This window comes from Octopus bimaculoides, chromosome 3 (genome assembly GCF_046866305.1).
Source record: "Octopus bimaculoides isolate indiv1 chromosome 3, ASM4686630v1, whole genome shotgun sequence".
Taxonomy (NCBI): domain Eukaryota; kingdom Metazoa; phylum Mollusca; class Cephalopoda; order Octopoda; family Octopodidae; genus Octopus; species Octopus bimaculoides.
In genome coordinates, this window is record NC_142930.1 from 34,622,919 (window position 1) to 34,762,265 (window position 139,347).

The window sequence follows — 139,347 nt, forward strand, 5'->3', positions numbered from 1 at the left end:
GATGTACACAAATTTACAATCCCTTGCAGATTCTGTCTTAGGTTTGTACGTTTGTATGCAAATTTCGTTCAAATTTGTATGTTTATACGCAGATTTCGTTCACTACTCTGAAAAAGACTTCATTATATCTAATCTGTTTAATGGTTCGTTAAATGTGGATGATTTTTGGCTCTTGTTCACCCTGAGAGATGTCCCACACTGACAGAACGTGGTGGCTCACCATTAATAAAATAAATACAAACATAGGAGGAAAATATTCCCTGTAGCACTAATTACACTAAAAATAATCACTAGCTGTTCTTGCCCTGCTGAAACTATGGTGCCCATTTTTTTGGCCACTTTTATAGATTTGATTTTTCTTGGGCTCTGCACTGTCGTATATCCTCTAAAAAAAAACAGTCACATATATTTACAGGAAAATAATTACACTACAGTTATTGTAAGCTGGTTGTTCGACAAAGGGTCAAAATCTCAAATGTCCTCAATGAAGTGTTCTCGTGTTTCTTAAAATGATGCAGCCAATCTTTGCTTGCACTTACATTCTCCACCCAAGATCCGAGCAGTGTCGTAGTGGAGTATGCTGACCGCATAGACCGGTCGTTTTACTTTTGATATGGGGGTAGCCAGTTTGGCGACTGCACAGAGCAGCCAAAACCCTCGTAATGCCACCAGATTCAAGTTTCTGCAGAAAAAAAAATCGACTCCTATAGTCAAATGCCAAACTCTTCCTGACTTCTTTTATAGTTTAAGTGCTACATATGCTGGAGTACGTGTTACTACATGTAATAGTGTACTTGTTATAACGGAGTTACAACATTTTCCAAGTAACCCTTTTTTATCACGTTCCAACTAGCCCCATATAATAAAGACTACAACATATGCCGTGTACACATCACAAATTAGAACAGGCAAATTATTTTCTTCCCAATTCCAGTTACTTTCTACTCAACAATCAGTACACGAAAAACATTCATTCCTAACTACAGTATTTTCTAAACAAACCGAATAATCCTAACAAATCAAAATTATACTTTAAGATGTGAAAAATACAGAAATCTTTATGTTGGCTTGAAAACTTTCTACATCAGCTTAATACCAATATGACTGAAAGGTGGTATGAGAAGCTGTCACAAGATAGCAGCATAGTCCTCAACAGATTTTTCGTTTCTTCTGAAAATGGATGATGCAATTTAACCCATGTTCCAAATAACTACTCCATCCATCCTCTCTACCCCCTCTCTCTCTCCTTCTCTATTTATTTATTTAGTTTACAATTTCTATACAGTGACAGTAACAAAACCTTGAAGTAAATGTTTCTAGCACTCATACACAATAAGCAAAATATTACAATTGTTTAGATTTCTTCTCTTTATATTACTTTTCATTTAGTATTACTGTTATATTTTATTTATTTATTCATGTATTTATTATTATTGTTCTTACAGCTCACACGATTGTTGGCTAAAAGCACCAACCGGCAGTGAAAATTTGATAAAAGGAAAATGCAATTACGAAACGAGTTCAAGGAAATATAATAAGAATTGAATGACTTAGCAATATTTTACAAGATGGAAACCACAGTAATTTAATTTTTCGGTTTTTTGTTTATTTTGATCGTTAATTTCATTAATTAATCTCTGTTGGTGATGATGAGTGTGGAAAAGCGGTAGTCTATTGGTATTATTTAGCTTTGACTTCAGCTTTGTTCCGTTAGGATCCCATGAAAGATATAGAAGGTGATTCAATTACACGTACTTTTTTGCCAATAAAAATGTCACTTTATGCAAAAGGAACGTAGCTAAGCAATTTGCGATATTATCATCTTTACAGTGAATTGGTGTATACAAAAGAATCCATTCTCTTTAGTAGCGTTATAAGAAACATTTCTCAATCATTCCAATGTGTACTTAGTCCTAAATGCTTGCGTTTGTTTAGATTTGGGGACTAATAATAGATTTAGGAAAACTCCTAAAATGTAATCAATGCAGATGCTAAGGATTTATAATTTGAAGGTGTTACCATTAAAATTTTGTCACAAAACGCTGCTGTATAAAAATATATAACTGGTAATAGTCATTAAAAAATAACTCTTGCTCTCTGCAACGTATTGGCTTTATAACATAGGGACTACTAATAAACATGTAAAATATCTCTGGTGTAAGAGAAAATTATGTTGGAAACAACCTTTAAATCATTTTCCTTGAAAATAGTTTGAAGAGGGCAGCTTACATAGGGTGACGCCCGAAAAAGCATCCTGGCTTCCATAGCATAGTGTAAATACAGATATAAATTTACATACACAGAAAAGAACTGAACATTTCTTTTGCAAGTGTCATTGTATTATTTCGACCGTTTGTAACCGCTGAACTAAGACGGCACACTAGTCGACTGTTTGCTACGAAATTTTCACCGCATCCTCACCACATTAGTTGATTGTAAGATTGTATCTAGCCTTTTCTGCTAGATGACGTACTCAGTAGCGGAAAGGGATCCTTATGGTTTGACGGCCAACATTTTTTTATGTAGTGTTTTTGGTACCGAAACACTTTCAAACTTCGAATACTTGTATATTTTGTGTTATAGACCAGATAAAAAATTTTGTATTCGAAGTTATTTCATGTAAAAACCCTAACCCTAGCCCTAACTCTAAAACCCGAACCCTAACCCTAAAACCCTAAACCCTTACTAGGGAATAATGATATATTTAAACAGGGAATAACACACTTGACACCGAACAGCACTAACTGTATTCAGCTGAATAGACGTCAGTGATTGGTTGAAATTACAGAAATACGACAACTTTAACATGAAATAACTTATTAAGAAGTAATTTTTGTTAAGAAGGCTAAGAGAAAAAGATGTTTTATATGACACATTCTACCAGTATCCCAAGTTTGAAAGTGTTTCGTTAAGAAAACAAGTGTTGGCCGTCAAACCATAAAGATCCGCAGGAGGTCATGCCAACGGGTGAGGAAAAGTATCAAGTTAAAGCCAATTCATTTCACATGTATGTGTACAACAATTAAAAGTGGATGACAACATTAAACGAGTGTATTATTGTACATGGCTTCTGAATAGCAGATACCAACAGTCGAAATATAAACAAAGTCACTTGCAAACGAAAGGCTGGGTGCTTTTTCGCGCGTGTAAATTTATTTCTATATTTACACTATGCTACGGAACCCGGGCTACCTTTTCGTGCGCCACCCTGTAAAAGGACTAACAAAGTTTTTTAAAAAATACAGGTACGCGCAAGAGTGGCTGTGTGACCAACCACATGGTTCCGGGTTCATTCCCACTGCGTGGCACCTTGGCAAGTGTCTCCTACTATAGGCCGACCAAAGCCTTGTGAGTGGATTTGGTAGACGGAAACTGAAAGAAGCCCGTCGTATATATGTATATGGGATCTTGTTCAAAACGGGGGCACCAGTATTTTCTTAACGAAACACTTTGAAACTTGGGACACTGGTAGAATGTGTCATATAAAACATCTTTTCCTCTTAATCTTCTTAACAAAAAAACGTACATCGCAAGTTATTTCATGTTAAAGTTGTCGTATTTCTGTAATTTCAACGAATGACTGACGTCCATTCAGCCGAATAACAGTAAGTGCTGACTACGTAAACAAACGATTGTCAAACGATTTTGGCGGTGATAAAATTATTATTTCCTTGTCAAAAAATGGCTGAAGCATATTGGCAGTAGCTAATAAACCTTTCTATTATAAGCACAAGGCATGGTTTTTGAGGGAAGGAGCAAGTTAATTAGGGTTAGGGGTAGGGAAAACGAACACACGTGTGTTGCCTCTGCAAAATATCAGAAGTAATGGAGATTAAATACGCTTTACACCGCTTAGGAGTAACTGTAAACAGCTGAATACTTGTCAGTGATTGGTTGAAATTATCGAAATAAGACAATTTTTACATGAAATAAATTCGAATACAAAATTTTTTTTCTGTTGTATAACACAAAATAGATAAGGGATCTTTTTTAAAACGGGGGCCACATTTTTCATTAACGAAACACTTTGAAACTTGGAACACTGGTAGAATGTGTCATATAAAACATATTTTACTCTTAGTCTTCTTTAAAAAAAAAGAAATCCATAAGTTATTCCATGTTAAAGTTGTCGTATTTCTGTAATTTCAACCAATCACTGACGTCCATTCAGCCGATATACATTAAGTGCCGACTACATAAACAAACGATTTTGAAACAATTAACCCTAACCCTAATCCTAACCCTAACCCTAACCCTAACCCTAACCCTAGGGTTAGGGTTAGGGTTAAAGCAAATTTAAAATGAAAAAAGCAAATAAAACGAAGGTATGGAGATTAAATACGCTTTACACCGCTTAATCAGCCAAAGGAGTAAATATAAACAACTGAATACTTGTCAGTGATTGGTTGAAATTATCGAAATAAGACAATTTTTTACATGAAATAAATTCGAATACAAAAATATTTTTCTGTTCTATAACACAAAATAGATAAGTATACGAAGTTTGAAAGTCTTTCCGTACCAAAAACACTACGTAAAACATTAATGAAAAATGTGGCCCCCGTTTTAAAATAGATCCTAGATAAGTATACGAAGTTTGAAAGTCTTTCGGTACCAAAAACACTACATAAAACATAAATGAAAACTGGTGCCCCCGTTTTGAACAAGATCCTGTATATGTATATATATGTATGTGTGTGTTTATGTTTGTGTGTCTGTGTTTGTCCCCCCAGCATCACTTGACAACCGATGGTGGTGTGTTTACGTCCCCGCAACTTAGCGGTTCGGCATAAGAGACTGATAGAATAAGTACTAGGCTTCCAAAGAATAAGTCCTGGGGTCGATTTGTTCGACTAAAGGCGGTACTCCAGCATGGCCGCAGTCAAGTGACTGAAACAAGTAAAAGAGTAAAAGAGAAAGAGTATAAAAACCACAACCGTGTTATCAATTTCCATCAATTTACTTTTTTTTTTTTTAATGTATTATTATGAATTATGTTTACAATTTTTTAATCGAAATCATACTTGTTTACCAAATGATTTGAATCCGTATGTTGAAACCGGATCAATTACATCCTGAAAAGGTCATTTTAGTCATATCTAAAAACACAAAAACTCCATTATTAACTTTTCAATTATTGCTTAATGATACTGTGCATTTTTTAAAAGAAAATTTCTATTCTATTTATTTATTTATTTATTTATTTAAATAATTCGTATTTTTCACCTCAAATTTCAGATTGACAAAACTGAGATCGTTTTCATAAGCTGAAATTTATATGAACAAAAATAATAGAAGCAGAAAGAGAAATTCGAATCGAAGGAATTTGTAAAAGCATTCTAAAATATTGTAATTGTTCATATTTCAAATTCCTCCAAGTTACTGCTAACTACAAAATCGTTTTAACACTAATACACCGGGTCCCAAGATCTGTGACAGATTCTCTGTCAGGAGCTGCAGTGTATCTTGCACTCATTTTCACATAGATAAAAGGAAAACAAAATACTAATCCATTTTCACACCCTCCCTCTGATTTACAAATTTTATTTATCAACATATTATTTTTCTTAACACAGAAACAGACACGTATTATTATATACTCTGCGCACTCGTCCAAACTCATCCTTAACTAATCTGCACGAGTTGACTACCTTCATTAGATGCAAATAAATTAAAACTGAAAGAATCCCAGATTACTCTTACGGAATTAAACAACGAGTTTCTGTGAATTAACAAGCTTTCCAACATTCACAATAGTGTGCGATGAAATTTCCTTCTTTGGAGTAGTCGTACCTCATACACTATACTAAGCCTCACTTAAACACACACATACTCATATAGGAAAGTGGCTATACACCATTAGGTGTACACCTGCTTTCCTATATTAAATTCAAAAGAACAACGAAACGCAGAACTCTGAACTATCAACACAACAATATTTATTTATGGTGAAAATAGGCAGCTTTAATCTTGGTTGCTGAGACGCCGGAATGTTGTTGTGAGCTGTCCCCAGAGTTGGAATGTTGGAGAGACAGCTTGGCATGACCACGCTCATGGCCGGCCGACCGAGAAAGAGAATGAAAAGAGCGGGAACGTTTAGATGTTGAATTCCACGCATGCGCATGGGACTCTTCCTGTGTTCCTTCTGGAACTATTCCCTGCGCATGCGTGGATGAAAACGCAGTAATGGCGACTGTATTTTGGCGCCAAATGACGTCACTACACTCACACATTGAGGCATCGAGCGTTGCCCAGGTACCAAGTTTTCTTTTTCCGTTATGTTTATAGCAAGCTTTAATATAGATCATTTTGTATTTTATGTTGTAATCCATATACAAGTTTAAAAAGGAATTTTTTTTTTTATTCTATGATGTGTGAAGCTTTTAAAACTGTTTATTGATAATTTTATTTTTGTGATTTACAAAATTATTCTCTTTATATTTAACTTTGTATGTTTTCTTGTAATTCTAATTTGATATGCAACACAAAGCAAAAGCAATTCTAACTGATGTTTTATTCCGTAAGGGTTATGGGGTGGAGAACTTTTCTTATTCTATAGACTGGCGTTCTGATGAAAGGATATCCGCTTCACACGCGCGTGAACATATAACAGAGTTAACCAGGAAAGAAACATAATTGTCAATTCAACTTCAGCAACCCTGAATGTCCTTGAGACTTGTTAATAGTCTTAGGGGGAAAGCAGCATCATTGGAAACTAAATGCGCTTGAACTGAAACGCCATATTTGATTAGAGAAATGTGTTGAACGAAAACCTCTTTTCCTTTGGTACAAACTTTCAACAAAGTAGCTTCGATTATATGGACATTAAAGGGTGCTACTTCGGCGTGTGATCGACAACCGACAACTGAAAGTAAGAACATTCATTAGTTTATACAGTTCTATATTTAAGAGATGAGGAATTATGTACATTATTTACATTTGACGGATATTTGTCCTCATCTTGTTTGTTGTTAACACAAAGTTTCGGCTGATATATCCTCCAGCCTTCATCTTGGGGGAAATTTCGAATCTGGGTTCTCATTCCTAAGGTATTTTTCGATGTTATTATTATTATTATTATTATTATTCAGGTCACTGCCTGGAATCGAACTCGGAATCTTGGGGTTAGTAGCCCGTGCTCTTAATCCATATACAGGTCTAAAGGGGAATTTTTTTTTATTCTATGATGTGTGAAGCTTTTAAAACTGTTTATTGGTAATTTTATTTTTGTGATTTCCAGTAGCTGTTGCCTAATGAGCCTCTCGACTGAGAATCATAGTTGGTAGTACACACTATCCAATGCCCTTGACAGCTATGGACTGTACATTATTTTCAGTGAAGATCAGTGTTTGATTGTTCGTGACAAAGGTAATCTATAGGTGTTAGTTTCCTTTTTTTTAACTCCTGCAATGCTTGATATATGTCTTCTGTAATATTGTCTTGATGATTATGCTAAAATTACTTAGAATTCGATGATGAACAGATACATAAAAGAGACTTGTCTTCTTGTTTCAAACCTCTACCAAATGTACTCTAAACTGCGTCATCGAAGAAACATCTCTGGGGAATTTTGTGATATGTTGTGCAAATATAGCAAACGATACTTTTAAGATCCTGGCACGTGATTGGACCATGGATATTGTATAGGGACTCTTTTGAAATTTAAAAAGGTAATTCAAACTCTTCATTTAACAATTAGATCTCCAAAAAATTAGTATGCGGTTTCAAATACTAAGAAAAATACGATAATTTGTATATTTTGCTTTCAGAGCATGTTTTCTATAAGTACACTTCCAGAATCTTTAACAATAACTGTGAGACAATTATATATCACACAGAATATTTAGACAGTATATTTACTGGGATACTGTCATAATTAAAATCCCTCACGAACAAAGAAGTAAAAAAAAAAGTGTTTAAGTTCAAACGCAGTTTCAAATGTCATTGAAGAAAGAAAATTTGTTGTTTTATATTTAATCTAGTTTAAATTCCATAGAGATTTGAACCTCAACCGCAAGATATTCAGTTAAAGATCACGAGTGAGCCACCACAGTTTTACGTGATTGATGTATAAACCAACTAATCAACATGGAGTTGTGGCGCGATACAGCTCCTCAGATTACCTAAAATTCACTCCATTTTCACCCTAGAAAAGCCGTTTGGCGCCTTACTCACTCAAGCAACTTCGAGAGACCGTTATGATCTGACGGCCCTGGACACTCGCGTTGACCACTTCAGACACTCACAGAAGGCTTAGACCAAACCATATCGGGTACTCGGACAGACCACCTTGAGCAAGAAACAACTTCGGGTACTGACACACAATGTATAACAGCTAGGTTTCTAATAGACACAGCGCGGTTCTCCCCTCCCAGTTAATGGTTATATCATCAACATCTTTCTTTTGTAATGAGCCAATGCAGTAAATCATGTCCAGCAATAAATATATAAAACTAAAAGTTCATGAGTTTGCTTTTTTATAATACCTGCTGCCAGCTAGACCACACTACGATGGTTTCCAATAATACAACACACAACCAACAAACAGCCATCACAACAATGAACTTCACAACAGTACTAAAGCATTCAGGTATTATGCTCTATGAACCTGGCTGTTAATTTGTATAAAATTCAAAATATATGCAATCATTATAAAAGCAAAATTTAACAGTTCGGTTTATAGCATAACGTATGAACATTTTAGAAATATAAACTATTTTGAATATGAAACAATGAAACAATAATTATTGTTATCTATACACAGGTGTGTGTGTCTGTGTGTGTGTGTGTGTAAAGACTCTGAACCTCATGCTAACAGGCAAGTAGATATGAAAATATTTTCGTCGAAATTTCAGACCATTTACAATTACTATTGTTCTGTTTATGACTTAACAGCAGCAGTCTATCTTCCGCATAAATAATTTATCATTATATTGTTAGGAAATGTTGTGAATGGCCACAAGATATATAAGGTACCGTATAACAGCATTTTTTATTTCTAATCAGTACCTGTTAACACCGTGTTAGATGTAAGATCCAGCAGAACAGGGACGTAATTTTATGATATTTGTTAACTGAAAGAAAGTGTTACTGTTGATGTGTAAGAACGACCGTGCGAACCCAAAAAGGAGAAATGGTGACGAATGGAAAAACAGGGCTCCTTTTATTAAACGCGTCACACGGTCGAACACAAAATTATATCAAAGATGATATATATATGTTATACTTCGATAACATCGTGAATTCGTAAATGCCAGTAAAGGAAGACGATAGAACACAACCGATAAAGATGAATAACAGTATTATTTATTGTTGCCTTATAATGTATGTCTGTGTGTGAGTGTGAATGCGACATATTAAAACATAATAAAAGACAGGCCGTCGTGTAAAGAAAAGAGTGTGTAAGTGATACATGTATGTGTATGCGTGAGATACAGCAGATAGAAAAAAGAGTCAGTAACACATATAAGAATTTGCCAGTTCTTAGAGTACACAATAGTAACAGTCTGTATGTAAGAAGTTGAGGCGTGTGTGGCAGAGCGATCACTCGTCGTGATGTTAGGGCTTCCATGCCGAACCGGGTTCTGGAATACAGATGTTCGTCGCAGGCTAGGTTCTTGTCTGTTATTTATCGTGGTGAAGATGAATCACACAAACAGAATCGAAGAGAGATGTGCCGCGGTAGTTTGGTAGCTGGTGTACGTGGAAAGTCGTGTTGACGATGTTGGCGACGTCGGTGGCGAATCTTGTAGTTCGTAGTTGAAGTGGTGTTGACGCTGGCGGCGACGATAGTGGTGGTCGTAGTGTCGTGTTGACTGGCGGCGACGATGCTGGTAGTCGTCGTTGGAGATGCTGTTGATGTCGTCGCTGGAACTGCTGCTGCTGCTCTGTGTGGTACACGGAACAGGTCTCTAAGAGACGAATTTTGCAGCTGAATTTAGGCTATTTAAAGCAAAATAGGGGCTCCAGAGAGGTATTAGAAAAACACTATCACGTGACCTTATTAGCAGCTGTGATTGGTCAGTTTGCGTTCTGGCGGGAACGGTACGAAGCAGTTGCCGCTTCAAATAATAATTAGTCATGTGATGACAGGGAAAGATGTTTTCTACTACGCCTGAACTTGAATATATTTATAACAGCGAGAGAAGATGGCTTCTTTGTATATAATGGCTATCGAGGTGTTAGTTTCACTACAGATGTATTTGTTTAGCCCCACAAGCCTGAATTGTGCATACCTATGATGAAACAGGTTCATATATCTGCAGGATTAATAAAGAAGCCAAAGCAATTCGAGGAAAGATACAAAAATAGGTTTTAGTATCCCGAATAAGTCAAACGAATTTGTAAATACTCAAAAGTCACTTATTAAACCAGAAAAGCACTCAGAGAGCGCAGACCTCCGCTAAGCAGCTCATTTCCACCCATATACACGCATGCTGAAAATCGCCCATTTTCCCAAACCAACGCCGGCAAAGACATAACCTCATTGGCCCGGGTAAAAAAAAATAACACAGCCATATGATTTTAAGAAATAAAAACCCCTTTAAAAACAGGAATCATCTGAAGCAGTTCACAACCACCAACATCACCAGCAGCATTGTCATTGCTTCCACTTCAACCATATACACCGCCATCAATGTTATCATGACGGTTACCTTGACAGTCACTTTCACCACCACAACCAGTATAACCACTGCAATACCACCATCACACAACTAACACTATCATCAACACCACTATTACCACCATCACCTCAGCATCACACATCACACCGCTCCTGTTGCCATTATAACCACCGATACTATTTTATCCTCCTCTCATACTTATCTCGACCATCGTCATCAGCAACACTGTCTCTAAACAGCAACGCCACCACAGGTTACGTGGAAACGATGTGTTTTCAAGGAAGATAATCAAAGAATGTAACATTGTAATACTTCACGTAAAGTAAATATAACAAATGAAAAATCCTTCAAGAATCCATAAAAATTCCCGGATCACTACCAAAATGTCATCATCTATTCCTTTTGTCGTTACCAACTTTTCCTGCAAGTTTCATTAAATACTGTTGACAACTTTTTGAGTTATTTTGCACACAGACGGACAAACCAACGCCGATGAAAACATAACCTCCTTCCTTGGCGGAGGTAATAATCTGTTTGACAATCTGGCAGCCAAACGGAAAAGATCCTTTCATTTCCATGCTTCAATTCAGTGATTTGTATTAAATGTGTCTTTCTAATTTTGAGGAAGCATGATGTGGGAGTAGAGAAATTCGATTGCCATTTCTAACAAATCGATCGATTTCACAGAGTAGAAGCTCTCTCATTATCTCAAGGTATCTATTTCCTGTTTTCCAAGCTGTGTCACGGTGACATTGTGAGTTGTACGAAACATTAAAATAGAGCATCCAATTAAATTGCAAATGCAAACAAATGTACCAGTCGATTGGTCGCTGGGAAAGTAGGATTGACGGAATATAGACCAATCGGTTGGTCCGTCGGTAGGTTGAGGGCCATGAAGCGAGAGGTTCAGCTAATATAATGGTCTAGGACCTTGTGCCTATAGTAGAAAAGATATAGACAGATATATCCGTCAGTGCAATCCTAGTACGGGGTTCATAGTGCTTTGTGAGTTATGGTAGTAAGGGTGCTGCGTTTACAGGGCTGTAGTGGGTGAAGGTCGCTCTCTTAGCGTATAAGCATCGTGCATTCCGTTCCGTTAGTTTACTAATTACTCTTTCCCTAGTAAGTAGAATAGACAGGGATTTTTCCGAGCACAATCCACACCTCCTAGAAAGCCAGGACAGTTCATAGCTGGTGTTGTCAGTTATCAGTTTCTACAAAGTCCGCTAGTAGCTGTGTTCTTTGGTCTGTTTTCTTTCTGTAAAGGATAAAGTCGGGGGAGGGGGGTTATGTTAGCGTGCAGTGTGTAATGTGTGTGTGGGGTCTCTGTATAAGTGGGGGTACAATTTGTGTGAAGGCGTATGTGTTGGGGGTAGTAGAAGTTTATTTTGTGGGGTATCTGTCTTATAGGGATGTGTGTGTGTACATGGGTGCATTAGTGTGTGCTTTGGTCAAACTATTTTTACTGGGCCCGAGGGCATTGGTGGAAGGTTGTTTGCGGAAGGCTGAGGCAGTCATTGTGGAGCATGGTGATACGATAGACTGTACTTCCTTTCAGACGGGTAAGAATTAAACATCTCACTTCTGCTATTCAGGTAAACATCTGGGCATTGGGTACCTTTTAAAATTGCTCTCTTCCCAGCCTGGCATAATCTGCACTACTTGTAAATGAAATATGATTTGCATCTTTCTAGGATCCTCCACTATATGCTGTACTCCGTGGCACTTTCTTTCAAAGCCCAGACATGCTTGGCTAGGGTTGTGGTATTACATCTCTCTGGGATGTTGAAAGAGGACTTGTGGTTATTAAAACGGGTTCTGAAGGAGCCTTCCGTTGCCTCCACATACTTCCACATGCTCAGTTGTCCATTGGGTCCTGTTGCTGTTACTTCTGCCTTATAAACAACTGTTTCCTTATTGCATGGGGCTGTTTAGTGGACAAATTGTGTTACCCCTGCATGAGCATCCTGCTTCAGCCTTGGGTCTGGGCCTACCTACTAAAATCTTTTTACATTAGGTGACAGCTAAAGGATAATATCTCAGTGTATGTCTATTAAATATTTTGTTGAATCTATTGGTACGGAGGAAGTGTCTGTCATCATCATCATCGTTTAACGTCCGTTTTCCATGCTGGCATGGGTTGGACGGTTTGACTGAGGTCTGGAAAGCCAGCGGTTGCACCAGGCTCCAATCTGATCTGGCAATGTTTATACAGCTGGATGCCCTTCCTAACGCCAACAACCCCGAGAGTGTAGTGGGTGCTTTTTACATGCCACCAACACAGGAACCAGTCAGGCGGGCCTGGCAACGATCACGTTCGGATGGTGCTTTTTATGTGTCACCGGCACAGGAGCCAGTCTGGGGGTACTGGCATCAGTCACAATCTGTTGGTGCTTTTTACCTGCCCCACGGGCTTGGGAGCCAATCAGGCAGACCTGGCATCGACCATGTTCGGATGATGCTTTTTACGTGCCACCGGCACGGGAGTCATCCAGGGGCACCAACCCCAGCTACGATATTGGTCTTATTTGACACAACAGGTCTTCTCAAGCATATCATATTGCCCGACGCATCAGGGTATTCTTAACAGGGCCGGACATGCGTGGCTGCGATCTCACTTTAGTTGCCAGCATATCTCTAAAGGTCCCGGTCTCCTGTCATTGCCTCTGTGAGGCCCAATGTTCGAAGGTCATGCTTCACCACCTCATCTCATATCTTCCTGGTTCTACCTCTTCCACAGGTTCCTTCTACAGTTAGAGAGTGGCACTTCCTCACACAGCTTTCCTCATTCATATGTCACATGTGACCATACCAGCGCAGTCGCTTCTCTTGCACACCATATTTGATGCTTCTTATGTCCAACATTTCTCTCAGGGCGCTTACACTCTGTTATGTATGCACACTGACATTACACATCCAGCCGAGCATACTAGCTTCATTTCTTTCAAGCCTACGCATGTTCTCAGCATTCATGGCCCATGTTTCACTGCCGTGTAGCAAGGCAGTTCGCACACATGCATCATACAGTCTACCTTTCACCCTGAGCGAGAGACCCTTAGTTGCCAGCAGAAGTAGGAGCTCCCTGAACTTTGCCCAGGCTATTCTTACTCTAGTTGCTACGCTCTCAGAGTAACCGTCCCCACTACAAACTTGGTTGCCTAGGTAGCAGAAGCTATTAACTACTTCTAGTTTCTCACCCTGGTATGTGATGGAATCAGTTTTCTGTACATCTTCAGTGTTTATTGTCCCAGTGCATCTGCCACACACAAAATCTATTTTCCCGGTTAACCCTCCTTTGATATTGCTGCACCTTTTGTGTCCATAGTTTACACCGGACACATCGTATGGAGTTTCTACTCACGCCTTTTCTACAGATCGAGACGAGCCAACTACCTGAAGGTGGTTGTGTTCTGACAGCCTTCCTACTTACTAAGACTTTGATTTTTGCTAGGTTAACCTAAAAACCCTTTGATTCTAAACCTTGCTTCCACACCCTAAACTTCTGCAATGATTCCAGTTCTGGCAATGATTCGGCTATTAGAGCAAGGTCATCGGCATAGAGGAGCTCCCAGGGGCAGCCTGTCTTGAATTCTTCTGTTATTGCCTGGAGGACTACAATGAATAAGAGCGGGTTGAGGACTGATCCTTGGTGAACCCCTACTTCTACTTGGAATTCTTCACGATACTCATTGCCAACCCTCACCTTACTGACAGCATCCCTGTATGGGGCTTGTACAGCTCTTACCAGCCACTCATCTATCCCCAGTTTCTGGATTGACCACCAGATAAGGGATCGGGGTACCCTGTTAAAGGCTTTCTTCAAGTCAACAAAAGCCAAGTACAAAGGTTTATCTTTGGCTAGGTATTCCTCCTGCAGTTGCCTTACCAGAAATATAACCTCAGTGGTGCTTCTGCCTGGCATAAAACCGAACTACATCTCATCTAGGCTAACTCTCTCCCTAATTAGTTGGGCTATGACCCTCTCTGTAACTATCATCATCTGGAAGAGCTTACCTACTCTAGTCTTAACGTTTAAAGAGAATGGCGATGTAAACTTTTGGTGTGATTAGGTTCTGTTATGTAACCAATAATACCCTTGAAACTACTGGCAGCCAGAGCCTGGTTGTAGTAAGGGGCAGCAGCATAAAAAATCTCTTTGCTTGAAGACAAGCTGGAGATTCTCCTGCTGACGCCCTTAACTAGGTTCCTGAACACTATGGCTGAATGGCAGAAACCTGTGTTAATGTATGACAACTTTTCATTTGCTTTCCTAAAGGGCCTATAGGCACTTGATTCCAGGTCCAGGGTCACATCAAGGAAATCTACCATTATCAGGTTGGTCTCTATAGTTACCTTCAGTCCGAGGGAGTTCATAGTGCTTGTGAAGTCCTTTCTGTGCCTATCTAGCATGTGGCCATTAGCCCTGCTTGATATTGCCAGTGTGTTGTCCCTGTAGAGGCCAAAGCTAGTTGAAAGGAATTTCTTTTTTAGTATGTCTAGGATGAAGAAACCAACTAGGTCAGGTAAGTCCACAATGTCAAAAGCACCCATTTCCTCATGTCAAAGGAGCCCCCTGGGTTGGTGCATTTGGTCCAAAGAGACCCCTTACTGAAGAGTAGTGTTCTTCTGGCATGCATGATAATGTGTATGTCTTTGTTGATTTCAGTATGGGCCCTAGAGAAGTTCAGTGGCTTTAAGAGGAGATCTCTGGATATAGATGGGTAGATATATTTTTTTTTAAAGATATTTCAGATATATATATATATATATATATATATATATATATATATATATATATATATATATATATATATATATATATATATATATACATATACATATATATATATATATATATATATATATATATATATATGTATATGTATATGTATATATATATATATATATATATATATATATAGAGTTATTAATATTTCTAAGTCTCTCTAAAGGAGACTACGGCAGCGGTACTGGAAATTAATAGTTATCGCCAAGCCAACATGGCAGTCCCAAAATTAGGACGAAAGCTGCCGTGAATTAGCTCCAAGAAGCCATCGCCTCTAGCTAGCTATGTGACACACGAAACCTGTGTCCTTTATAACCTTCGAACAGGGGAGGTCAGCAGTGTCCCCCTGCTGGTTTGGCATCTGCAGACTAGACTAGTTTCAGGGTGTTGCCCCTTGTCAATGCAGAGTAGCCAAGCCTTAGCCAGGCGGCGCTGCTGACTATCTGCTCGAAGGTTATTTATCTAATTTCAGTGGAATCTATCCACTGGTTTTCAGAAATAGAGTTATTAATATTTCTAAGTCTCTCTAAAGGAGACTACGGCAGCGGTACTGGAAATTAATAGTTATCGCCAAGCCAACATGGCAGTCCCAAAATTAGGACGAAAGCTGCCGTGAATTAGCTCCAAGAAGCCATCGCCTCTAGCTAGCTATGTGACACACGAAACCTGTGTCCTTTATAACCTTCGAACAGGGGAGGTTATATATATATATATATATATATATATATATATATATATCCCGACGCTGTATGGGCTCCGTAAGGACCACAAAGTAACAACTAATCCTGTAGTGGGACCACCAACAAGACCAGTCTGTGGAGCGAATGTCGCTAGTAACTACAGGATCTCCTGCTTCCTCTCAATGATCATACGCCCCATAATCCAGATGTCACCTGATGTCTGTGACAGCACGGAAGATCTCCTCAGCAGGATCAACGACTGCAACAACACTTGCAACCTGACAGGGTGTATAGTGGGTAGCATGGATGTGGTATCACTATACCCATCTATCGACGTGGATTTTGCAGTGGAAAAGTGCGTGGAAATGATCAACGAGAGCGAAGTAGAGTTCCAAAAAGTCAACACAGAAGAACTGGGCCTCCTACTTAGATTGACATATGACGATGCATATCTAGATAGATACGACCTTAGAGATTTCTGCCCTAGTAGACGTCTAAGAGGTAGACCACCCACAATTACCTCTATGGCTAGGAAGACCCCTATAGAGAGATGGAGTGGATGGACCAGAGCCATACGGACCCCCACTAATATCCACCAGGTAAAGAAAATGATCGCACATGCACTAGGAGCTAGTATAAAGGTCACCCTAAAAGGCCACACCTTTAAATTTAACAACAAATTATACGCCCAGGACGAGGCCATCGGGGTTAGTATCGCCGGTGATGTGGCCAATCTTTTCATGGTATGGTGGGACAGAAGGCTTAAGGAACGCCTGACACAGAACTCCATACTCGTGAATGTGTACTCGCGATATGTCGATGATATCAACTTAGTGGTAAAGACACCCCCACAAGAGAGTACCCCTGAAATAGAAATAGAAACTAAGACTATGGAGAGCATCCAGCGAATAGCTAACTCCATCCACCAGAGTATTAGAGTTACGATAGACTACCCTACTAAACACCCTAACCATAGATTACCTGTATTAGATACTGAACTCTGGCTAGAAACTAAGAACAATAAAACCAGAATCCTCCATTCACACTATACAAAACCTATGGCCTCCAAGTACCTGACCCACCGGAACTCGGCTATTGCGGACAATGCCAAATTCAACATATTGATGGCAGACCTCGTCAGAGTAATGCGAAATGTCTCCTGCATGTGCGACCCTACAGAATTAAAGAGACATATACAACATTTCGTCCACCGCATGCAGTTCTCGGGTTACAGCCATAAAGAAAGGATCAGGGTTTACAAAGGAGCTATGAAGAAGTTTGAAACAATCAAACGCAACGATAGGAATGGGATTTGCCCACTCTATAGGAGCAAATCATGGAACACCATAGAAAGAACTAAGAAGAAAATAGGGAAGGCAAGCTCATGGTACAATAGCCACAAGTACCAAAGCGTCATGTTCGTCGACACCACCCCTAGAGGCGAACTGGCGTACCGCTTTAGAAGGGCCCTAGACAAACTTAAGCTAAGAATTAAGGTTGTTGAAAGGCCAGGCAACCCTATCAAATCCCTTATCAGTAGAACATACCCTTTCAGTAGAACCCCCTGCACTGATAGGAACTGTATCGTATGTAGATTTAGCCCACAAACGAACTGCAAAACCAGAAATGTGGTCTATAGTATAAGATGTACAGAGGGACGATGCAGAAATAAGACAACGACATATGTAGGCGAAACAGCAAGGAGTATAGGGGAGCGGGCAAACGAACATTGGAGGGAACTTAAGGAAGGGAAGAACTCATCAGTTCTGTACCAGCACGCTGAGCAAGAACATAGAGGCTCAATCAACAACATAGAAATTAAAATCTTATCTACACATAGCAGTGATGCAGCACTTAGACAAATTACTGAAGCTACACACATAATAGAAGGGAAACCTAGCCTGAATAGGAAACTAGAATGGAACACTAACATACGCCACTAACAAACCACAGCATGTGACAACATGTTACCCATAAAACAATAATAGGAACAAAGTATAATACAATACATAGATAAACAAATGGAATTAAATACTACATACGTTAACAAAATTTAATTAAACACATTAAAAAAAAAAAAAAAAAAAAAACACACACACACACACACATGAACATATAAATAAATAAAAACTAATACAAATGAACACGTATTAACAGAGAATATAGGTGATACAGACACTCCCCATACACACATGCACTTACAAAAGACACAGACACATTGAAGGACACGCATGCGTAGACACATACAATAGGAATACAAAATACAAAATGGCTGATAGTTAGCAAGGTGAGACACACATAAGAAAGAAGGAAACAAAGGACCACTGATGAGGTCACAGAAGTGTGACGAAAGAACTCTGGCCGAAATAAGATTAAGATTAAGATTAATGTAATATAAAGCTGAAAAAAAAAAAAAAAAAAAAAAAAAAAAAATTAACACCAAATATACAGTGCGTGTGTTTTTATTGGCTAAACTGGCAATATGACCATCCCCAAGTACAACAATATATATATATATATATATATATATATATATATATATATATATATATATATATATATATATATATATATATATATATATATATATATATATATATATATATATATATATATATATATATATATATATATATATATATATATATATATATATATATATATATATATATATATATATATATATATATATATATATATATATATATATATATATATATATATATATATATATATATATATATATATATATATATATATATATATATATATATATATATATATATATATATATATATATATATATATATATATATAGGCACAGGAGTGGCTGCGTGGTAAGAAGCTTGCTTCCTAACCACATGATTCTGGGTTCAGTCTCACTGCATGACACCTTGAGTAAGTGTCTTCTACTATAGCGTCAGGCTGACCAAAGCCTTGTGAGTGTATTTGGTTGACGAAAACTGAAAGAAGCCCGTTATATATATATGTATGTACTTGTGTGTCTATGTTTCTCCCCCTGCCATTGCTTGGCAATTGATGTTGGTGTGTTTACATCTCCATAACTTATCAATTCAGCAAAAGAGACCGAAAGAATAAAATTAGGCTTAGAAAGAATAAGTCCTGGGGTCCAGTTACTAATAGTAACTGAGAACAGTGGGGAGGAGATATTTTGGAGTGGTCAAAAGTTGTTCTTGTCAAAAGATATGTTTGTATATGTATACTTATATATGTGTGTGTATATGTATGTATATATAGTTATATATAGATATATGTATATGTGTGTGTGTATATATGTGTACACCATACCACCTATAAGAACTGGAAAGGTGACCTCAAATCAATAGGCACCACATAGGTCATCTTTTAACAAGGACACAATATTGGCTACTCCAAAATATTCCATTTCTTTATTCTTGATGAACTTAACTCTCCTCTCCACTTAGTCTTATCTTTATTTTGATTTTTACTTATATATTTATTTCTAGTTTTTTTCTTTATTTCATTTACCTTTTTCTTCTTATCCTTCTCTCTTTATTCTTGTTGTTGCTGTTCTTCTTCCTCCTCTTCATCTTATTCACACATGCTTACACATTAAAAAAATTTTTCTCTTTTTTTTTTTGTGTGTATATATATATATATATATATATATATATATATATATATATATATGTGCTCAGATGCAGCACAGAATTTTGTCAGTGAACAGGTCGCGGTCTCAATGCGACGAAAATATTTTGACAAATTAAATTTAAATGTTGAAGTGAATCTAACGGATTTTGTGTGTTATTTTAAATGGCTTATAAACACCTTCCACGCTGCAATTGTTTTATATATATTTGTATGTATACTAGTAAGAAAAAATCTTTTGCTATTTAAGCAACCAGTAAAACATACATTTTACAGTTTGAAAAGAGCTACTTGAAACTCATATTAGAGTAACTCACTAAACATTATTATTAAGATTAAAATAAAAAATTATCCGCCCCACCCCAGCCATCTCTACTAATTTTTTTCCAAATATATATAATACTGTACCAAGAACTTTCCTTTTATTATTCTACTATATATATATGTGTGTGTGTCCCACCACCACTGACAACCGGTGTTGACGTGTTTATATCCCTGTAACTTAGCAGTTCGGCCAAACTGACGGATAGAATAAGTACCAGACTTTAGAAAAAGTATTGGGTTCGATTCATTCTACTAAAAAATTCTCTAAGATGCCCCAGCATAGCCGCAGCCTAATGATTGAAACAAGTAAAAAATAAGAGATATACATACGTATATATCAGTAACAACGAAATACAACTGTTTGTTTCGTTTCGTTTTCCCATTCGCGATTTTCAGCTATCATTATAAACACTTAAGCGTATTGCACATGCAGTCGCATGTGCTTGCCAACAAGTGGCTTCCACTGTAAACGTTGCATCCCTTCCTTCCCTCCTCCTCTCTGTTTTGTCCTCGGTCACTGTTGCCCACTCATTTCCTACATTTCTGTGTTTTTTTTTTCTATGGCGTTAATGATTCTCAACCCTTCTATCATTTCCAAAGACTATTCAACAAAAATAATATCAGTACTCCCTCGAAGATAAACTGTCATTTTTTTCTTCCCCTGTCGATGTTTCACTGGAAAATACTCCGTAGCTGTACTGTGTTATGCGGGTCGCAGAAACATTTTAATAGTGTCTCCAACTCCAAGTAAGTAACAAAAAGAAAGGTAAAAAATAAGCTTTTACTCCTATTTTAATTCCTCTGCATTGGTTGCGTTTGATGTTCAAAGTAATTGTTATTTCATATATTTGAAAGATGCTTAAATGTATTATTATTTTATTAATTTAATTGTACAACTGGGTCAAATTTCTGGTACTAGTGGGATATCTGGGTCCCGAAATATTGTCTTAACGATACAAGGGGCCCGACTTGACTTCCGAAATATAAACTTAACGATGCAAGTTTTGTGTAACATGCAGTGTTATTGTTTAATAATGTAATGATTTTAATAAAATATAAGCTATATGTTTCTCTTAAGTTTCAAAATGTTTAGAAATAAAATACGTACAGAGCAATGTTTTGTTACGGGCCGCGCAAAACTGGTAAATATGACCTGGCTATATGTGATATTAGACCCTATATCGAACTGCTCATAAAATACTTTCGTGAATCAGTGTTTAATATAATACATAGAATTGTTTGGGTTATTGATAAGTATATGTAGTGTCATGATTTACTAACAAAACAATAGGAGGTAAAGTTGTCGAACGTAAACAAAACGAAAGGTACCATATAGAAACGGCATTCTCTATTCACCCAATTTACGTTAGTGACTAATAAGATTAATTAAACTGAGTTGATTACTGGGTGGACATTGGAATTAGACACTGAGGGAAAATGGCTATAACTTTTTTATTTTTTAATTTTGGCGATTTTCGTTTTCGATAATGTGTTCTATATGTCACGGTCATGCGATTCCCCCTAAAAAAAAAATCGCCCCCCCCCCCCCCACGCGGGGGGGGGGGGGGCGATTTTCATTTTTGACATTGTGTTCTACATGTCCAGGTCGTATGAATAGCCTTCTCGCAACTTAGATGTGAAAATGAACGGCTCACATTTATATTGAAACAGAAAAAGGATCACATGTGGAGTCCCCACCACGAAACTTGATATGCTAGAAATAACAGCTAAACGCGGACAATCCAAATCTTGCATTTACTCAGAAAGTTGAACTGCGAGTTTCACGCTTTTAACCAGAGAACATATATTCGAAAACGAACAATACAAAATTAAAAAAAAAAAACAGTACACCTGAGAAATTTTGTAGATATTCGTGGAGTCCATTCATTTGGTGTAAATATGGTAAAAATTTACCGTAGTAAATACTGTATAAACCTATGAGGTTGCCTGTGATTACTGAGACTAATCAGACTGAATTAATTAGTTTAAAGTATATTTCATAAACAATAAAAGGTGAAGGTAAAGAATACGCACACGCGGTGTTTAGGGTTAGGGTTTTTATTACGCCGAAAACGGGTGGTAAGTGTTTTCGGAAAGACTTTTTTTTTTTTAGATATTCGGGGATTTCAGTATAACGATTTGTTGGGTAATTATTTACCAAAACGTCCTGTTTGTGTCTCTATCAGGAGTATGTCGTCTCAAAAGCGTAGGCTCATGCCAACTGGTCCACCTACCTCAGCTCCTGTCTTGCCTGGTGACAAGTATAATTAGAAAATAATAGTAAATATTTTGATTCGATTTGTTCGTCTTGTATGCAGTGGCCTGGGATCGAGATTTGCTTAGCGGGTGCAAACTCAGGTCCAAAGTTTTTTTTTACAAAGAAGGCCGATTTTTTTTCAAAAGTGAAACAGTAACGTCTCTGTTTTAATGTGATTTACTTTCAGTTTTCATACTGAAACAATCATATACTTTCACTATTAATACTGAAACTATTATCTTACTTATATACATGCATATACACATATATATATTATGTAATCGTTACCAGCGTCGCCTTACTGGCACGTGAAAAAACATTCGAGCGAGGTTGTTGCCAGTGCCGCTGGACTGGCTCCTGTGCAGGTGGCACGTAAAAAAACACCATTTTGAGCGCGGACGTTGCCAGTACTGCCTGACTGGCCCTCGTGCTGGTGGCACATAAAAGCACCCACTACACTCTCGGAGTGGTTGGCGTTAGGAAGGGCATCCAGCTGTAGAAACTCTGCCACATCAGATTGGAGCCTGGTGCAGCCATCTGGTTCGCCAGTCCCCAGTCAAATCGTCCAACCCATGCTAGCATGGAAAGCGGACGTTAAACGATGATGGTGATGATATATATATATGCATGTATATACATCTGCATATATGTATGTGTATATATATATAGATGTATATGCATACATGCATCTGCACTTATGTATGTATATATATATATATATAGAGAGAGATAGATATGTATAGATATATAGGTATACATGCATATGTATAGATGTATATGTATATATATATGTAGATATATTTATATATGTATATATATTTATATATATGTAGATATATATATATATTTATATATATATATATATATGTATATATATTTATATATGTATATATATATGTATATGTATATGTGTGTGTGTGTACCCCCACCATCACTTGACAGCCGATGTTGCTGTGTTTACATCCTTGTAACTTAGCCGTTTGCAAAACACTCTGATAGAAGAAGTACTAGGTTTACAAAGAATAAATGATGGTGTCGAGTTCTTCGACTAAAGTGGGTGCTCCAGCGTGCCTGCAGTCACATGACTGAAACAAGTAAAGCAATAAAAAACTATGCCATTTTAATTCCGAGCAACGCCGGGTGTCTCTGCTAGTACATTGCTAAAGATAAGTTTAACACATTAAATTAATGCATAGCAGCTTCATTAACAGCACTAATTCACACACACATGATAGCAAAAACAGTGTTGCATTGTAAGCTTGAGAAAAGCCTTTATTTTTAATGCAAGGCTTTTCCCAAAGTTTAAAATGCAACACTGTTTTTGTTATTGTGTGTGAGTGAATGCAAATACATAAAACAGAATTTGCTCACACACCCCATTAGCTTTCTCTTCCACTTCGACGCATCAAAAGTAAATTGATAAACTTTTCACAGAAACCAATGAACGAAAGTGACGGTTCTGAGACTCAATCTGAGTGATTGCCTGGAAAAGTAATGCTTCAAATCACTCCGAAAATTTTTCTATACTCACTTGTTTTGGCAATGAAGTTTTCCAAGAGAATATCTAAAGACTTTTCATTGCACGAGATTTTATGTACATGCATGACTTTCCAAAGCGAAAACCATTTCCAACACCCGATTGGTTCTTATCATGTAGAAAGTCAAAGGGCCATTATCTGAGTTTTCCTGAGATACCAAAATTCTTTAACTTATGACAGATGATTCCATGAGCAATCTTGTCAAATGCCTTAACAAAATCAAAGTATATACAGTCAATGTTCTTTCCTCTCAAGAGATTATTAAGAATAGTGTTATGGTGCTGTAATAGTTGTGAAAGGCAACTTCATCCAGTCCAAAAACCATGCTGTATATCATCTACGAGGTCGTTTTCCACAAGGCATGTACTAATTCTATTTCAGACAATGCATTTGATAATTTTAGATGTGTGAAATGTGAGAGAAACAAGTTTGTAATTTTTAGCTTCAACCTTTGTGTATAGGTGTTACTATTGTGTCTTTTAATAGTTCTGGGAATTTGCTGGTATCTAGTGACTTTTGAAATAATATCTTTAATGGTTTCACAAAGCTGTTTTTGCATGATTTTAGTAAGTATTGCTGGGAGACTATCTGGTTTAGATGCTGAGTTTGAATCTAAGTCATTAGCTGTAAGCTAATGGGGATCAAAGAATTCATTTGGCTCATATATTATTTTAACTATAGGTTGGGAAGATGCTATGTCATAATGTCAAGTAAAGGATGTGCATATTTGTGGTGAATCATTAGTATATGATCCATTAGATGGCCAATCTGGTTATGCATAGCTGATTTTTATTTAGCAAAGGGGAAATAGAACTTAGAAATAGATTTTATATTTTACACTGCTCGTTGTTCTCTTAGTGGAGTTTCTTTTTCATGAGATAGTTTTAGGTCCAGTTCAATGTTCTTTTTTCTTTTCTCAATCTTGTCTGTTGAGAGAATTTGTTTTTTTTTTTAGTTGTTTTGTTGGTTTGATTCTGTTACACATTAGTATCCATCTATTTCACGAAATCAAGTGCTTGTGAGAATAGGTGTGCTTATATGGGACATTCTTTCAACAGACCCTGATTCTTCATAACCCTCTTAACATTGAGATTTTCAATTTGTTTCAAGGATTTCAAGTTTATGAGGAGTGAGTCATATTTGATGTTATTTGTGTGTGTTGCACTCTTTGAACCATATGCAAATAATTGTATTATGCTGTGGTTAGAAATAGCTGTGGGAATGATCTGAACATTGTGAGTGAAGTCTGTTTTAACGGTAAAGACTAGGTCGAGTATGTCACACTTCACCATGAAGTCACTGGACATCCTGGCCCACTCCTCATTGATGGCAGCCTTCAGAGAGTTGATGTTGGGGTGGGAGGCTTTGTTGGTGGTATGCTCCAAAATGCCCCACGCAGTATAGTCCAGAGGGTTGAGATCTGGGCTGGAAGAGGACCAAAAATCTGCAGACCAGAAAGCAGCTAAGTTGGATTTGCAGAAATTCTGTACCTTCTTGGCAGTATGGCTGGAAATACCATCCTGGGTCCACACAGCTTCCTCTGGGTAGTTGACCTTAAACCATGGCAAGACATGGTACCTCAGCGTCTTGTTGTAGGTGTCAGCACTCACCTTTTCTCTGAGTTTGTAGAAGTAGATGGGCATCTTTCTTCTGCCAGAGGCCACAACACCAAAGGCCATGACTTGGGTTGGATGTTTTATTCTGAAGGTGCCCCTGATGTCAGCTGTTGACTCTGCAATGTACCAGTTGTTTCCACAGTTCACAATGGCATCCACTGTGAAGATCTCGTCAGAGAAATTTTTCACAGTGGACCTGTTCTTCTTGAGGTATGTGAGAGTCTTTTTGCACCTCTCCAGTCTCCTGACCATCATAGGTTCTGTCAGCAGGTGTCTTAGAGTCCTGGTGTAGGACTTGAGGCTCAAGTCATCATTCACAGCTGTTCTGATGGTCTTGGGGCCCACTTCAAGTTCAGAAGCCAGCTTCCTCATGGATGTGGTTGGGTCAGTTGAAATTTTGGACTTGAGGGTATTGACAAAGTCTTGATTCTGCTGCTTGTTGGCCCTATCACTGCCAGACATCCTCTGAATGCCGTTGCCCATGTCCATTCTCTTCTTGACTTCATAAACTTTGCATAAGGATACTCCAAATATGTCAGAGATCCTCTTTGGATTGACTTGTGCGTGGACCAAATCACATACTCTTTTGCATTTGTCTTCCTGTGCAGTCATATTCTCCAATATTCCTGCAAAGAAGTTTATTATTAGCTGACAATGTATTCTTTGTTCTGTATTAGGTTTCATATCATTTGGTGTCGTGGTTGCTGTGAAATATTAGTGTAACTTTTAATGCAAGTTTTGCTTCCCCACTCTGTACACTTCCTCCTACATTAACTGTATACTGTTATAGTGTTATTTCTGCATTTCACATCTGCTGCAATGTTTTAATACAGAAATTAAAATAATTTAACTGTGTGTCCTAGGTGATTTATATTATTTATATAATTTAAATTTAGTTTAATTATATAAATTATTTACGTCTTCAGTGAATATTTCAGATCTATTAGCTATTTATTTTATATGCCAGGTCATTTGATGAGCAGATCTATGCACAAAGTCATTCTGGATATTACCATCCCATCTGTTTTTTTTTTTTTCAAGCCTTGTATATTTAGAATTATGTCAGCTAATATATTCTTCCCTTTTTAAAGACGATAGTGTGTTTTAAGAAAAATTTGGAATCTATTTCTGGCAGGTCAGGCAACAATGTAAAGGCTACTTAATTGGTCCAGACTAGAAGTGAATTTCAAGGGAATTAGCAATATCAGTGAAGTGAAAAACTTTAAACAGAAAATGAAAAAGACAGGTGACATGTTTTGGTGATCAGGAGTTTGCATCTATTCAGCAGTATTGTTTGCAAGTTTATAGATAACTAAGTATCTTCATGTTAGCATTGTGACTGCTTTTGCATTGATTTTTTTCCATGCAAGTATGAATGAGAGATCTTTTGAATATTCGAATAAAGTATGTTGCACTCTTCCTAGTAAATTGAGTTTCCAATATTGTTTCAGTGTTGGTCCCATAAATCTACAGAAAAATTAGACCAAATTCTAAAAGTAGTTGAGTAAGAATTTTAAACCTACAGTTTGTTCAATGAAATTTGTTTGCTGGTTCTTTTCTCCATTCACAATATTTAGCCTCAGCATTTACAAGCTGGATGGAGAAAAGAATCAATGAGCCATGTACAAGATGGAATTATTACGTTAGTCAGATGTTTATGGGAATTATCAGCCAGTTAACCAACGATGCACAGTGATGGTTACTTACTCAGGGGCTCCCATGTTTTGAGATGCATGTAGATGTCAAAGTGTGCCAGTGATCATTGTTCCTTGCATTTCTTAATGCATCACTCTGTTTTGTCGATTAGTTGCATGTCCTTGTTGATCGTTTAGTGCCAATTCATCTTTGGGTGTCCTGTCTGTCCTTTTCCATAGGTTTTCCATTGAAGGACTTCGTTAGTGAGTCTTTCATTTGGGAATTGCATTACATGACTCAGCCAGCTCAGACAATGTTTGCACACAAAGTTAGACAAAGGTTGGTTGGCTTGTTGCACGTCTTGGTTGGTGATGAAGTCACTCCATTGAGTCAATGAAAAACAGTTTGTACTGCCAGCTGCTAAGTAGAGCATCTTTCAAGGAGTAATATTAGGTTTGAAAACAAGCTATCAGATAGACTTTTGAGCAAACCTTTGCATGGTTGCTCATCTGGCTAGAAATAACAGCTAATATCCCTGAAATCACTGCATCGCTATCTGAAAATAAAGGAAGGATGCATTGGATAATGTAGACATAGATATTACTAAAATGATGGAATGGTTATGGCAGAAATGTTTCCTTGTATTCGTAAGTTCAGTCAGGTCTGAGCTGAGGCTAAAGAACAACAGTCTTTGTTAAAGCCAACTTGCTGTAAGTAAACTTCAGCATTTGTGGCTTCATCACAATGTTATACAGGTTGAACCTCTTAAAGCCAACAGTCTTGTATGTTTTGAAATTTTTGGTTTTAAGATTCACTCTTGTCTTTATGTCACTGAACTCTTTGAGAGAGCTGCAATTTGAGAGTTGTGAAAATGGCAAAACTGGATGGGACTGCTCTAAGTATACAACTGTAAGTCAGAGAATGATTGTTGGAAACGACACTTTCCTTGATGTGATGGTGATCTTGGGGATTCCTTGATTGGCCTGGGTTGGAAGTTCTTATGTATCAATCAGCCTGCTGCATCATTTATAATTTGTAATCCATGCCTTTTATTATTTTTTTTTTATGTATCCCCCTTCACTTTATGTCTGCTTCGCAATTATCCTCCTCATATATTACCTTATTCGTTATCATACCATTTAGATTCTGGAATTGATGTAATTGTCTGACCTTCCTACTCAGAATTGTTGGCTTTGTGCTTAAATTAGAAACATTATCATTATCATCATTAAACCAGCAAGCTGGCAGAATTGTTAGCACACCATACAAAATTGTTAGAGGTGTTTCCACCAGCTTTATGCTCCGAGTTCAAATGTTGCTGAGGTTAACTTTGTCTTTCATCCTTTCAGGATTGATAAAATATGTACCAGTTGAGCACTGCGGTTGATGTATTTGACTAGGCTCCTACCCCTACTTAAAAAGAGTTTCAGGCCTTGTACCATATAATAGAAAGGATAATTATTATTCTTAGCATCATCATCAGAAGAGGCACTGGATTCCTTTTTTTAGATTTGCTTCTGCTCCATTCCTGACAATAACATCTGTTAATTCTCCCCAGGTCTTCATTTAACTATACTTAATTTTTTTTTTTAGTTTACAAAAAGAAAAAAAAAAAACAAAAAGAAAAAAGAAAGAAAAAAATGTTTTTATGCATTTATTTTTCTTCAGAATATGAAAATATAGAGAGTACAAGACAGAAACTGTATCAAGAATTCAGTTTATTATCTGTGAGTTAATTAGTTATTTAGGCAGTCACATTATTAGTCAGTTTGTTAATTTTAGTGAATTTGTTAATTGATAATGATCTTAATAATCTGTGGCTGTAGTTGCAATGTGAGACAATTTCCAATTTTCCCAACAATCAACCAGCCTCATTTTTTCCATCATCTGCATCCTTTCTGTTCATTTCTTGGTGTTGCTCAATCTTTCCCTAAGTGTTTTCTTACCTTTTTACCAGGAGTTTATCCACACGTGGCTGTATTCACTAGAGCTAGAATATCCTGATGTTAAGTTGCATAACCAAAACACTTCATTTAATCAGATGACTTGTTAATTAATCAGCTCATTAATTAGCTATGCATATTAACCAGTTATCAGTTAACAACAGTGAAAATGGCAGCTAATGGACTGATGCATTTTTCAAATTAAATTTTTTTTAATTACATGAAATCAGATATGGTATGTAGAAATGGAATCTTGCTGTTTTGCAATTTTTGCATTACATGAAAATATGTTGAACACTTCACCAACATTTGCTCACCCTATCAATATAGTACTACAGAGTTACAGTAATTGTCTACATGCAAGCTTTAGTGTGATCACCATACTTGCTAAAAATAACAGTCAAATTTCATTCAAATTATATCGTACAGAATTGTTCGAGTATTGAATAGAATGCTTTGTGTTTGTTCCAATTCCTTGCACTTTGGGTTTCCAGTCCTGTTAAGGTTGGCTTTGTCTTTCATCACTTCAGAGTTGATAAAGTATCAGGCCAGAGTAATTAATGATTGACAGATCTGTTAGAACAGATATAGGATGCCTTGTGGTGTCAGTTCCAATGGCAACACCAGCAGTGAATGATTCTTGTGCCTAGTGATACCAGCCATTACTTTTCCCTTGGACATTGGTAGCATGAAGAAAGGACACAGTTTGGACAACTGTTGGTTTTGTACAAAATCAAAAACCAAAACCTTTCCTAGGTCAGAATATCAAAGAGGAACATTCTAGATGCAAGTTCTTCATTTTATGAAACACACATATTGGATAATGCAATTATAGATATACAATAAGATTGAATGACCTTGATTAGAATGCTGTGATCATTACTTTGATTAAGGCTGACCTGGTGCTAAGCAACACTGACAGTACCAACATGTTTGTCAGAGTGGAATAGGGGAATGCAACATTCTCACCCCCTACCACACAGAAGGCTACTTGACTGATTGGCATGAAGTTGTTGACCAACTCACTCCACCCTCTGTCTTCCCTTGGCATACCTGATTTCATATTCCTGAATCTGTTAATCTGCAGCCTTATTCCACAACAGTTAAGGATTAAACTTGTCAGGAGTAGAATGCTGTATATGCTGGTATATAACATGTCATATATGCCAGATTATAAAATGTGAACCTTTAAATTTGAAGATGAAAAACATTGCCAAACAATAGTATAGGTTTTTTCACTAATGTGCTGGGTTGGTTAATGACTTATAGTATATGAGTATGAGCCTGACCTAGTAAACCTTTATTTGTGTGACCAGAACAACTACAGGTTATGAAAAAAATATAATGAACAACTTGGAAGATGTTGTTCATTAACTATAACAAAGAAAGTATTTTATGTAATTTCTATAATTTATTAAAGAAAAAAAAATTCTTACAGACATTCATGAAATTTGCTGATGTCTCTTATACAAAATAATGTAAAATAGTTTTCTACAGCAGGATATACTTGTTCCTTCCTCATCTTCTGTCCCATTTTTATCTTTATTTTATTATAATCAACCATCTCTTATGAATTTCAGCAGCATCTGCACAAAATTCTGCATTGTTTATTTTTCACTAATAATTGCAAACTGCAGCAGCTGCAAATGAGTTCTGTTACTAGGAAGATGTGCATTGATATGGGTGAAGGCATTTATTTTCAGATGTTGATAATATGGGCGATGATCATCATTACTGTCATCTTGGTCATCATTAGTGTAATTATTGTCAACATGTCATCTTTGTTGCTATAACAACCATATTATTATAATCAACATCAGTATCACCACCGCCTTATTATCTCAACTACATCATAGTCATATTAAACAGATAAAAGTATTGAACTAACACAGCTCTTGGGTCCTGAGTTCACTGTGGCTATAATCAAGTATGTTCCACATTACTTTTGTTCATGTAATTATCAAAATTTAGTATTTAAATTTTCTGGGAAACAAGGGTTGGATATGAAAAATTTGAACACAAATCAGGTAATTGCCTTTTATTGTAAGAAAATTAACTATTTACTTTGTTGAAGAAAAGTGGTCAAGTGCAAATAATATTGGACAACTGGCTCAATTATCTCAACTCTCATTGCATTGTGGATTTGAATAATGTATTTAATTCTACAAAATCTTCATCAAGTTTGCTGAAGGTATTATATTTATTCACATTGCCTCTTTTCCACTCTCATTAAACGTGTCTTGTACATGACTTAAACTATACTAAGCTCAGTCCTGACTCAGTTTGATGAATAAGTTTCTATTGATTTAATGTTTCTATTTTTCCACAGGAATTGTCTGTTAAATGGAAAAAGGATTGACATTTTTCTTAGCCAACATGGTAGCTAATCAGCTGACCTCTGCAAGTAAGTGTCTTCTGTGTATGTATGCATGGATATGTATGTATGTGTGTGTGTGTGTGTGTGTGTGTGTGTGTGTGTGTGTGTGTGTGTGTGACTACATGGGTCGTTGTGTAACTCTATTTGTCAGCAACATAATCACTTTTGAACAGGATTGTGTAAATCTTTCTTCTGTGTATGTGTTGGTTTTGTGTAGTGTATTTGTGTTTGTAGAGATTCTGTAAGTGTGTATATGTTTGAAGGGACTGATTGTAGCGGATCTGTGTATTACTGTCTATGGAAATGTGTGTTTATGTTGTTGGAGGTTTTGTGTGTGACTGTGTCTGAGGAAGGGTGCATTTTGTCTGTGTATTTCTCTGATGGTGTCTGTTGAGGAGTGTAACTGTATGTGATTGTCTGGGGAGCTTGTGTAGCTTTCATTCTTCTCTAAAGTAAATTTATTATTGATTAATTGAACTCTACAAATATGTTCTCAAATACTTACATATTATACACTTATATATATTATTTTTATTTCTTCTGTCTTGTTATCAAATTTGGTATCCTTGAATTTGGATTCAGTTCCTTCTAAGTCTTCCTTTACCTATGGTTGGAAGTCAGATCTTTTCTTGTAATGGCAGAAATTTCGAATGAAAGGTGTCAAACATTTTAACTAACATGAAACAGTAATAAACTAAATTACTAAATTTACCTATCTCACCTTCCAAAATTAGCTATATGCCAAAAAAATCACTATCATTATGACTTTATTCTTTCTCTCTTTAATTTTCTGTATTTTTTAAAAAATATTTTTCAGACTTTGAAAAAACTTTCCTTGATTTACCATGGCAAGATGTCTTATGGAAGCAAGTGCTACCATATCTCAGCATCAAAGATCTCTTCTCTTTGCGCTTGGTTAATTCTCATTGTAAAAGACTAGTTGAAGGTTATTTCAGCTCACTAAAACAACTAGATATATCTACTGTCGCGGATCAAATCACTTTGACAGCCTTCAAAATTATCGTAGAAAATAATCAGAATTTGACATCACTCAATCTCAAGAATTGCAGTCAGTGTGCCTGTGAAGACACTCTTGTTTACCTCATTGAACGTAACCCCCGTCTTTCAAAAGTTTCCTTCAAGAATTGCAATGCCCTCTCTGACTGTGTGTTGCTGACACTGTCCACCACATGTCTTCACCTCACCCATTTGAACCTCTCCCATTGTACATGGTTACACAATGTTGGGCTGGTGACTGTAGCCTTTAAATGCCACTCACTGAAATATCTCAATATCAGATCCTGTTTCAATATTACTGATGAAAGTATTCGAATTTTGGTTTTCAACTGTCACAAGTTAGTAATTTTTTTCACTCTTCTTTTCTTTCTCTTTTTCTCACTCACTTTTCTGTCTCTATTTTCTCATTTCTTTCTCCTTATCATCATCATCATCACTTCTAAGGGTGGTGGGTGGGTGGGTGGACTTGTGAGTGTATCAAACAAAATGCCTCGGGTATTTCATCCAATTCTTTAATGTTCTGAGCTGAATTTCAATTGTACTTTGATATTTTTCTGGTTGATAAAATAACTACCAGCTTAGAGCTGGAATTGATCTAATTGATTATAGCCCTCTCTCAAAATTGATCGTCTTGTGCCTAAATTAGGAATTATCGTTAATATTCTTCTACCTCATTGTCTTCATGGTTTCCATTTAGTTTCATTTATTTTTTTTGTCTCCTTATTCTCCTCTTTCTTCTTTTCTTTCATCTTTTTGTGTGTATATGCATACATATGTCTGAGAGTGTCAGTGTTAACATATATTCATCATCAACGAATGACTGTTGCAGTGGATGATGTATTTGGGAGTGATGAATAAATAGGTTTAATCCCATTGACAAAAATGATAAAGGAAGCATCTGCAAGTCACTACTAAATAGAGCTCTTGATGGCAGGTGGCCAAGAATACATACATATAGTTTTATTGAAGCTGGAAAATGTTGCAGACTATCACTGAGTTCTGTGTAACAGATCAGTTCTGTGAATTTTGGAGTAACAGTTTGTGGAGTCTTTCAGCTTTAATAAAACTCTGTATTTTATATTTTGTGAATGAATTTGGCAGGAGGAAATCCTAAAAAGGAAGCCTGTTGCATATATGTGCATCTGCTGTTTTATTATACTGCTCTCCACATCAGTATAATAAAACAGTAGACAGATGAGAAATATGGCAGTAATGCCACTTTTTCCTCTCTGATCAACTCCCTATTTTCTTCACCTTCCCCACTAACTGATATTCCCCATTGACCACATCTCCACACTTGTTCACCATTCATTGCATTCAACCCTAACACTAATCATCTGTTACTCTACTTTCACACTCCCACAAATTTACCCACCCATCATTCCCAATCCTCTGTGTTTATTCTCTCTTATATTCACCTTGTACCTTGAGGGTATGCCCTGGCACTTCTCTCTTTCCAGCTGAGGTAGCCATCTATAACAATAAATGCGAAAGCGAATGTCAGTGTGTCACACTTGTTCAACTTTACTCCTCCGACCCCTCTCTCACTATTCAATGACACTTCTACTATTCTTCATGCTTTATCCCTCTCTTGCTGTTCAATGACTCTTCTACTTCTAATATAATAAATACGAATAACACACTTTTTCAACTTTATTCCTAGACGCTGTAGCCCAACATATCATACCATTTTAGAATCAAGCTGACTTCGTGAGTAAATTAGGGACAATCCAGGCCGAATCCGGATCCGCAATCTTGAAATTTTGGATTCCCAAGTTTTCATTACTGCAATTGTTTTCGGCAATTTTTTTATGTGAAATTTTGCAACAAAAGTTTTTGTATCATAAGAATTTTTACTAGCTGGACCCGTGAAAACTTCATGGAAAACATAAAAATTGTAAGCATCTGTAAATAGTGACTTCATTTAATAACTATTGAATAATTATGGGCATAACTACAGATGTATACCCCACCAACTTTGTTGCCTCATAAATTCCATAAATAATCACTTAGATCCTGTTGATTGAGTATTTATTAATATTTGTTGGAAAAAATTTTTCTGAGAGGCTAGGGAGAGAAGTTTCGGAAAATTTACATCATCATCATCATCATCATCGTTTAACGTCCGCTTTCCATGCTAGCATGGGTTGGACGATTTGACTGAGGACTGGTGAAACCGGATGGCAACACCAGGCTCCAGTCTGATTTGGCAGAGTTTCTACAGCTGGATGCCCTTCCTAACGCCAACCACTCAGAGAGTGTAGTGGGTGCTTTTACGTGTCACCCGCACGAAAACGGCCACGCTCGAAATGGTGTCTTTTATGTGCCACCCGCACAAGCCAGTCCAGGGGCACTGGCAACGATCTCGCTCGAAAATCCTACAGGAGCCAGTCAGGCGGTACTGGCAACGGCCACGCTCAAAATGGTGCATCTCATGTGCCACCCGCACAAGAACCAGTCCAGGGGCACTGGCAACGATCTTACTTGGCTTGCCGGGTCTTCTCACGCACAGCCCATTTCCAAAGGTCTCGGTCCGTAGTCATCGCCTCGGTGAGGCCCAATGTACGAAGGTCTTGCCTCACCACCTCAGCCCAGGTCTTCCTGGGCCTACCTCTTCCACGGGTTCCCTCAACTGTTAGGGTGTGGCACTTTTTCACGCAGCTATCCTCCTCCATTCTCACCACATGTCCATACCAGCGCAATCGTCTCTCTTGCACGCCACAACTGATGCTTCTAATGTTCAGCTTTTCTCTCAAGATACTTACACTCTGACGGGTATTCACATTGACATTACACATCCAACGGAGCATACTGGCTTCATTCCTTGCGAGCTTACGTATGTCCTCAGCAGTTACAGCCCATGTTTCACTGCCATGTAGCATGGTTGTTCGTACGCATGCGTCATACAGTCTGCCTTTTACTCTGAGTGAGAGTCCCTTTGTCGCCAGCAGGGGTAAGAGCTCTCTAAACTTTGCCCAGGCTATTCTTATTCTAGCAGCTACACTTTCAGCGCACCCACCCCCACTACTAACTTGGTCGCCCAGATAGCGGAAGCTATCGACTACCTCTAGTTTTTCACCCTGGAATGAGATAGAAGTTGTTTCCTGTTTGTTTGCAGTCTTTATTGCACCTGAACATCTGCCACAAACAAAAACTAACTTGCTAGTTAACCTGCCTTTGATGTTGCTGCACCTCTTATGTGTCCATAGCTTGCACCGGGTACATCTTATAGAGTTACTACCTACTCCTTTTCTACATACTGAGCAGGGCCATCTACCTGAAGGGGTTTGTGTTTTATCTACCTTCCTACTTATTAGGATTTTGGTTTTAGCTAGGTTGACTCTAAGGCCCTTCAATTCTAGACCTTGCTTCCACACCTGAAACTTCTCCTCTAGTTCTGATAGTGACTCCGCAATTAGGGCAAGGTCATCAGCATAGAGGAGCTCCCAGGGGCAACCTGTCTTGAACTCCTCTGTGATTGCCTGGAGGACTATGGTAAATAATAGGGGGCTGAGGACGGAACCTTGGTGGACCCCTACCTCTACCCGGAATTCATAACCTGATATTTTCCACCTCATAACTTTCAGGAAAATTGGTATTTTTTAATGAAATTTTATACAAATACCTTTCAAACGGCATAGGATAACTGTCACAATGGCTTTATCATATATCATCCAAAACGAAAAGTTTTCCAGTGTTTTCTCTCTGTGAATAGCTTCATTCTCTTTCACTATCATTTTCTATTCACTCAATCTATCTCTCTAAATCTCTTTCTCTCTTCCCCCTCCCTTCTCTCTCCAGCCTCTATGTCTCCTTGCCTGTAACCTTTCTCCTACGTTTAACACAGTATATTTCTTTTACCCCTCAGCGTTGTCAATGTCCTCTCTTTCTCAGTCTTACTCCCTAATCTTTGCCACTTTGCCTCTTACTTCAACTGTACTTCTGCTTAACCAGTTTTATTTCTCTCTTTGTACCTCTTCCTTTCAACTAAGTGTGACACACACCACAGGTACGTACACATGTAACTATGTAGGTATTTCCATATCTGGTCAGTTTAGCGCGACTGACGGATGTCCACCCTGCGCTCAATAAACAAAGAATCTGTAAGGACGACCGTGCGAACTCACAAAAGGAGATATGGTGACGAATGGAAAAACAGAGGACTCCTTTTATTTATACGCGTCGCACGGTCGAACACAAAATAACATATCAAAGATGATATACAAATATGTTATACGACGATAACATAGATGACCAGTAATGAAAGACCACAACCGTATAAGATGAATAACAGAATTATTTATTGTAGCGTTAAAGATGTATGTGTATGTGAGAGTGTGAATGTGACATATAAGAACATAATCAAAGACAGGCCGTCGTATAAAGAAAAGTGTGTATGTGAGTGATACATGTATGTGTATGTGAGATATTATAGCAGATAGAAAGAGAGTCAGTAACCGTGAGCATTTATACCAGTTCTTAGAGTACACATTAGTATGAGTCTGTATGTGAAAGAAGTGAGGCGTATGTTTGGCAGAGCTTATCACTAGTTGCGTTTTGGCTTCGATGCCAGGGCAGATTCTTCGTTATACAGATGTTCGTCGCTGGCTGAAATTCTCTTGTCTGTTTATTTATCGTGGTGAATATGAATCACCTAACAGAATCGAAGAGAGAGATGTGCCGCGGTGGTTTAGTTTGGTGTACATAGAAAGTCGTGTAGACGCTGGTGGAGATTGATGCTGGTTAGTAGTAATTGTAGAATCGTGTTGGTCATGACGATGATGCTGGTTAGTAGTCGTAGACTCGTGTTGCTGATGTGGCGGCGTCGTTGGTGGTCATTGTTGGACGAAGCTGTTGATGTGTCGCTGGCTGCCGCTGCTGCTGCTGTCGTGTGGTACACGGAACAGATCTCAAAGAGAAACTGAACCGAGACAAATTTGCTGGGTATGAGTTGCTCTATTTAAAGCATTCAGGGGGCTCCCGAAGGCTTCAGAAAAATACTCTATCACATGACCTTATTAAGGGCTGTGATTGGTCAGTTTGCGTTCTGGCGGGAACGGTTCGAAGAAGTTGCCGATTCGAATAATGATCAGTCACGTGATGACAAGGTTGATGTTTTCTGCTACGCCCGCGCTTGTTTATATTTAAATGAGAAAAATGGCGATAGCAGTTTTGTATCTAATGGCGATAGGTAGTTTCACTACAAATCTTTTATTTATAAAATCTGGATGGAACTTAAACATTTCATGTTGGAATGTGCACACTCTGTTAGACAACAAGAGTGATTGTAGGCCTGAAAGACGCACTGTACTTGTTGCTCGCGAGCTGAACCATTATAACATTGATATAGCTGTACTATCAGAGACCCGTATAAAAGGTGATGGTCAGCTTGAGGAAGTAGGAGGTGGATGCACCTTTTTTTGGAAAGGAAGGCAGAAGGAGGAGCGCAGAGAGGCTGGTGTTGATTTTGCAGTTTGATCTGATATCCTTAAGAAGTTGGAAGAGCTCCCCGTTCCTATAAATGAATATCTAATGACTCTACAGTTGCACTTGAAAGGTAAGCGGTTTGCTACTTTAATAAGTGCCTATGCACCTCCTTTGACTAGCTGTGATGAAGATAAAACAATGTTTTATACCCAGCAGAGAGCCATACTTAGAAAAATCCCCAATTCTGATAAAGTCATTCTAATGGGGGATTTTAATGCCAGGGTTGGAATAAACTGGCAAACATGGAACTCTCTAGGACGTTTTGGAGTAGGCAAAATGAATAGCAATGGTCTCATGCTACTGGAGTTTAGCGAAGGACATGGACTTTACATCACAAACACTCATTTTATGCACAAAGGTGATCACACAACAGCGTGGATGCATCGAAGGTCTAAAGTTTGACACTTGCTGGATTATGTCATCATCCGCAAGTGCGACATCTATGACATTTGTAATGTCAAGTCCTTACATGGATCGGAATGCTGGACAGTCAGGTGTGAGCAAGGTTCCAGATAATGGTAAGTGTGAAAGAGAGAAGAGGACCAGTCAGCATTCCTCGGTGTCTGAATGTCCACAAGATATATGATGTTGTGGTGACGAAAGAGCTTCAGACTCGCTTTTCCAGCATTGAAAATACTGCAGTATGGGAAGAGTTTTGAGACCAGGTTCTTCAATGTGCAGCTGAAACACTGGGATATGCTACTGTCAGACACAGAGACTGGTTTGATGAAAATGATGCTGAAGTTCAGCGACTATTGGTGGTAAAGCGCCATGCCCACAATGTATTGCTACACAGAGAACTGTCTACTGTGCAACGAAGTCTAGCACTTGCCTACTATAGCAGTGTAAAATCACTACTGCAGCGATCTCTCAGGAAGATGCAGAACACTTGGTGGGAGGATTTTGCTCATGATGTTCAGGCCGCTGCTGATGCAAATGACAGCAAGAAGCTTTACCATCTTATGAAGCGCGCTTATGGACCTAAGAGCTCCACATCAGCTCCTTTGCTTTCCAAGGAGTCTTCCACTCTGTTTACTAAATCAACAGAAATCACAGGTCACTGGATCAAACGCTTCTCTGAACTCCTAAACCATGAGTCAATTATGGATGAAACGGTGATTGATACTATGCAACAAAGACCTATCAATGGCTCCTTAAACTCCTCGCCCTCAATAGATGAAGTAATGACATCAATAAGTAAATTGAATCTTGGTAGGGCACCTGGAAAGGATGGAATTTGTGCTGAGGTCTTGTGATTTGGTGGTAATTACATCACACAGTCCCTTCATGAACTTATTAGTGCAGTCTGGAGGAATGGTGCAATGCCTAAAGACTGGAAGGATGCAATTATTCTTCCTCTATATAAAGGAAGAGGAGCCAGAACAATGTGTGGTAACTACAGAGGTATCCACTATCAGCTGCTGGCAAGGTTCTGGCAAATATTCTTCTTACCTGTCTGAATGGGTGTCTCGTAAATGATGTCCTGTCTGAATCTCACTGTGGCTTCCAATCTGGTAGAGGGACAATGGATATGATTTTCACAGCAAGACAGATGCAGGAGAAGTGCTATGAGCAGAATATGGATCTTGTCCAGGTATTCATTGATTTAACAAAGGCCTTTGATACTTTAAATAGGGCCTTTCTATGGAAAATACTTGGCAAACTTGGATGTCCCAATCACTTTGTATCTATAATTAAATCATTTCATGATGGGATGGAGGCTTGGGTCAATGTTGGTGGTGGCATGGCAGGACCCTTTCCTGTAGAGAATGGTGTCAAATAGGGTGATATTCTTGCCCCAACTCCCTTTTCTTTGTACTTTGCTGCTGCTTTTACTCATGCTTTTGCTAAGGTTAGCTCTCTGGGAATATATGTCAGATATCGATCTTCTGGCTGCCGATTTGCTGCCAATTCAAAGGTTCTCCAGTCTATTATTCGTGACTTCTTTTATGCAGATGACTGTGACTTAGTCACTCATACAGTGGATGACATGCAAATACTCATGAATTGCATTTCTGCTTCTTGCAAGGCATTTGGACTTAGCATTAGCCTGGACAAGACTGTTGTAATGTTCCAGCCTGCACCAGGAAATCCATATGTGAAACTAGCTATCTTGGTTGACGGAACAATTCTGAAGGTAGCAGACAAGTTTGTCTGCCTGGTCAGCACACTCAGCCGTTCTTGCTCCCTGGATGAGGAAATATCTTTCAGGTTGCAGAGAGCAACTAATTCCTTCCGGACTCTTCAGTCTCGTGTCTGGTCCCAGCATGGCATCGCAAAGCAAACAAAAGTTGCTGTGTACTGTGCATGTGTGCTGACATCGCTCCTCTACTCATGTGAGACATGGACCCTGCACAAACGTCAGATAAGGGACCCTGAACGCTTTCCTCAGAGATGTCTCAGACACATTTTCAATGTTGACTGGACCTAAAAAATTCCAGACACACAGGTCCTGAGGACAGCTGATATCTAGAGTATTGAGGTAGAAGTCTTGCTAATTGCTTCATTATTACTGCTTTTAACAGCAATAATGCTTTCATATAATTACTTTTTAAGTGTTAATTGCATTGCTCATGTGTGTATTTATCGTTGGCTTGGTGGTTTTTGAAGCTTTCGCTTTCATCTTTGGCAAGTAGTATTTTTACCCTTCTTTTAATCAAATACATGTATATATATATATCTATATATATAATACAAACACAGTAAGCATACACATTTCAAAGCCTCTTCATCAGTGCTGTCTTCTGGGAATTTTGTATCAGAATTCTCTTTGCCTAGATTACATGTCTGCATTGCATAACCTACCATGTTATATTTGTTTCCATCCTTTTTTTGATGCTATGTCACTCACTGTTTCCTGATAATCTACTCTCAGATGACAGTTAAAAACTCTTACTATATATTCTTGAGCATTACTTGCTACTTTGTACAAGATATGGTGGAAGAGTACTTCCATGCAGCCTCAAGACCTCAAAATGTTAACAAGTATTCAACAATATGAAGCATATCATTTGAAAGTTTAGTGTCCTAGACTTTGAAAGAGCGCAGTATTAAAGCCACCAAGCTCTCAGTTACTTCTCTACTGCCCTGTCTTCATTGTCATTTATATTCTCCCTGTATATCAATATATATATATATTTTTTTTACTGATCCCAATCATTAGACCATAGGGCTCCACCTCCAAATGCATAATCAATTATATTGATTACTGTATTTGATGGCTGAAAAAAGACGAAGCTTACTAGGATAAGATGATTTGCACTCTGAACTTAAGGGGACATAACTAATCATCACAGTGTATTTCTTCTGATTCCCTCCTGGTTTAGTCACCCATCATTAGGTTTTTGTGTATGTATGTATGAGTGAATGATGAAGATGTCTCTGAGCTAGCTGATTTGACCATTATATAGACCAGCTAATTTTCTCTTAGATGTCCTTATTATCTCCACTGTATTTCATCCCCACCACCACGGATCCCTTGCCAAACCTTTAAGTTAAACTTTCCCTGAAGTGTATTGCTGTGGAATATACACACTCCTGCTCATACCTGTTTTTGTTTCCTCAACTATTTATTGTCGTGAACTCATATTGGTCATTAATCATATTTAAACAATCAGTTTTCTATTCCTTGGCATAACCTTTCTCCAAACTATAATTAAAAATACAACTTTTCAGTCAGTTGTCTCGTTTGTTAACAACCCTCTTAACCATGTTTTAAAATTATGTTTTCTTTTGAAATTTCTTTAATAGATTAACCACTCTGAAGTTCAGTGGTGTTTACAATATAACTGATTATAGTATTGAGATGGTCAGCAAGGCTTGTCCAGTATTGATCCACTTGGATATTCAAGGTTGCTATCGGTTAACTGAAACTTCTATTAAGTAAGTGGTTTTTTTTTGTTTTTTTTTTGCTTCATTTCACATTTTTTATTGTGATATGTATTGCAGTAGGAATGTAGTTATTTATTGATTCTGATAAACTAAACTAGTAATTTTTACATACTGTTAATTTGGAGAATGTCCTACTATTAGCCTATGTATCTATTGATACTTCAAATGAGCTACATGTTGAAACATTACTGATTACAATTATGAAGATCTGAGGCATTTTACCTCTGACTCATTTGAGATGGTAAAGTGTTATTCTCCTCCTATGTATATCTCTCTGCATTTCTCATGACTCTCAAACTGCTTCTGAAAAATGCAACAAGTATAGTGAGAGTGATGCATTTAGCATGAAGGTAAGTGACCATCAAAGTTTAGTCCTCAGTTCTCTCCTATTTGTGATAAACCTATAAGCTATCACTGGAGAGTTTAAAACTGACTGACCATGGAAGCTTCTATATGCTAATGATCTAGTTCCAGGTATGGAAGCTAAACCTGGAATTAAGAGGCCATAGGGTAAACCTTGCGAAGGCAAAGGTTTTAGTGAGTTGGAAAGAAGACAGTACCCTGTTACTTTCAGGGAAATGGCCTTGCTTGGTATGCGGAAAAGTAGTAGGAATAAACTCCATACACTATATTTGATGTCAGTATGTAATTAATAAGGGAGGTAGTTGCTCTGAGAGTATAGTAACTTGAGTGAGAATCGATTGGAGAAAGTTCAGGGAGCTACAACCACTGCTGATAACAAAGAGTGATGGGCAGACAGTATGATGTTTGTGTTAGAACTGTAATGCTGCATGGTAGTGAGACATGTGCCTTGAATGCAGAGAACTTGAGAAAACTGGAAAGAAATGAAATGAGTATGCTCTGGTGGATGTGCAGTGTGAGTGTGCATGAAAGAATTAGCACAAATGCACTGAGTGAAAAACTTGTCATAATGGGAATCAAATGTGTGTGAGAAAGAAGACGATGCTGGCATGGACACATGGTGTGTATGGATGAGGACAGCTGCATAAAAAATTGCCTGTCACTAAATGTAGCTGTTACTTGCAAAAGGGAGAGACACAGGAAGTGGTTAATGTTGACTTTGGGAGCCTGAGCCTGACGAAATGGGATGACACAGGACTGGGATCTCTGACGATATGAGGTTCTAAAAACGACCCACTCCTCTTCTGCAAAACTGAGTTTTGAAAGTGCTATGTATTGTGTTCTCTGCCTACATTACACTGACTCACTCCCATGCATTAGTCCTGGCTCTTCTCCCACTGACTCCTGCAGACTACCCAACCATGTCTTCCCTTCTCTTGTTTTCTCTCCCTGACAGCGGTATCATCTTCACTACTCCTACTGCTTGCTCTCCCATTCTATTCTGCATTGCTCTATCCACTCACACCCCCCAACTTGTGGCTTCTTGCTCACTCACCCTTCAACCCTGCCCCTTTTGACAGTCTGTCTCTTCATCCCATACAATCTTGCACTGATTCTTCAACTCACCTTGCGCCTTATGGGGCCACCTAGGCACCTTGTCACGGTTATCTCTTGCATCTATTGTTAATTGTTGCATTCTCTCCCCGCGTACTAGATGTAAGTAACCATGCAGATCTTATACAAGAACCTGCACAGCCACTCTCATAGTTCCCTCCCGTCATCCCCGAGCATGAAGCTGATCCTTCCCCCACTCCCCTCGAGGTTAGTTCTCCCCCCCCCCAGGTTTGTAGTTGCATGGCAACTGAAATAGTGCAGGTAGTATGAAAAAGGTATCTAGTCCATGCTGGTTGGCATTAGGAAGGGCACCCAGTAGTAGAAACCAAGCCAAAACAGACATTGGAACATGATGCAGTCTTTGGACACATCAGAGCCAGTCTGTTCCAGCATGGAACAGGGATGTTAAATGATGATGTATAATTTGCTTTAAATTTAGTGTACTTCTTTCTGTGTTTCAGATTCATTATGACATACTGCAAATCCCTAAAAGTACTCAAGGCTAAAAACTGTCAGCATATCACTGAGCGATGTCTGCTGGACCTTGATGAATCCATTAGTGTCGATGTCCTACAGGAGACCCTCAAACGAAAGAAAATACCACGGATCACGGACCAAATTTGAACTCGGTATTTGATTTTCTGTCTGATGTTCAGGAAAGTCCTTGTAAGAAATTATTCTCCACAGTTTGACTTAATGCACTGCGTTGATGATAATTGGAAATGCTGTCCTTACTGGGGTATAAAAGTTATTATCTAATTGGGATGTTGTAACTAGGAGGGGTGGGAGTTTTAGGGATCTGGAATGATAATGAACACAACATATTTCTTTTAATCACAATTTCGCTGGTGGTGGACCTTTTAAAATGTATCAACATTTTGATTATACCCGTGACTCTCCGATTGGATTCTCAAATAGTGCACCAAAAATTTTATATATAGTGATTTATCCAGTTTTGTTTAAATATTATTGTTGATTGTAAACATTTAAATGTAGCTGTTGCCAACTACATAGAGAAAATCATTTTTGTAAGCCTTAAATTAATGGCTTAGTGTTGGAATGTCCAAACTGAAAGTAAATGGTACACTATCTATGAATTATTATTGGATTTTATGTATTTAGCTGAGAAAGTTAGTATGAATTGGAGATATTGATTATATGTCAAAAAGAGGTGTGTTTGTGTATATGAAACTGCAATGGGTTGTGTAAAAAAATTGCCTACTTAAGTTGTATTATGGTATTAGGAGTTGGTTGAAGAAAAAAAAAGCATCATCATCATCATCATCATCAAATGTCTGGCATGGATTGGACAGAGGCTTGTAAGCAGAGGACTGCACCAAGCTCTATTGTCTGCTTTGTCATGGTTTTTACAGCTAGATGCCCTTCCTAATGCCAACCACTTCAGAGAATGGACTAGATGTTTTTTGCATAGCACCAGCACTGGTTATGTCAAAGTAATTTGCAAGATCCTTTGAAAGGTGGTGGTGGGGTAATGAAAGAGGTAGCTTTGTGCCAGGGGATGCGAGAGACAGTATATAAATTATGAGTAGTCAGCATACCCTCTTTATGGTACTGCTTGTGGTCAAACCATCTTTACCCAGAAGTAAATAAGGTACAATGACATGGTAATTAGATGTCTATAAGCAACAGCACTAAAATTAATATTTAAGTAGGTAGAAACTGGGTTGAGCACTGGGTGCATCTTGGAATGAAATATCATGATACTGTATGTAATAATTTTATATGAAATTTGACTATGGTAGCACAAAACATTAAAATTAAGGCAAAGAAAGTTGAAATTCTAGTATTCATTTTGTTATCAAGGGCTTTATCCATGTAAGGTGAAAAGACTAATAATAATGTTAACTTGTTTTTAATCGAAAACTTATCTTTAGTTTCCTTTATCTGCTATGCATTATGGTGCACTTAACTCTACCAACTCAGTTACAATTAGAAAGGTAATTGCAAATATGATTGCAAGGGGAATAACTCGTGAACATACTTCATTTACTAAGGGACGTAACCAATCCCCTTCAAGATATTATCTGCTAAGTTTGGAGTGGTTCAGTTATTAATTATGAATTCACTATGGCATTAGCTGTGTAATAGTAATATTAAGGTCAATGTATTCTCAATTGTGGCCTTTTCGGAGCTCTCTAGTTAATCTGCTTCGTGACCAATTTAACTACGATTAAGTTCACTGAAAATGATCAGTAGTTCATTACGTTTTGAGATAGAAAATTGTGATAAAAAACAAAAAAAGTTACATTAAAATGTTAAAAATGGGAGGGTCACAGATGTAAATTGTAAGCAGTATAGTTTCCTTATTTCTATATTTTTGTTTTAGTTACACTTAAATAAAAGATGTCAATGAGGAATCTAATTTTACAGATTTAGAAGAAATCGTGTCAGAGTCGGTGCAATAGAACTGAGGTAAAGTGAATGTGGAAAGTGTAATACCTGATTTTTTTATTTTTACATAATATCTCTTATTTTCAAAGAGCAATTTAGTATAATTAAGTTTAGTTGAAGGATAGCAAAAGGAATCTAATTCGGTAAACTGTATCAAAATTGATGCAATAGAAAAACTTATTAGCAATGCAAGTAATGCCAAAATTCGTTTTTAAGCTGTCATATGTTATTTAGAAAATTAGCATAATCTAGATTTCATAAAAGATCTAATCTTGCAAGCTATCAAAACTCGTAAGGTAGAAAAAAAGAAGTTGTGTGACAAAACATGGTCCAACTTGAGCCAGTACAAAGCGCAGACATTAAATGATGATTGGTATATATAATGTAGAGTGTGTAATATTTCATGTAATGTACCCTGCTTTGTTAATCTTATTCTATCTTTTAGAACTGTCAAGGTTTTCTCAATGTGAGTAAAAGATTCTTTATATTCATCTAAATATTTTATTAATAGTAATCTAAATGAATAGTGGACAGATTTTATCAATATATAAGCTTGTTAGCAAGTCCTACTCCAATAACAATCAATGATATTCATAACACTATCAGTTAAAAATATCTAGACGAAGACAAGGCACTTCAGCTTTTAAGTAGCAGTGTCTACTCAAAATCTAGTATAGACCTTAAGCATAATTCTGCTGGCCTTCGAGTAGGTCTAGCCACAATGTTCTCTGTAGGCCAGCAAAGAATCACCAGTTCAAATGGCTGGGCCAATTAGGGTGCATGAGTGATTGAATGATCTCAAAATGGTTGTTCCATTGCTAATTTGTAACAAGATAGAATTCTAGAATAAACTAGCAACTATATTAAATTGTTACTGTTTCGGTCTTAAAAAAAGATTCATATTTAAGTATTTAGAGTGATAATTTGAAAAATATTAAAGACATCATCCTCTAAGATGTAGCAAAGAGACAAGTTGAAATGAGAGTGCAATCAGTACATTCTACTCAAACTTGGACAATACTTTTCCCTTCTGTTCCATTCTCTCATACTCTGCAAAAGTTTGTGTGTGTATAATATTTATGTAACATCATACACATTTGCAAGTGGTAGGAGATAAAAAAAATAAGTTGGTTGGTACAACACTTTATAATAAATAATATATTTATAAAAATTTGTATTTTCACATTACAAGATTTGATCAGATTTTGATAAAGAAAAATATTTTGCTTTCATCCTTTCCTATGATTAAAAAAATATTCTGAGACATAAGTCACATATTTTTCTTGCTTTTCCAAAGATTTCTTCATGTATACACCTGATATATTAAGGAGACTTGAATAAGAGTTATCTCTCATCATCAACAAGAATGTCTTATTACAAGCTGTTATCTGACTCACAATCCAGTTCATTACTTGAGTCTAATTTTCACATCCACTCAGTCATCTTTTCATTTTACATATCACAATTTTAACTTAGCAGTAAATTATTGGATAAAACCCAGAATCTAAAAATACTGTTGATGGTCTCCAATGACAAAAATTATTCTGTATGTGACTTCATAGAAGAGTTTGGTAAGGTTGGTTGCTGTGAACAGTTAAGAAAACTAATGTTCCAGCTTCTTGTGCTTAGTCTGAGACTAAGAAAGAGAAAGTATTGTCTGTTTGGCTGCAAACTAGTGAAATTATTGCTCCAACATCAAAACTTTCCAAATTTCTTCCTGTCTGATAAAAGTTTTCATAATTTAAATTATACAATTTACATTGTGTGTCTGCAAATAAATTAATTTTTCAATACACACTTGAAGGAAAGTGTAGAGAAATTTATCTTATTGTAGAAATCAGTTGCAGTTATTTTGATATCTGTATATATTGGGTGATTTTAAGAAGATATTTGTATAGCAGACTGCAGTGTTACAGAGATGTTTGTGGGCAGTAGATGTAAGACCTATGTGAGTTCAGGTAGACTGATTTCTTTAACTGTGATCCATGTGTTGTTAAATGCCCTTTTACAAGTGCAATGGTGAAAATTTGAAAGATTTTTTTTTTTACTAGATAAAAAGGAGAAACAAATCGTCCATTACTGCATGAGGAAATGGATTCAAATACACTTCTTTTGCAACATCAATTTGATGTAAAAAGATTTTTAAACAAAGCTTTTCTGTCTTCACCAGTGATATACTCAATAAATGAACATCAATAACCAAAGATAAATACATATCAGTGCTTGAAAAATGCCGTTAAAGCTGTTTGCCCTTTAATCTGTGGTAGGAGTTTCCGGCGACATTTTTGCTTTGCTTTTTTGGGGTCTGTCTCCTTTTTGTGTTTAGTTGCTTCACTTTTTTTGGAAGGTTGAGTGACAGGTGATAACATATCTTGAGCAGCTTCCAATATACTAGGATCATTCTCTTTATCTTTGGTACTATGTGATGGAGTCAGTTTATTAAAAGCTGTCTTTTTGCCACTGGCTGGGTACATCAAGGTCTTACTAAAACCAAAGGAAACAATCAAATACTTTTAGAAACAAACAAAAAAAAAATTTATCAGGATTATTATACCCCTCCAAAAAAATATGCATGTTATCTTCACTAAGATTAATACTATTTAGAAATTTGCTTAAATGATAGCATAGACATTGTGGATTTCAATATCTTAAAAGGTTGGTAACAATTTCTATAATGTGACAAGAGTCAGTAAGACCTGCTTTCTTTCACATGTTAAAGATAATTACTTCTTTGGTAGACTATGACATCTCCAAAAGCTCAATAGAATTGTAACTAATGTAAATTATTCAGATGCAGTGAACTGTATTCCCTCATATGTAAAATAATGTCTGACCACATGTACATACAGATACAAAATTTTCCAATTATCTCTGCTTACCCATACAATTGTTATCACTTCCTGTGCACTGAACCATGTCCTGGTAATACAACAGTGAATTTGTTAATTGCTGTTTTCTTTTTCCTCATCTACAGTGACTTCATATGGTTACAGCTCTCTTCTAACTCATTCTCAATGCTAACTAAATTCTTCAGTTGAAAATTCCATCCCTCTCAGATAAAGTGCATTCCCTCCCACCACCAATCAAACCACTTTCTTCTTATGGCACACAAATTTATCCAAAGTCATGCATATCCTCATAGCTTATATTTAAATTAATGTTAAGCTTCAGAGTTTGTCTTCATGATATGCAGTTCAGTTTCTGTCAGGAAAAAGAACTACTGATGCTATCTTCCTGGTAGGGAAATTGCAAAAGTACTTAAGTTAGAAGCCATTATTAGTTAACATTCATTGAGCCGGAGAAAATCTTCAGCAAGGCTGTTAGGAGTAGATGAATGGATTGTGAGAGTTGTACAAGCCATGTACAGAAGTGTATTCAGCAAGATGAAAGTTAACAAATTTAATGTGCACACTAGTGGGAATAATTATATGCTAGTTATCCTTCTTATGGTTGAATTTGTAGGAGAATTATAAAATAAAAATTCAGGTGCAGAAGCAAAAGGCGTCAAAGTTTGCTTAGTGAAGAAGTAAAAAAGACCATGCTTCCATTATGGAAATGGCATGTCTGATATATAGAAGAATAGAATGGCAGTATAACAGATGAAGCAAGCCTTTGTATTTGGCAGATGCACTGAAGCAAATAAGTACACAAGGAAATTAAATTCTCTAAAATTTCTTGGAGGATCTCTAGAAGTAATTGGTTTTTCTGTTATTAAAGTGATTTAATTAGCAGTGGTGGAAGAGGTTTTGAAAGTATAGTAGCCAGTGAATGAATAGACTAAAGAAAGTCTTGGGAGCTTTCATCTCAAAATAACAAATTGCATGATGCTTCTGTGTGAACTGTGATGCTACATGGTGGTCAAACAATCCTGAATTAAGGAAATTTACAAAAACTAAAAAGAAATGAAAGTGTGTGCACTCCATTGGATGAGAAGTGTAAGTGTGTATGGATGATGAGGTACAAATGTAGAAAGCAAGCTAGACATAAGAATCAGGATGATTGCATTTGTGTGACTAGAGAAGATGACATATCTGAGATAGTTGGTGCTCAAGAAAACCTGCCCACTTCTGCAAGCATGACAAAACTGATATTAAAAATGATGTTAATGATAGAAACTGGAGTCTTAATGTGTACATATATGTATGCATACACCCCCCCTCACCCAATTTGTTCCTTTCAAGTTTACATTTGATCTTCCTATCACTCATCCTTCCATCACTCTTTTACTCATCTTCATCTTCCCTTCACCCATCCCCTCCTCTATTTACTGTATTACTCTATTTATTGTTATAATTAATGAGACCAGAAACTCATGTCTCACTTTTACCATCTAAGCAAAATGTGTTTGTCCACCCATCTAGGCTATAACTCCTATAAGAACGGACTTGGATCCTGTTCAACCCTACAACCTATATGAGCATGGAAAATAAACACGATGATGATGAGGATTAACTACATCAATAAGAATTAAGACTTTGTCAGACATAGCACAATGCTCTTTCATGAATATTATCTAGAAATCTTGCATGAAATGCTTCTTTCTGCAATGGACATGTCAAACTTGTGAATTAATTTTGCAATTTTGCAGAAATTATGATACCAGGAGAAGGTGAGCATCGATAGCAAATAGGAGTTCCAAGGGATTAAAGAAATGAGCATCTCAATGTGAAAATAAATGTATGCTCAAGTCTAAATATGAAAGGAGAACATTGCAACCTTCACATTACATTGAAAATGAAAACACTGAGTTAAAGCATGTCAAAACCAAAATTGTATAAATATTACCTTGGTAAAATATACTTTACTTTAGTGATTGGGATCCGATTATTAGGGCTATTAGATGCCCAATCAAAGTGAGACTTGTTGGTATTCAGCTACAAAGAAATAAAAATAAAAGAAATTGAATTGTGATGCATCATTATATATAAGTACCTTAAGTATATTGGGTCATCCCATAAATAATGCAGTTTTTCAATTGCATGAACTAAAAGTTGGAGGGGGACAAGATAAACTACCTGCATCAACTTGCTATAAAAGCAGGTAGTAATTTTACCTTGTACTTATTCTTAGTGCAAAGTTTTGAAGAGTGCAGTTCGATTTTAACAGATATTTTTTCAAAGCTATAATGGAAGTGACAAAGGAGCATATTTGGCATATTTTGCTTTATGAGTTCAATAAAGGCCACACTGCAGCAGAAAGTTTGAGGAATATTAATGCAGTATATGAGGGTCTGACAATAAGCATAAGCCAGTGTCAACAGTGGTTCCAGAAATAACAATCCGGAAACTACAGCTTAGAAAATGAGCTTCATCCTGGGAGATCTGTAGAGCTTGACAAGAACATCCTGAAAACCCTGGTGGAACAAAATCTCATTGTAACTGTTGAGGAACTGGCAGAGAACCATTCATTGACACCAGTGCTAGAAGAAAAACAACCATGTTTGGTTTCAAGATGAAAGGTGTTCTTCCAGGATAATGCTCAGCCACATACAGCAAGGATGACATTCCAAAGGCTGGAGCAGTTTGAATGGGAAACGAAGCCCCACCCACCATATTCGCTGGACATTGCCCCATCTGATTATCATTTATTTTGCAGTTTTCAAAATCATTTGGACGGAAAAAATATGAATTCTGTAGATGAGGTCAGAACAGTACTGGAGGAGTATTTTTCATCACAGATAAGAGAATTTTGGAAGAGGGGCCTTGCAAATGAAGGAGAGTATATTTTAGATTAAAAAATAACTTTATCTTAATTTTGAAAAATAAAAGAAGTATTAAAAAAATTGCATTATTTATGGAATGACCCAATATATCATTGTTATCAAGAATTGATACATCCTTTCAATACAATATCCTGTATCAGCTCTTCTCAAATCTAATATCTTAATCTTTGGTTGCTCTCAGAAAGGGAAAAATACTTGGGTACTGTGAAATATTGTTATAGGGGCTCTTTTTCTTTTATCATTTAATGGTTTCAGTTACAGGACTGTGGTTTGCTGATACACCAGCCATAAAACTAAGCCAATTATATCATCCCCACTACCTTGTCTGGTACTTATTTTATTGATCTCTTAAATTCCTCAAAGGAATATAACAGACTAAACATTTTCTTGCTACACCTGTTTTATCAGTTTCTGTTTTCACTGACACACACACATACAGCTTCCACATAGTTTCTATTTGAAATTTCACTTGGGATGGCACTCAGAACCATGCAGTTACAAAGCAAACTTAACTATACAGTTATTGTTTGTGACCTCTGGAAAAAGACTAAAGAAAAAAAATTTTAGGTGTAAATATCAAACATATCTAATATTTTTAAACAGTTCCATATCAGTTTTCCTATGTTATGTAAATAATAGTGAAGTAATTTAAAAGTGTCAGTCACCAAACTAAGAAACAACTTTCTTTACCAAAGCATTTTGTTCAGTTTTATGTTGTGAAAGACGTTGTGCAAGAGCTTTTTCTTCTTCTATGTCTAGTTCTGGATCTGGAGACCTAGAAAAGATAAATCATAACAGAAAAATAATTTTCTTTAGGCCACAAAATATCTTAGTAAATTGTTTTTATATATATTCTTATGCACACACAAATCCTGAACGGGCATGGTTATAGCCAATCTGACTTCAGAGCTTAACTATGAATTGAATGTAGCACTATTTCCTTTTACAGCTGAGGCAGGTCAAGTCAGTGATTCCACAATAATTTCAGTGAAGTTTAAACTCCTGGTCATATATCCAACCATTGATTTTCTTCAGTTATATATGAAAAGGAAGTATTATAAAAGAACTTTCTCACAAATGAAATATTATGATCATCTGTGTTTTTGATGATACAGCTGTGTGACTTACATTCCTTCTAAATTTTGCAAAAGGTCAACAATTTTGAAGGGAAGAGGAAGTCAATTACATGACCCTCATGCTCAACTGGTACCTATATTATCCAATCTCAAAAGGAAAGGCAAAATTAATTAAAAGAAATCAATAACATTGACCAAAACCATACATTTTTACAAGAGAAAGTTGCAGTGAAATGAACTGACTCCAATACAAGCCTGGTCTTGATGTTATTGATCCCAGAAATGTGAAGGACTTGCATAAAAGATCAAGATTGTGAGATCTCTGTACCAATTTTCAAGAATTAATTGCATGTTGTTTATAAGCGTTTCCAGCACCTGTGGCATGATAAAATGCAACTAGTCCCTGCTGTAAAGTGGTTGGTGGTAAGGACATCCAACCATAAAAGTCAAACCAAACCTAATATAACATACATAACAACTGAGTTAACCAGTTACCTTCTTTTGTTATGTGCTCCAAGTGGTAAAATAGACAAATGATGATGTAAGCTTTGAATTCAGAAGAGAGAGAGAGTGAAGCATAACTAAATATTGAGAGGCATTTAGTCTCTGTACTTCACAATTTTTGCTAAACCAACATCATTAAAGTGAGATAAATCAAATTCATTTTCTAGGAAGGCAACAAGAAGTAAATAACAAAAAAAATGAGGACATACCTGAATTGGGAAATTAAAGATGGAAATCGGATTGGTGTACCTTGAGTACATAGAATATCAGACAGCACATTTAGTGAATGCATACCAAGTGAATTTAGTACAGCTTTGTCTAGAACTTTCTGTAACACTTGTAAACTTTTTCGGCCACAAAGAGAGCCACCCTGATTAGCTGGCTGTAAAAAGGTGGAATAAATGATAAAAACAATGACAGTGCTTAGAGATATATTTAATAGATTTATAGAAAGTGGGTACATTCCAATATTTAGAGAAAATATAAATGTCAAGTCATAATGGTATTTTAGGAAATGTTTAGTTCAGGTTTCACAATATAAGATGAGAGAAATCTTTCCCTATATATAGAATGCTAGCCTCTTTTGGATGAGAATCCTATATCTCAATATCCAAATGAATTTAGACCATAAAGTCAAGTGCTTTGCCTTAATATACATCGAAACATGCACCTACAACCTTCCAGCTGATAAAGCTGAAAGTTCAGTATCAATACTGTCTCCTCTAACTTCATTTGCTTTTACACACTAATACACTTAGACAGCAAATGCAGATGAAATATGATCCTCTCCACACATCTGTAGATGCATACATAATATTATTGTTATAGGCGCAGGAGTGGCTGTGTGGTAAGAAGCTTGCTTCTCAATCACATGGTTCCGGGTTCAGTCCCACTGCGTGCCACCTTGGGAATGTGTCTTGGGCTGACCAAAGCCTTGCGAGTAGATTTGGTAGACGGAAACTGAAAGAAGCCAATCATATATATATGAATGTATATATATATATATATATTTGTGTGTCTATGTTCGTCCCCATCACCATTGCTTGACAGCTGATGTTGGTGTGTTTACGTACCTGTAATTTAGGGGTTCGGCAAAAGAGACCGATAGAATAAGTACTAGACTTACAAAGAATAAGTCCTAGGGTTGATTTGTTTGACTAAAGGCGATTCTCCAGCATGGCTGACGTCAAGTAACTGAAACAAGTAAATAAAAGAATTGCAGACTTGAATAGATAAATTTACCTTACTGCATATCACCACACATCATTCTTCAGCTCTAGGGCCCCGAAGTGATGAAATCCGACTTCACCACTTCCTTATCTTAATCTTTCACAGTTTAATGCTTTTTTTTTCATCCAGCACTCCTTGTCCAATCACAACACATCTTCAACTAATGTAATTCTTTCTCCTGCATACATCAGCTGATGTATTTAATATACCAAATACAGAAGCACCTCCTGGCACTTTAAATCAATAAAGTCACTAGCCCTGACTAGTTCCATATGCTTAACCTCATTGTTTTATCGCACTCATTGCTGACGTTTCAAAGGAAAATGATGATGGCCATTAGAAACAAAACTTCAGTTTCCTTTCCCATGTCCACCAGTATGACTCTCACAAAGCCAAATCTATTCTCCTATATCACTCACTTGTAGGATTTCACTCTTGAAAAACTTAGTGAAAATATAGTTGAAACCAGCAAAGGATTCAACCAGTCTGGAATATAAATCATGTAGCAAAACTATTCACCTATGGGTGACATCCAGCTTTTGCCTCTTGGATCAGTGGCTTTCTGTCAGACCATACCATTACTGTGCATACTGATGGATCTCTTTAACCTGCACTATGAACTCTAGTGTGCCCTAAATTTTGCTTTTGTCCTTCTATAAAATCAACAATCTACATGCCATCACATCCAACAAGGTCTGCTCTTTATTTATTACTTCCACATGCAAAATTAGGACTGATTTTATGAACAGAGACATTGAGAAAAATCCTCCAATAAAGTAGTGCCAATCTTGTTACCTTCAAAAGCATGACACAACCCCTGCATATATCAAGAAAATATTATTGCTCATCACCCTCTCTTAACAAAAAAGCAAGAATAACATCCAACTAGAATCCTCAGGGTTGCTAAAAATGTTAGGTTTCATGACTACCGAGAATCACACTTGGTAAGTACACATACTCAGCATAGCAAAGACTGTATCACAAAGACTGGCCTTCCTCTTTATGGCTACAAAATACTTCAGTACCTGAAGACTGTCAGGAAGTCTCTAAAGACCATGAACATAGCCCATTCCACTGGACTAATTCAATATATATATGCATATGTAATAAAATACCTAAAAGAACATGTAAATGACTTCAAGACTTTGATGACCCATGTACTGCTTGTAATAGAAAGGTAAGTAATATTTATGGACAAAATGAGCTAACCCTACTAAAAAGAAGAGAAGGAAGAACTTTTTAATGAATTAATGAGAAGCCATGACCATTGTAAGTTTTCTAAGACTAATGTGATTGATTCTTCAATATCTATAAGCCAATGTCTGAGAAAACATGAAGGCAGGGTAGGTGAATCAACTGTTTGGTCCAAATGCTTGCAGTAAGGGGAATTCTGCTAAAAGTGCCCATGAGCCAATGTGATGTTGCTCATAGTTGTATGTTAGGCTGAATGCATAAGATGCTTTATACATACAAGTGAAAAGTTGTAAGTCTAAATCCTTCATTCAGATTCCTTTATATAATTCATAACAAAAATAGAACTGAAAGTGCAATGAGGTGGCAATACTGGTAGAGCTCTGAATCAAAATTACTAAGATACTTAGCTCTATTCTTTTTGGAATATTAAAATAAATGACAGTTCTTTATATTAATATGGTTTTTGGTGCTATGAAAGGACTTTTCAGGATATTACTACAGCAAAAACATCTCTTTAATGATTTTGCTTCACATTTTCCTGTACAGTTGATAAATATTGATGATAAAAATTAAGAATACAAAAAGTTAATTCTAAAAAAAGGAGAGATATTGATTGTAATATATTTATGACATTACCATACCAGAAGTAGCCTCAATAGTATGGGTTTATTCATGCCAGTTGATAGTTCAAACTATTTCTTTGAGAATTTGTATTTTACATAGTAACTATAGAGTGATTATATTAATCTGGAAGTTCACTCAGCTTTTAAAATCTCTACAGACAGCATATAATTCAAGGAGGTAAAATTGACAGCAATTTAAGATTTGTTTTGAGTTGTATCAAATTAAAACAATGTTTCAATTAGTTTTGATGATTCTAATAAAATCAAAAAAGTATTGAGCACAATATGTGATTATATCCCTTCATACTCTGAGATAAAACCTGTCCGGGTTGACTTAGCCTTTCATTCTGCTGAAGAAGTAAAAATATATATATCAGTGCTGTGATTGATATAAACACCTATACCTCTGAAGGTGGTGCCCCAGCATAACCATAGTTCAATGACAGCAACTAGTAGAAGAATATAGAATATACTAGTTATAGATATACCCACATGCAAACACACATAAAATTGATGGTCAGTGGCAGATAGAAGGATTGCTTGAGTAATGGTGACAATGTTTTACATTTTAATTTTGAAACTCACCAGAAAATTTCTATTTCATCTTGCTAAGCTTGATAAAATGTACTTAACAGAATTGTCTATGGCTGAGGAGGTAATGCCTTGCTACATAAAGTCCAATGATTAACATCAATAAAATAATATAATCAAATTGAGGAAATGTCTGAATTGTTAAAAGTTTGATATATTTGAATAATCATGAAAATATCCAGGATCATTGAGAGTCAAAGTATGAATAAATGAAATAATATATCAAAAGCAGAGAGGAAAATGAATAATAAATGAGTACCAGACAATCAGTAGTGATGTCCAGTTCATCTAGTTGTAAGTAGGTACCACCTGGTGGTCATCATCATCATCATTGTTGTTTAACGTCTGCTTTCTATGCTGGCATAAATTGGACGGTTTGACTGAGGACTGGTGAGCCAGAGGCTGCACCAGACTCCATCACTCCGAGAGTGTAGTGGGTGCTTTTATGTGCCACTGGCACAAGGGCCAGTCAGGTGGTTCTGGCAATGACCACGCTCAAAACGTGTCTTTACGTGTTACCAGCACGTGAGCCAGTCCAGCAGCACTGGCAATGACCACACTCGAATGTTGCTTTTCACGTGCCACCAGCACATGTGCTGGTAAGGCAACACTGGCAACGATCATGCTCGAATGGTGCTTTTCATGTGTCACCAGCACGGGAGTCAATCCGTGGCCCTGGCAACGAACACGCTCGGATGTGCTTTTAATGTTCCACTGGCATAAGTCAGGTAGTACTGTCATTGGCCAAGTCAGTGATTTTGATTTGTTTACACTTGCCTCAATAGGTCTTCACAAGCAAAGTTCATTGTCCGATGAATGAGGGGTACTTATAAAGGGGCTGGTTACACCCCACATTTGGATATGCTTTTAACGTTTCACTGGCATGAGTGCCAATCAGGTGGTACTGTCATCAGCCACATCAGCGATTTTGATTTTGATTATTTCAAGCAGTGATATCACTAAAGTTAACCAGTAGTTCATTGATTTGTAGCACCAAATTTTATTCTAACTGGGGAAAAATATATCCTCTCAAAAGAGGCTGACACCCTATCATCATCATCATCATCATCATTTAACGTCTGTTTCCCCATGCTGGTATGTGTTGAACAGTTTGACTAGAGTTAGTAAGCCAGAGAGCTGCACCAGCCTCCAGTCGTCTGTTTTGGCTTGGTCTCTAAGGCCGGATGCCCTTCCAAATGCCAACCATTTTACAAAGTGTGCTGGATGCTTTTTGTGTGGCACTGGCACAAGTACTTTTTACATGGCACCAGCAGGGTTGCCAAGTAACTTGCAAGACAAAGATTTTTTAGTTGAAAGAAGAAGCTGAGGAAAGTGGCTGTGTGCCAGGTGAGAGGTTAGAGTATGATAGAGGGATAGAGATAGTTGTCTTACTATAGAGGAGATACTTGGCTATCCCTGTAGGACAAGAAAGGAGAAGAAGGTGGGAGAGAATTAGGGAGACAGATAGAGATAGTCACAGTGAATGGTAAATTTGTTTTGTCATCATTTTAGTGTCTGCTTTTTCATGCTTAAAGTCTCTAACTGGCCAATCACTAGTTTACTGCATTTACAATGATAAGAGTTATGATTTTTTTTTTCATTGATGTTTATATAATTTTCTGATCATTCATTCACATATGTGCAATGGAGTTCAGCAGTTTCTGACAACCAAATATTATGGCTATGGTAGAAGACATTTGCTCATGGTACCATGCAGTTGGTAAATCAGGAACCATATGGTTCTGAAGGGAACTTAATAATCCCATAGCCAGTTAAACCCAATGCTAGTTTAATGTCAGAGAAACTCGTAGACCACTGAGGTGAGAAAGGCTATACTCAAAGGACAAAATGATTTATTATGTTAAGGAGGCAAAAGTAATCTGGAAAGCAAATTGCTCATCCTAATTCAGTTTCTTCGTGTTCTTCATGTCATATATTCTCTATCCTGCTTGTCATTTATCATGTAGGCAACACCTGGAAATTACTCAATTTTAACCAATTCTCTGTTTTTTTTCAATGACATATATTTATGTATGCATAGTAATTTGTTCTGTAACACTTTATCAAGTCATAACAATGATATATTTTCTCTGGGGAAGGCTAAAGAAACAGGAATATATACAAAGTTGGTTCCCATATTTGCTGAAAAAAAAAAATTTAAATATTAGACTGGGCTTAATAGTTTTCTTGCACTTTAATTTTTGAGTAATGCTCAATGCATGAAATCTTACAGGTAAATTAATGTACTAGCTTAAAGGGAGATAAATATGAAAGACAAACCTTGCATGGGCTCTCTAATGTAGTCTTCTCCAGAATATCTACCACAGCACTTATATCAGATTGAAGTTGTTCAGCAGCCGTCTCTACAGCTGGTTTTTTAGATAAACTCTCTTTACTTTTCAAAATTGTGTTCTTGATAATATTAATTACTCTTTGACAGGCTGATCTGTAGCAAAACAAATAACACATATGTAGTGGACTTCATTTAGGCATAGAGTAGATTCAAACCTGAATCTGCCAATTTCCCTTAACTTTGCAACAGCACTTTTCTCACAGAGAAACATTGAATTGGCAGCATTAAAATGAACACATGGCTTACCACTTGACCCTTCTAACCTCTTCTAGGCCATGTAAAGTTTGAATTGAGATAACAGGTACCCCCAAAGAAATCTATTGTTCTCAACACTGTCTCTCCTTCTGACTGGTTATGCATGGTTATAAATACTAGAATTTGGTAAGGCAAAATCAGTTAGTGAACAGCAACCAACTAGAAATGGCTACAAGCAGACAGCCACTTGAGACAGATGGCCAGAGAGAGAAAGAAAGCTACAATCAGCAACTATGAGAAACAACTTCACTCAACTCTCTAACTTTCACTATCTCACTTTCTTTGCTCCACAACATTACTCTATCTGTAATTTACTACTAAACAATGGCGAGAACACAAAGTATACAGGAAAAAATCTACGATGTCTATCTTTGCTTTGTATGCTTTACGAATTTATCATACTAACCAGTCGTGGTTTTGGCTTTATACAAAGTAATAGTAAATAAATGTTTGTTTAGAACTTTGATCACTGTTCTTCTTTCATCTTGCACATCTGCAACATCAACATCTATTACAATTGCCAACTTCTGAAACATTATTACTCATTGATTACAACTGGCTAAAACCACCTAATTTACTGTTACATGTGTATGTTTCTTAGATATGTATACCACATCTATATATTATGTAAGGAACATTAATAGCATCAGTGTCACAGATCTTGGAGGGGTTTCAAAAACTACAAGCACATCCCTAGCAAGGGTGAAAAGGACAAATTACTTCATCTCATTCCCATTAAAAGCCTAACATCTATGTGTAAAGCTGTTGTTCTTGTTATTGAGAATAGTAGATGGTAGAATTGATAAAGAACCAGACAGGATAGTTTGTAGTATGGATGTATTTAACAGAGTCCATTATGCTGCAAGGTTCTGATAACAGGATATGACATTCTTCTTCTAACAATGACATATACAAGCATTTCCTCAAAGGGCCACTTAAACAACACACTTTTAAAACAAAGTTTAAACCATGTGGTCATACATATGTCTCTTTCATTCTTCAGGAGTCAATAAAATAAGTATCAAGTTTGTACTGGGCCTGATTTCATAGTATGTTATTGACAATATTTGTGACATTGCGTCAGCATTAGAAATCATTATAAAGGTAATGATCAAAGGATCGCATAGAGTAAGCCAGACAATATGTCTTGTATTCATCATCGCTGGCATGGGCTGGACGGTTTGACTGAGGACTGGCAAACCAGGAGGCTGCACAAGGTTTTAATCTGATCTGGCAAAGTTTCTACAGCTGGATGCCATTCCTAATGCCAACCACTTCAAGAGTGTAATGGGTGCTTTTTACATTCCACCGGCACAGGGACTAGTCAGGCGGTACTTGCATCAACCACGCTTGAATGGTGGTTTTTACATGCCACTGGCACAGGAGCCTGACCGGCAACACTGGCATCGGCCACGTTTGAATGGTGCTTTTTATGTGCCATCAGCACAGGAGCCTGTCTGGCAACACTGACATCGACCACTACAGTGATTTTACTTAATTCAATAGGTCTTCTCAAGCACAACATATCTCCAAAGGTCTTGGTCACTTGTCATTGCCTCAGTAAGGCCCAACATTCGAAGGTTGTGCTTCACTATCTCATTCCAGGTCTTCCTGGGTCTACCTCTTCCACAAGTTCCTTCCACACTTAGAGATCGGCACTTCTTTACACAGCTGTCTCTCTTGCACACCACACCTGATCTTTCTTAGGTGTTATTTAGTTAAATCTCTTTATGCTCTGAGTTCAAATTTATCCTTCCAAAGTCATTACATTCACATATGACTTTTAGTAATACTAAATCAACCCCATTATTTAACTGATATTTCATTTTATTGAACCCCACCACAACAGAATATACCTTTTCTCCATAGTATATGAATTAGTGTGAGCTAGCAGAATCATTAGAGCATTGACAAAAATGCTTTGTGGTATTTGTTCTGGCTCTTTGCATTCTGAGTTCAAATTTTAGCAAGATCAATTTTGCCTTTTCCCATGGACCTAATAAAATATAGCACCAGCTAAGTATCAGATCATCTAAAACTCTCTCCTCATATTCGTTGGCTTTGGGTCTAAATCATAAACTATTATTATCATTATTATTGAGAGCAATGAATCTTGAAATTGGTAGAATTTTCAATAAAATGCTTTGTACTTGTTTACTCTTTTACCTGTTTCAGTCATTTGACTGTGGCCATGCTGGAGCACCGCCTTTAGTCGAGCAAATCGACCCCAGGACTTATTTTTTGTAAGCCTAGTACTTATTCTATCATTCTCTTTTGCCGAATCGCTAAGTTACGGGGACATAAACACACCAGCATCGGTCGTCAAGCGATATTGGGGGGACAAACACAGACACACATACATATATACAACAGGCTTCTTTCAGTTTCCATCTACCAAATCCACTCACAAGGCTTTGGTTGGCCTGAGGCTATAGTAGAAGACACTTGCCCAAGGTGTCACGCAGTGGGACTGAACCCAGAACCATGTAGTTTGTAAGCAAGCTACTTACCACACAGCCACTTCTATGCCTTTTAGGTATATCCCATTCAATTCTTTTCTAAATTCACTATAAACCCACAAAAAATGCCAATCATTCATTAAGGGAGATTTGTGACAGAATCAACAGAAGATTGGACACAGTACCTTTATGAACGAACCAGTACCACAGTGGACACACTACTATGTATTAAAGACTTAGTGCAACTGGGGACACAATACTATGCAAGACAGTGGGCACAATAACTTATATGATGGATACAATACTTTGTATTATAGAATTAGAATAGACATAAGTTGCAGTATTTAATTATGTTCCAAGTTCAACCTTGCTTTCATCATTTCAGAGTCAAAGTAAATATCAAATTAAACAAACACTTCTTGGTGCCAAAGTTACTGTTACTAAGATGGTGGAAGAGTGTGTGTGTGTGTGTGTGTGTGTGTGTGTTGGAGGGGATGAGGGAGGTAATACAATTGTACTCAGTACCTAGTAGCAATTAATTTCATCTTCCAACTTTGAGTTCAAATCCAGTGAAGGTAAATGTTACTTTTTGTCTCAGAGTTTATAGAATAAAACCAGGTTTATACTGGAATTGTGTTAATCAAATGTACCCTTCCCGACAAATTTGTAGTATTGCCTTAATATGAGAAATTACTACTGTTCTTGTTTAATTCTAGGTTAGCCTTGATACAGCAGAACTATTTTTGAATATGATTCAGGTGTAAGCATTCTGCCTTCTTTTTAAGATAGTGTCTAGGATTACGCTGTTTAGTGCATCTTTCCCTTTTTAAAACAGTAAAGTATGATTTAAGGGCGATATGGTTGTTACTTTTAGAATATTGAATGATTGCACACAGGCTCTTTTGTTGGTTTATTTTGATGAGTGTTGAAGTGAGTGAAGTATGGAAGCAATAATATACTGAATTAGATACTAAACAGTACTTAACTCCATTCCTCAATTCTGAGTTCACAACCAACAAGTCCCACTCAAATTTTCAAACCTCTGGTAAAATAACTGGTATATTCTCAAGTCAATTTCTTTGACTCAACAAAGTCATCCTATATTAGTCATAGGATGACAATACTCATGACTTTTGTATTCTAGTCAGTATCATCACCACCAGCCCATCTTATTTTGACTCAACAAAAAAGCCTCTTTATGTTCACAAGATCTGCTAGAAATATCAGCCAACTCTCTCAAATCTAACCCAACCATTTCAAATAAAAGGTGACATAGGACAAAACGGTTATAGAATTATGTTGACTGATTAAAAGATGGATGGTCATGGCTGAAACAGCTTAACTCATATGTCTGTTCCTTATTTTAACAGTACATCCTATCAATAACCAAAATATTTATCAGTGTAGCTATATTTATTGAACTACAAGTAATGAAGGAAAGACTAAAATCAAAAATAGTTTCAGATACTACCTGACGTTTTGGTCCTCTTCAATAACAGTTTGTAGTTTGTGGAGGAGGTCGATAAACTGTGACAAACCCTTCACATGCATTCTTAGATGGCTGGTAGGGTCAGGAGCATAGCCCTTACCTCCAAGTCTCAGCTTCATTATAAACGAAACAGCTTGCTATGTAGAAAAGAAACAAGTAAACAATATTGATTGGAATAACAGGAAGCAATTATAGTGATGTTAAAAGGAAGAACAATAGTAGTTTAACCCTTTCATTATCAACTTGTTCAAAGCAGCCTGAAATTTTCTACAGTCCTGATACAACCTGTAATTACCTATTCATATTTAAATGAGAATATCGACATAATTACTACATTAGTGCTAATTCATGATTTCAATGAATACCGCCTGGCATTGTATAATGCGAAATTTGTGTTCTACAAATTTTTTGGCAATTTTTTCCACATCATAAACTTTTCTATAACTTTGTGTACTTGGAATAATGGATATCTGCATTACATTCAGATGAGGAACATTATAGTTCCTTATTTGAAAATAAAACCCCCCTCTACCCATTACCCAACCAAAACAAAAGAATTCCTTCCATTCTGTATTATTTTTGGCTATTTATAGTAAGCGTTTATATCCCATAAATAGAACATCAAATAAAAAAAAAAGGTTTGTAATTTGAACACTACTACTACAATGGGAAACAAAGTCAGCAAGGCCTTAGTATTCTCTGAAAATTAATGCTTCCATATCATAAATAAAGTTGTATTTTATTTTGTGACCAGTATTTCAGTTCTCTTAAACTTGTGGCAGACTCACAAGTTGTGGCAACATAAATATATTCTACATGGAGTACAAATACAAAAATGTTGTCATTGAATATAAAAAAGCAAAATTAAAAATTGGGAAAATCCAGAGGCAGAAATGAAATTTTTTTTTGTGCCTGCATAAAGAGACAAGTAAATTAATTTTCCATTCACTTGTTCTCAACCAAATGTGGATGAAAAATGGAGACAGCATTTATAAATAAATGTTGCTTACAACAGCGACATGGTTGGTGTAAATCAAATTAATCAGATGACATGCTATTACAAGGTTGGTAGACCAGGTTATTAGTAGTGGCAAAACCATTTTGGTACATAGTAATTGAATATTGTGAATGCTTTTTTACTACATACCAAATTGCCCAAAAGCAACATGACCATCTTTTGGGAGAAAGGAAAATGTTTGCCAGAAGGATATTCCTCTGAATTTGGCTAATCTCCATTACTACTACTACTACTACTACTACTACTACTACTAATAATAATAAATCAATGGCCTCAAGAGACTGTGCCAAGAATGCCAACACAAAAAAAGAAAGTTCTTAGCAGACAATCAATTGAAATGTCCTTTTCTGCAAGATGAAACCAAACAGAGTGGGCTGCTTTACAACTTGACACAGAAAAGAAACATTAAATTCTGTATCTATACTTTTGTTATATAAAATATTATCAAATTTACCTTGTTTTAAATTTTCAATCTTTTGTAATTCTAATTGAGTTGTTAGGTGTGTCCAAATACTACCTAATTATAATAGTGAATCCCTTCTTCAATGCTTTATGTATCTAATTATGTATGTGTGTATAAATTTGTTTGAACCTTCAGTTTTCTTCAAACATTTCAACAAATTCCTATTTTTTAAGTTGTTTAACCTTTGGGGCAATTATATTTATGACTGTTAGTTACAACCTATGTTTGATTTCAGACAGACAGATATACAAGGAGATGAAACAATAAGTTAGTTTACCTGATACATAGGCAATTCACTTTTCTTGGCTTCACGTTTCAGGTCAGTAAAAGCCTGATGGTCAAGTCCTCGGTCAGGAACATTAAGGACACGGGCCAGACTTATCTGGCTGCGGGAATTGACCAAGAGATCAAGGTAGGAATAGAATACCTGGTAAATATACCTCTAGTAGATGAAGAGAGAAAGAGAAAAATATTAAAATTTTCATTCTTAGCAGAGATATGGGAGATGTCTGATGTGTGTATGTGTGCATTAGTGAGAGTTTGTGTGTATGATTCAGGACCATGAAGAAGAGCTAGTGTTCCTGCATTTAAGTGGAAAAGCTTGTATCATCATCATTTTTATGTCTTGACTGAATCCCCTTCCTGTTGCCAACCCTTACTCTTTTCACAAGCAAAGTGATGTTTCCTCATGACATGACATACTCTGAACATCTTGCTTCCCTAGGCATAAACATACCAAAGCACCAACATCTGGCAACTGACTTGGTAGACACCCACAAGATTATCAACCATCTTTCCAACAATAATCTTGGACACCTTTTCGAAATTCATACATCTAACACTTGTAGATATGTTTACAAAATCAAAAAAGCAACACAGCACCCATGACTTTTGGAAACATTTTTTCATGCTCAGAAATTGCTGAACCATAGAATAAACTACCTGCATCAACTGTTAGCTGTTGAGACACTACATCCTTCAAAACTTCCATGCTTCCTGAAATTTGCCAACAGTACACCTGATGCCCCCCCCCCTCTCATTTCTTCTTCCTTTTTTTTTTTTAAAGACTTTTCCACCGTTCACTTCCTGTGCCTATTCTATGTACTGTTCATGCAGTTTCAGTTACTTTTTCTGATGAGCTGTAGTGCATCTAGCACTGTATACAATAAGTTCATTATATATAAATACTCCAAGGTATTTTGTCTCACACTACCAATTCAATCATCTACTGCAGGCAAAATTATGATGACAAAAATATAAACTTTTATTAATTACATGTGTGGATGACAATTTACTGGACACAGCTTTTGGGGTTCTAACAGGGAGTTTGTCCTCACAAAGAACAGGTGCAGATGCCACTTGATTGTAATGGAACTTCACATCTTTAGAAGCATCAATAAGGGAATTTTCACTGACAATCTCAAGGATTTTCCTTGTGGAACAGAGAAACTGTACCATGGCTTTCTGGAATGAGAAAATGACATAGAAATAAAGATGATAAGATACAGGGAGAAAATATGCATGAAACATCATGCTTAAAATGTGTGTGTGTACACGTGTGTATATGTGTGTGTGTGTGTGTGTGTGTGTGTGTGTGTGTGTGTGTGTGTGTGTGTGTGCACACACAAACACACACATGGCTGTGTGGAGAAGAAGTTAGTGTAGATAGAAAATAGACAATGAATGTACAAACTGAACAGAGTGAGATATTTGCCCCTTCAGTGTGACAATCATGAGACAAAACTCTAGATAGGTAAGTATTAAAAAATACATAGATGTACAGATGTCTAGCTTCACTTCTACCCATTGATTGTGTTTTTTTTTTCTTCATTATTTTCAAAATAGTAACGTGGATATACAGAGTAAGAAAGTGACTCAGAAATGGACACTCAAAGAAGTGCTAAACATGACAGATGAAAACGAAAACCAATACCAAACAAAGCAGAGAGGAAGTGAGAGACCTGCAAATTACCAATATTGTATGTTTCGATGATATTTCACAATTTTTCTATGCCAAATGTTTCAAAATCTACCTGCTAGAAATAACAGTCAAATATTTGTCTGTGACTTTAATTCAAAATATTGTCATCGTCGTTTAACGTCCGCTTTCCATGCTAGCATGGGTTGGACGATTTTACTGAGGACTGGGTGAAACCAGATGGCTACACCAGGCTCCAATCTGATTTGGCAGTGTTTCTACAGCTGGATGCCCTTCCTAACGCCAACCACTCAGAGAGTGTAGTGGGTGCTTTTACGTGTCACCCGCACGAAGGCCAGTCAGGCTGGTATGGAAAAACTAAAAACATTTGAAGTACTTTATTTTGTGCATCCTACGACTCAAGCAATTACAGTTTGATTAAAAGGAATTAACCAAAATCTAAGAAATTGGAAAAAAAAGAAAAGGCAATCATCTCACTCAAAATATATCACCGATAAATTAATTTGAAGTTACAAGTACTGTTGGTAATAATATGGATTATATTCAATTGATCAATAGGATCAAACTCTTGGAAATGTGTGATTTGTATAAACAACTTTACCAAGTAACTTGGATGAACTAAGGTTCAAAATGATGTTTGCAGGTATTGTTTAAACTGAATACATAAAGAACACGTTCAACTGAATAAATACATATTTTATTGTGTCTGGGGAGAATCATTCTCTTTTAGTGCCTTATTACTTAACACACTCACTGGTTTGATTTCCACTTTATTTATTTTTTCTAAAATTTCATTGCTTCTTTGAACCAGTGAGTTTGTTAAAGTAACAAGGAACTAAAAGAGAATGACTCTTCTCAGACAATAAAATATGCTTCAACACACCAATTCACATAATCTTGCAAACCAAATACAAAAATGAAATACACATTTCTTTGTAAACAATTCATTTTCTGCTAATCTTTAGTAGCTGGCAATAGTAGCTTCATTTTTGTTGATTTTCCCTAATTTCAGATCAGGATCTGTGCACACACATGCACATGTGTTAGCATGGAAAGCGGACGTTAAACGATGATGATGATGATATATATATATATATATATAAAAATTAAGGTACTCAGAAACCTGGATGTTTGTACGTTTACAGATTTTTTGTTAATGTCACATATTAAATGAAGCGCTTTTCACCTAGTCGTGTAGGTTTTTCAAATTGAAAAACCTACACGACTAGGTGAAAAGCGCTTCATTTAATATGTGACATTAACAAAAAATCTGTAAACGTACAAACATCCAGGTTTCTGAGTACCTTAATTTTTTATATATAATTTCTGTACATCACCTCCAAACCTTCACATATATATATATATATATATATATATATATATATATATATATAGCCTATCTATCTACCTGGAATGTGTTATTGTAACATTGATAGTAAAATTCAAGAAGCTCACAAATGGATGCCAGTCAAGTGGTACTGGCATCGACCATGACAATGACTTCACTTGACTCAACAGGTCTTCGCAGGTACAGTTTATTGCCCAATGATTGAAGGGTACTCTTAAATGGGCCAGTTATGCTGCACTGGCTTAGGCCACGATTGCAGTCTCACTTGGCTTGCTAGGTCTTCTCAAGCACAGCATATCTTCAAAGATGTCAGTCACTTGTCATCACCTCTGTGAGGCTCAACGTTCGAAGAACGTGCTTCACCACTTCATCCCAGGTCTTCTTAGGTCTACCTCTTCCACAGGTTCCATCTGCTGCTAGGGTGTTACACTTTTTCACACAGCTGTCCTCATTTGTATGCAATATATGAACATACCAGTGCAGTTGTCTCTCTTGCACATCACATCTGATGCTTCTTATGTCCAACTTTTCTCTTGGGGTGCTTACACTCTGTTGTGTATGCACACTGACATTACACATCCAGTGGAACATACTAGCTTCATTCTCTGCAAGCTTATGCATGTTCTCAGCAGTTACAACCCATGTTTCACTGCCATGTAGCATGGCTGTTCACACACATGCGTCATACAGTCTACCTTTTACTCTGAGCAAGAGGCCCTTTGTCACCAACAGAGATAGGAGCTCTCTGAACTTTGCCAAGGCTGTTCTTATTCTAGCAGTTACACTCTCAGATCATCAACCCCTGCTATTGACTTGGTCACCTAGGTAACAAAAGCTATCAACTACTTGTAGTTTTTCCCCCCTGGCATGTGACGGAAGCTGTTTTATGCACATTTTCAGTGTTTATTGCCCCTGAGCAGTTGCCACACACAAAAACTATCTTCCCAGTTAGCCTTCCTCTGATATTGCTGCACCTTTTATATGTCCATAGCTTACACCAGGTACATCTTATGGAGTTTCTACCTATGCCTCTTCTAAAGATTGAGCAGGGCCATCTACCTGATGGGATTTGTGATTTGACTGCCTTCCTATTTATTAAGACTTTGGTTTTTGCTAGATTGACTCTAAGGCCCTTTTGATTCTAGACCTTGCTCCCACACCTGAAACTTCTCTAGTTCTGAAAGTGACTCAACTATTAGAGTAAGGTCATCAGCATAAAGAAGCTCCCAGGGGCATCCTGTCTTGAATTTCTCTATTATTGCCTGGAGGACTATGATGAATAAGAGGACTGATCCTTGGTGGACCCCTACCTGGAATTCTTCACTATACTCATTGCCAACCCTCATCTTACTGACAGCATCCTTGTACATGGTTTGTACAGCTTTCACTAACCACTCATCTATCCCTAGTTTCCCTATTGACCACAAAATAAGGGATCAGGGAACCCTGTCAAAGGCTTTCTCCATGTCAATGAAAGCTAAGTACAGAGGATTATCTTTGGCTAGGTATTTCTCCTGCAGCTGTCTTACCAGAAATATAGCATCAGAGAATTTTTTTTTGGCACAAACCCAACTGCATCTCGTCTAACTGTCTCCCTAATTAGTTGGGCTATGACCCTCTCCATGACTTTCATTACCTGAGCCAATAACTTGATAACTGTAACTATTCATATTTAATGCATCACCTTTACCTTTGTAGCAGTTGACTATGGTGTTGCTACACCAGTCATTGGGTAGGACTATGTATCACCTGACTGACTATATGTGTGACTAGACTATAGCTGAAACCCCCAGATATTTTTAGCATCTCTGCAGTGATTCCTGATGGGCTGGGGTCTTTCACTGTCTTCATACTCTTAATTGCTTTATCTACCAAAGTACTGTCAATTCGGATAGTTGGTCCCTCTGTTGGGTCAACACTCAGCAGACTCTCTCCCATTCATTCTTTTCATTCAGCAACCTTTCATAGTGGCATCTCCAGGTCTCTCTCTTTGCAGCCTCATTAAATGCAAGTGAGCCATCATCCATGCGGATACATTTCTCTCCTATGACATCATCATTCTCTCGCACACTGTCTTGCAACATGAAACACTAAATCTTTGGTCCTCACAACACAGAACATTGGCAAATTTTTTCTTATCTGCTTTCCCTTTGGCTAAGTAAACCTGTCTCCTAGCTTCTTTTCTGGCAATTTGATACAATTCCCTGCTACCACCATACTTCCAATCCTTCTATGCCTTTTTCTTTTCCCTAATAGCCCTGTCAACTACATATATTAAAACTACATATTAAAAAAAATTTTGAATAAGAAAGTAACTGTGTTTGCTTACCTCAACTGGATGACTAGGTAAACCCAAAAGGATGAAGGACTTTTGAGCCATGCATGTTAAATGGGCATCCTTTGTATTAGAACATTTCTGGTAGAAATTGAAGATGTCATAAAAGTCAACATAGTTACAACTGTTCAAAAATTGTTGGTATTTACTAAAAACATCCTCATCTGAAGATACAAGAGAGTCGGGATTTTCACTCAGAAAGCCATCTTCAGCAAATGCAGCTAGTTTTCTTTGCTGCACATTCTGAAGTGCAGTTAATACATCACTAACTGGAACATCAAAGTCACCAGTGGTCTGAAAAAAATACGAGATGGACTTTAGTGATAATATTTATAATTTCTCTCAAGAGTAAATAGTGGCATGTAAAGCATGATGTGGTGGATTTTTATTTATTTTTTTTTATCATTAATATTGTTCAGGCAGTTAGATTAGCAGAATCACTGGAGCATTGGACAGAAATGCTTTGCAATATTTGTTCTGAGTTTAAATCCTGCAATGATCAGTTTTATCTTACTTTCTTCTACTGGGCTCAAAAAAATTGACTAACCCCTGCCCTGCAAAACTGCTGGTCTGGTGCCTAAATTTGATGGTGGTGGATTGGAAGAGTCATTAGAGCTTTGCACTATTACTGTTTACTCCAGTTCTTTACATTCAGAGTTCAAATCCTGCCAAGGTCAACTTTGGCTGTTATCTTTTTGAGTTCAATGAGTTAAAGTACCAGTCAAATATTGGGGTCAGTATAATTAGCTTTCCTCCAAAATTTCTAGTCTTGTCCATATGTAATAAATCATTATTATAGTATAAAATATTACTAATGATAATTTATTTATCTATTAATGATTTGAGCATACATAACAATTATCAATTTTCAGTATGAAATTGACTGATATTATCAGTTGCCATATTCATAAGCCTAAAATACTCTTGTTTTGACTGCTCTCTGTTGATTTGATCACATCCTCTTCAACTCTGAAGCAATGAGAGGCAAAGTTCATCATAGTGGTTTTTGAACAGAAAATATTAACACTGAAATTTGGATACAGCAAATAATGATTACAAAATTACAAAATGTTCTAGCTCTAATTCATATGCTTTTGTTCTTGTCCCACGACAAGTTACCTTACCTGCATATTCATGTCAGCCAGGCACAGCTGCAAGGCACACAGCTCATCATCAACATTAAGAACAGTCACCCATGCATTCTTTGCATCACCAAACATTCGGTAAGTGTCCATTAAATAACTTGAGAGTGTTGTGGCAGCAGGAATATTTCCTTCAAGGCAGTGTTTGGCATCAATGATGACAAAATCTGGTAAAAAAGAAAAAAAAAAAAGGTTTCTCTACATTGCTTTTAAAACTCTTTGCCTTTATTCTTTTCCTTGACATAGACATTATAATTACCTTCTCTATCTTTAGAGATAAAAAAGAAACAACAACAACAAATATGCTTTAGCTTCAAAACTGAATAAGCCAAGTCCTATGATACATTGAATGGTCAAGTAGTTGTGCTTCAAAAGCAGTATTTCTTGATATTTCGTACAATAGTGAGATGAGATGCCATATTATGTATTCCATACATCTTCACACGTCTTTTTTCTGTGTATAGTATACCTATAAATTAATGTATTTCAGGTTTATAGATCAGGCGAAAGCACTGCAAAGTTATTATAATAATTCTGTCCTCTGGCAAAACTCCTCCACCACTCTCCCTCACATGCATAGCCACACACTCTCAATACCTTTACGTATCTACCATACTCCCCCCCCCCCAATCACTCCAATTTCTCTCACTGTCACTTGCTATCTCTAAATATCACCCTTTACACTCTCATGGAACATCTCTACCCCCTCTGTACAACATACATTCTCCCCATGCCACTTCTCTGTGGGGTGGGCCCTCTCTGTCTCTGTCTCTCTCTTTCTCTCTAACTTGCTTCTACCTCCATCTCTTTCTCTCTAACTTGTTCCAACCTCCATCTCCTTCCTTGTCTTACTGGAGTAACCAAGTATCACCTCTGTAGCAAGATAGCTATTTCTGCCTCTCTATCAAACTACAACCTCTTGCCCAGCATGTGACCACTTCTCCCAGTTCCACTCCTTGTCCCAGCTGAGCATTCTTGTTTTGCAAGCTACTTGGCAACACTGCAGGTGCTGGTGTCACATAAAAAGCACCTGTGCTGCTTCCATGTAAAAGGCACCTCTGCTGGCACCACATAAAAAATCACTTGTAATGGCACCATGTAAAAAGCACCCAGTAACTCTGAAAAGTGGTTGATGTTAGGAAAGGCATCCAACCATAGAAACCATGCCAAAACAGATGATAGGAGCCTGGTGCAACTTTCTGGTTTATCAGCTCGTGTCAAACAGTCCAATCCATGCCAGCATTGAAAATATATGTTAAATAATGATAATGATGACTAGTATTTAGTGAGCCAAAAATGTTTGAAAGTCACTCCATTAGATTTACAGCACTTGTAAAAAACAGGTAGCGTCTTCGTTTTTGGACATAGGGAAAAGCACCACTGATGCAATACTTCTGGTAAGACAGCTGCAGGAGAAATACCTAACCAAAGATAATCCTCTGTACTTGGCTTTCGTTGAAATGGAGAAAGCCTTTGACAGAGTCCCCTGATCCCTTATCCGGTGGTCGACGAGGAAACTAGGGATAGATGAGTGGTTAGTGAGAGCTGTGCAAGCCATGTACAGGGACACTGTCAATAAGGTGAGGGCTGGCAATGAGTACAGTGAAGACTTCCAGGTAGATGTAAGGGTCCACCAAAGTTCAGTCCTCAGCCCCCTCTTATTTATCATAGTCCTCCATGCCCCTGGGAGCTCCTCTACGCTAATGACCTTGCCCTAATTGCTGAGTCACTATCAGAACTAGAGGAGAAGTTTCAGGTATGGAAGCAAGGACTAGAATCGAAGGGCCTTAGAGTTAACCTAGCTAAAACCAAAGTCCTAATAAGTAAGAAGGTAGACAAAACACAAACCCCTTCAGGTAGATGGCCCTGCTCAATCTGTAGAAAAGGTGTAGTTGGAAACTCCATAAGATGTACCTGGTGTAAGCTATAGACACATAAAAGGTGCAGCAATATCAAAGGAAGGCTAACTGGGAAGATAGTTTTTGTGTGTGGCAACTGCTCAGAGACAATAAACACTGAAAATGTGCATAAAACAGCTTCCGTCACATGCCAGGGGGGAAAAACTACAAGTAGTTGATAGCTTTTGTTACCTAGGTGACCAAGTCAATAGCAGGGGTTGATGATCTGAGAGTGTAACTGCTAGAATAAGAACAGCCTTGGCAAAGTTCAGAGAGCTCCTATCTCTGCTAGTGACAAAGGGCCTAGGCAGACTGTATGACACATGTGTATGAACCGCCATGCTACATGGCAGTGAAACATAGGCTGTGACTGCTGAGGACATGCATAAGCTTGCAAGAAACGAAGCCAGTATGCTCTGATGGATATGTAATGTCAGTGTGCATACTCGACAGAGTGTAAGTTCCTTGAGAGAAAAGTTAGACCTAAGAAGCATCAGTTGTGGTGTGCAAGAGAGACGATTGCGCTGGTATGGTCATATGGAGAGAATGGATGAGGATAGTTGTGTGAAAAAGTGCCACACCCAAGCAATTGAGGGAACCTGTGGAAGAGGTAGACCCAGGAAAACTTGGGATGAGGTTGTGAAGCACGACCTTCGAACTTTAGGCCTCACCGAGGTAATGATTAGTGACCGGGACATTTGGAAATATGCAGTACATGAGAAGATCCAGCAAGCCAAGTGAGAGCATAATCTGTGGCCTCTGCCAGAAGGCTGGCTCACTTATTCGTATCTTTGCTTCATTGGACATTAAACTCTGCTTGTGAAGACCTGTTGGGGAAGTGAATTTGAAATCAAAATCAAACCAAGTTCGATGACTGGCACCCATGCCAACCTCTCCTTCATTGGACACTGAACTCTGCTTGCAAAGACCTGTTGGTGCAAGTGAAATTGAAATCGTAATTGAACCATGTTCGATGACTGGCACCTGTGCCAGTGGAGCACTAACTGCACTGTCTGAGCATGATCATTGCCAGAGCAGCTGTCTGGCTTCCATGCTAGTGGTCCGTAAATAGCACCATTTGTGTGTGATCGTTACCAGCTACGCCTTACTGGCACTTGTGCCGGTGGCACGTTAGAAAATCATTCGGATGAGGTCATTGCCAGTGCCACTGGACTGGCTCCTGTGCAGGTGACATGTAAAAAACACCATTTTGAGCGTGGCCATTGCCAGTACCGCGTGACTGGCCCTCGTGCCGGTGGCACGTAAAAGCACCCACTACACTCTCAGAGTGGTTGGCGTTAGGAAGGGCATCCAGCTGTAGAAACTCTGCCAAATCAGATTGGAGCCTGGTATAGCCATCCAGTTCACCAGTCCTCAGTCAAATCGTCCAACCCATGCTAGCATGGAAGGCAGACGTTAAACGATGGTAATGATGTTATCTGTGTCTCAGTCAGGATTATCTGCAAATGGGAGATGACTAGCTGTTGCAGATAGTTCAGAATTGCAAAGAAATTAGTTCTTGCATCAGCACCATCGAAGAGAAGATTATGAGAGCTGAAAGAAATTGTGGAGATTGAAATCACTAAGAAAGGTGAATTCAAAGATAAATACAGAAATCGTTTAAGCATAACAAAAGACAGTCAAACAGCTGTCAGAATTTTGGAGCATGGTAGAAGCAACAGATGAATCCAAAAGAGTGAGGAGGAAAATCTTTGAACCTGAGTAAGTGGATGTTTTATTGCTGTTTATTCAGTTGAGTGGTGGAGAGAGTGAATTCTAGATATATGCAAACACATACCACCTTTCTGAGTAAGGTTGTTATATCGGGAGTAACCTAGACAGCAAAGAGGTAGAGATTTGTGCATCAAAGAGGAACAGAATATGTGATTTGTGTCTTCCAAAACACAAATCACATATTCCATGGAAAGGAGGAAAGTTGCAGAGGGAAAGTAACATTATTTTGTATCTTTATCAGTCTCTTAATTGAAGAAAAAAGATCTTTAATTGTAGATCAAAACTGAATTTGTGGGCTCAATTTATCCATAATTCACAGTTAATGGGATTCAGGGACAATATTTTATGAGAATGATGTTTTTGATGATGGCTATCATCATCATCATCGTTTAACGTCCACTTTCCATGCTAGCATGGGTTGGACGATTTGACTGAGGACTGGTGGACCAGGTGGTTACACCAGGCTCCAATCTGATTTGGCAGAGTTTCTACAGCTGGATGCCCTTCCTAACGCCAACCACTCCGAGAGTGTAGTGGGTGCTGGACAGCATCATTCTTGGTACTGGATTGGTTATTATATTTTATTGGCCTCCAAAAGGACGAAAAGTATAGCTGGCCCTGTCAGGATTTGAACTCTGAATGTAAAGAACGAGAAAAATACTGCAAAGTACTTTTCTGATTAAGTAAGTATTCTACCAATCAACTGTAAGGTTTATGCATAATCATATACACATGAGCCAATGAAGAAGTCTTTATGCAGAAGCTCGATTTGTTAGCAAAAGCAGCCAGATTTTAAAATCACATTAAAAATAATAGATACATGGGATAATATGTTGTGTTGGCACTCCATCGCTTACGACGTCGAGGGTTCCAGTTGATCAGATCAACAGAACAGCCTGCTCGTGAAATTAACGTGCAAGTGGCTGAGCACTCCACAGACACGTGTACCCTTAACGTAGTTCTCGGGGAGATTCAGCGTGACACAGAGTGTGACAAGGCTGGCCCTTTGAAACACAGGTACAACAGAAACAGGAAGAAAGAGTGAGAGAAAGTTGTGGTGAAAGAGTACAGCAGGATTCGCCACCATCCCCTGCCGGAGCCTCGTGGAGCTTTAGGTGTTTTCGCTCAATAAACACTCACAACGCCCGGTCTGAGAATCGAAACCGCGACCCTATGACCGCGAGTCCGCTGCCCTAACCACTGGGCCATTGCGCCTCCACATGGGATAATATAGTCCCTGTACAAAAAGACAAGATGGTTACATCAGGAAATCCTTTCATCATAGGTCTGCTCAATGAGTTTTTGCTGGATAAAATAACAACCATACACACATTGCTATGAAATGAAGTGTTGAAACTCACCATTATTGCCATTAGAGGAGATATCTTTAACCAACTCAGTGAGTAGAGATTCAATGTTTTCTATCTCCCAATGAGAGAATAGGTAGACTGTTGGTTCTGTCATCCTGTCCAAAGAGAAGTAAATGTAAGTTAAAAGTTCATAATTTAGAAACATCCCCCAAATCAGTATCAAATTCCATTTTCAGTTGTGCTAAGCAGAGATCTGAACCTTCCTCTCAGGATATGGCACTGGTTTAACACAGTTTAATTTCCCAGGAAAAGAAATCTATTATTTACTCTCTATAAGATGAACATGAACTGAATTGATTTGGATCCTGTTCAGAAACACAGCAAAATAGCAAAGAGAGACTTTTTATGTAGTAACACAACTTACCAGGAATAACAAAAAAATTACACTCTAAACCAGAGTTTCTCAGCCATTTTTACCTACGGACCCCTTTAATTCCTATTTTACTCTACTGGATTCTTCGAGCTATTCAATGTTTAAAAAAACATATTTTTATAATTAAATATTATTAGGAATTGTATTAAAAAAATCATTAAAATATTTTGTGTATTAGGCATAGGAGTGGCTGTGTGGTAAGTAGCTTGCTTACCAACCACATGGTTCCGGGTTCAGTCCCACTGCATGGCATCTCGGGCAAGTGTCTTCTACTATAGCCTCGGGCCGACCAAAGCCTTGTGAGTGGATTTGGTAGATGGAAACTGAAAGAAGCCCGTCGTATATATATATATATATATATATATATATATATATATATGTATGTATGTATGTGTGTGTGTCTGTGTTTGTGCCCTCAACATCGCTTGACAACTGATGCTGGTGTGTTTACGTCCCTGTAACTTAGCGGTTCGGCAAAAGATATTGATAAAATAAGTACTAGGCTTCCAAAGATTAAGTCCTGGGGTCGATTTGCTCGACTAAAGGCGGTGCTCCAGCATGGCCACAGTCAAAAGACTGAAACAAGTAAAAGAGAAAAAAAAAAGAGAAAAATTTATTGCAGAAAAATTTTAACAAAATCATATATGGGCCTCCAAGGCCCACATGAACCCCAGTTGAGAACGACTGTTCAAAACTCTAAAAAGAGAAAGGCTCTATAGTATAATAGTGTATCTGAATAAAAGATGTGATGATTATAGTTCAAACATGCAACATTGAGCTGCGTAGTATTAATAACAGATATGTTAATGTAAACTTTAAATATATACAAGGAAGAGCATAGAGATTTTTTTTTTTTCTAGGGAATTTGGATGTAAGAGTTTGCAGCAGCGCCAGAAATAGAAACTATTAGTTATTCTGCTACTGAATCATGCAGTTGTCTTCTATGTAAAGCTTGTTAACTTTACATCTATGCCTTCGTGCAAGTAAAATGGAGAACAATGGAGATTTATTGGCATACTGATGGACATTTTCACATCATTGGCTGTCTTTCCAGCTTCTAACCACACAAACCAATTATAGTACCTCTTAGTGGTTGCTCAACCTGCTAGAAATAGCAGCAAAATCTCTTAAATTACATCCTACATGACTTGTGATGTTTAGTTATGGCCCATTATGATCCGAGTTCAAATCCTCCATCAAAGTCTATTTGTCTTTTCCTCTTCTGTTATTGACAAAGTAATTGTCAAGTACTGGGGCTAAATATCAATGGCATTGTAATAGAGGAGACCTTTAGAAAAGAGAAGGACACATAAGCTTACATAGTTCTAGGTACTCCTAAAAAGTTAGGATGATCATCACTGGAATACTCTAATCGTAGGCTTGCTCAATCGGAGTTGACGTGGGCCATAAAGGGACTTTACAGACTATGGAAAACATGGGGGTACACAATGATTAAGAGTAAAAAGGTTTCAAGTAAACTAATCCCCTCCTCTTTAAACACAGCTTTTGTATCTCATATCATAAGTTCCTGAGAATGATGATGATAAGAATTCATCATAATGATTGAGTTTCCTTTTCTGAACTTTACTACAATATATTGAAACTACAACTTCTGAATGCTCATGGCAAGGTATGCCTGTCACATATATGGGACAATGTCCTTAATAAGCATATACATGAAACCCAATGAGAGATTATCTATGCAACCACTCAGCTAATCAAACTGTTAAAAATAGCAGCTAAATCTCCTCGTAATTTCTTACTTGAAAAAAAACGCATTGGATAATCTAGTTGTAGATATACTATATTTGAACAAAAGTCTGGATGGTCATGACTAGAATGCCTTTAACCATAGGTCAACCTGATTAGGGATGAACTGAGGTTAGACACCAAACATGTACAAAACCAGAATTGTATGAAAACACAAAACATCCAACTGGTATGTGATTTGTGTCTTCCAAAACAAATGGGAGATTTGAGAATGATGCTTTTGATGTAAGAGTTTGCAGCAGCGCCAGAAATAGAAACTATTAGTTATTCTGCTACTGAATCATGCAGTTGTCTTCTATGTAAAGCTTGTTAACTTTACATCTATGCCTTCGTGCAAGTAAAATGGAGAACAATGGAGATTTATTGGCATACTGATGGACATTTTAAATGGACATGTTAAAAATAATTGCTTAGGAGGAGTGGGTTAGAGGACAGCATCATTCTTGGTACTGTGACATGGGAAATTTTCTCAGGATGCCTTCTGTATCCATAACATATAGTTAAGTAATATCATGAATGAGCTGCACCTTCATTAAAAACAAAATGATCACAGGAATTAATAACACTTATCAAGGGTGAGGGAGACAACCCTAAAATTTAATCCATTTTCCTTGTTATTAATGGAAGGGTTGTGAGGGTTGAATCCTCAGGCATCTCTTTTGCAGGGTCCTATCAAAAGCATCCGTCAGACTTTCCAGCTGGATTCTCAAGCGCCAACTGTGACTATGGATATTATTCAGCCATATCATCCTTGGTCTATTCCTAGGGCTCCTGCCTGTTGGTGCTTGAAAGAATCTGTCTTGCAACTCTTACCTGCGACATTCAAATCACATGTCTGTGGTACCAGTGTTACAGCCTCTTAGTACAGAGAAATAGCAGCTCGACTTGGAGAGACTTTCTGATCTCTGAGCTATACACCTTATCGAGTAACATTACTTTTGAGATCCTTTGGAAGAGCCCCATTTCCTCCGTTTATATTCACAATTGTACTTTTTCGGTCATTACCCAATATTTATGACCACAAAAAATCGAATTTTTTTTTAACCAATCTCTCATCTTCTGGTGATCGAATGTTGGAGCTGGTACATTATTGTACCAGTATCAGCAATTCTAGCATCCAATTCCGCCTTCTTCTCCCCATCACTCCGAAATTCAAATTGATTATAAATTGAATGTGAACATGCAGTAAAAAGGAGTTTGATCTATGGTAGGTAGAGGGACAAATATGGAAGGTTTTGGTTTTGGCATCCTCAGCCTAATTTTATTCACAGACTGGAAACATTCACTCATTAAGCAATTTAAATTAATGACATGAAAGAAAAGAATGCTTTCTGCATGAAGAACATAGAGTGGAAGTTAACATAATATAGTGAGTCCAATATAATTACATTCTCTCATCGCTCAACAGTGCCTTTTCAACATCCAGTATATTCCTTCGAGGCACTGTCATGGTATTAGCTGTCAGAATTGAAAGTAGAACTGACAAGGAACGTTACTGCTGGTTTGAGTTGATTCTTTGGCTACTGACTAGCCGGAGCTATCTATCTGTCTGTCTGTCTATCTCACTATCTCTCTCTCTCTATCTATCTATCTATCACTCGTTCACCTCTGTTTGTGTCCGTAGAATTTATCAAATTAGAAAACGCAAATTTAATATAAAAATATAATTTTCAACAGAGAGAATTTATCAAAATAGAAAACAAATGAAGTTTGAAGTTTAAAAATAATAGGATCGACCACTCACGACTAGCGAGCGCGGACGCGCGACTGCGCGTTCGGGACCACTCTGCTTTAGTAGTACCCTTATACTCTGTGTGTTTTCAAACGCATGGATATAGGTGTCAAATTTGTTCCAATAACTTTCGAGTGATAGATAGATAGATAGATAGAGAGAGAGAGAGAGACAGACAGCTCGCTCCGGCCAGTCATGGTATTAGCTGTCAGTAGCCAAAGAATCAACTCAAACCAGCAGTAACGTTCCTTCAGATTTTTCTACTTTCACTTCCGACAGCTAATACCATGACAGTGCCTTCGATATTAAGACGGTTCTTTTAAGACAAACATACAGAAAGCCAGGAATTCTATCGGGGCAATGAGAGCAGTCGTTTAACCTATTAGAAATAGCAGCCTAATTTTCTTCAAAGTACGCCTATCTAAAAAAAGAAAGATCCAAAAAATATATTGAAGATGGGATGGTCGTAGTTAGGCACTTTGGTCAATCAGACATACAAAAATAGACTGAAGAGTGGAGACTACGTGCAACTCTTAACATTACATATAAAGTAGATAATAATAAAAATAATGAAATTATCGTGTCTAGTGCTCAGGTGCACTCTAGCTGTAACAACTCTCTTTTCGAAGGAGTATGTCTCAGACTACATTATTAAACATGTTATTTCAGATGTTACGAGTGCAATTTAAGAAAGATTTTGGTTGCTATTTCTAGCAGATTAAACAACGACGTAGACAGTCGCGCAGTAACTAACTCGCTACGACCTGCTATTTCAAACAGCTGATTCATTGCGCCATATTCTCAACAGTAAGCAATTTTTAATAAACTAAATACATTAATACATTTTATGCCCCGTTTGCTTCGCTGTACTTTATAAAATGAATTAAAAACCGGGGTTAAGCAACAATACCTACTCATAAGAAAACATTGCAAAAACACCTAACTTTTATCTTTGTCCCATACACATAATACTAGGAAAGTTACAAAATCTCTCTCTCTCTCTCTAATATATATATATATATATATATATATATATATATATATATATATATGGGACAAAGATAAAAGTTAAGTGTTTATATATATATACAGAGAGAGAGAGAGAGAGAGAGTGGGGTATTTAGGACTTCGTCTGTATTTCGTTTGCATGCGAATACAAAATTTATTCTTTCTCTTTTTATAGCTAAATTTGCTGTTAGGAAATGAGATAGACACATTCGTAACCAAACGAAAGGAAAAGCACGAACGTCAAAACATTCCATTTTCTTACAATCCAATAATGTGAGAAAAAGAAAGAGAGCAATAATTTTCTGAAAGTTTATTGAGCTATAATCCGAAAACTAAAATTTCTTCTTCAAAAATGGGTAAAGTGTTCGAAGATTTACTGTCAATAATTTGTTTTTTTTAGCAAGAGTAGCTGGAAAACTTAAATGAGGTGTAGTAATGGGTGATGGAAGAAAGTGTCACATACCATAACAAACTGGAAAAAAATTTAACTTTAATAATTGTCGCAGTCAACTGAATTTTGTTGTTCGTTTAGTTGGTGGTGAAATTATTTACAACTATAATGTTTAAGCTTTAAGTTAAACAAATACACAGAAACACAGAATGGAAATAATTGTAACGACAAGAAAATATGCATTTTGTTAGTAAATTAACAATTGTTGAAAAAATAAGTTATTGGAAATATTTATTCGTTTTGTAAACAATACTTTACATTTATTTGACAATAGTTACCACGTAGACCAAGCTATGAAAATAACCAAAGTAGTATATAAAGAAAATAACACGATATCATAACATTCTGGTTAAGTTTAAAAAAAAAACTATTAAAGATAATTTAGTAAAATAAGGATAGACGTTTAATTAACGCTTAAAGTAATTACCTTAAGTGGCTGTATGTTATTGTTCTCCGAAAACAGCGACAAGGTTTGTACGAAATTTGAAATTCGTACTATGTTGACGTCACTGTCAACGAACCAATCAGATGATAATTGACATATGCAGAGGTTGTGAAATAGGTTGCTCTTATCTATTCCTGACGAAATGAACTTATGATCAAAAGCATTCCATCTGTGACCATCACCTCTTTTCTACATCAAGATCTACAATGCTGTGCAAGGTTTTCTTCCCCCTTGTTGAATGACTGGTATAAGCCGAGCGACTTTACAGAGACTCGTGTTGGTTCGCGTCACTTCGTGGAGAGAAGATCGTGACATGGAGAAGAAAAGTTCTCAGCCAGAAACTTTAGACTTCGTCTCTTCTCGTGGCATACGAAACTGTCTTTTACTGACGCAGATCTCCAGTTGCTATTTTTTGGATTCTATTTATTTATTTATTTTTTACTTCGCTGACAAGTGTCAGAGAATAACTGAAGATTACTTCGCGATTTCGTATTGAGAGGCAGGGGAGGTCGATTGGACTTGTTCGTCATCTTACGCAACTCGGCCAAAATTTTGAGTGAGATTTGGTGGAAGAAAATTGTTTGGAGATTCGTTGAAAGACAGTTCTTGTTCTTGGTTGGGGTACTTTTGGATCTATTTTAAAACGGGGGCCACAGTTTTCATTAATGTTTTACGTAGTGTTTTTGGTACCGAAAGACTTTCAAACTTCGTATACTTATCTATTATCGAAATAAGACAATTTTTTACATGAAATAAATTCGAATACAAAAATTTTTTTCTGTTCTATAACACAAAATAGATAAGTATACGAAGTTTGAAAGTCTTTCGGTACCAAAATCACTACATAAAACATAAATGAAAACTGGTGCCCCCGTTTTGAACAAGATCCGAAATGGACCTCAATCTACCAAATGCTGGATAGTTATATAATAATAATAATAACAACAATAATAATAATAAATGCCCGGATGCAGTACTAGGCAGTGGCTCTCATGGCTTCTGATCTTAATTGATTAGAAGTGTTATCATGAACATTTTTTGGTCTTGGTATAAAAAGTTGGACTACAGCAAATATTCTGCTGAATACCACAATTTGCTTGTCAGTTGTTTGACCTTAACCAGTTGAGCATATCCCTTAGCAGCTGACGATATGTGCATCTCTGATCACGAGCAGAAGTAGTGGGGAGCATCATAGCCATGTGTTGAGAGGAATTCTTTGGGGTTTGAATAATTCACCTTTGGAAACGTGTGTTTTGCTCAACATCCTTAAACAAACCTTGTTCACAGACCTTTTGAGTGAGATGGGCTACGCGACCCCAAAACATACTATCTACTCCAATTATGAAGAAAATAGAGGATGAAACCAATAAACTGTCTACAGTCTGTTTACTCTATGTGAAAGGCCTCCGAAAAGATACAAAAACTATGCGGCCTATATGACATCAGGGCAGTATTCAAGAGTAATGCAACACTTTGTAAATATCTCCTTCGGGTAAAACCACCAATAGAAGAGAATATGACCAAAAACTGCGTGTACACTATCCCATGCAACTGTGGTAAGGCTATACAAAGGCGAAACATGTTGTCCCCTCAAAATAAGGGTAGATGAACATCGCAAAGCTATGACACGAGGCGATATTGATAAATCGGAAAAATGGAGACCATCTTCCCCTGTGAGATGAAGTTAAAATGATAGACAGAGAACACCACTGGAAAATACGAAAACTAAGAGAAGCAGCACATATGCTAAGACACAACAACCTCCTATGCAGATATGAATAGCATAATAATAACATCGAAAAAATACCATAAGAATGAGAATCTAGGTTCGAAATTTCCCCACGACACCTGATGAAGGCTGGAGGGTGAGAACAAATATCCGTCAAATGTAAATAATTGATTTAACATATTAAATATATAAAATTTGATTTAACATATAGTTCAGAGGACTATATGTTAAATTTGTCTGGAGAATGTTCCCATTGACAAATATATAAGCTGGAAAATTAATATTTTTAAAATATATATTTGAAATATGAAAAAACTGCGAAAAAAAGAAAAAAGATACTAAAGTTGTCACTGTAATTTTAGTTTTCCCATGAATAGTACCTAACAAGATTTTATTAAATTTCGTATATTAAATTTATTTAGCCTTGAAATGGTTAAACATTTATTTTGAAATCCTGTACTTAATTAAGAAGGTAACTATTTTCCGGTAACACCGCTGTACATTATTTCATACAAACTTTCACGTTTTGTATTTTCTGGCGATTATTTGTTATGACAAAACGAAAATATTCTGCGACGGTAGTAACCGAAAGTTCCAAAGTACGTATCTTTTGTATTTCTCATATTTATAAATTTAATTCTGCCATATGCTATGAAAATATTTAAAGTTGTTATCTCTCTGTTTTGATGTTTTCGCCCTTCCACATTCCACGTGGTTAATTCACATCATTTGAAAATTTTGCAATACAGTCGTCTTCATGTTAATCTTTTTTGTTTTGGTTACAGAATATCAAGGCAGCCGATTAATATTTTTAAAAGAAAACTGTTAATATTCCCTGCTTATTTTTCAACAGTTGATTATTTTAGTTAAGAAAGTATTTTTCAAGTATTCAGGTTGCATAACAAAATATTTCCTGCAAAACAATGTTTCCGAAAAGTTTTTACTAAAACATAACTTTCAACTTTAGTAACGCAAACTTTGTACTTCTCCAGAAACTCATGACGATGAAGACTTCATTTATTCTGTTCAAATAATTTCGTCACCCTGTTGAAGTGCTTACCCGAAGTGGCCTTCCTTGATTAACTACAAACTATATCTAATGCAGAAGGCTTCGCGATCATATTTCCTGCATAGATTCTTAAAACGTTGGAAATGGTAAGCAGGAAATAGAGCACCTGAAGTATTTTCATCTCAACCGACAGAGAATATAATTCGATTCGGATAACATAAATCTATTTATATTTTACATTTTTTTGTAACTATATTCAACACGCCCTTATTTAAGATCTTATTGTGTGATTTTAGACAAATTAGCCTGCTATTCCTAGCAAGGTGAGCGACTGCATAGAAACTATTGGTGGCGGTCGTAGTAAGCTGGTGGTACCTGTGTCGATGTTGAAGGTAATGATACTGGTGGTGTGTTCTAACTTCTCTATCATCTCACCTAATACCTTATCACAGCAAGTGTTGTCACCTCATTCATCGCATCAAGATCGTCTGCCTGCCATATGTGACAGTTCTTTATGTGATTCTCTGAAAATTTTTACACATTGTTGTGAAATGGAATCGAATCAGCAATACTCTTTAATTTCCATTGCCCTATAAAGGGCATTGGTATCCCATAATCCCCCATCTCCACATAATTACATAACCAGCAAGGACTAAAATCCCATTTTAGCATCTTAATGACTAAAATTTTTCTGAAAAAAATAGAAATGAGATGATCATGATAACCTTTTTTTCCTTTTGAAATTATCCTTTTTTTTTTTTCAATTACAGCAAAACTTGGAAAAAGTAGGGAGTACGAAAAAGATTTGTGGTGACAAAAATGTAATACCTCCAACAGCTGAAGAAATGAAAGAATATAAAGAAATTGAAAATCTTCAACATTCTTCTCTTTTCCGAATGCAGGCAAGTTATGTTTTATTTTAGATGAAACAAATCTTCTATAAGTTAGTCTGTAGAGTGGAGACCAGTCTCCATGATCATTGCTGGTACTCCCAGATTGGTGGGAGATGTTTGGAGAACAAAGTGAAAAGTTGGGGTAATTCTACAGAGTTGCATTTCTGAGGTGTAAGGTCTTGGGTTAGCAGATTTGAGCAGACCAGGAAGTGTCACACATGACAATAAGAGGTAAGTCTGAGTGAAAAAGGTATGTAGCAGGTTCAGAAGCAGTGGCAGAGAGAAAAAAAGAGAGGAAAACAATGTCTCAAGAATTAGTGGTTGAAGTATGTTGGTGCCAATCAGTTAAATTTAGTTTACTATATTGCATACTATGTCAGTAGCGCTGTTTCAAATGTGAAATATTCTGTGAGTTTGTATTCTAAGTTTCTTGTCTATTGTTCTCTCTTTTATAACTCTCACCCTAATAAATGTTTCTATCATCATACTCTTAGTCCCTTCACCCACTCACTCTGGTTCTTATACTCTTCTATTCACCTTCTTGATCACATCACTAATATAGATGGATGAGTACAATAAAGCAATGTGCATTTGGTAGGTGATGATGAGCTGGTTCAGTAAAGTCTCTTGTTTATGGATCTAGAGAAAGCTGTTGGGAGTGGGGGTCAGAGTGAAGTAGATAGTGTTTGATGAGGCAATAAGAAATGTAGGTAAACAAATGATGATGAGATGGGAGTCCTGGAGGAGTAAATGATAATTATGATGAAAACAGGTGAAAAATATGCAGATCCAGGGCAGGGTCATTCATATAATTTAGATGGAGAATAATTATTTTTTGACATTTTCAATACAATCAAAATAATACAGTTTCATTTATCAAAAGCCACTTCAAGCTATCATTTTCTAAACTAGATCCTGACTTTAAGACTAAAGGTCCATGTGTATGTGTAAAAGATTCATTCCAATGAAAAGAAAGCATATTTGTTAATCAGCTTTTGTTTGAAAAATGGAAATGAATATTTTAAATTGAGAACAGTCATTGATACTAAGTGATGTTGGTTTCTTTTTAAAGATTAAAGAGCTTTTGTCAGAGGTAAAAGTGAGTTTTGCGAAGAGAATGAAAATAGAGAAAAGTGTACAGAAACTTGTCGATGTCTTACAGAACTTACCTAAAGGTGAAAGCTACCAGGTAAGTTATTCTTTTATCCAAGTGTTTATTGTTTGATTTGCAAGATTTTAAAGTTAGTCACATTTCTGATATCAAAGATATTGTAATCATGATGCTGGTTTTAAGAAACGCTTCATAAAATAAACTGTAAGAGGGAAACTAAAGGTCATTGTATATATTTATTCTGTTCTATAGTAATGCATAAATAACATTTGGTTTCAGGGTTAGAGTTGTTGTTGACACTATTTATTGTCACAAATGATATAAGGAAGGATATTCCTTTTATATTTACAAGATGCAGGTATGCCTGTTTAGTAAGATGTCAACTATGTGGTTTCAGGTTCAGTTCCTGGGTTGACCAATCCCTTATGAGTAACTTTGGTAGGTAGTGCTGGTACAAAGCCTACTGTATGCATGTGTGTGTGTGTGTATGCCTGTGTGAATGATCACACTAGTAAGAGTGGGGCTTGTTTTGTTCAGTTTGGGAAAACTAGAAAAAGAGATAGAATACAATAAGTGTAGTAAGTCCTGAACTTAAGGCCATGTGGTTAGTTGTTCAGCACTTTATCCTCACAGCCATTGTGCTTTTGTACACTCTATACAAATTATTTTCCAAAATGAGAAAAATATATTCTTTTTTTCCAGTTAAATGATCAAGAATGGGTTCAGAAATGTGGTCTTTCAGTTCCTTTGGTACAGAAACCCTCTACAGTTGAAGGGACATTCTGCTTTCACCCACCATCATCAGTCAATATTATTGGTAGTTTCCCATTAGACACCTGTCTTAAACTAGGGCTCCATGTTGACATTGCTGTGAAGATTCCAAAGGTAGGTATTAATATGAAATATTTTGTGGATTCAGTTTAAGATATATCAATATTTCATCTTAGAAATCAACATGAACCCATAAGGTGTCAACCTACTGAATATTGTTGTAATTAAATATGATCTTTAAATTAATGTTGGTCATATCTTATTATATCTTATTCTCTTGTGGCCCTTTGCATTAATGTCACTGGTAATCATAGTTTCTCATTGTGCATGCTCATGATGAACTGTCCTATACCATATTCACAATATACAGTATTCATAGCAACAGTTTCAATGGTTGCTATACCATTAATTCTTGTGCTAATATGATTATTAAAGTTCAGAATCAAACTCACACACAAGCAGTCACTTCATATTCAGAACACTTTTGTTGTGTGATGTGACCTTGCCAAAGTTGATCTCATACTTGACGTGTGTAAAGTTTCGGATATATACATTTTGGACTCATCTTATAGATTCCCAGTATTACCTTTACAGACTCCCAGGAATCTGTGAATTCCAGACTGGGAGTCACTCGTTTAAGCTATTAAAGAATAATAGGAAAAATAATCAACTAATTTCTTTTTTGTGTCAACAAGAAGCCATTTCTGTGTTTTCTCTTTTTTATTTAACTCTGATTTAGAATTCGTTTTTATCACATACAAGATACAAGGATTAAAGAAGATAAATTATTTGCTATAAATTTCAATCAAAATAGATTTGTAGATCCTGAGTAGTTGCTAATCTGAGTCTGACTGGATTTAATTCCCAGTCGGATTGTTTTTTTAAGAACTGATCTTCTATTATTGAAGGCCATCTTGCAGAAAGTAAGTCTATGAACTAATCTACTTCAATGTATAAGATAATTAGTTCAATATATTACAAAAGACCATTTTGTTTTGTTTTTAAGAAATTCTTTGATACTAGAGACTTCCTGAACCAGCGGTATATCCGTAAGAGAGCTCTGTATTTGGTGGCTTTGGCTGCACACCTGAAAAATGAAGCATTTGTTGAAGAGTTGAGCTTCACTTACCATCATGGTGATCCTTATAAACCAATACTTATAGCTGTTCTTCGAGGTAAGATGATCTGTGTTTGATAATGTTTCTTTCAAAAATTCATTTGTCTATTCTATTTTATTTTAATCTCTTTTTGTGAATTACAATTTAATGTGACCAGATCAACATGCAAGTTCTTGATAAGTAATGGATAAAAAATATATTTCTTGTTAAGACATTTGGAAATTTTAGATCATTGTGTGTGAGATGTATTTTGTTCTATTATTGGCAAATATGAATGTTTTTTTGGAGACTTTGCTAAATAAATATATTTATTTGTCCTTGACCATGTTTCTTTTTCTGCAGATTTTGAGCTACAGATATTTTAAACCCTAATTAGTTATAATGATTGTTTGTAATTGGAACAAATTTGTTAGCTTATCGAACCATGTTTGTATCAGAACTAATTTTGTTTTAATCCTGAGAATTTCTTACACCTCTAATTTCCAATATTCAGTGTTTTTGTGTTATGTTTAATAAATGTATTGTAATTTTATGTCAATTATAGTTTATATCAAGATAATTATATTTCACATCAGCTTAATAATTTTTATGTAATTTAAAATAATATTTATTGATTTAGGTAAATCAATAATGTATTATGAAGTAGTTGCCTATTGTATTTCTTTCTTTCTTTAAGGAAAGAGTAATTAATCTTGATGTTATAAATTAATGTCTACTGATCCTGGTGTTAGTTTCATGTTTTTTTTTCTCAAAACTATGCTAATTTATTCTTGCTATTCTCTTATATTGATCATTGCCTATAAGGTTATGCGAACTCTTTAATGGAGTTGTTCTGTCCTTATCCTCTATATTGCTCTTTCATAAATAATTTGGCGGTGCATCAGCATGGCTGCAGCTCTGAGCTGAAACTACAGAAAAAAAAAATGGACCTTAATTCTTCTAACTTCTGTTTCAGATGCCAAAGATAGTTGTGAGGTTCACATTCATCCAGTGACCACTTATTTTAAACATTCACGATTTTCTCACAACAAGTGCAATGTGCGACAGGCTTGGTTTTATTCAGGAACTGATGTCGAGGTCAAGGGTAAGAACTCTTTTCCTTTATTTCTATCTCTCTTTATTTACATTAAATTTTAAATCTTGTATTGAAGATAATCTTTAATTGTTGATTTGGTATATCATCATCATCATCATCATTTAATGTCCATCTTCAATGCTTCTATGTATTATATATTTCAGATGATGATGAAAATCTATTGCTCCCAACACCCTACTACAACATGTCTATTTTAAAAGATCTGTTGATCACAGAAAATCAAAATTTACTCAAAGAATCTCTGTGTGTTGACAGTGGTCAGCTAAAAGATGGAATTATTCTTTTAAAAGTTTGGCTCCATCAAAGAGACTTGAATACAGTGAGTATACATATATATTTGTATTGCTTTGTTTTGTTTCCTATGATAAAACATAGTTATTAAACTATTGCTAGTTGGTACAAAATCTAAGTGCCCAAAGCCAAAACCTGAATATTCTATTCAGAGCGAGAAATACTTTATATTGTGAATAATTATTAACTAACAGGTGCAGGTGTGGCTGTGTGGTAAGTAGCTTACTTACTTACCAATCACATGGTTCCAGGTTCATTCCCACTGCGTGGCACCTTGGGCAAGTGTCTTCTACTATAGCCTCGGGCCGGCCGACCAAAGCCTTGTGAGTGGATTTGGTAGACAGAAACTGAAAGAAGCCTGTCGTATCATCATCATCATCATCATCATCGTTTAACGTCCGCTTTCCATGCTAGCATGGGTTGGACGATTTGACTGAAGACTGGTGAAACCGGATGGCAACACCAGGCTCCAGTCTGATTTGGCAGAGTTTCTACAGCTGGATGCCCTTCCTAACGCCAACCACTCAGAGAGTGTAGTGGGTGCTTTTACGTGTCACCCGCACGAAAACGGCCACGCTCGAAATGGTGTCTTTTATGTGCCACCCGCACAAGCCAGTCCAGGGGCACTGGCAACGATCTCGCTCGAAAATCCTACGGGAGCCAGTCAGGCGGTACTGGCAACGGCCACGCTCAAAATGGTGCATCTCATGTGCCACCCGCACAAGAACCAGTCCAGGGGCACTGGCAACGATCTTACTTGGCTTGCCGGGTCTTCTCACGCACAGCACATTTCCAAAGGTCTCGGTCAGTAGTCATCGCCTCGGTGAGGCCCAATGTACGAAGGTCTTGCCTCACCACCTCAGCCCAGGTCTTCCTGGGCCTACCTCTTCCACGGGTTCCCTCAACTGTTAGGGTGTGGCACTTTTTCACGCAGCTATCCTCCTCCATTCTCACCACATGTTCATACCAGCGCAATCGTCTCTCTTGCACGCCACAACTGATGCTTCTAATGTTCAGCTTTTCTCTCAAGATACTTACACTCTGACGGGTATTCACATTGACATTACACATCCAACGGAGCATACTGGCTTCATTCCTTGCGAGCTTACGTATGTCCTCAGCAGTTACAGCCCATGTTTCACTGCCATGTAGCATGGTTGTTCGTACGCATGCGTCATATAGTCTGCCTTTTACTCTGAGTGAGAGACCCTTTGTCGCCAGCAGGGGTAAGAGCTCTCTAAACTTTGCCCAGGCTATTCTTATTCTAGCAGCTACACTTTCAGCGCACCCACCCCCACTACTAACTTGGTCTCCCAGATAGCGGAAGCTATCGACTACCTCTAGTTTTTCACCCTGGAATGAGATAGAAGTTGTTTCCTGTTTGTTTACAGTCTTTATTGCACCTGAACATCTGCCACAAACAAAAACTAACTTGCTAGTTATATATATATATATATATGTATGTATGTATTTGTGTGTCTGTGTTTGTCCCCCTAACATCGCTTGACAACCGATGCTGGTGTGTGTATGTCCCCGTAACTTAGCGGTTCGGCAAAAGAGACCGATAGAATAAGTACTAGGCTTACAAAGAATAAGTCCTGGAGTCGATTTGCTCGACTAAAAGGCGGTGCTCCAGCATGGCCACAGTCAAATGACTGAAACAAGTAAAAGAGTAAAGAGTAACCCTATAAGCATTTCACAAAGTGTAATAGACCATCTTGTCATGAAGAAAAGTTTTAACATTTCAGGCAGAGGCCTTTCCCTTTGAAAAAGCATAAGTTTGTTCTCAGAATTAGAGTAATTGTCAGCAATAGAAGGGTTACATGACTGATGTTGAGGTGAAGGACAAGGTACACTCACTCCATTATTTGCATTTATAATTCTTATATTCCTTTGCAGGGTTATGGTGCTGTGTCTGGTTTTATAATTTCAATGTATGTAGCCTACCTTCTTAAGCTGAAGAGATTGAATAAATTAATGAGTAGCTATCAAGTGTTCCGCACAACCCTGTACAACCTTGGTAAGTTTTTGCTTTGTTTATTCTATACTCTTATTGTTGCTACCATTGAATATTAGTTATTGAGTCATAAATTTATGTAAAAGCAGATTTATTGATGATGGGAAAGTGATGTTGTGGTTGTCATAATTTATAATGATATTTTTTATAATGAAGCAATCATTAGTGTTATAATGTGGCACATAAGATGAACAAAGAGAATGCAGTGATTTCACTTGAAACTTTGACTTTTCAGGGTTTTTTTTTATGCTTACACCTTTTACTTGTGTGTGTGTGTGTGTATATATATATTTATATATATAACAGACATATAATCGGATGTTAAATGATGATGATGATTTATATCTTTTACCAGTGTGTCTATATATATATATATATATATATATATATATATATATATATATATATATATATATATATATATATATATATATAGTTTCTTATTTCTTATTTCTTGACTGCCCACAAGGGGCTACACACAGAGGGGACAAACAAGGACAAACAGATTAAGTTGATTATATCGACCCCAGTGCGTAACTGGTACTTATTTAATCGACCCCGAAAGGATGAAAGGCAAAGTCGACCTCGGCGGAATTTGAACTCAAAGTGTAGTGGCAGACGAAATACCGCTGAGCATTTCGCCCGGCGTGCTAACGATTCTGCCAGCTCGCCGCCTATATATATATATATATATATATATATATATATATATATATATAGTTTCTGTTTACCAAATCCACTCACAAGGGTTTGGTTGGCCAGGGGCTGTAGTAGAAGACATTTGACCAAAGTTCCACTTACAGGGCTGAATCTAAAATCTCTTGCTACACAACCATGCCTGTGCCTAATATATGCACACACATTCCACTGTTTTGAATGGATGTGCCATCTTCTATTGTAAATCTTAACTACAATAGTATGCTGGTACATTGTAACATTACTCTGAGACATTAAAACTGCAACATGCCCGTTCACAGGAATCTAAACCACATATCTATCACTTGCAGGTTCAAGCCTCACCATTGAGCCTGTTTTTATTTTCTGTTTGAATTGGTATTTATATCTAATATCATTTACAGTTAAAATTCTCTAAGTTACTTCAACTGCTCAAGATTTTGTCCAAAATCACTCTTTACAAATGTCTTACCAATTTTAAAAGGAATACGTTGTGTTTAATGAATTTCCTTTTGGTCAGCATTTCCTCAATAAACACTGAAGGGTTCTGGGTAGAATAAGCTATCAGCTGATTCTGTTATATGTGTGCTTGTAACCCTTTAGCATTCAGGTTTTTTGCTAAAAGTAATGCTTATTTACTCTTTTACTTGTTTCAGTCATTTGACTGTGGCCATGCTGGAGCACCGCCTTTAGTTGAGAAAATCGACCCCAGAACTTATTCTTTATAAGCCTAGTACTTATTCTATCGCTCTCTCGGTTGTCAAGCGATGGTAGAGGGACAATCACAGACACACAAACACACATACATACATATATATATATATACGACAGGCTTCTTTCAGTTTCTGTCTACCAAATCCACTCACAAGGCTTTGGTTGGCCCGAGGCTATAGTAGAAGACACTTGTCCAAGGTGCCACGTAGTGGGACTGAACCCGGAACCATGTGGTTCGTAAGCAAGCTACTTACCACATAGCCACTCCTGCGCCTATTCACATTGTTTTGAATTAATCACGAATTATCTTACAGCTTAAAAATTTCTATGATGAGATACTTTATTTTTAGGTTGATATTGTAGTGTAGGTGTGGGAGGCTGGATCTGGATAATATTTGGGAGAATATTTGGGCTGGGTACGACCAGTTTAAATGCTAAAGGGTTGTGTTATATTGATTTACATTCTCAGTAATAATGGATGGATGGGTGGGGTGGCCTTAGTTATATTCAAATGTTTAACTTCTTTTAAAAATTGGTTTCTGCTGTTTCTTTAACTTCACTTACTAGCTTAGAGAAATCTTTTTATTTAGAAAAGCTGGAAATTTTGTTGAATTTGGACTGATTAGATTTAGTAGTGATATATAATTTTCTTTTTTGTTGTTTCTCCTCCAGCAAACAGTGACTGGGTTAAAGATGGTATCAGCTTCTACAATCACGAATCACAAGAAAATGCACCAACTTTAGACAGTTTTATAGAAGCTTTTGATGTAACTTTTGTAGACTCCACTGGATTTCTTAATTTTACAGCTGCTTTATCATCTTATACATTTTTGGAAGTAAGGCATTTCTTTTTGCATTTTACATAGTCTCTGTAATGCATCATGTGTTTTTGTTGGAGGGCAGTTACTACAAATGAGAGTTGACTTGAACAGTGATGTACAATCTAGTATAGAAAGTGAAAGTAGATGTGAGAGGCAGAAATCTGATTATGATACAATGCTCCATGGTTTTGAATTTGACACCTCAGAGTATTTAGAACCTGTTCAAATCTTGCTGTTTCATTGTGTTGAGTCCCAGTTAAACCTTTCCTGAATATATTTCTCACAAAGCACATTGCCCGTAAGTTTCAATTAATTTTGGAAGTAATGAAGAAAGATAGTTGAAGCTTTTGATAAAATAACTAACTTGGCCATTGTTAAACTAGTCTTTGTAAACTAATTTAACATAAAATTATGGAAGGAAGCAGAATACAACCTGAAAATATATTGGATCTGAGTGTGTGTGTGGTTTGTATTTGTATTGGCTGAATTGACTATTCTTAACTTGTCATTGACTTTCAATTTGTGTCCCTCCAGTTGCAACATGAAGCTTCTATGACTCTTGAAATATTGGATTCTCAAAATAGAGATTGTTTCCATACTATTTTCATTCAAAAAATTCCATTTTGCATGCGGTATGACCAGATATTTCAGTAAGTTACCTTTTTTTTGTTTGTTATATTTAATTTTATCTTACTATTCATTATCTACACTGTTATTTGATTGGTAATATTTTAAAATCATTTTATGCAATTCGTAATTTTTAAACAATAACATAAAAATTTGTTGAAGGATTAAAGACTACAGGTTTTAATTTTAGTAACTACAAAAATGGGAAATCTGGGAAATATAAAAGTATCATCTGGTAGGGACTGAACCTCTGGCTTCTAGCTTCCTTGGTGCATTACCGAAGCAAAACCAATTAACATAGTGTCTCCCTCTCTGTAATTTGTCAATGTATTCTAAGATCAAATATTTCTAATTTGGTCTGTAATGAAAATCTTATTGATCAAACTATCAGATGTCCTCATACACAGCTGGTCACAATGCATTTCCATTCTTCCCTTCTTTGCATTGTTCTCTTTTATTTGGACCTGAATCGTTTGACTGTCATTCTCTCATCTTTTTGAAGGTTGTCTGAGAGGTCTCTGCTCATCTCTTGGATACCTCTTGACAACTGCTTGGGTTGACCTGTTACCTCAGCAAAACTTGTATTTTCAGCATTTTGCAATCACATCATTCACCCCATTCTTGAATTACCTAGTTTCGTATATACTCCTTTGATGTTATTCCTAGCTTCGGTTTTTCCACAGCCCTCTTGTGTCATAACCAATCACTGTTCTTTCTTTGTAGTAGCCCATGTTTCACTTGCTTTTAAGGGTGCAGGCAAATTGCTGCTATTGAAGAGTTTGACATGCAGGATCTTGTCCGAGTTGTTTTTTGAACAAATCTTTAATCAGATTAAGCACCTTCCACCCTCTACCTTCTCCAATCTATGCATCATTAGTCATCCCCCACTTCTTATCTACCATTCCCTACATCCACTCTTCAACATTATCTTATCTTTACAGTTGTTTCTTACATCCCCTCTCCTCTTGCTCCCCCACATACTCTTGCACCCACACTCCTCACTTCTGCTCACATTGTACCTTAGGGATCCACCCAAAGACATTACTATTATTTTTGTAGCTCCTACTGATCATTCTCCCCACCCTCCTTTGAAGTGTAACCATGTAACTCTTCTACTTCAAGATACCTACTTTGCTTTCTCTCATATTTTAATCCTTCATCTCTTAGCATAAAACTGCCTCCACACCCCACGTTATTATAGTTTTGTGAACTGCATGCTGACCTCACTAGTACTGGTGGAATGTAAAAAGCACCCACTACTTGCTGTAAAATGGTTGGCATTAGGAAGAACATCCTACTGTAGAAACCATGCCACTAGAGCACAATGCAGTCTTTGAGCCCATTGGATCCTGACAAACTGTCTAACTCGTATGAACATGAAACATGCACATTAAATGATGATGATGATGGTATACAAGGCATAAGCAACCTTTTTCAAGAAATAGATTGCATCAGACAAAGCGGACTACACCAAAAAAAAAAAAAAAAAAAATCCAAGGAACTATCTCATTAGTGTGCAATTCAGAAAGTCCTTCAGGCTGTAGTTTGCCCGTGACTGATAGATGTTTGTGTGTATATTGTATTTTGTATTCACATTGACACTGAAGTTCACAGTGTGAAAATACTTTACTAGTGTTTATATGGTGTATCTACCTACTTAACTAAGTATCTATCTACCATTCTCTTTTCTTTGCTTGCTAGGTTTATATTTCTTAATAGTGCCAGTTATTCATCTCTGCCCCAGCTGGTGGACATCTGAGTAACCATTAAAATTTTACCATCTGATAAATACTTGAATTGGTGTGACACTTAATATCTTTATGCATTCAGCTAAAATAAATAAATACCATCTCTCAATATGTATAAATAAATAAATAAATACCACCTCTCAATATGTATATATATATATATATATACACATATACACTACTCTTCAGTTTGTAACACTAATCTAAATGAGTTTGTGTTTGTAATTATTTATTTGCAGTATCACTGATATGAATGCACTGAAAGAATTATCTACAAAACCAAAATTTTCCCAGAAAAATCTAGACTTTGGTGGGTCTTGTGTTCTAGCAGTTCTTCCAAATCTAATGAACTTCATTCATAAAATTCTATCCAAACGAGTGAGGCATCTCCAAATGAAACCTATAGTTACCTCTAAGGTAAGGTCATTCTCATGATTTTCTTTAGTTCATTTTTTTTTTATTCATAGGAATGGTGCAACTTTATTACAGAATTTATTATAGAATTTGACGGTGACAAATGTTACTGTTGATAACTGCTACATATTTAACTACTCTAAATGTCAGTATTGCAGTCATTATTTTTTTGCTGAAAACAGCTGCATCAAGAAGTGTCAATCTCTAATTGTGGAGGGAATGTGTGGATAGGGTAGATCCAGAAACGTGTGATGAAGTGGTGAGAAAGGATCTTCAGATTTTGGGCCTCACAGAGGGGATGACAAGGGACCGAGACTTCTGGTGGTTTGCTGTGCTTGAGAAGATGCATCAGGCTAAGTAAAATCATGGTTGTCCTTGCATACAGGCATGTCCCTTGCATCCCTCTTCAGTTGAGCAATCCTAATCTTGCAGGCTTGTGGGTGCTGGTGCCATGTAAAGGCACCCGTGCTAATGCTGCATAAAAGCCCCCATGCCAGTGCTGTGTAAAAGCACCCAATATGCTCTGTAAAATGGTTGGCATTAGAAAGGGCATCCGACTGTAGAAACCATGCCAAAACAGACAAGGAACCTGGACAGCTCTTCAGCTGGCCAGCTCCTGTCACACTGTCCAACCCATGCCAGCATGGAAAGCAAATATTAAATGATGATGATGATGACTTTACTGGGGCACTACCTTATCTTAACTCCAGATATTTTTTTTTTATTGATCTCTGAAAGCTGACAGGCAAAGTAGGCATTAATATTTGAACTTAGTACATAAAGGGCTGTAACCAAATATCAGTGTGGTATTTGGATTACTGCTTTAGTCTACACTGTTATTCATTTGGTATTCAAACAATGTTTAGAGAAATCTGTTAAATAAATCTGTTCTTTGTTTTGATAACTGATAGTTACTGATATCTAGTTTTGATTTATTAATAAATAGTTTTCTTTTCTACAGTGGTCAGTCAATGAAGAACCACCACACAATTCTTTAAAGTGTTTGACTTTTGGTCTCAGTTCAGATGAGGAACATTGCTACAGTATTATGGAGAAAGGACCCCCAGCTGACCACCAAGATGTAAGTTTATTGAAATTCACTTTAAGCAATGTTTTATATTTATTACTGAAGTTAGTTACTCAGCAATGTCATCAACATAAAAAACAATAGTTAATGTTAATATGTTTAATATAGTATTAATAATCGGATTAAAAATTATAATTCGTTCAATGAATGGTTATTATTTAATTATGTCTGCAATTATTCTGAGGAGGTTTAATAAGTCATATCTGGCCAGACAGAATAATATGATAATGTAGTATTGAATACATATCATCAGCCACATTTTATCCTTGTTCCATTTTATTACATTCATCTTTACCTCTATCTGTCACTCTCCTCTCACAGGCTAATAAACTTATCCATCCACTCTTCCTGATTCTTAGTATTCTTTCATACTCACTTGTATTTTGAGAGCATGCTCTGACACCTTGTCATCACTGTCATTGTCATCATGCCAGTTATTCTCTCTCACCGTTATAAATGCAAACACCTGGGCCTGCCCTATTGTACTTTAGCCTCTCAACACCTGGCATAAAGCCACCGCCAATTCTATTACAGTCCCCTTTCATCAAGGAGTCTTTTTATTTGTCTTGCAAGTTACTTGGTAACTGTATTAGCCAGTGTCATGAGAATATGCACTCAGCATATCTTTTAAAGTGGTTGGTGCTAGGAAGGGCACCAGACTGTGGAAACCATACCAAAACAAATGTTAGATTCATATCTTGTTGATCCCGTCCAATTATCCAACCCATGCCAGCATGGCAGATAGATGTTGAATGATGATCATAATATATATATATATATCATCATCATCATCATCATCGTTTAACGTCTGCTTTCCATGCTAGCATGGGTTGGACGATTTGACTGAGGACTGGTGAAACCGGATGGCAACACCAGGCTCCAATCTAATTTGGCAGAGTTTCTACAGCTGGATGCCCTTCCTAACGCCAACCACATATATACAAACCATAAAAATTTGGGAAGTGTATATATTTATTTAACCACTTGCCATCCTTAATATTATAGCTGTTTCACAGCCTTTCTCATGTAGCAATAAATTTAGTATGGAATAAATTATGCTTACGCGTTTGTATTAAATAGGCATGTTATACATTATAAAATACAATTGTACATTTACATATCAAAGCAAATAAAGAAAGCTAGCTCATCAGATCAGAACATCATGGTTACACCAACGAGTTGAATCATTGGTGTAATCATGATGTTCTGATGAGCTAGCTTTCTTTATTTGTGCATATGCAATTGTATTGCATAATGTATAGTATGCATATTAATGCAAGCATTTAAGCATAATTTATTCCATATTGAATCTATTACTATGTGAAAAAGGCTGTAAAATGGCTGTAATCCTTGGATGTCAAGTGGATAAATATATTCACCTCTCATATATCCTGAATTTTTATGTTTTATACTCCTCATGAAGTAGTTTTATCAGTTCGACCTTCTGGATTTCAGTTGCATGGACACTCTGCATTACACTTCTCTGTATTGTATTGCCATGTGGTCTGATAGCAAAGTCCATTAGAGAAGCTTCCTGTGATAGCCACATGATTCTCTGAATCAATAACTTATATTACTAATTTCGATTCCCAGACTGGGCGTTGTGTTCTTGATTAAAACACTTAATTTTGCATTGAACTGCACTTGTTTCATCATCTGCTATGCAGTACATTGTGCACTTGTACAGGTAATGTCGATTTGATTGAGTGGAGGAGCATATCCAAACATTTGATCACTATAAACAAATCATCTGTGTGGTTGTTCAGCAAGAAATTGCTGAACTCTCATATGCCATCTATCGATGGGAAAGACCATGATATACATATATAAAAGGGTATTTATTTAAAACAACAATGGTGCATTTACTGAAAAAGTGTTTCTTGAACACTCAACCCAAAAGAGGCAAATAAAATGAACAGTTTTTTTCTTTGAATATTAGGCTAAAGAATTCCGAGAACTTTGGTCAGGGAAATCTGAATTGAGAAAATTTAAAGACGGTACCATTTGTGAGGCTGTCATTTGGCTCAACAAACCAACTATGTACAAGAAAAGGATGATTTTTTATGAAATTATTTCTTTTATGTTAAATACGTAAGTATTTTTAGTTGAAACTTCATGCAATTTTAAAATTTTATTGATTTAAAAAAAAAAATTTACATTTATTGTATATCCAGTTTTAGTATTATTTCTTTATAAGTCTGAGAATTTGTTGATTTCTATTTTAGTTGCGTTGATCAGGTTGTGTATATCTTCTTACTCTGTGATCACTTTTTGAAACTAGCCAATGGTCTTTCAAGTCAAATTGTACCACCTTCTTAAAAGAACTGGGTATTTAAACATAAATGTGTTATGACAGGATGGTCATGAATGGAACACTTGATCTAAGCTCTATTGGGTCAGGTTGACCTGAGGCTAAACAACTACTGGTTTAAAAGTTGCTATTTTAATTTCTTCTATAGTGTGTATCAGTTGGTGATCAATTTTGCTGAAAATTACATCCACTGTACAACAAACAAGATATCATGTTTATGAAGTTTATTTGGGAGTTAGTTATTGGTTATAAACATTTCAAGTGACATTAATTATTAAATGGCTGCTTTGTAGACACCTTGAAGATATGTGGCTATGTTAAGGCACTTTTGAGTAAGAATGGTACTTTGGGTCACAAACTTGCTTATTTCCATAATGTTTATTGAACTAGTTTTGCCTTTCCCTTCTCTTCTAATTCTATCAGCGATTTTCACCACACCAAATAGTTAAGCAGCACCAAAACCTTCATCACCATTTTTGCTTCCAGGGAAACACTTGATAATACTAAGATCTTCTCCGCTGATGGTTTATTAGCAAGTAAATACCAGCAATCCTGCTACAATTCTTTTCTAAGATCAAGCAGTTGCTTTTGGACTTACTTCCCTGGCGAGGAAACATGACTAGAGTTGTCATCATTGCTATTAAAAACTGGACTCACTCACTTCTGCATTCTGTATCTAAATTTCATTAAACTTTCAGGGGTATCTTCTGTGGGATTTTTTTCATTCCCAAATCTTTACTAATATATATATATATATATATATATATATATATATATATATACACATATATATATATACACACACTAATCCATTTCTGTTCTATTGATTTTTTTTTTATTATACCCATTAGGCTAAAGCAGTCCTTAGAAGGTAGAAGCTTTTCTTCAGTGTCAGGTTTTGAATGTTATTTCCATTTGTTTAGCTCCAGGTTACTCCTGATTGAGCAGACATTGCAGTTGCTGTGCCATTGTCTGGCTTTGTTGCCACCATTCTCCCAGGAGGACGTACAGCTCATTCTGCTTTTAAATTACCACTAAACCTAGCCACAAGTGACTGTCTAATTTGTAACATATGCAAAGATTCATAAGCAAAGGTGTTGCAGCTTTTTTTCCTCCCTGGTATAGTATATATTAGACTGCTGTATCTAACGTATCCTTCCCTGTTTTAAGTTGCTTGCTTTATAGTAACTCTGCATATTTCTGTTTCTAATTTTTCCAGATACTTCTCTATTCCACCGGAAGCTATTGTATTTCCTGCAACTTGTATTGAATCCATCCTAACTCTTCCTAAAGAAGCTAGTCCAGAGGAGGATTATGGCACAGGTGAAGAAGCCAGCATTAAAGTAAACCAAGCCTGTGATAAACTTAGGAAAATTATTAGCGACATTAAAATTACTGTTGATATCAAAGATATTCAAGGAATTTCTCCTGTTTTTCGATTTGCTGAGGTATCTCTCCAAAATTCCACTTTTACATTTTTACTTCTTTTAAACAAATATTCAGGATGTGGTGTTAGACTTTGCAATTTGTACCTTTACTGATTCCACTAAGTTAGTTATGGCCATGTTGGGGCATGATAAATTATATATTAGTGATTTGGATATTTAACCAGTTGACTAATAATAAAGGAGTGGAATTGAACTACTGCATGTGTTAATAATATTGACATAATGACCATCCCTAGACACAACAAAATATATATTTTTTCCCTTCAGTTTATTCCTAGTTTGACCTAGACTCAGTATGATCAAAGGCACTCCAGTCATGACCGTCTTGCTTTATATGTATATCAGACCACATTTTAAAAAAGGAAGGACACATTGTCTATATTTGTTCTTCTTTGTAGTGTTTCGCTCTTATAGGACATATGTTAAATGTTCGTAACTGAAAGTTACACAGCTCACTGGAATACCTTTGATTATAGGTTTGTGTGATTAATAATCTAGAGTAAAAAAAATAAATAACAATTCTGTCTTCCTCATCAGCTGTTTGATGTTTTTCAAAGATTGTGTTCTAATTTTAGGTTCAATTCTTTTAATACCTGAATCTGCCCCTGTTTCTTATGATACAAACCTCTTTTAGTAGTTTGGCAAAAGAGACCGCTAAAATAAGTACTTGGCTTGCAAAGAGTAAGTCCTGGGGTTGATTTCTTTGAATAACAAACATTTTAAGGCAGTGCTCCAGCATGACCCACAATCAAATAACTGAAACAAGTAAAAGAATAAAAGAATTAATAATAACAAAGTTAGTTTACTAAATTTGTCATTATTTTCAAAATTGATTGATTGATGATCAATTGATCCATAGCTGGCAGCTGGAGGTGGAGGCTGTCTTCTCAACCAATACACTGCTGGATGACAATCTCTGGTGATGGTGTTATTCCATGCTTTCTGATCTATGGCTCAAGATCAACTTCAGATCTTCTTCAGTTTGTTTTGCCCATGTCTTCTTTGGGCTGCTACCACCACAAAAGTGTGGTAGTCTTCCAGTGCCCATCCTGTAGACATGGCCAAACCACTAGCCTGATATGCTAGACTTGGTCTTCAATGGTTGGTTATTGCTGGCGTTGTTCTCGGATGTTTGAGATTTGGTTGCGTAGAGAGACACCAAGGATCTGATGACACCACATTCCAAACAAGTGCCTCAGATCATTAATTAAACCAAAGGCTGTGTATTTCAACAGAGCTGAAGTAACAAAAGGATGGAGTCTTTGATAAAATGAAAATGTAAATTTTCTAAAAGGAAATTGAAACAGAGATACCATGTATTTATTTGTTATTAGTCTGCATAATCATTGTTTTCCACACTGACATATGTTGGTTGGATTTTCTGAGGCTGTGTTTTCTATTGTTCCTGACACCAACCCTTTAGTATCCTCTTAAAGCACATAAAGGAACACAATGTAGCATTACTGAACCAGGATACATCTGATATTATTTGTAATTAGGAAATATGTTATTGAAGAATAATAAGAATAAACTAAACAATATTTCTGTATGTCAGTGTCAGAATATGCAGATGGAGTCAATCCATATTAATACTTTTCTTCCCAATGCAGGTTTTTAAATTAATTTTTTTGTTTCTTTTCTTGAGGTATTTCCTGCTCTTGGTTGCAGAGATTCACCAAATTGTTTGTCTCAGAAAAACCGAAACATCCCAAGTCCTGATCTTTGTCCTCATTATTGTCCTGTTGTCACTGGTAGGAATTTTGTTATGCTTTATATATATATTTTATCACATTTTTTTTTACATTGGTGTTGTTTTAACTCTGATGGAGCAGACCTCTGTTCAAAGATATTCTATATGTGACCATCCTGTCTTGGAAGGGTGTTATGTACGACTACTACATAATTCACCTTCTATCTAATGTCTCCTTCCTTCACTGTTTGTAAGGCTGTGTGATTTGATAGAGATATAGTTGTTATTTCTAGTAAGTTATGATGTAGAATAGATTCTACATGGTAACTCAACCAAGGTCACATTCTTCCTTTTGTCATCCAAGGTTTCCTCAATTCCGACCCAATTTTGATTTGTTATCTAGTAACTGTTTCACCATTATACTTTTGCAGTGGCAATTATTTGAAAGAATTTATGCAACTAAATTTACTCCATTAATTACAATCCAGTGAACAAAAGAAATCTTTTTTCAGTGGAACTTCCATTTGACTTAATGCTAAATATGTTGATGGAAAGGCCAAAACTACTTCGAGTGTCATCAAAAGAAAAAAAAATTGGAAATAATGAAATTCTCACAGGATACTTTCAACTACTTATAGGGAATTTCCATTGATGACGTATGTCAGCAGGGAAAAGTGGGTGTAAAATAATACATATAATCACCCTTACCTATCATTGACACCATGTTAGTAGGCTACCTGTCTTCTGTATGATAGTTATATGTGTGTATACTTTCAGATTATATGTATATTTGTGTGTAAGTGTTTATATGATTGTGTGTATTGTATATTTGCATATATGTATCTAAGACATATCCATTCACCGTTAGATGGTGGTGTGAGGGACAAACGTGCACACACACACACACACATGTATATATATGTGTGTCTATATATATGTATATGTATGTGTGTATATATATATATATATATATATATAGTGGGGTTGTGTTAACCGCACGTGGAGAAATAATAGGAAAATGAAAAATAATAAGATAGAATGCTAAACTGAAAGCATATTTTGATATAGATGTGTAAAAAGGATTTCTAACCGGCTTTCATTGCATGGCAAATTTTCAAGAAGAGGGAGAATGAAATGTTTTTTTACAAAAAAGTAAAAAATAATATCACAGCCACCTCATGTTTGTGGTTTACTCAGCCACCATACAATGGTCACATAATATCTGGCTCCCTGGATAAATGCTATAATACACCTCATCAATGATGAATTTTCTGATATTTCTAAACAAACTTTTTGTTGTTCATTGCAGTTCTGTGTATGGTTGGAACACAAGGACAGGATCCTGAGGATCTTGAGACGTTATATCGTTTGAAGGCGCTCTATCTCTTAGAACTAATGAAGAGTTTACAAAAGAAATTTAAACTTGTAATTTCATATCATAAACAATATTTAGATATTCTGGTGGTAAGTAGTAAACTCTGTTTCCCTATGATTCTTTTAGCTGTTATTGGAAATGCGGATTGGCAATGAGAAGGGCATTTGGCCATAGAAAATCTGTGTTAACAAATTTCATCTGACCTATGTCACCATGGCAAAGTAAACATTAAAATGTATGCTTGTATATGTATATATATATTCTCTCTCTCTCTATCTATCTATCTATTCTATCTCTCTCTCTCTGAATCACCACTTTCTTCCACCACTTCCTCTTCGACTTGCACGCGAACCCAAACATATAACCAGTTCACTTCCCAACTTCATCCCAATTCGTATTGGAATTTCTATGCTGATAGAACACACGACAAAGCTCACTTAGCCCGCGGTACGTCCGCCCTCTCACCCCGTCCACCAGTACCGGAAGTTTTTAGATCATCTTCCGCGAACACTGCCAGTGACCTTATACCCCCACCTCTTATCGACCTTATAGTGCATAAAGATTGGGTAGTATATGAAGGTTGTAGGTATTGTTTTGTTTATGAATTCTGCCAAATGCAAGCTTTCTTTTCAGGTTCACGACACTGCCTACCCCCGTCCCAGGGTCACACGGGCCCACTCCTCTGACACCCACTCCTCCCACACTGTCAGGATTGGCACTCTCAACGTCGGCATGCTGAAAGGTAGGTCTGGTGAGATTGTTGAGATGCTTGAACGGCGACGCGTAGATATGTGCTGCATCCAAGAAGTAAGATGGAGAGGAGGTTCTGCGAGGTTCCTCACAGGCAAAGAACATAGGTACAAGATTTTCTGGGCAGGAAACACTGACGGGGTCGGAGACGTAGGGATACTTCTAGCAGAGAAATGGGTTGATAAGGTAATCGAGGTAGTTAGAGTATGTGACAGAGTACTTAAGATTAGACTAGTGCTTCATCATAGGCTAGCTACTGTCATCTCAGCCTATGCCCCTCAACCGGGGCTACCGGATGGTCTGAAAGACCAATTCTATGACACCCTCTTGCAAACTACCTCGTCGACAAGTGACAGGGACCTTCTCTTTGTGGCTGGTGACTTCAATGGTCATGTCAGACGTCGTGCTGGAGGCTTCCATGGCATACATGAAGGCTATGGCTTCAGTTCCCGCAATGAGGAAGGAACCAGACTGCTGGAGTTCTGTGATGCAACCGATCTTACGGTTTGCAATACCAACTTCAGGAAACCTGCCTGTCACCTAGTCACCTACCGATCCGGCAGACACTCTAGCCAAATCGATTACATCCTCGCCAGAAATAGAGAAAGAGGGAGGCTTATAAATGCCAAAACCCTCCCCGGCGAAGAATGTACACCCCAACACAGATTAGTAGTCAGCGACTTCGAGATCAAGGCAATATGGGTGCCCAGAAGTAGACCGGCTTGGAGGAGAAGGGTATGGAAGCTTAAAGACCCTGCAAATGGACAGAGTCTTAGAGACAAGTTACTTGAAGCATTTGACGAAATAGAAGGGGATATAGCATCATACAACGTGGAAGACAATTGGAGATTTCTGCGGGACAACCTGTTGAGAGCCACCGTCGAGATCGGTGGCTGGTGTAAAGTCCCCTCTCGACCCAGAGTAACGTGGTGGTGGAACAAGGAGGTAGATGGGGCTATTAGACAAAAGAAACAGGCTTGTAAGGACTGGAAGAACGGTGGTAGCAGGGAATTGTACCAATCTGCCAGAAGGGAAGCTAGGCGACAGGTTTATTTAGCCAGAGGGGAAGCAGATAAGAAAAGATTTGCCAATGTTCTGCGCCGTGAGGACCAAAGACTCGAGGTATTTCGTGTTGAAAGACAGTGTAGGAGAGAGAATAGTGATGTCGTAGGAGAGAAATGTGTTCGCATGGTTGATGGTACACTTGCACTAAATGAGGATGCAAAGAAAGAGGTCTGGAGATGCCACTACGATAGATTGCTTAATAAAGAGAATGAATGGGAGAAAGAGAGCCTGCCGTATGTCGACCCAACAGAGGGACCAGCTATCCGAGTTGACAGTACCAGGGTAGATAAAGCAATTAAGAGTATGAAGACAGGGAAAGCCCCCGGCCCATCAGGAATCACTGCAGAGATGCTCAAAATATCTGGCAGTGTTGGCTACAGCCTAGTCACCCGTATTATGAACCAGGTGATACACGAAGGAGTCATACCCAATGACTGGTGTAGCAGCACCATAGTCAACTGCTACAAAGGTAAAGGTGACGCTTTAGATACAAATAATTACAGAGGCATTAAGCTGTTAGATCAGGTTATGAAAGTTACGGAGAGGGTCATAGCCCAACTAATTAGGGAGCGAATCAATTTAGATGAGATGCAGTTTGGGTTCGTGCCAGGTAAAAGCACCACTGATGCCATATTTCTAGTGAGACAGCTGCAGGAGAAATACCTAGCCATGGATAAACCTCTGTACCTGGCCTTTGTTGACATAGAAAAGCCTTTGACAGGGTCCCTCGATCCCTTATCTGGTGGTCAATGATGAAACTTGGGATAGAAGAATGGTTAGTGAGAGCTGTGCGAGCCATGTACAGAGATGCTGCCAGTAAGGTGAGGGTTGGAAATGAGTACAGTAATGAATTCCGGGTAGAGGTAGGGGTCCACCAAGGTTCCGTCCTCAGTCCCCTCCTATTTATCATAGTCCTCCAGGCGATCACAGAGGAATTCAAGACAGGTTGCCCCTGGGAGCTCCTCTATGCTGATGACCTTGCACTAATTGCGGAGTCACTATCAGAACTAGAGAAGTTTCACGTGTGGAAGCAAGGACTAGAATCGAAGGGCCTTAGAGTCAACCTAGCAAAAACCAAAATCCTAATAAGTAGGAAAGTAGATAAAACACAAACCCCTTCAGGTAGATGGCCCTGCTCGGTATGTAGAAAAGGAGTAGGTAGTAACTCTATAAGATGTACCCGGTGCAAGCTATGGACACATAAGAGGTGCAGCAATATCAAAGGCAGATTACCTAAGAAGTTAGTTTTTGTATGTGGCAGATGTTCAGGTGCAATAAACACTGTAAACAAACAGGAAACAACTTCTATCTCATTCCAGGGAGAAAAACTAGAGGTAGTCGATAACTTCCGCTATCTGGGCGACCAAGTTAGTAGTGGGGGTGGGTGCGCTGAAAGTGTAGCTGCTAGAATAAGAATAGCCTGGGCAAAGTTTAGAGCACTTTTACCTCTGCTGGCGACAAAGGGACTCTCACTCAGAGTAAAAGGCAGACTGTATGATGCATGTGTACGAACAGCCATGCTACATGGCAGTGAAACATGGGCTGTGACTGGTGAGGACATGCGTAAGCTCGCAAGGAATGAAGCCAATATGCTCCACTGGATGTGTAATGTCAGTGTGCATACCTGTCAGAGTGTAAGTATCTTGAGAGAAAAGCTGAACATTAGAAGCATCAGTTGTGGTGTGCAAGAGAGACGATTGCGCTGGTATGGACATGTGGTGAGAATGGATGAGGATAGCTGCGTGAAAAAGTGCCACACCCTAACAGTTGAGGGAACCCGTGGAAGAGGTAGGCCCAGGAAGACCTGGGCTGAGGTGGTGAGGCAAGACCTTCGTACATTGGGCCTCACCGAGGCGATGACTACTGACCGAGACCTTTGGAAATGTGCTGTGCGTGAGAAGACCCGGCAAGCCAAGTAAGATCGTTGCCAGTGCCCCTGGACTGGTTCTTGTGCGGGTGGCACATGAGATGCACCATTTTGAGCGTGGCCATTGCTAGTACCGCCTGACTGGCCTTCGTAGGATTTTCGAGCGAGATCGTTGCCAGTGCCCCTGGACTGGCTCTTGTGCGGGTGGCACATGGGATGCACCATTTTGAGCGTGGCCGTTGCCAGTACCGCCTGACTGGCCTTCATAGGATTTCCGAGCAAGATCGTTGCCAGTGCCACTGGACTGGCTCTTGTGCAGGTGGCACATAAAAGACATCATTTTGAGCGCGGCCGTTGCCAGTACCGCCTGACTGGCTCTCGTGCAGGTGACACGTAAAAGCACCCACTACACTCTCGGAGTGGTTGGCGTTAGGAAGGGCATCCAGCTGTAGAAACCTTGCCAGATCAGACTGGGGCCTGTTGCAGCCTCCTGGCTTGCCGTCCAACCCATGCTAGCATGAAAATCGGCCATTAAACAATGATGATGATTACACACACCGTTTATCTGTTTCAGTCATTAGACTGTGGCTATACTGGGGCATTGCTTGCAGAACTTTAAGTTGAATCAATCCCAGTACTTATTTTTGTTTTAAAGCGTGGTACTTATTCTATCAGTTCTTTTTGCTGAACTGCTAGGTTAACAAACCAACATCAGTCAAGCAGTGGTGGGGACAAACATAAGCATACAACACACGCATACACACACACAACACACACACACACACAACACACAATGAGCTCCTTTTATTTTCTATCTAACAAATTCACTCACAAGGCTTTGGTTGGCCTGAGGTTATAATAGATGTTTGCCCAGGGTGCCACACAGAGGGACTGAACCTGGAGCATGTGGTTGGGAAGCAAGCTTCTTACCATGCAGCCACACTTGCCCCTAAATAGATATGATGGGCTCTCCACCAACCACTTTATAGAGTGTGTTGGATGCATTTTATTGTGCCACAAACACTAGAGTGTTATGTCCTTGACAAAATTAAAGGCTCTTCCTGACCCTGTGTTGTCTATTTGTTTGCCAACCACTTCACAGTGTGTATTTGGTATATTTTATTATGGCATTAATGAGGCTGTCTCGTTTCTGATAAGGTGAATAAAAGTGAATAAAAGAAACAAAGTGATTGAGTCAAATGTGATTAATGAGAGAGAATTATGGATAGTGATAGAGGTGGTTAAATGTTAAGAGTGATTGATAGATGTTAATAACAAGTGTCTTAAGGCAAGTGAGTGATGCTTGCAAGTGTAGAAAAGATAATGGTTGAATGTAAGGGTGAATTGGCAGAGTTGTTAGTGTTAGACAGTGGAGGCGCAATGGCCCAGTGGTTAGAGCAGCGGACTCGCGGTCATAGGATCGCGGTTTCGATTCCCAGACCGGGCGTTGTGAGTGTTTATTGAGCGAAAACACCTAAAGCTCCACAAGGCTCCGGCAGGGGATGGTGGCTAACCCTGCTGTACTCTTCCACCACAGCTTTCTCTCACTCTTTCTTCCTGTTTCTGTTGTACCTGTATTTCAAAGGGCCAGCCTTGTCACACTGTGTCACGCTGAATATCACCGAGAACTACGTTAACGGTACACGTATCTGTGGAGTGCTCAGCCACTTGCACGTTAATTTCACAAGCAGGCTATTCCATTGATCAGATCGACTGGAACCCTCGACGTCGTAAGCGACGGAGTGCCAACACTATAGTGTTAGACAGAATGTCTTGTGGTATTTGTTTTGATAACACTGTACTAAGTTCAAATCTCACTCAGGATAACTTTGCTGGTTATCTTTTTGAGGTTGCTACAAAGAAGTATCGATCCAGTGTGTTGGACTAGATACCATGAAGTTTTTATTCTGGTTCTGCATTCAGAATTCAAATCTCACCATGGCCTACTTGGGTGATAGACTTGATATGTTGTCTGGTTTAACACCACCAGCACTTGGCCCTTGGGTGCATTTAGAAAGTCCATTCTGTTGTGAGCATTCAGGCCAGGACTTAAGTTAGATGATATCTCCCATTTCCACTAATTTCAGAGACCCTGTATTGGGTTTATGGGCACTGCTTTATTTCCTGGCTAATGCAAAAAAATCTGATGCAAAAAGCATTCCTTAAACATAGGCTACATTAGCTTCTTGATAATAGCAATAATGTTTAGAGAATGTTACCAAACATTTTCATTGCTGGTATCTGGTGCTACCTACAAATATCATTAAATTACTTTCAAAATATAAATCAGATTGTTGAATCAAATTTTTTATAAATTTAGTTGAATTTTGGAATAATTCGTCTAATATTACTTCGAATTGTTTTTTTCATCTTTTATAGTATTATATGCAGAATTTATTCGTGTTATCGTAATTAATGTAATGGACATTAAAAAACTTAATTTGAAATACCACCAACTTAATTACATTTCTAATTAACCTGTTAATGTCTGAATAATGATTTTCTGTAAAGAATGGATGATAGATGAGCTGAGGTTCACAGTCAGGGTCTTGAACATATCTAAGATCAACCCCTTCAAACTGTTTCCTTTTTATATTGGTATGTTTTGTCTTTTTGTTATTTAGGATGAAATTGTGTTCCGGTTAAAGTTGTGTTTCAATCCAGAAATAGAACTATTAAAGGAGCCACATACTAGTGTCGAAGGAGAAAAGGTTCACAGTAATGAGTCCCTCTGTTTATGGGCTGAGACGAGGGTCATGCCAAAACTGACCAGTGTACTTCGTGGGTAAGTTCCTCTTTGCTTTTGAATGTAGAGTTAGGTGCTGTATAAATGGTTCAGAATAGTGGGTTTCCAGGCCTGCAAATGGATTGAAGATGTGTGTTTCACTGTAAGAATAATTGTGGCATCTATAAATGGCTGAATGCCCTTGTATTCCAAGATAGAAATCATTATTATCTTAATTGTAACACCAATGTCATACTTTAGGTAAATTATTACGCATTTGGTTTTATTATTGTTTTTACTGTGGAAGTATGTCTGACTTTTTTTCTGGTTACAGTCTTGGTCAACAACACCAAACTTATGGCCTTGTTGTACGTTTAGCCAAGCGCTGGCTCGCAGTCCATTTCTTATCTGATGACATTCCTGCTATAGCAATTGAGTTACTGGTGGCAAGTCTGTTTTTAGATCCTTATCCATTTGAAGTACCACGGTAAGTTATTGTTTCTTTTTTATAAGTTTTTCTCTAAATAGATAAAACGATAATGATAATAGAAGCAAAGGAAGTGTTATTTTCATCTGTCTTGATTTTAGAGTTACCACTTTAGCACTTTTTATAATATATATATTATTTTATATGTCATTGCAATTAACATTACTATAAAATTTAATAGACATGTTGCTGAACCAATTCCTTTAAGTTGTAGTAGATTACTGTAACAGTGAAGGCTGTGTTTGGCTGCTTGGTTCTGGTGTCTATCAAGCTATTAGCACCCTGAATTGGCAATACAACTGATTCCACCAGATAGTTAGGAAAAAGGAAAAGCCTGAAGATATGATGTTGTTCAGGAAAATCTATTGGTGACACTGCGCAACGAGAACCAACATTACTTTTGGTTCCTGTTTGAGACAATGTTCCATCTAGTGTCCTGCAGTGCAGGTGGTACTAATATGTAATGAGTTCACAATATTTCATGTTGGTTTGTAACTTAAGTGGCTTTAACATTTTCGCTGATAAAAGGTGAATTTTTAATAATTTCTACTTTTCATTCCTGAACTATTGGTATGTAGTTATGCTTATCTAAATGTAAGATGCACAGGAAAATGAATTTAAAAACAGATCGTTATATTATTGAAGTTGACTGGCCTAATTAATAATTGAAGGGTTAATCACACGTATTTTTAAGTTGATATTTATTTTCATTTGTTCATTTTTAGTTGGCTTGAGGTTATCATTGAAGACACTTGTCCAAGGTGTCACACAATGGAAATGAACTTATTAAGCACACATGTGTGTATGTCTATTTGTCTGTATATGTGTGTATGTATATGTCCATTATATATCTAAAATAATATTTTTTGCTATTGTATCAAAATTTTCTCATGTTCAACTGTTTCTAAAATGAAATCCTTTTTAACAGAGGATCAATTTGTGGCTTCCTTCGTTTCCTTTACTTGGTGTCAACATTTGACTGGGCAACAAGTCCGTTCTTTGTCAACTTAAACAATGAATATTCAGGTGAGTGACTGTCTTAATTATTTTTTTTTTACAACTCATTAGTTCGTAGTGTGTGAATCTGTGTTATCTTTGTTATTCTAATGCTTATTTTTCCACCATTAACTTAATGGGAACCATGACAGAACATCTGCCTGTGTGTCTGTAATGTCTTATCTGTATGACAATGCCATCAGAACATTTTGTCCTGCCTTTGAGATTCCATATTTTGATCATCTAGACCAGTGGTTCTCAACTGGAGTCTGTATAGTCGGGGGTCCATATAAGATTCTTTTGTTAAAATTTGTCTGCAATGAACTAGTTATACTTCTACAATACACAAAATATTGTAACAATTTCTTTTATACAATTCCTAATGATATTTGATTATAAAAATATATTAGGACATATTTAAACATCAAATGGATAGGAGGGTCCATCTGAGTAAAATAGGAATCAAATGGGTCTTTAGTAAAAAAATGATTGAGAAACACTGATACAGACTGTACCATTGGACTGGATTCCATAGTGTACCAAATTTATTCAAGTATAATACATACTTTTTCAACTTTTTGAAACTAAATATTAGAGGTGCATATTATATACAAGATCTAAATGTTCACCATTATCCTCAATCAAATGTGTTGCTATATTACTACAGTAATGTTACATTTTTTTTTTGTGATAATGATGATGTACTGTTTAGTACAACTGTCATGAGTGACTGTTATCAGTCTTCAATATAGAAGGTTATAATATAATAATTTCATTATTGAAAATACGATATTAATTATTTGTACGAGGTGTTTTAACCTGGGTTTTATAGACCATAATTAGTAGTGTGCATCATACAATGAGTGCTTTATATATGAATAAATGCAGTAGGTTTGGTACTAAAAACGTGAAGAATAAAGAGGGTTTAAACTATCAAAATAGGTAAGCAAAGCACAGTGAACTCATTCTCTTTGATATTTTGGCTTCTTTACAATTCAGTAGAGAAGGTGGACATCTTATTATTGGACAAAGGTTATTATGTGTATGGAATTTTGGGGCACTTCTTGTATTTATACTTTTCATATCCTCATGTCATTTCATATTTGTTTGAATATATATTTTGCAGGGGCAGAAATTAGCCAAATTAAAGCAGACTTCAGTGTTCGAACAAGTTTTCCTCCTATGACAATTTGTATCCCTCTCGACAAAGAAGTGGTTTCGTTTTGGACTCGTGAAAAGCCTAACCAGATGATGCTAAATCGCTTAATTTTGATTGCCAAACAGTCATTGTGTACATTACAAGAGATGTTGATATGGCCAGCTAGTGATTTAAAGGTGAGCTTTTTAGTAGTAATTTCTTGTATTCTTTGATTATCAATAACATAAGTTCATGAGACTAACAATGGAGAATGGGGGTTAGGTTATTCAGTGATTCTCAATCGGGATCCATATAGCCCTTGAGGGTCCATATAAGATTTTGTTAAAATTTATCTGCAATAAATTAGTTACACTTCTACAATGCATGAAATATTTTGATTTTTTTTAACTATAATTCCTAATCATATTTAATTATAAAAATATAATAGGATTTTTTTAGACATCGAATGGCTGAGAGTCCACCTGAGTAAAATAGGAATTGAAAGGCTCCATAAGAAAAAATAGTTGAGAACCACTGGTTTATATCTTGCACTTTTTTTTTAACAATAGGTGTAAGCATTATTGTGTGTTTAAGATCACTTAGCAGCCTCATAGTCTTAAGTCACAGTTTCATCATCATCATTATCATCGTTTAACGTCCGCTTTCCATGCTAGCATGGGTTGGACGATTTGACTGAGGACTGGTGAACCAGATGGCTACACCAGGCTCCAATCTGATTTGGCAGAGTTTCTACAGCTGAATGCCCTTCTTAATGCCAACCACTCCGAGAGTGTAGTGGGTGCTTTTACGTGCCGCCGGCACGAAGGCCAGTCAGGTGGTGCTGGCAACGGCCACGCTCAAAATGGTGTATTTTGCGTGCCACCATGGCATATTGAACATATGTTTTGTTGTATTGCCACAGGCCAGCTTATACCATAACTGTATTTAAGCCTGTCATGTGTGTGTGTCTGAGCTTGTGTGTATGTGCATAGATGTTGATATTTCTGCTACTCATATGAAATTATTAGAGCAAAATAATGTTGCTGTGTTTACACTTTCAGTACACATTGCTTTGTATAGCTCTGTGTTACCAAAATAATGGAATAAAAAATCTCTCACTTGTAAGACAGGTAAGAGGTGACAAGAAGAGCATCTGTCTGTTAAAATACAGCACAAAATCTCATCCGTCTCATGCCAGCATAGAAAAACGTGCATAAAACAAATAATCATCATTGGTTATAGCTTTTTCATGAAACAATCATGAGTTTGCTGCAATCTTAATGTTGAGAGTGAGAAAGGGAATGTTTGCGCAACACGGTTGGAATAAATATCACAAAGTAGTTTTGTTTGAATGTGTTAGTTTTCTCTTTGATGTTCACATCGCATCTTATGATGATAATACATAAATACATATTTATATGACAGTCTTTTGCATAGACTTTTTCCATTGAATAAATTTTGTCTGGCAGCTGTAGTAGATCAAGATTAGTCCTGCATGAATTTATTATTTAGAGACCATCCCGTTTTTTTGTAACATGATGGATCCTTTATCCATTTAGATCAGTGTTTCCCGAAGTGGGTGGTATTGCCCCCCCCCCTCCGAGGGGTGATGGAAAGTTCCAAGGGGGTGTTGAAAAAAGTGGGGTAATAATGGGGTAGTGATTCATGTAAAAACAACAAAATAATGGGTTCATTAGGTTAAGTTTTATTTGTGAAATACAGTTGCTTTGAATTTGCTTCAAAAAGAGGTCTATGTTTGTGATGGTTAGTTGGGGTGGGGCACTAGGAATGTGACCTGGGTGTCAAAGGGGCAGCAGGACAAAACAGTTTGGGAACCACTGGTTTAGATGATTGGATTGTTGTTTGGTTAACTGAATTGCTTAGTTCTTTAATGTATAGTGGCTGAGTATCTTTCACATAATTCTGAGGCTAAATTTGTATGTGATACTGTATACGATAAGGCTTTGCCTTGAGAATTACAAGTACAACTTATCTGATGGCTTTCAATAGTTAATGTCTGTCCTATTTCACTTGTAAGGGTTGGGTTAGTCTGAAGTTATGGTAAACACACACTTGCTTATAATTTTAAAACTACTTTATCAAATGTATTCTGGTATTATTAAGACAGTATCTTTTACTTCTTTCAGTCATTAGACTGTGGTCATGCTGGGGCAGTACCTTGAAGAATTGTAGTTGAATGAATTGGCCCCAGTTTTTTTTATTTTTAAACCTGGTACTTATGTTATCAATCTCTTTTGTTGAATTGCTAAGTTACAGGAATGTAAACACACCAGCACCAGTTGTCAAATGGTGCTCTCACTCTCACACACACACAAAAACTGCTTTCAGTTTCCATCTGTCAAAGTTTTGGTTGGCCTGAGGCTATAGTAGAAGACGCTTGCCCAAGATGCCATGCAGTGCAACTGAACCTGGAACCATGTGGTTGGAAAGCAAACTTCTTAGCACATAGCCATACCTGTGCTAAGAGGGTGAACCGAGGGAAGTCTGGTTGCTGTTCAGTTTGAGACTGTCCTTTTTCTGCATGAAGTAATATCATATCTGAATAATAAATCTCCATGTTTATATAATATAATCAATCATTTGACGGTCATTTCTTAATTCAATCATAAAAGTGGGTGAGCTGGCAGAATCATTAGCACACCAGACAAAATGCTTAGCAGCATTTCATGTGTCTTCATTGTTCTGAGTCCAACTTCTGCCAAGGTAGATTTTGCTTTTCCTCCTTTCAAAGCTGATGAAGTAAATACCAATTGAACCCTGGGGTTTGATGAGATTGACTAGCCCCCTGCCCCAATATTTCAAGCCTTGTGCCTTTAGTACAACAAAAAAAACAAAAAAACACTTCAATCACCTTTTTGGTATCTTTTATATCTATTTCAGAAAATATTCCGCCCATCTCTGGAGCCATTTGATGTGGTTATTCATTTAAAACATGACCAAGAAGCTAGTCCAGGTCAAGCTATTGACTCCATTGGCAGAAGGAATTACCCAGCATTTCTTAGTAATCCTTCCAATCTTCCAGTTGTTGATTACCGACCAAAACAGCTTTTCATGAAAGATCTCAGGGTATATTCTTTTACTTAATTTCACAAAGTTAATGTCTTTTGTGTCCTCATATTCTGTAGATACGTCAACTCTAATTGTGCAGCTACATGATCAAAAGAATTCCCATCTTAATATATCTGGCTTATAAGATAGAGGATGCAAATGAACGGAAATTTGGCTGCTATTTTTAGTAGATCAAATGACTGCAAGAGTTCCCTTGGTTTGTAGTTTTGCAGCTATCATTAGATGTGACCAGATTGTAAAGCAGAATTTTTACAGTGTATATGTGGATGTGAGAGTGTGTGTGTGTGTGTGTGTGTGCGTGTGTGTGTGTGTACATCCAAGTGAAATCCCGGTCATGGCAAGTGCTGGTGACATGTAAAAGACACCCAGTATGGAGTAGTTGGTATTAGAAAGGATGTCCAACTGTTGAAACCAAGCCAAAACAGACTGGAACCTAGGACAGATCTCTGGCTTACCAGTTCCAGTCAAACTGTCTAACCCATGCCAGCATGGAAAATGGATGCTAAATGCTACTGCTGATGATTAATGTATGTATATGTCTTTGTGTGTATATATATATATATATATATATATATATATTTAATTAATTCAATAATAGGATAAAAATCTTTTACAAGAATTTTATCAGGAAGCTAGTGTGTAAAAAATTCATAAGGGAAAAAAACCCATCATAATAATGTGTTTATTTTGGAAGTCTAGTGTGTGGCATTATTCTGTAGTAATGCCCTTATATATATATATATATATATATATATATATATATATATATATAATACATGTTTATACATTGAAAAATTAGCACTTGAAAATTTTTCAGTATTTATGATTATATTTCAGTGGAAATAGCTTTATCTTAAAGCTATGAGATTTTGATGACATAGTTGTTTATTTGTAGAATGATATTGTGGGATAGGTGTGAGAAGCTGGATCTGGCTTGTTTGAACATAAAACAGTTAGAATATATAATCAGAAGATTGAATGTTTACAGCTGGAAAATATTTTGATCATAGATAAATCTACTGGAACAGAACTGAGTTGGATCTAAACAAACAATAATTACTGCAAGTACCTGAGCATATGAGGGGAGGGAGATCCTTAAATTACACTCTGTCATCTAGAAGTAGCATGGACAATTGAATAATGTAGCTATGCTCTCTTAAATAAGAGACAGGATGGTCATGGTTGGAACATCTGTCATTATAGGTTTGCTGGTTACAGAATAATCAAAGACTAAATGACAGAAAGAAATCAACTGTACCAGTGATTGAATGGGAAAAAATGGCTGTGATGGAACCACCTATATTGGTGTTTCTTTTTGGTTTGTTTTGCTGTTTGGCTTTTGTGTCAGCCTCTTGGTGGACATCAGTGTCAACATATTGGTGTCAGCAGAGAATTGTTACTGATTTTTTAAATATTGATTTTTTCAGGAAACATTTGGTCACCTTGCTTTGTTTTATAGTGATGAATACAGTAGCAGTGTGATAGGAGTTTTATGGAGACCTAAGATATTTCAACCTCAAGGGTTCAAGGTATGTTCTTGCTTTATACATCTAATGTAGTGGTGAGTGTTTGGGAGGATGATTAAATGTGTGTTGAGTGGTAGTGTTGGTGTATGTGAATGAAGTCCTTAAAGCAGTTATGCAGTGTTGACACTGACTGAGTATTTCATACCTTCTATCTTCAGCTTTAACACTTAACACCCTTTACAACACAAATCTGTGTATCTTTCACTCCCACATCATCTGGACCACCCGAATCAAGAATTTATATTGAAGGAAGTTATGAACTTGCTAATCTGAGGGGAAAAAACTTTAAACCTTTCCCTCATCATTCATTTACCTTGTGTAATATTTGGTATTAGAATACACCTGTTGCTGAATTTTTGTGATATATTTTTGGAGGAGTTTTTGTCACTTTGCTTATATCTGTGTGTTTTTAAAGAGAGTAATTCAGCTTGTAAATTTCATAATGAAAAAGCTACAAAAATGGAAAACAATTTTTTTGCTTGTGATGCTTGTATGTCCATATCTGTAACTAATTACATTTATTACTAGTGTCTCTCTTTACTGTCATTTTTGAGTGTCTGTTTTTTTTAGTTGTTTCTATATAATAAATTAACAATTACACATACATAATGTTGTTTTTGTACAAATTATTTACATCTAAAAACACAAATAAACAAATACGACTTTTCAGCAATAATGCCAATTTTCATGATAATCTGACCACAAAAAATATACTATAAAGTTATTTTTTTCCTCAATTGTTACTATGAGTTTGCAACAGGATGTTAAGAATTGACATCCTGTCAATTTTCATGATAATCTGACCAGAAAAAATACACGATAAAGTATTTTCTCCTCAATTGTTACTGGTCTGAGTTTTCAATAGGATATTAAAAGTTGATAACTTTTATATTTCTTATTTTGCCCTTTCTTTTTGGTGCCTTGATCAGGTTTAATTCGATTTTCTGGGTAAAATTTACAGCTGGTGACGATTAGTCTTCTCTGTTGCCCTCCACTGTTCAGAGAATTGTGAATGTATTTTACACTCATAAAAATCGTAGCTCGGAATGCAATTCAATGTTTATATGAAATTGACTGCAGACAGTAAAACAGAATGAGTTGCAGAGAGAGAAGGCATAGATTATCTCCCTTCTACATGCACTCATTTCATAATTCTAAGGAAACGTAGATGTACAATAAAAGAATGGATACAATCCTTTTCTCCCCCCTATCTCTCTCATTCTAGTTTATTTCCTGCTGTAGGGAGATAGAGTCTCTCATCTATAATGTAACTTAGAAACTAATTGTATTGTTTCTGTTTCAGGTATCATTAGTGAATGGTCAGTGTTTGTTTGAAGAATCCTCTAAAGAGAACCAGCTTGTGCCAAACATTGAAGCTATTATTGAAGATATGAAGATTCTTGGCAATGGAATTGTAGAACATATTAAAGTGAAAACTATGTCTTTACTCACATAATGTTCTCCAATGCTTTGTTTAGACTGTAAAGACAAACTCTGTGTGTGTGTATATAGTTATGGTTTGTGTTTTACATTTGAAATTGACCATTACAGATTTAACCCAGTTTTTCTGATGAATATTTCTGTTTCCATTTCCTGCTGGAAAACCATTTTGCATCACTCTCCATTCCTGACCACAGGGATTTGTTTCTATTTCATCTCATCCTGCCTGAATAAAATCACTTTTCAAAGAAACTTACATTGGCAGGACATAAAAATTCAACATATTAAGAACTGAGTAAAACTTGTAAATAAATTCTTCATAAAAGGATGCAAAAGACGAGCTTGTGATAGCAGCTTGTTAATAAACATTTCATTTCCACAATGTTCTTCGTTATCATTATTGTTGCTGTTGTCTTCCATTTTCTGTCCACTTTTCATGCTAGTAATGAAAGTGGACAGGTTGTTCTAGTCAGTGATCACTGGATCACTTTGTGTGCATACATTCCAGTTTTGGCTTTTTTTTTATCTATGACTTGATGCTCATCCTGTAACTAACCACTTTACATAATGTACTGGGTGCACTTTATTGTGACACCAGCAGTAGAGGGTAAATAAATATATATATATATATATATATATATATATATATATATATATATATATATATGGAGCTTCTGTTTTGTTTCAGTCTATGAATGTACTCCTCAAGTCACTGGTCAGCTTTGGGGTATTATAGATGTTACTTGCCCAAGGTGCCTCAGTAAAATCAAACCTGTAAAGTCAATTTCTTTACACATCCATAGCTCCACATGTGTGTGTGTGTGTATATATGTATGTATGTATGTAGGTGCAGATGTAGCTGTGTGGTAAGTAGCTTGCTTCTCAATCGCATGATTCTGGATTCAGTCCCACTGCATGACACCTTTGGCAAGTGTCTTCTACTATAGCCTTGAGCTGACCAAAACCTTGTGAGTGAATTTGGTAGACAGAAACTGAAAGAAGCCTATTGTGTGTGTGTATATATATATGTGTGTATATATATATATATATATATATATATATATATATATATATATATATATATATTGTGAAGGCACGTGGCTTAGTGGTTAGGGCATTTGGCTCACAATCATAAGTAGGTGAGTTCGATTCCCAGCGACACGTGTCCTTGAGCAAGACACTTTATTTCACATTGCTCCAGTCCACTCAGCTGGCAAAAATGAGTAGTACCTGTATTTCAAAGGGCAGCCTTGTCACGCTGAGTTTCCCTGTGAACTACATTAGGGGTACACGTGTCTGGATTGCTCAGTCACTTGCACATTAATTTCATGAGAAGGCTGTTCCATTGATCATATCAACTGGGACCCTCGTCGTAACCGATAGAGTGCTCCTACATATATCATCATCATCATCGTTTAACGTCCGCTTTCCATGCTAGCATGGGTTGGACGATTTGACTAAGGACTGGTGAAACCGGATGGCAACACCAGGCTCCAATCTAATTTGGCATGGGATGGATGGTTTGACCGAGGTCTGGAGAGCCAGCAGCTGCACCAGGCTCCAATCTGATCTGGCAATGTTTCTACAGCTGGATGCCCTTCCTAACACCAACCACTCTGAGGGTGTAGTGGGTACTTTTTACGTGCCACTGGCACAGGAGCCAGTCAGGCGGACCCAGCATTGACCATGTTCAGATGGTGCTTTTTATGTGCCACGGCATGAGAGCCAGTCAGGAGGCACTGGCCCCAGCTATGGTATTGGTTTTATTTGACTCAACATGTCTCCTCAAGCATATCATATCACCTGACGCATCAGGGGTATTCTTAACAGAGCTGGACATGCATGGCTGCAATCTCACTTTAGTTGCAGGGTCTTCTCAATCACAGTATTAAAGGAGGTAGTGTAAGGTTTTGCTGACCTGATTTTGTATAAGTGTCCAAATACGTAGACAAGAATGGTAGTTAGAAAAATATCATCATCATCATCATCATCGTTTAACGTCCGCTTTCCATGCTAGCATGGGTTGGATGATTTGACTGAGGACTGGTGCAACCGGATGGCTACACCAGGCTCCAATCTAATTTGGCAGAGTTTCTATAGCTGGATGCCCTTCCTAACGCCAACCACTCAGAGAGTGTAGTGGGTGCTTTTACGTGTCACCCGCACGAAAACGGCCACGCTCGAAATGGTGTCTTTTATGTGCCACCCGCACAAGAGCCAGTCCAGGGGCACTGGCAACGATCTCGCTCGAAAACCGTACAAGGCCAGTCAGGCGGTACTGGCAACGGTCACGCTCTGGATGGTACATCTTATGTGCCACCCGCACAAGAGCCAGTCCAGGGGCACTGGCAACGATCTCACTTGGCTTGCCGGGTCTTCTCATGCACAGCACATTTCCAAAGGTCTCGGTCAGTAGTCATCGCCTCGGTGAGGCCCAATGTTCGAAGGTCTTGCCTCACCACCTCAGCCCAGGTCTTCCTGGGCCTACCTCTTCCACGGGTTTCCTCAACTGTTAGGGAGTGGCACTTTTTCACGCAGCTATCCTCATTCATTCTCACCACATGTCCAAACCAGCGCAATCGTCTCTCTTGCACACCACTACTGACGCTTCTTATGTTTGTGATTGTTTCCCATGACATTCTAATCACATATCTGTAGCACTGGAGCTGAGATCTCTCAATATGGAGAAGTAGTGGCTCACTGTGGAGGGATCCTGATTCCTGAGCTATGCACCCTGTCAAGTAACATTACACCAGAGACCCTTCAAAGGAGCCCCATTTTGGCTGCTTGTAATCACAATCATGCTCTTTCAATCATTACACAACATTCCTAACCATAGATGAGGATAGGCATAGAAACCAAAAATAGCTGGAGCTGGTGCATTACTGTATCAGCACCTGCAATTCTAGCATTCAATTCAGCCCTACTTCCCATCCCTCATGAATATGGTCCCAAAACACTTAAACTTCTCTTGCCTCAGTGATGTCCCACTAACATGCAGAATGAACTCTTGCGAGGACCAATGTCTTAGTCTTTGCAACACTAATTCTCATCCCCACCTTGAAGCACTTGGGAGCAAACCCATTCAGAGCATGATAGAGATAACCTGATGAGCCAAGTAATACCATTTCACCTGCAAATACCTATCCTACATCCATCAATTGTTATACCATTTCTGTAACAGCTGCATATGGCACTCCAGTTCATAAAAATTATGGAAAGGCGAGATGACAATATATATATATGCTTGCCACAGTCCAACATCTACTTTGAACAGACATCTGGGCATTTATAAAGGGACTTTTTGGCAACTAGAAGTTGCCCATAAAACCCAAATTCCTGTAAAACCCTCCATATCATGTCCTGTAGTGTGCATTATGCTTTTTTTGAGGTCTACAAAGCAATGTACACCTTTTTACAATATTCCCACAATTTCTCAAAGATTTGCCATAGAGTGATTGTCTGGTCAGTTGTACAGTTAAGTTGAGCTGTTCTTCAGCTAAGTTGAGCTCAATAATTTCCCAAAAACTCTTCTCCAGACACCAAACTTATACTTTTCTAGGGAGGCTCAACCAGGAGATTCCTCTGTAATCAGACCACTCTCTTATCTCCCTTTTAAAAATTGATATTATTATTTCAGAGGTCCTAGTCACTTGACATACATGAGCCAGCCAGAGAATACTTTCCTTATTTAAGGCTTTTAACATCTCAGAGAAAATTTCCTCCACTTCAGTGACCTTTCTACATTTGAGAGCTTTAATCACCTCTATGACTTCATCCTCTGTGAGGTTAGTCTTTACCCTTAGATGCACCTTGTATCTACCAGAAGATTTTATTGGGACTGGATTTAGAAGATTAGTAAAGTACATCTTCCAATTATGGTTTTCTCTGTAGAGAGAAGACCCCCCCCCCCCCCCCAGTCAAATTATTAATGGCAGATGTGGAAGAAGGCTTCTTGTTAAAAATTCAGTGTATGGTCCACCAGAATACTTTATTGGTCAATCTAAAGTCAGACTCCAGTATTACCCCTAAGTCTTCCCATGACTTAACCATGGGTTTTTACTGTCTGTGTTAAAACTTTTTACATCTCAGTATACTGCCTGTACAAAAAGGAGACTTGTTTCCAAACCAAGCTTTTTAAGCCTCCTTCCTTGCTTGGACAGCGTTTTTAACTTCCTGTTTTTTTTACCACCTGGCACCACACTAAGACCTTTTCATCCATAGCATTTTATGGCTGAAGAAAAAAGTGACAAACAAAACAGTCTCCACATCATTTCAACATCCTCAGTCTGTTCAGGAAGGTCTCTGATTTGGATGCAATAGTGTTCACATATTTGTTTCTGATCCCATCTTCCACCATTTTATCTCATTTTATTTTGTAGGTCATGCTGGACTTATCAGTTTTGTTAGTTCTCTTTGCTTTAGTCTCAGGTTACAGACAACTAGGTGGTGATCAGTTGAGAGTTCTGCCACTCTCTTTACAGGAACATCCAGTGCAGAATCAAAGAGGTCAGAGACAATAGCAACATCTGTCAGGGATCTCTGCCCAAAAGTATCCCTATACCAGATACAAACATTCCAATGCTGGAAGAATGTGTTCATTTCCAGCATAGAAATCTAGTAAAGCCTCTTCATTTGCACTTAGTTCAGGATTGTTATTCTGTCCAATCACTCTTTTCCACATCTGGCGATCAGTGCCAGCTTGTGCATTAAAGTCTCCTTGAAGTACAAATGACTGATCTTAAAGCTGCAGTGACTTTGTCAGGGAGGGGTTTGTATTTAGCTTTACTCTTTGGTGCATTTATTGGCAATAGCCACAGCAAGGCTTCCTTTAGCTTAAGCTTCAGGAGACAACCCCTCCCATCTTGTGGATCCACCTCATAACACAATCTGATAGCTAGGGACTTTTTGAGTATCTTCACTCCTGCTTGTGCAGACAGAGTTGGCACCACACCTGAATAGTGGAGTTTTTACCCTCCACCCAACTCTACAGTACTAGAACCTAAGAACCTTGCAGAGGAGACACCGATTATATCTAGCTAGTAGTGTTTGGCCTCCTCCTCTAGTTCCTGTTCTTTACCCATGAGGGTTGTGATATTTCAATTCCTAATCCTTGATGGTTATCCTCTTCTGGTGTTCTGGGACATGCATCCTTTGTACTTCCAGCACCTCACAGAACAAGTTGAAGGCTTATTGCTGGTTATACTGGTATTGGGCAGAGACTGCAATATATTTTTTTAATGGACCCCTCTCCTTAAGGTCTGAATGCATCTCTTGTTGCCCCACATGACAAATGATGTAGTATGGTTGTTCCTTTGAACTGCTTTTATATCACAGATTTTGGTGGTCTTATTCATGCCAGACACCAAACAGGTATTAGTATTTGACCTGTGGAATGAACCTTTTTCATAATGCCATTTTTGGTGGTCATACTCATGCCAGAATACCAAGCTGGTATTTGCATTTGATTCAAGAAGGTCTATCTTTCCCACTATAAAATGAAAATTAATCTCCACTAGAGACACAGGATTTGGAATTCTATGGCCACGAAGCTCCAGAAATCTGGCATTTACGGGCTGTTGATACTCAGAAACTCCCCATAATTTAGCATTAATTTCTTCCATAAAACTTGACCAATAAACTGCTTTTCTCTTACAGGAACAACGTTTATCTTCCTCTGACTCAGCATAAACTTTTGGATATGATCTCAATTAGACATGCACATGTAAGGGTGATATAGGGGAAAGAAAATGGCCCTTCAAACTGTTGCCCAAGCACACAGTAATTTTCTCTTTAATATTTCTTCTACTTTTTTTCCATCTGAAACCCACCCATATTATTTAACCCTTTTTTTTTTTTACTATATTTCTAACTAAAATACAAACACTATGTATTTCAATTAAAATTCTAAAATTGTCATGGGTTTAGACTGGTTTCAATAAACAATTATGATGTTATTAGCATATGTTTGTTTTGGAACATAATGCTATGACAGGTGCTTGAATTAATCTACTATATAGTTTTTCTCTCAAAGCAAATATAATTACAAGTGAATTCAGCATAATGTAAAATTATTTAAATTTAAACATAGCCATAAAAATGAGTTGTCTAGTATTCTCCTGGGTGTCCAACAAAATTTTAAAACAGAAAAGTTGTGCATATAATTGAATTTTTAACTGAATTAGAATGCATATTAAACAGGTGTACCATAAAATCAAAACAGAACTAAATACTGGAATTTGTTTGAAGAAAACTGCAAATTGAAGTAAATTCATACACACACATACATAAATACACACAATAATGATTCACAAATATAAATTAAAAAGTATTACCCACCTGACAGGTAAATTAAAATGACAGGTAAATAAAATAAGTAAGAATGGAGTTAATTTGAAAAAAAAGTATTTTATAAAATCAAGTTATATAGGTTTGGTGATACAAACAGGAAAAATAGAACTTGAAACATAATTTTCCCCTTATCTCTGTGTGCAAATTTGCTTGTAAATGTCCTTTCTGCTGTTGGATTATTTCACTTCTTTTTACTTTGATTTGTTGTTTTTTATATCCACTGCTTTTTTTCTTTTCTACCTGGAATCACTGTTGTACACATACAAGGTGTTCAGGCTAAATTTGACAGTTTGCATAAAACAAAAAGAAACACAATATTTCGTTTTTGGATTTAGTTTGCAAGATTTTTTATGTGATTTCGTGTGTTGAAGCATATTCTGTTGTGTCTGGGGAGAGTCATTTTCTTATTGTGCCTTAAAATTTAAAAGAGTCAAGACTATTGAAAAGGTTGCAAGACACAACGAAAATTTTAGGAAAATAAAAATAAGAAATAAGTGGAAATTTTAATGGTGAGTGTGTTAAATTTTAAGGCACAATAAGAAAATGACTCTCCCCAGACACAACAAAACACAATATCCCATCTAAAAATAAAAGTATTTTTTAAAAAATCCAAAAATATCAACTAATTTATGACTGGGAGATACTAGTTTACACAAAGTAGCTGCCCTCAGTTTCCACCATGGCCTCAAGATGGCACTGGAACCTGGTGCATATGTTTATTACTGTGTCTCTGAGAAGATCGTCAAACACTGACTTGATCTTGCCACCAGCTTGCCCTTGCTGCCATAAGTAGTGTGGTTGGTGTCTTTTTCTACTGTGCCCCACACATAGTAACCCATGGTATTTTAATCAGGGAAATTAGGAGGCCAGAAAATGGGGCTGGTGAAGTCAGCTCATCACCTTAAAAGAATTAAATAATAATAACAATATAATAATAATAATAATAATAATAATAATAATAATAATAATATTCCTTTGTACTATAGGTACAAGGCCTGAAATTTTTTAGGAGAGGGGACTAGTTGATTACATCGACCCCAGTGTTTCACTGGTACTTAATTTATCGATCCCAAAGGATGAAAGGCAAAGTTGTCCTTGGTGGAATTTGCACTCAGAATGTAAAGACAGAAAAAATAACATGAAGCATTTTACCCGGCATGCTAACAATTCTGCCAGCTTACCACCTTAATAATAATAATAATAATAATGATAATAATAATAATTGTTTCTAATATAGATAAATAATTGCGAATATTATCACTCCTGTGTCCACATTCTTCTTGCTAGTTCTCTCATTTTACAGGTAATGCATTTTACAGCCAGAAAAATAACTATTATTGAGGCAAAATTCAAAAACTATAAAAGGTAAGGAAAAAGTATGAAGTATAATTAAAACATAAGTTCTGTAAACTGACAAAACATATTTATATAAAAACATCAAAAGGAGTAGGTAGTAACTCTATAAGATGTACCCGGTGTAAGCTATGGACACATAAGAGGTGCAGCAATATCAAAGGCAGGTTAACTAGGAAGTTAGTTCTTGTATGTGGCAGATGTTCAGGTGCAATAAACACTGTAAACAAACAGGAAACAACTTCTATCTCATTCCAGGGAGAAAAACTAGAGGTAGTCGATAGCTTCCGATATCTGGGTGGGTGACCAAATTAGTAGTGGGGGTGGGTGCGCTGAAAGTGTAGCTGCTAGAATAAGAATAGCCTGGGCAAAGTTTAGAGCGCTCTTACCTCTGCTGGCGACAAAGGGACTCTCACTCAGAGTAAAAGGCAGACTGTATGACGCATGTGTACGAACAGCCATGCTACATGGCAGTGAAACATGGGCTGTGACTGGTGAGGACATGCGTAAGCTCGCAAGGAATGAAGCCAGTATGCTCCGTTGGATGTGTAATGTCAATGTGCTGTGCGTGAGAAGACCCGGCAAGCCAAGTGAAATCGTTGCTAGTGCCCCTGGAGTGGCTCTTGTGCGGGTGGCACATAAAAGACACCATTTTGAGCATGGCCATTGCCAGTACCACCTGACTGGCCTTCGTGCGGGTGACACGTAAAAGCACCCACTACACTCTCTGAGTGGTTGGCGTTAGGAAGGGCATCCAGCTGTAGAAACTCTGCCAAATTAGATTGGAGCCTGGTGTTGCCATCCGGTTTCACCAGTCCTCAGTCAAATCGTCCAACCCATGCTAGCATGGAAAGCGGACGTTAAACGATGATGATGATGATGATGATCAATGAAGAACTCAAAGCAAAGGGTCAAAAAGATGCCAGTCAGAAAGCAGTACAGGAAATATGAGTTGATCAGTTTGAGGCAAAAGTGGTCTGATCTAGTTTACATTTTTGAGAAACACCCACCACCTCACAGATCAGGCTTGAGATGTGCTTGATGCCATCATGACAAACCAAGAATCAGATAACCAGCTTGGTGATGTCTTGATGTTATCATGTAGAATCTTGCAACTGTATCTGGTGTTTTCCTTGCACAGTCATTTGCTGCCTTTGTGCTTCTAGACATGATGATTGGGAAAATGATAGAAAGACAAGCAGAAGAACGACTAAATAGCTATGTAAAAATTTTTTAAATATATTACCAAAACCAAAAGAAAGTTTTATAAAATCTTTAATATTTTTTAACACATTTGGAAGTGAATTTTTGTTCTAGTGATATTCAAATGCAAATAATCATGCAAAGTTAAAAATTTTTCCTATAATTAATTTAGCAATGGTGAATTTTTAATGTCTAATTACATAACTTTATCAAATTTTACTACATTTTTTTATTTTTTGAATAACTCGTTCAAAACAAAGTGTTGTTTTGAAAAATTAGTAAAAACTTAAAAATTTGAATAAAATCTATATATTATAATTTCTGCACAAATAGCACAGCATGAAGTAGTTTGGGAGGAAATTTATTATCTTTTTAAAATAATATTGTCACTTATTACATTCAAAGTTTTCTCTCCTTTTTTAACTAAGGATGTAAAATAAGCTATCATTGAAGATAAATCCCCTGGGAACAATTGCAGCTTATACAGGGAGTCCCTAAAGTCTGGACACATAAGAAATCTCAAGCATTGGGGCCATTTCTCTTTGATGAACATGTAACTGGTGAGACTTACCTCACCATGTTGAGAGACCAGTTAATGCCCTAACTTGAAAGGCTAAGTGAAGGACTTCTTAAGTGGTTCCAACAGGATGGTGCCTCTGCCCATTTTGCCATGGTGGTAAGAGATTGGGTGAATGACAATTTCCCAGACCGGATCGGAAGACATAGTCATGTGGAGTGGCCTCCTCGTTCACCAGACCTTGGCTTTCTTGACTTCTTTTTCTGGGGTATGCTAAAGGAGAAAGTGTACTCAATGAAAATCACAGATGCAACACATAAAGAGTGAGTGTGTTCAGATTGATAGCAGTGTGGAGATATTGCATCAAGTTCACACAAATCTTGCAAATGGTGGAAATCATATTGAAGATATTATTTGTTAACATTCCAACTGAATAAGATGTTGCTGAAAATTTTACATGTATTTCTTGAAAATATACATTTTGCCTATGTGTCCAGACTTTATGGACACCCTGTAGAGTAAAGATAGTACTAAATATTTGTTGCTGTTTTAGAACTGAAGTTCATTATATCACAATTAATTCTTTATTTCCCTTCATAATTTATGTGAAATCCATTAATTTGTAGAACAAGATATTTAAAACGAGAAGGAAATCTACTGTTCAGTATTTTCTGAAAAAATTTCACAATTTTTTTTATTATTAAAGCAGTAGTTGTTAAAAGCAAAGATTTAAATTACTGAGAAGCAGTGATAGGATTCAAAATCAGTCTTTTGTTTTAGTGGAAATTCTGTTTATCTCCAAATCTATGTGTGGAGTAACAGTTGTAGATGTCTTCATTTAATCTTTGACAATTAATAAGATGCACTTTTATGTACCTAACATTTTCAATAGGAATAAGTCAAATTTTTTTCTAAAATCAAAGTCTGAATACTGAGAATGCACTTTCCAAAATTCATGAACACATTGCTGATTCCATCATCAAATCTTTCTCAAATAATTCTTCTCAGACTAGCCACATTATTGTATTTATCCAAAATAATGGTTCTTGATTCTTGATTAACTTCATTTTCAAGTCTCTTAGTTTGTAATTATTCAGTAAGTCTAGGTAATTGATTAATAACCTAAATCATAGAACTTGCAAAGCAAGCATTTCTTAGGTTTAATGGTGGAAGTTGTGAAAGAATATTTGTTTTATCATTCTAATTTTGTTCTATATATTCTTCAATATTTAATTTTTTAGCTCTCTTCTTTGGTATACTAGATGCAATATCCATGCAAGGAGGTTTTTTTTTTTCCTGCAAGGTGGTATCAGAAACAAATCTGGTTTTTGAGTAATGACACACAATTTGTTGTACTCTTCCCATCAAATTTGTCACACAATTTGCAAACTCTTGAAAGTAAGCAAAGTAAGTAAAATCCCTACCTGGCAACTGGAAGGGAAGGCTGTCCTCTCAACAAATATGCTGCTGTGGGTGCTGCTGGATGACAGGCTCTGGTGATGATGTTATTCTTTCTGATCCATGGTGCTGGCCTTAGCATGCTTGAGGTTGAGGTGCTGCGATTTCAGGTTTTTCTCAATTTGTTTTACCCATGTCTTTCTCTGATGTGCTGCACTGGAATCTATATAAACCATGCAACCAGAAAATACTTGAGATCTTTGGTTTATAATCATCCCGCTGACACTGATTCCTTGTGAATTGTTATTACGTAAAAAAAAAAGAAAAACAAGAAAAATGATTCCTGGTGACAAAAATACCATCAAAGATTTCATAGTCAGCTTGCTAATATAAGAGACTTGTTTCGTTTGTGGTCAAAAGCAACAATAATATTTTCAATATGATTCTTTCCTCCTGTTCTAATAGTCCTTTCAACAATAGGCACAAGGCCTGAAATTTTGGGGGGAGGGGTATAGTCGACTGCATCAAACCCAGTGTTTCACTGGTACTTAATTTATCAACCCTGAAAGGATGAAAGGCTAAATTGACCATGGCGGAATTTGAACCCAGAATGTAATGGATGAAATACTGCTACGTATTTCACCCAGCAAGCTAATGATTCTGTCACCTCACCACTGTCCTCTTGTTCTAACAATGCCATTACAAAAGTTTTGGTCTACATCATACTTTTTCCTCAACAGTCCCAATTTTCAGCATAGTTTCTAGTCCAATCAAAAAATTAGTAAAAATTTAAAATTTAAAACAAAATCTATATTTCTTTAAGTTTGTTGCTGATTTTACTATTTTTCTTTTACCTCCCATCTTTTTGTCACATGCCAGAATCAGTGGCTACAATATCAATAGTCATGATATTACATTTTCTTAAAACCATTTCATTATTTAGTTCATCTACTGCTTCACTTAGAAGAAGTATGCTAAGAAATTTCAAATCAGGTGTAAAATACAATTCAAATAATTTATCAGCAATTTCTTCAGTAGTTGTTTTTCTATTTGGAAATAGCATTGTCTTTGAAGAATGCTTTTATCAGAATCCATGGATTACCAACTTTAATTCTTCCTTATATTTTACTGTAATTTTCTTTGTCTTATGCTTATATAAGTTCAACATATTAGAAATATGTCCACAACACTATTCGGATCTTTTTTAAAATGGGGGCCACATTTTTCATTAACAAAACACTTTGAAACTTGGAACACTGGTAGAATGTGTCATATAAAACATCTTTTTCTCTTAGTCTTCTTAAAAAAAAAAGAAATCCATAAGTTATTCCATGTTAAAGTTGCCGTATTTCTGTAATTTCAACCAATCACTGACGTCCATTCAGCCGATATACATTAAGTGCCGACTACATAAACAAACGATTCTGAAACAATTAACCCTAACTCTAAAATGAAAAAAGCAAATAAAACAAAGGTATGGAGATTAAATACGCTTTACATCGCTTAATCAGCCAAATGAGTAAATGTAAACAACTGAATACTTGTCAGTGATTGGTTGAAATTATCGAAATAAGACAATTTTTTAAATGAAATAAATTCGAATACAAAAATATTTTTCTGTTCTATAACACAAAATAGATAAGTATACGAAGTTTGAAAGTCTTTCCGTACCAAAAACACTACGTAGAACATTAATGAAAAATGTGGCCCCCGTTTTAAAATAGATCCCAGTTTTCTATTTATATCAGTTTTTGTTCATTTGGAATCATATGAAATTCTTTGAATACTGGGTTTGCATTAACAGGTGGAAGTTGCAATGAATCACCAAACAAAAGGTTAGTCTATTCTGATCTTCAAAGGTTTCATCTTGTATTTTGTAAATAAAAGTCAGCATCAAATAATTGATCACACTGATTGCTTCAATAGTAAATAGTCTGACCTCATTATCAAATAAATTGCAACATTTTCACTTCTTTTGTCAGTTCTCTAAAGTAGGAAATTTTCTTTCTTAAGTATTCTCTGCAAAGTATTGCCTTTATTCGAAAAGCACTTATGCCAGTGAGTCTACAAATTATTACAGGAGACCAATTGCCTGAGTCAGACATGAAATTTTGTCTGATGTAGTGTCTATCAAAAAGCTTTTTGGAGTTCCTCATAGACCAGAAATGAATTTAAGCAGTTATGGGTAATCATCACATTTACATCTTGGAATAGGTTTGGTCTTATTTCAATGAAGCTCTTCCAATAATAGTAATAACTTCATTATAAATTGTTTTTTGGTCTTCATTAAGCCAAGGTTCCTTTTTGTTTTACAAATTCTTCAGTAACTTGTCTTTCAATTCTCTTTGCTTAATTTTCAACAACATTTTACTCAACTTTTTTTTTATTCTTTGATTTCTAATTGTTTTACTAATTCATGGTTCAACCACATGTTTTTCTGATATTTTCATAATGAACCACTAGATAGAAAATCAAAATTATAATTCTTAAACGATTCTTCATATGAATTGGAACCATTAAAAAAATCAATTTCACCCTTTTTCCTACATATAGACAACATTAACAAATCATGCAAGTTTTGTTTTGTTTCTTCAGTGAAATATTTGGAACTTTGATTATTTTCCCCCCTTGACCTTTGTTATTGACCATATTCACGTTTTCAGCTTCATTTTCGTCATCTGCTGGAAGCTGATGCATTTTCCTATTTGCTGGCAACTTCATATAGTGAAACATTTCTCAGAAATATTGGTCTGTTTGGATGATATATTTCAGTCATATTTTTATAAAAGATGCTCGTAGATAGTAGTGAAAGTTCTTGTAATTCCATTTTGGTCTCAACTTGTGACTCCTTTTACTAGGAATATCTGCACCCACCCAAATTACTTGATCAGAATAGCCAAATAAACGATGGGCCAACAATTTGCCAACAATTTGCCAACAATTTGCCAACACATCCATAGGCTCCAATATATCTTTTTACCAAAAAATTGCCATTCTTCTGATTTATATTACCCATATCTTGACCTAGAGTGATCCAAATTTTCTGAAATACATTCAGCTTCATTTCTTCCTATTTTTGCATGAAAACTAGGAATATAACAAGTCAAAATCATACAGTTTCCTTCAATATATTGGACATTAGTATTTGCTTATCAAATCATGAAGGGGATTACTCTTTTACTTGTTTCAGTCATTTGACTGGGGCCATGCTGGAGCACTGCCTTTAGTCGAGCAAATCGACCCCAGGACTTATTCTTTGGATGCCTAGTACTTATTCTATCGGTTTCTTTTTCCCGAACCGCTAAGTTACAGGGACGTAAACACACCACCAAGTGATGTTGGGGGGAACGACAGGCTTCTTTCAGTTTCCGTCTACCAAATCCACTCACAAGGCTTTGGTCGGCCTGATGCTATGGTAGAAGACACTTGCCCAAGGTGCCATGCAGTGGGAATGAACTCGGAACCATGTGGTTGGCAAGCAAGCTACTTACCACACAGCCACTGTAACTGAGAGAGTTTTTAATGCTATTGTCACTTTTCTTTATTTGGAACTCTCTGTTAGAGTAAAAATTTTAGACCAGCCAAAAGTTTTGGAAAATCAATTCTACACATTTCAACTTTATTTCTTCCTTTCCTGTATATATTCCAACAACTTTTGTTACATGAAGCAACTAACAATTTTATCCAGAGTTGGACTATACTCAGAACAAGATAATCTACAGGTAACATGTGGTTCAATAAACTGTCTAATGATTTCTGTTAAATCTTTGCTATAAATTGGAACGCTTTTCACCTAAGTTTTCCTGTTTGCCTAAAAAGGTTTGTTTTTTGCTAATTAATTCACAGAAGGTTTTAATCTCTTGTAAAAATGTTCAGTAGCACCAATAATATCATTGACTCACAAAGAGCTTATTTTGATAGATTCAACATTGGCAATATCACCATTTGGTTTTTCTGAATATTCTTTCAAGTCCAGCCAAAATTAGCTTTTGATTTAGGCACAAGGCCAAAGTTTTAAGAAAAGAGAGTTAAACAATACCATTGACCCCAGCATTTGATTGGGACTTCATTTTACCAACCTCAAACGGATGAAAGACTAAATTGACCTTGGTGGGATTTGATGTAAAGTGTATGTAAAGTGCTTTGAACAAAAACCGTAAAATATTTTTTCGGACAGTAACTATTTTGCTGATATTCATTGATATCATTGTCCTCCTCCTCCTCCTCCTCCTCCTCCATCAGATGGAGCATTTTTATACTCACAATCATCAGAGAGACAGTCAACACTGGCAAAATCACGGTTGCTCAAAACATGTAGTGCTACATAATTCACAGAATTTGTAGGGAACAAGTACTATTTCTTTTTTTATTAATGAACAACTGTTATATAAAAATATGGTACAAATTTTCATTGGAAAAAGTTTGGTACAAATTTTGACTCCAATAAACTGACAACAAACCTTTTTTCAACATTTTTTATTAAGTCACAGACATTAGGTGGAGTATTTTTTATTTGTTGCAGCATAGACTTTTTAAAGTCTGAAGCAGAACTATATATGCTTGTTACTTTACTTATTTCTATTTTAATGCTTCTTCTATATTGAGAGTTACAAAAATTTTTTGTCTTTCATAATAAAATTTAGTAAGTTTCTGAATAATAACAGCATTTTGAAGGGAGAAGTTGATCAAAATTTTCACGTTTTTTTTAATTATCTTTTTTAGATTTTTATAATTTTTTAACAAATAACTTTATTTTTTTCTAAGTCCATAATTACTTTTACAGTTTATTCTAAACTTTTCTTGCTGTTTTGCAGTACTAAATTTTGTGTATTTTTTTTTGTTAATTTTCTTGAAATTCATTTCTTGTTTTTGACTACCATATTCTCTTTGCTTTTTATTAATGTTTTCTTGCCATTTAGCATTATTTATATTTTTTGTTTTATTTTTTTTAATATTTAGCTTGAGCTACTGTGTGATTTAATTCATCTTAATTTATGTTACCCTTGTCATGTTTATTTACCTCTTATATGTTCCATACCCTAGGATTAATTCCACTCCATTATATATATATATAAATATATATATATATATATATATATATATATATATATATACACATGTGTGTGTATATGTATGTATATATGAGTGTGTGTATATGTATATATATATATATATATATATATATATATGGCCTTTGATAAGAGGTGCAGCAACATCAAAGGCAGGTTAACTAGCAAGTTAGTTTTTGTTTGTGGCAGATGTTCAGGTGCAATAAAGACTGTAAACAAACAGGAAACAACTTCTATCTCATTCCAGGGTGAAAAACTAGAGGTAGTCGATAGCTTCCGCTATCTGGGTGACCAAGTTAGTAGTGGGGGTGGGTGCGCTGAAAGTGTAGCTGCTAGAATAAGAATAGCCTGGGCAAAGTTTAGAGAGCTCTTACCCCTGCTGGCGACAAAGGGACTCTCACTCAGAGTAAAAGGCAGACTGTATGACGCATGCGTACGAACAGCCATGCTACATGGCAGTGAAACATGGGCTGTGACTGTGAGGACATACGTAAGCTTGCAAGGAATGAAGCCAGTATGCTCCGTTGGATGTGTAATGTCAGTGTGAATACCCGTCAGAGTGTAAGTATCTTGAGAGAAAAGCTGAACATTAGAAGCATCAGTTGTGGTGTGCAAGAGAGACGATTGCGCTGGTATGGACATGTGGTGAGAATGGATGAGGATAGCTGCGTCAAAAATTGCCACACCCTAACAGTTGAGGGAACCCGTGGAAGAGGTAGGCCCAGGAAGACCTGGGCTGAGGTGGTGAGGCAAGACCTTTGTACGTTGGGCCTCACCGAGGCGATGACTACTGACCGAGACCTTTGGAAATGTGCTGTGCGTGAGAAGACCCGGCAAGCCAAGTAAGATCGTTGCCAGTGCCCCTGGACTGGTTCTTGTGCGGGTGGCACATGAGATGCACCATTTTGAGCGTGGCCGTTGCCAGTACCACCTGACTGGCTCCCGTAGGATTTTCGAGCGAGATCGTTGCCAGTGCCCCTGGACTGGCTTGTGCGGGTGGCACATAAAAGACACCATTTCGAGCGTGGCCGTTTTTGTGCGGGTGACACGTAAAAGCACCCACTACACTCTCTGAGTGGTTGGCGTTAGGAAGGGCATCCAGCTGTAGAAACTCTGCCAAATCAGACTGGAGCCTGGTGTTGCCATCCGGTTTCACCAGTCCTCAGTCAAATCGTCCAACCCATGCTAGCATGGAAAGCGGACGTTAAACGATGATGATGATGATGATGATGATGATATGAGTGTATGAATATATATATATATATATATATATATATATATATATATATATATATATATATATACGTGCATGTATAGGCATGTATTTGTACAAATATGTATATATATATGCCTATGTATATATATGCCTATATGCATACACTTATAAATATGTCTGTCTCTCTCCTTCTGTATGTATGCATATATATATATATATATATATATCATCATCATCATCTTTGTCATTTAACACCTGCTTGCCATGCTGATATGGGTTAGACGGTTTGACTGGAACTGATAAACCAGAGAGCTGTACCAGGTTCCAGTCTGATTTGGCATGGTTTCTATGGCTGTATGCCCTTCCTAACGCCAACCACCCAAAGAGTGTAATGGGTGCTTTTTTACATGTCACCAGCACAGGTGCCATTTACATGACACTGGCAACAGCTATGACTATGATTTCACTTGGCTTGACAAATCTTCTCAAGCACTGCATGGGTCTGTGAGGCCCAACATTTGAAGATCATGTTTCACCACCTTGTTCCATGTCTTCCTGGGTCTATCTCTTCCACAGGTTTCCTACACAGAGATTGGCACTTCTTTACACAGTTGTTCTTGTCCATATGCATCACATGACTATACCAGTGTATTTGTCTCTCTTGCACGCCACATTTGATGCTTCTTATGCCCAGTTTTTCTTTCAAGACAATTATGATCTGTTGCACATGCACACCAATATTGCACATTCAGTGAAGCATGCTAGCTTCATTTCTTTCAAACCTTTGCATATCCTCTGCAGTCACAATCCACGTTTCACTGCTGTGGAGCATGGCTGTTCACATATATGTATGTATGATTAAATCTTTACTTCAATAGACACATTGCTAGGAGACTACATTAATGGACTTGAATAAAGCCCTGTGTCTGGGATTATATATACAACCTATCTTATAATAATTATTTCTTTAATGCTTCAAACTTAGCAGTGTATTCCTTTTTCCATAAAAATGTTGAATGCTTTCTGTAGGTTTGAAAATCCCTTGACTTTTTCAGAATATGCATGAATAAATTGGCCCTAAAAATTAGTCATTCCTCTAAAACGACTCAAGGTCTTTCTAATTTGTGAGGACTTTTGGGTCTTGTATTTACCATGTCTTTGCCTTTCATCCTTTCAGAGTCACTAAAGTAGGTATCAGTTGAACATTGGGTTCAAGATAATGAACTTACCCCCTCCCCCCAAATTTCTGGCCTTATGCCAAAATTTGAAACCAATATCTACCACGTTTATAAATTTTCTATCCCTAGGAAGGTAACTTTTTTTTACAAGAAAGACACTCTTATTTTTATTCTTAGAAATAACATGTGAGATGAATTATTGTAAAATTCCTTTCACTTTCTGCTTTGGCTCAATGTTGTGAGCACCAATGCAAATGTCATATTGATAAATGGTTACTATACTGGTGATATTTCCTCAAACATTTTACATGGCAAATTGAAATATAGCATTTGCTCTTTTCGTACTGTATGGCAGACATGTCCAATACAATAATCCAAGAGCAGTATGCATTGTTATTTCTCAAACTTCATCCCATTAAAAATACTATATCTAATCCTTCCTCCTCAGAATGTTGCCCTTATGGAATTCTTGCTCTGTTTTCCTGCACCCATTGACTTGCCCTTATTCAAGAATGTTAACGACATAGATCATAGAGGGCCTGTTAAGGTCTTAAGCACAGGCCTTTTTTTTTATAGATCAAACCAGTGAAAAATAAAAATTGAATTGTCTCCGTCTATTTATAATTAGGTAGGCTGGGCCATTTGACAGTTAAATTTCTTCACCAATGATGTAGTGCTATGCTGTTTCACCAGGTACGCACTTCCGACCTCTTCATGGACTATCCGTCACTTTGTCTCCACTCAGTGACCCGTTGTTTCGTTTAGTGGGACAAGTGAAGTAAAGTAGTTGTAACTGGCAGTACTGTCCACTAGAGCC

At 36.9% G+C, this 139,347-nt stretch overlaps 3 protein-coding genes and 1 long non-coding RNA gene across 9 annotated transcripts; 3 read left to right on the forward strand and 1 right to left on the reverse strand.

Annotated features, from left to right (window-relative positions):
- The first annotated feature begins 6,166 nt into the window (after positions 1-6,166).
- On the forward strand, positions 6,167-8,459 carry LOC106870931 (uncharacterized). 3 transcript variants are annotated; one of them, XR_001409607.3, is made up of 3 exons: positions 6,167-6,255; positions 7,241-7,368; positions 7,983-8,459. It is a non-coding gene; the product is annotated as an uncharacterized LOC106870931 (long non-coding RNA). The 3 variants fall into 3 exon arrangements; XR_016240905.1 differs by lacking the exon at positions 6,167-6,255 and adding an exon at positions 6,304-6,871 and having other exon boundaries at positions 7,244-7,368; XR_001409606.3 differs by lacking the exon at positions 6,167-6,255 and adding an exon at positions 6,314-6,871.
- An 11,971-nt stretch (positions 8,460-20,430) lies between these two features.
- On the forward strand, positions 20,431-46,963 carry LOC149136501 (uncharacterized). Of its 2 annotated transcripts, none has more exons than XM_089348811.1 (5): positions 20,431-20,792; positions 31,364-31,438; positions 32,229-32,766; positions 41,666-41,797; positions 43,744-46,963. In XM_089348811.1, exons 2-5 carry the CDS (start codon positions 31,378-31,380, stop codon positions 43,904-43,906), a joined length of 894 nt encoding a protein of 297 aa, XP_089204937.1. In that variant the 5' UTR covers positions 20,431-20,792; positions 31,364-31,377; the 3' UTR covers positions 43,907-46,963. The 2 variants fall into 2 exon arrangements, with proteins under 2 accessions (XP_089204937.1, XP_089204938.1); XM_089348812.1 differs by having other exon boundaries at positions 20,433-20,811.
- LOC149136502 (PCNA-interacting partner-like) lies at positions 46,822-82,337 on the reverse strand. Of its 2 annotated transcripts, none has more exons than XM_089348809.1 (12): positions 82,199-82,337; positions 76,429-76,532; positions 71,418-71,602; positions 70,288-70,587; positions 65,947-66,135; positions 64,949-65,113; positions 63,173-63,327; positions 58,915-59,080; positions 53,206-53,378; positions 52,107-52,191; positions 50,480-50,568; positions 46,822-48,178 (listed from the first exon to the last, which is right to left on the reverse strand). In XM_089348809.1, exons 2-12 carry the CDS (start codon positions 76,529-76,531, stop codon positions 47,911-47,913), a joined length of 1,878 nt encoding a protein of 625 aa, XP_089204935.1. In that variant the 5' UTR covers position 76,532; positions 82,199-82,337; the 3' UTR covers positions 46,822-47,910. The 2 variants fall into 2 exon arrangements, with proteins under 2 accessions (XP_089204935.1, XP_089204936.1); XM_089348810.1 differs by having other exon boundaries at positions 48,047-48,178; positions 50,500-50,568.
- Positions 82,338-84,433: 2,096 nt separating this feature from the next.
- On the forward strand, positions 84,434-120,627 carry LOC106871530 (nucleolar protein 6). Of its 2 annotated transcripts, none has more exons than XM_014918029.3 (23): positions 84,434-84,544; positions 85,725-85,856; positions 86,920-87,036; positions 87,661-87,843; positions 88,736-88,904; positions 89,803-89,931; positions 90,087-90,262; positions 92,134-92,254; positions 94,313-94,476; positions 94,996-95,111; positions 97,076-97,253; positions 98,212-98,331; positions 100,277-100,428; positions 101,868-102,096; positions 103,742-103,847; positions 105,096-105,250; positions 111,468-111,628; positions 111,903-112,055; positions 112,984-113,081; positions 114,178-114,386; positions 117,091-117,276; positions 118,707-118,808; positions 120,109-120,627. In XM_014918029.3, the coding sequence occupies exons 1-23, from the start codon at positions 84,497-84,499 to the stop codon at positions 120,259-120,261; spliced, it is 3,357 nt and encodes a 1,118-aa protein (XP_014773515.2). In that variant the 5' UTR covers positions 84,434-84,496; the 3' UTR covers positions 120,262-120,627. The 2 variants fall into 2 exon arrangements, with proteins under 2 accessions (XP_014773515.2, XP_014773516.2); XM_014918030.3 differs by lacking the exon at positions 84,434-84,544 and adding an exon at positions 84,652-85,346.
- Positions 120,628-139,347: the final 18,720 nt, after the last annotated feature.

Bases quoted from the DNA above. Each gene is read 5' to 3' on its own strand.
- LOC149136502 (XM_089348809.1), bottom strand. From the start codon at position 76,531: ATGACAGAACCAACAGTCTACCTATTCTCTCATTGGGAGATAGAAAAC. The intron at 66,136-70,287 runs GTAAGCAAACAC...TTCTCATTCCAG, and splicing joins TACCTAGTCATCCAGTTGAG to AAAGCCATGGTACAGTTTCT. The intron at 50,569-52,106 runs GTAAAGAAAGTT...ATTTCTTTGTAG, and splicing joins AAACTGAACAAAATGCTTTG to CTGAATACCAACAAGTCTCA.
- LOC106871530 (XM_014918029.3), top strand. From the start codon at position 84,497: ATGACAAAACGAAAATATTCTGCGACGGTAGTAACCGAAAGTTCCAAA. The intron at 87,844-88,735 runs GTAGGTATTAAT...TTTGTTTTTAAG, and splicing joins TTGCTGTGAAGATTCCAAAG to AAATTCTTTGATACTAGAGA. The intron at 102,097-103,741 runs GTATCTCTCCAA...TCTTTTCTTGAG, and splicing joins CTGTTTTTCGATTTGCTGAG to GTATTTCCTGCTCTTGGTTG.
- LOC149136501 (XM_089348811.1), top strand. From the start codon at position 31,378: ATGGAAAAAGGATTGACATTTTTCTTAGCCAACATGGTAGCTAATCAG. The intron at 32,767-41,665 runs GTTAGTAATTTT...TTTCTTTAATAG, and splicing joins TTGGTTTTCAACTGTCACAA to ATTAACCACTCTGAAGTTCA. The intron at 41,798-43,743 runs GTAAGTGGTTTT...TCTGTGTTTCAG, and splicing joins TTAACTGAAACTTCTATTAA to ATTCATTATGACATACTGCA.